At 40.1% G+C, this 144,179-nt stretch overlaps 5 protein-coding genes and 9 non-coding genes across 17 annotated transcripts in view; 3 read left to right on the forward strand and 11 right to left on the reverse strand.

Moving 5' to 3' along the window:
- Window positions 1-7,934, forward strand: part of ednrba (endothelin receptor Ba) — a 15,713-nt gene extending 7,779 nt beyond the window's left edge. The window contains exons 4-8 of the mRNA XM_041804374.1: window positions 2,591-2,795; window positions 3,878-4,027; window positions 4,342-4,475; window positions 4,586-4,694; window positions 5,654-7,934. Coding sequence (XP_041660308.1) covers window positions 2,591-2,795; window positions 3,878-4,027; window positions 4,342-4,475; window positions 4,586-4,694; window positions 5,654-5,788 — 733 coding nt within the window. The 3' untranslated portion in view covers window positions 5,789-7,934. The remainder of the gene's footprint in view (window positions 1-2,590; window positions 2,796-3,877; window positions 4,028-4,341; window positions 4,476-4,585; window positions 4,695-5,653) is intronic.
- A 15,330-nt stretch (window positions 7,935-23,264) lies between these two features.
- Window positions 23,265-47,307, forward strand: LOC121520194 (ETS-related transcription factor Elf-1-like). Of its 4 annotated transcripts, none has more exons than XM_041803564.1 (8): window positions 23,265-23,327; window positions 32,432-32,822; window positions 32,919-33,045; window positions 38,106-38,213; window positions 38,380-38,535; window positions 38,642-38,716; window positions 41,509-41,704; window positions 43,380-47,307. In XM_041803564.1, the coding sequence occupies exons 2-8, from the start codon at window positions 32,763-32,765 to the stop codon at window positions 43,981-43,983; spliced, it is 1,326 nt and encodes a 441-aa protein (XP_041659498.1). In that variant the 5' UTR covers window positions 23,265-23,327; window positions 32,432-32,762; the 3' UTR covers window positions 43,984-47,307. The 4 variants fall into 4 exon arrangements, with proteins under 4 accessions (XP_041659498.1, XP_041659497.1, XP_041659499.1 ...); XM_041803563.1 differs by lacking the exon at window positions 23,265-23,327 and adding an exon at window positions 29,427-29,642; XM_041803565.1 differs by lacking the exon at window positions 23,265-23,327 and adding an exon at window positions 32,191-32,334.
- Window positions 47,308-48,574: 1,267 nt separating this feature from the next.
- sugt1 (SGT1 homolog, MIS12 kinetochore complex assembly cochaperone) lies at window positions 48,575-88,513 on the forward strand. The gene is made up of 13 exons (XM_041803567.1): window positions 48,575-48,697; window positions 48,779-48,827; window positions 52,539-52,629; window positions 53,301-53,370; window positions 53,763-53,833; window positions 57,016-57,069; window positions 58,254-58,282; window positions 58,482-58,504; window positions 62,947-63,043; window positions 65,265-65,372; window positions 80,153-80,243; window positions 81,148-81,320; window positions 87,810-88,513. The coding sequence occupies exons 1-13, from the start codon at window positions 48,684-48,686 to the stop codon at window positions 87,909-87,911; spliced, it is 972 nt and encodes a 323-aa protein (XP_041659501.1). The 5' UTR covers window positions 48,575-48,683; the 3' UTR covers window positions 87,912-88,513.
- A 5,096-nt stretch (window positions 88,514-93,609) lies between these two features.
- LOC121520196 (leukocyte cell-derived chemotaxin 1-like) lies at window positions 93,610-112,310 on the reverse strand. The gene is made up of 7 exons (XM_041803568.1): window positions 112,179-112,310; window positions 111,774-111,914; window positions 110,393-110,533; window positions 105,011-105,124; window positions 95,796-95,946; window positions 95,290-95,399; window positions 93,610-94,630 (listed from the first exon to the last, which is right to left on the reverse strand). The coding sequence occupies exons 1-7, from the start codon at window positions 112,248-112,250 to the stop codon at window positions 94,406-94,408; spliced, it is 954 nt and encodes a 317-aa protein (XP_041659502.1). The 5' UTR covers window positions 112,251-112,310; the 3' UTR covers window positions 93,610-94,405.
- Window positions 98,587-98,691, reverse strand: trnay-gua. Its single transcript has 2 exons — window positions 98,655-98,691; window positions 98,587-98,622 (listed from the first exon to the last, which is right to left on the reverse strand). It is a non-coding gene; the product is annotated as a tRNA-Tyr (tRNA).
- On the reverse strand, window positions 98,962-99,067 carry trnay-gua. Its single transcript has 2 exons — window positions 99,031-99,067; window positions 98,962-98,997 (listed from the first exon to the last, which is right to left on the reverse strand). It is a non-coding gene; the product is annotated as a tRNA-Tyr (tRNA).
- On the reverse strand, window positions 99,322-99,426 carry trnay-gua. Its single transcript has 2 exons — window positions 99,390-99,426; window positions 99,322-99,357 (listed from the first exon to the last, which is right to left on the reverse strand). It is a non-coding gene; the product is annotated as a tRNA-Tyr (tRNA).
- On the reverse strand, window positions 99,695-99,799 carry trnay-gua. Its single transcript has 2 exons — window positions 99,763-99,799; window positions 99,695-99,730 (listed from the first exon to the last, which is right to left on the reverse strand). It is a non-coding gene; the product is annotated as a tRNA-Tyr (tRNA).
- Window positions 99,994-100,099, reverse strand: trnay-gua. The gene is made up of 2 exons: window positions 100,063-100,099; window positions 99,994-100,029 (listed from the first exon to the last, which is right to left on the reverse strand). It is a non-coding gene; the product is annotated as a tRNA-Tyr (tRNA).
- On the reverse strand, window positions 100,354-100,458 carry trnay-gua. The gene is made up of 2 exons: window positions 100,422-100,458; window positions 100,354-100,389 (listed from the first exon to the last, which is right to left on the reverse strand). It is a non-coding gene; the product is annotated as a tRNA-Tyr (tRNA).
- trnay-gua lies at window positions 100,727-100,831 on the reverse strand. The gene is made up of 2 exons: window positions 100,795-100,831; window positions 100,727-100,762 (listed from the first exon to the last, which is right to left on the reverse strand). It is a non-coding gene; the product is annotated as a tRNA-Tyr (tRNA).
- On the reverse strand, window positions 101,100-101,204 carry trnay-gua. The gene is made up of 2 exons: window positions 101,168-101,204; window positions 101,100-101,135 (listed from the first exon to the last, which is right to left on the reverse strand). It is a non-coding gene; the product is annotated as a tRNA-Tyr (tRNA).
- trnay-gua lies at window positions 101,399-101,504 on the reverse strand. The gene is made up of 2 exons: window positions 101,468-101,504; window positions 101,399-101,434 (listed from the first exon to the last, which is right to left on the reverse strand). It is a non-coding gene; the product is annotated as a tRNA-Tyr (tRNA).
- Window positions 112,311-113,523: 1,213 nt separating the features above from the next.
- LOC121520193 (protocadherin-8-like) lies at window positions 113,524-118,864 on the reverse strand. Its single transcript, XM_041803562.1, has 3 exons — window positions 116,199-118,864; window positions 115,881-116,106; window positions 113,524-114,335 (listed from the first exon to the last, which is right to left on the reverse strand). The coding sequence occupies exons 1-3, from the start codon at window positions 118,650-118,652 to the stop codon at window positions 113,983-113,985; spliced, it is 3,033 nt and encodes a 1,010-aa protein (XP_041659496.1). The 5' UTR covers window positions 118,653-118,864; the 3' UTR covers window positions 113,524-113,982.
- Between the last annotated feature and the right edge of the window lie 25,315 nt (window positions 118,865-144,179).

A 144,179-nucleotide genomic window follows, 5' to 3' on the forward strand; every position in this document is an offset into this window, starting at 1 on the left:
TCTGTTGGCCCCAGTTTCATAATAAACCGGGGTGGTTTTACTTGTTTGGAAGCCCCAAGCAAAAAAAACGATATTAGGTCCAATACCGTTAAGCTTAAAACAATCGAAGCAAGTTATTAAGTCATTTTCAGCACCTCTTTTTAGGAAACAAAGCCAGGGAACTACAGGACATTACCAGAGCTTAAAAAATAGTCAAATATCCAACAGTACCTCATGTCTGTAGGCCTGCTGTAACTTATAGAATAAAAATATAGACTCACTATTGGTCCAGTGCACTTTCTTCTGCCACAAAGCCTTCTCTTTTATTAATGCCGGTTCAGAAATGGACTAAGGATGTTTCAGAGGCAGGGGCGGAAATGATACAATGGGTACTAGCACAGTACCCATTGTCTAGTTTTGCCCACTCCGAGGGCACCAAAGAGGGTACTTTATCACATTTTCTCAATAAGGAGGGCACCAAAAATGGAACTTGTTCCAAATTTTCCCCACTAAGAAGGCATTTATCAAATATTGTCCACTCTGAGGACACAAAGGAGAGCACTTTGCTAAATTTTGTCCATTTCAAGGACACAAAAGAGGGGAGTTCATCAAATTTTCCCACTAAGTAGGATTTTTATCAAACTGTGTCCATATAGAGGACACTAAGGAAGACACTGTGAAATTTTATCTGCTAAGAAGGCACCAAAGAGGACAAACTTTCAAATTTTCATCACTAAGAGGGCTCCAAAGGGGGAATTTGTCAGTTCTTCCTCACTAAGGAGGCATTTATCAAATTTTGCCCATTAAAAGGGAACCAAAAAGAGATATGCCAAAATTTGCTCATTAAGAGAGCGCGTAAAGTGGAATTTGTCAAATTTTCCTCACTGATAAGGCTGTTTATCAGATTTGTCAGCATGGAGGGCTTCAGAGACAGAACTTTGTCAAATTTTGTTTATTGAGAGGGCAGCAAAATTCACTGAATCTTACCCACTATGGAGGTATTTATCAAATTTAGTCCATTTAGAGGGCAAAGAGAGGACCCCATTTTAAATTTTCCTCAGTAAGACGGCTCTAAAAAGGGGAACTTGCAACATTTTCCCCACTCAGGAGCCATTTGTGAAATTTTGTCCATATAAAGGGCACACAAGAGGGCCCCCCTTTTGAATTTTCCTCAATAAGGAGGTTTCAAACAGGGAAATTTGTCAAATTTCTCCCACTAAAGAGGAATTTATCGAATACTGTATGTCCATTTGGGGGGCACCAAAAAGGACATTTGTTAAATTTTGTCAGATAAGAGGTTACCAAAAAGGTGGGAATTTATTGCATAGTTCCACCAAGGAAGACATTAAATTTTGTCCATCTAGAGGGCACAATATAAGGCAGTTTGTTAAAGTTTGCCATCAGAGGGCCGCAAAGGGGCACTTTGCCAATTTTTGCCTATTTAGAGGGCACCAAAAAGTGGAATTTGTCAATTATTCCACACCAAAAAAACTATTATCAAATTTTGTCCATTAAGACAGCACCAAAAAAGTGCAAATTGATTGAATTTTCCCCACTAGGAAGGCACTTATTGAATTTAGTCTATTTAGAGGGCACCAAAGAGCCCCCCCCCACCATTTTGAATTTTCCTCACTAAGAAGGCTCCAAAGAAGGGAACTTGTCACATATTTACCACTAAGGAGGTATTTATCTGCCCACACAGCAATCCATCAATTAATTGTTCCAACATATCTGTAGAAATGTACCTAACCATACTATGCTTAATATGAACACATTGTGGGGCTTTTTACGGGTTGTCTTGGCCCATGCTTTTGGCACCAGGTTTCTCCTAAGGGAATTTTTTGTATAATCAAAACCTATTTGATGCTTTTTTTTGTTCATTCTTGGACCCTTATTTACATTCAAATCACACATCTTAAAAATGTAAGGTAATTTTAGATGTATCTTGCATATTTATGGGTGATGTATCACCAATAATGATTATATCATTATTATCATGTGACTCCTTGAAGCAAAAAGCCTCAGGCAACTGACCGTTGTCTAATGGTAACAGCACATGATAATGAACAGAGTAACACTTGGAGTGTTCTTTAACAAAAAGAACACTCCAACAAGAGAGTTATTTTATGAGCACATTTAAACATTTGGTTAGTCGCCCTAACTGGATTGTTGTTTTGCCACAGAACAGCATCATAACTTTAGACCATCATCATACCTTTGTACTGGTACGCTGCATTCATAGAGGTGCAAAATTGGTGTCCTAGTGTCCTAGCTTTCATTGCTTTGCAATATTGTGTTAGGACGAGATGGGATGTTCCTCTCATGCTTGAGGTGCACTCGGTGGCTCAGTAATGGAGTTGGGTGTCTCTTGACTGAAAGGTCAGGGTTCAACCCCTAGGCCCACTTTAAAGTGTCCTTGGGCGAGACACTGATCCTAAAATTGCCCCTGCTGCTGTATCAGTGCTGTGCCTGTGGATGGTTAGATGAAACTGACACTGAACAGTGTCTGCCATAAAAACACAATGTGTTTTGTCCGATATGTAAAACTTACTCTATGAATGCTTATCTGTTATCCTTATCCATTGCATGACTGACATATTGGGTCTTCCAGGTATCGTGCTGTGGCCTCATGGAGCCGTATTAAAGGGATCGGTGTACCAAAGTGGATGGCTATCGAAATAGCTCTCATCTGGATATTATCCATCATCTTGGCTATTCCAGAGGCGATAGCCTTTGACATGATCACCATGGACTACAAAGGAGAACACCTGAGGATTTGTTTACTGCATCCTATGCAGAAAACAAGCTTCATGAGGGTGAGCTTTAAGACAACATATCATTCAGTTAGACAGAGGCAGTCAGTTCATTTCTGGTGATGTTAAAACCATTGATTTACTGTGTATGACTAAAAATAGAGCTATAAAATCAATGCAAACGTACATAGAACTCATTCGGACCCAAACTGTTAAAGGTGTTCTGAGCATGCTCCCCAGCTCAGAACACCTTGACTTTGAAAAGCAAAAATGTGTAGAAGTAAGCTGGCATTGTCATCTGCCTTTAGATATAACCATAAGCATGAGGAATAGCCTGCGTCTCATTTGTACCAAAGGTGAGGCGTGAGTACAAAATGTACAGAACTGTAAAGTTGTCCATGGTTTTACCATTCTACATACAGCAGCTTGCTTTACAGCTAGCTAACTTGCTGCCAAGGTCAACTGATTAACTACCTGACAGGACACACATCACCGCCTACCATGGCAGGGGTGTGCATACTTCAGATGAATTGATTCTCCCCTGGTGAATGTATACTGGGACAAGGACAGTTGTCCTATTATGTCAAAACTAAGCAAAAATGCAGTGTGACTTAACTGTGCACATACTGATTGTGTTGATACAGCTGTAAGGCAGCAAATCTGCACACACTGACCTGCTCAGACAAACACAGTGGTGCGAATGTTGGCACACTTGCTGCTTAGTTATAAATTCATGTATATACTTTACATAAAGGCACATGCATCCACAGTCTGACTATGAATCAGGGTTAGACTAAGTTTGCAGATATTTAAGCGCATAAAATGTTTTTATAGTAGGAATAGTTTCAGTTTTTGCCAACTGGAAATGCTGTTTTGTCAGTGTGTTCGGTCTCACGTCTTCCATCAACCTTGAAATAACAATACTGAACAGATTGAAGTCCACTGAGGAACGATGATGAATGGATTTTTAAATGCAACTGAGCCTGTCTGCGTTGGAGTCACACCCTGGAGCCCCTCACTCTGGTCCAGACCAGAGTGGGAATATGATCCCCTAAATTACTCTGACATGTTTCACCTCTCACTGAAAGCCCTCTCTACGGATGTTTCTATGTAATCTAGTCGTGTTCTTGGATTTCTCTCTGTAGTTTTACAAATCAGCGAAGGACTGGTGGCTGTTCAGTGTGTATTTTTGCCTGCCGTTGGCCTGCACTGCCATCTTCTACACCCTGATGACCTGTGAGATGCTGAGGAAGAAGAACGGCGTCCAGATTGCTCTCAGTGATCACCTCAAACAGGTTAAATATGATTTTCTTCACACGCAACCCTATTTTTTTTATTAGTGGCTGCCTTCTTTCAGAATGTTTTATTCAAAACTTAAATTAAGTCTCCTAATACAAAAATGAGTCACAAGAGCTATAAACTGACAGTTATGACAGTTATTTACTACCTACTTTTAAAAAGCACTTTCAACATAATTTGTTTTTATTTGAAAATAAACTTTGGCGCTGGAAATTCCCCTATAAAACAAGACTCCTCTGTATCCGACTGAAGCCATGCAAAATCTGTCAACATAATCTATCTTTGTGATTTATCTTTTTTCTGTGTTCAGAGGAGGGAGGTGGCTAAAACAGTCTTCTGCCTGGTTCTGGTCTTTGCTCTTTGCTGGCTGCCGCTTCACCTCAGTCGTATCCTGAAGCTCACTATCTATGATGAGAAAGATCCAAACCGCTGCGAACTTCTCAGGTATGGAAGAGAAGACGACTCTAGCTGTTCAAAACAAGCAGAGATAACCCACATGACAGGGTTGCTGATTTAAGACTCAAGACTGATTTGTCTCCTTAACCCTTTTTTAGTTTCTTTCTGGTGTTGGACTACATCGGCATCAACATGGCATCTGTCAACTCCTGCATTAACCCAATTGCCCTGTACATGGTCAGCAAACGCTTCAAGAGCTGCTTCAGGGTAAGCTGCATATTTTTATTTTAAAAATGAAACATCTTACAGGAATGTCATGACATTTAAGAATGACCTATTTGCTGTCTTGGTGTTTTTGATTCCAATATTAACATAAAGCTGCCCAAGCAGCCCAAAAATGTCAAGTTATATCGACAATAGAGTCAACCAGCCTTAAAGGCCCAAACATACTCAGGCAGAACGTACGTGGAACAGACTCCGTGGAGGTCTGCGCAGACTCAAAGCAGACGTCTGCAAGGCCCATGCGTGCAAAGCTCAAATTTTACGACCCTGCGAACTCCACTCCGCGTACTGGTGTCACACAAAACACTGCTCGGCATGTATTTTTCACATCGACCCGCATTTAATATGACACTGACCTGCATTTCACACTTGTTTTTCCACGTCAATACTTCGCATGTCCTTCACCAACGTGGCATACTCCCCTTCCTCATCTCTTGTGGCATTTAATGTCCGTACATACCACCGTCTCTTAATTTATTGCTTTGCAAAGCCAGCAGGCAGAGCAGCTCCTGTTCCTCATCATCAGTGTAGGACGCCATGACAGAAAAATGTAAACAACAGGCAAGGATTGTGAGAATGTAGGATTTCACGGAAATTTCACAGGAAACTACTACGAGGCAGTGCACTCGACTATGGAAGCTCTGATGACTGTGGACATTCTGCGCAGAGTGCGCTCCGCTCACAGTACGCTCAAGTATGTTCGGGCCTTAAAAAGCAGTAGTTTCTTGTTACTGGTTCGAGTAGCGTGATTGCCAGTGTGTCTCAAACAGCATAGTGCACTCAAATGAAATGTGCTGCCGTTGCTAATAACACACCAGCTAGCGAGCATATGCTTATGTTAGCTAACAATACTATATCTGCTATGTTCATTGAGGGTGCAGAGAGTCCATTGTTCCACTCAAACTGACTCACAATCTTTTGTACCACTTCTTTTCCTCCTCTAGTCCTGCCTCTGCTGTTGGTGCCTTCCAGCAGAGATGCTAATGGATGACAAGCAAATGTGCACAAAGATGAAAGTCACCGAGCGAGCCTCCGACCAGAGCAACTCCCGCATGACCAACAAGTCGACCACTGCCTGAAGAGAGGCCTCACAGTTAGATGACAAAACAGAATACTGAAGTATGGACGACTGAGTGGTGATCTGAGTCCACTTTTGCTTTATCTAGAACATCAGATGAAGACTTTTTCCAATTTTAAGAGCCGCGTAACGAGACACAACTTCTTTAATAGAACTCTGACGAATACCATTTTGGACAACAGCATGCTTTTCCTGTGTTAGAAGAAATTTTTATGACTGCACCAAAGAAGATGTACTTTTTGTATAGCAAATGTGAGATGTATGAAGCAGGACAACTTTGTGTATTTAACACCAAATATCAAAAACCGCACAGATGTGGAGTTAAGCAGTGATGAGTACAATGGGGGCAAATGTAGATTATCAAAGATTGTCTTTCTGGCTTACAGCCTTGATAGTGAATGTTATTTTTTTATAAGTTAAATTTCAGCATTACATGGACTAGCTTCAGCTGAAAGCTACCACACTCTACAGACGCAATGCTTTTTTTTCTTTCTTTCTTTCTTTTTTTTTTTTTTTTACTTATTAGAGGTGTTTTGATGTCAAATCTTTAAGCTACGTTTTTGTATAGTCCTATACACATCCAATACTTGAGCATTTTATTAATATTAAACATTTCTTTGCTTTTATACTAACCCTGATCAGATGTGGAATAAGTAGTTTCTTAGTAAAGACCTGACTCAAACCGGTGAAGAAGTGCCAACCCAAAAACAAGTTTAGCTAACGTAACAGATTGGAGCCTGTAATCTGCCAAAAGAGTCTATGCAAGAATTTTGTGTTGTACGTTAAAAACTCCTTTATTTTGAGGTTTTACCAATTTAGATTTTCTTAACTTGTAATAAAAATACAGCTTTTGAATTAACCTGATATGCCAGATAGATTGTTTCATATATCCATTGCATGGATATAGTATATCTCACATTCATCTGGGAAACCTCCAGTGCAAAGCACTTGAGAAGGGCAAGACTTTTCAAAAAGATTCTGGATCAGGCTGCCTGGCAGTGCCACTTTTCAACATATTTTCTCCCCCATTAGGTTGTAATTCTAAAATCATAGACATATAAGGTACACTATAAAGTAAATAAACTTTGCTTGTTTGATAAGAATCCTCATTAAAGACAAAAAGTGACCAGCCAAAGTGGGCAGTACAACTCTCTGAAAGTTGGGTGTAGGTCAGAACTTGCAATGGCGTGCAAATGACAGCCATTATTGCTCTCATTTTTTTCTATGAACAAAACCACACCGGTGGTGGCCAGATGTGGATGTGCTACAGCACTTTATGCCACTGCTCTATTCCTGGCGTGGCTGGTGGAGTGTTTTCCCGAGAACAGCTGTTTCGTCCATCTCGGCAGCAGTAGTAGCAGCTCTGTCTTGGCTGCTGCTGAAATACAGCTGCTGTTGTCATTTTTTTCACACACTCAGTGAGGCAGGGAGGCTAGCCCCAAGCGGACTCCCAGCTTGGATATCAAGCACCTAAACCGCAGTGGCTGGAAGGGAGTTTGACCGTTGACGTGCTGCTGGCTGGCAGTAACTGAGGAGCGTCATATGATATGATGTGCCGTCCTGCGTTGCAGGCTGACGGCTCAAAAACTGTACTGTTAGTTAGCAGGAGTGCAATCACCACATGGTGAAAACAGAGTGTTAGAAACAGCTACACAGCTGCACAGAAACTGCATGTGAACCTTTGGACTGAGTTACATACTGGTGTGACTTCTACTATAGATTGTGCAGTAATTCTGGTTTTGGAGCAGTTCACTTATTAGTGTACTGAATGGCAACTATTGCTGCATATTAGGCTTTATTGGAGGAGGATCTAATCTGCTATTTGTCAGATTGTATTACTCAAAAAATGTATGTATGTATGTAAAAAAATAAACTGAATATTTTGCATATTTTATCTCTCCTTATATACTTTGTAGAGATTTTAAATGTATTGTTTCCACAGCATTATACCACTTATTACTGAACTACTGATGTGTGATTTAAGCTGTTGAGTTATTGTTCAACCTGTTTAATACTGGGCCTGTTATTGAGGCTTTTTATGAGCTGTGACATATTTGCCTTGAATGATCTCATTCTGACACTAAACCTTTGCTTATACAACAGAAGGAAGAGGTTTCTCTTTGCATTAATAAATGAACTGATAATTGTAAAACAAGAGAACTGATTGGTTGTGATCATTCTTAGAGAAAACTATGATTTCTTGTGATTTTGTGACTTTAAAAGGCTTTTCTTGGGTGCCTTACTGTCTTTGTGTGTTTACGCCTTGCATAAGTGTGGAGGCAGGCAGCATCATGTGATGGTGAATGCTGGCACAGAACATCACTGTGATCTCTCTATTTATCACAGCGTCTTTACTGCAAAGACATACACACAGCTCTGACCTGGGAATGTTCCTTCGGGCTAAACCAGTGTCATGCATGTCACATTAGCTGTCAAAGGAGCTCTCTGTCCTGTGATCCCTCACCACCCGTCCTCAACTCATCTCTTCATCGCTTCTTCTTGCCCTCGCGCGCTCTTCTTTTTTTTGCCTGTTTTTCTTTGTTGTTTTACCTCGTCTCTAACCTTGTTTCCCTGCTTTTCTTTTCTGCATTCCTGTCTCCACTCCTCCCCGTAACCCCTCTGCCTCTGTTCCTCTTTTACACTCTCAAACAGTTCAATGTGGTTTGACATTAAATCAAACCCACCGCTGCTGAGGGCTGACCTAAGTGAAATAAATCACATTCTGTACATTCCTGCCTAAACTGTCTCATTTTCTACGCCCAGCTCCAAACTGATGGATCTGCTTGTGAAAACTGGCATCAGCCCTCCACTGATGTGATGGATTATCCTCCAGAATCACATCTACGAAAAATCTGTCATCGAAAAGTTGCAAAGAGAGCTCGTGTTCTTCAGGGAGCTACTTAGTGAACTGTCTATAAATCAAAGAGTAATTAACTCAGGGTCAATTTAGAATCTCATATTTTGCTCTACAAAATGTGTTTGGAATTAAAATAATTTATTGGCATAGGCAGCTTTGATTTATGGTAATTTATGACGCATCATGAGCTGTCCTAATCTATCAGACAGTTCATGCTAATGCATAAGAGCTTTAATAACCTGCACTGAAGGCACACTCCAACATTTTTAGGAAATACATCTATTTAGTTTCAAGATGAGAATTTCATAAGAAGGCTGAAACCAATGTTATTATATAAAAACCTCAATTCCATAAAAGTTGGTGTGTTTTGTACAACATGAGTACAAACAGAAGACACTGATTTTGCAAATCCTTTTTCACCGACACTCAATTGAATACAGCACAAAGACAAATTTCATCTGATGCACTTCATTGTTTTTTAGATTATACATACATTCTGGATTATATGCCTGCAACATGTTAAAAAAGCTGGGACAGGAGCATTTTCCCTTCTGTGTCACATCCCCTTTTCTTCTTACAACAAGTTGCAATGAGTTACTCAACAGTGTAGGATCTCTTTTTGATATTTTTCCCTAAATAATGCAACATACAGTTTGGATTGAAGACCTGCACTCTTTTGCTGCAGAGCCATGCTGCTGCAACTCATGCAGAATGTGGTTTGGCATTGTTTTGCTGAAATAAGCAGATATATTTATGAAAACTATGCTGTTTGAATGGAAGTATGCGCTCCAAAACCTGTATGTACTTCTCAGTATCAATTGTGCCTTCACAGATGTGCAAGTGACCCATGCCATGGGAACTAACACACCCCTACACTATCTCTGATGGTGGCTTTTGAACTTTGCACTGATATCAATCTGGACGGTCTTTTTCCTATTTAGCTGTCAGAACTTGACGGCCATTACTTTAGAGACAATTTGAAATGTGGATTCAGTCAGCACTGCTGAGCCAAGAGACTCAGTAGTGCTGTTAGATGTTGCTGATAAACGGCATTTACTGTGCATGGTAGAGTCTCAACTTATAAATACAGCAATGCATTGTATTAATTAACAATGGCTTTCCAAAGTGTTCCCGGGCTCACATTGCAATATTCATCACAGAATGACGTGGAATATTAAGCCGCCTGAGGGATCAAAGGTCACAGGTTTGTAGGTTTTTGGCCTTGCTCCTTTCTCGCAGTGATTTTTCCAAATTCTGGAGAGTAGATGGTAAAATCTTAGACTTCCCTTCAATTGCACATTAAGAACTGTCATTCATGCACTGTTGGACCATTTGTCCATGCAGTCTTTCGCAGTGTAGAATCTTGCACCATCGATGATTGTTAACAACTTAGCCTTCTGGAGTACTCCTTTAATTACCCAATCGTGGTTCTGACACCTTTATAAATTAACCAGCTTACATGTGTTTTTTTTCCAGGTGTTTAATAAGAATTCCATAATTTTCAGAGTCATTTCTTGCTCCTTTTTATATCATGCATGTAAGATGTATGTATAAACTTCGTCAGCATGAATGTGAAGTGTCTTGTCTTCGTACTCGAATCTGTCTTTATTTGCAATTTGCAAATTGGCCCCACTTTAAATGAATTAGGGTCTGTTCAATACATTTTTGTCACTAACAAGTCAACACACATGACAGCCTGATTGCGCCTTTGTGCTTTAAAATTTGCCAATCAAGCTCTGTATGGCACATGCAAGGATCCCAAGCAAGTATGCATTAACAAATATATACTACATTTAGCACTTTTTCCTAATAAAGCAATCAAAATAGCTTAAAATGTAAACATTCAGTTAAATAAAATTTTAGACAGAAGCAGGCAGACAAACATGTCTGACAATACTAAAGGCTTAAAATTGTACAACCCCCCCCCCCCCCAAAAAAAAAAAAAATAATATAATCTATTAAAATAAATGTTTTAGTGATAATTTCCTAAAAGATAATGAAGTCACACTCTCCCCTGGTTTGTTGTTTTCAGCTCTATGTTCACAGTAATAGAGCACCCTGTCCTTTAGCTTGTCTATGATTCACTCAGAGGCTCAAGCATGTTTCATACATGTTATTTCCATGTGAACCCCACCCTCCAGCCGTTCACTCAGTCACCATGTGGGGGAATGCGTGACGGCCCTGCCTGCTCAGAGATATTTTTTTCTAGGTTCACAATAACAGAGTGCTGTCTGAAGAGTATAAGTAAAGGACTTCCCATACCTAAGAATAGATTTTCCTCCATCATCTTTGGGATGCGTATCACTCGAAATTGATCAAGGAATCTTGTTTTCAGATGTTTATCAGTTTGTTTGCTTCTGTCCAGTTGACAGAAGCTTGATGGTGAAACAAGAGGGGTTGGGAGAAGTGAGGGAGTTGTGCTAAAACAGAGCATTTGTTTTGGTCTGAAAATCTGATCTACAAGTCAGATAGTAAACCTTTGATTTGTAGTTTACATTTACAGTTTAATATTAAAATCAATGGTGTAATTTAGGAAAAGTATCAAGTGGTGCTGTAAATATGTCAGTGATCTATTAAAATTTTTTTTAGCATTTTCCATCAGGGCTCCTCGACTTTGGAACGACCTACCTGAGGAGATAAGGCATGCAGAATCAGTCAGTTCTTTTAAATCACTACTTCAAACACATTTTTACAGACTTGCTTTTATGTTATGTCATCTTCCTCTTCTTGATTGGTTCTAATGATTTAATTTGGTTCTAATCTTTTAACAGATTTATTCCTATTTTTACTCTTCGTTTATTTCATTTAACTTTTACCTCACCCTTCAATGTTTCTGTCCATTTTTTTGTTTACTCTCTTTCTGCTTGGCTCCAAAACTTATCATTGTTAAAGCCTCATTTGTATGGAGCGTCATCTTTGACAGATTTTTTTCCCCCTTCACTGCAAATTTACCGGTTTTACTGGCTGTTGTCCTGCTTCTCTTATCACATCTGATTACTTTTACCCTCCTTTTAATGTTTTTATTTCTCTTGTTTATTTTTTTTTTTTTTTACCCCTCTATGTCCCTTTAAGCTGCTCACTCCTGCATTTCGGTCCTCTTGGTTTCAACCTGTGTAGCTGGGTTCCTGTGGTGCTTAGGTTCTGATATTTCCATTGTTTTTTAGCACCTATGATGACCATGCTCTACTGATTGTTGAGGTTTTAATTTGTTACTTGATCATGTTCTCTGTTGTTGCACTGTTGGGTTCTGTTGATGTTTCTGGGTGTCATTGTTCTGTTGTCTCTGTCTTTTCTTAGTTGTTTTGCTCTTAACCATGTCAAAGCACTTTGCAAACCTTTGTTTTTAAAAGTGCTCTATAAATAAAGTTATTATCATCATTATTATTACAAAACTCACTTTCTTAGTAGCAGTCATCTTCAGTCACTACAGTATGAACTACCAACCAGTTACTGTACATTCCCTCACAGTGTTTTAAAGGCTAATGCAAGTCATTGTGACTTCCCAATAAGTTTAGACCCTATGCATTTTTACAGAGAACACAGAGATAAAGCTTTACATTTTTGTATCAGTGAGTATATTTTTACCGTGTGTATTTTGTGTTAGTCCAACAATAACTAGGCTTTTAAATGCATGTGAACATGTTAGTTACTCATTGCATACTAAGCTGAATTTCTCATAGTGATACTAACACACCCTGATATTGTGACTGGGTCAGCATGCTCCTCAGTCCCTGTGCCAAGCTTTTACCAGGAAGTCAAACAGGATAGAAGAAAGCTGGGAAGAATATAAGACAAAGGTATCAACTTGGTGAGAGCAAGAGCAAGATTCATGCATTTCTGGTTAGACACAGAGGCACCGTTCACGCTGTATTAGATGAAATGTACAAAGCTGTAAAATTGCCCATGTTGAAACTGTTGAAACAAAAACAGTTTGATGCTTGCTAGCTTGATTGTTTCTGCTGCATGCTCACTTGTTGGTAGATCTTGTAGTATGCTAAATAAAAGGCTCAGATCCAAAAAAGTGCAATTGTAAAAGGGCATATCCAAAGGGCAAGTTTAAAGGGGAGGATTGTGCACTTACTTTAACATACTTCACATCGATATATAAACATTATATCCCATGTACGCTGTTTCTGTTTGGCGAAATGCAGCCAAATTTTACACATTGTACCTTTAAACTTTCGTTTTCTTTTCACAAAATTAGAAAAAAGCTATTTAAAATTACATTACCGCGGGTCGCCCTCACGGAGGCTGACATAACGAACCGCCATGTTGTCTATGGCAACGTTTTGGGGACAGAAAGAGCGTAACGTGATTTTTAAATACGAACCTCCCCCCAGTCCTGAAAGCTACCTGGAAGGCAGGTGGAGAAGAAGACTGACCTATAATCTATAAAAATAATGGTTGCAAAAATGAATGAATAACCCCTGACCTTGTCACTGCTGTAATTAATGTCTGGCTCATGATCTTTTTTGGTCTTCACAGGCTCTCGTCGCTTGGTGATGTGACGTTTTGGTAACAGATGGGCTTATTCTAAAATCTGAATGCTAGATGTCGCTAAAATGCCAAATTTTACACATTGTACCTTTAAGTGTCTTGCCAAAGGACACACTCATGTGATTTCAGGAACCTTCCAGTTGTGAAATGACAAACGCTACCTACTGAGCCACAGTTACCCCTAAAACCTCATTTAGATGATGTTAAATCTGTGGCATATGATGTGATAGTCATGAAATTATTTTTGATTTATTGCAATCGTGATTTTGATAAATGGAGAGGTTAGACTTAATGTAAAGTTTATTTCAAAGGATACTCATTATCATTATTATTATTCAGTTGTTTTTATGGTTTTTGAAAACATCAAGAAGAAGAACAGAACAGATTCCCTACAACATCAAAAGAAATTGCAACCATCCCCTCCCTGAAGACTGGCTGACAAAAGGATGAAAAGAAATACATTTAAAGAAACACAGAAACATGAAAAATTAAAATAATAACAATAAAATGGTATGAAACAAAACAGGGCAATAAATAAGGCAGTAATTACATAAAACTTCCATAAGAGGTGGCAAAAGGCACTAAACCATTTTCCTTTACTGTATACATTATCATAATAGTCCAGGAATGACTGCCATATTTTGTAGAATTCCTCCACTGACCCATGAGTTGTATATCTAATCCTTTTTCAACAGATGCTCATAACGAGCAAGCTCATACCAAGAGTGAGGGGTTGGAGGATATAAAGAGTAGCTGTCCTGCTTAAACCATGTTGAGTTCACACATCTCATATTTTTATTATACATCTAACGTGAAATGTGAAATTAAATCAATGTATCAAAGGAGACATGCAGCAGTGGCCTTTTCCCACTCTGTTTGTCCTCAGAGTCTGTATCAGACAACACTTGTGCTACTAATGAGAGGAGAGTAGTTTATAGCTGTGAATGATCCTACAGCAGCTGTATACAGATAAAAATGCAGACCTAGCTGGCAAAATAAAGCGAGAGACTTGCCCTGGTGTAGTCTCTGTCTGAAAACTGTCCACACAGCCAAGAGGACTGGATATCCTCTTTCCCTACTGCTAGTTTGTTGGGCTGCAGGGGCAGAAACTGTCAACGGGTGTGCAGGGGGATTTCAAAATAAAGGCGTTGTTTGAAGCATTGATGTAGATCGATGTTTTGATTATCAATCAACCAATTGATATTTCGATGGATCATTACACCCCTAGTAAACACACTCAGTGTTTGTATGTCTACTGCATGAAAATCACACACAATTATGTGATTAATAAATCACTGACAATCAAATCTGTTGGTGACAAATTGTCTAATCGATATCTTAGACTAGTTAACTAATGCATTTATAATTTGCATTTAAATCAATTTGAAAATAATCTAGGAACATGACTGACAGCAGAATAGTTATACTTCTGCAATAAATGGATTCTCCGCTGGTGTTTGTAGTCGGGGACAAGGACAGCAGTCAAATGAAATTGCCTGAGAGCTATAACCATGGCTTAACTTACCTGTGCCTGTAAGCGTCTGAGTATTTTAACTTTCTTCCTGCCATGTGCCACTGAGCGCAAGAAAATTCAGACAGAATCCTGCTGAAGTTTGGCAATAAGGTTAATAACCTCCAGTAAACTTTAGAGACTCCTCATGTTAGCTTGGCTAAGAGCTTTCTTTAACACAGAACAATCACAGTACATGCTTTCTTTATTAGCTTCACTGAAGTCTGGGGGGAACACCAAGGCTGTAGACCCATTTATGTAAACACAGATACATACACTGTTTCCTTTAGCATAAAAACACAAATGCACAGATCTGGATTTGAGAACCGATTGGGTTTGGGGTCTCAAGAGCTGGGGTGTGAATAAATCCAGCCTGCTTTCTTTTCCTCCAAACACTTTTGATTGTTTTATACCACAAAAAAAAAAAAACATTTTGCATATTTTCTCAACATGTGCAGCAGACATGTGCAGCACTCCACAAAGTACTTGCAGAAGTTGCATGAACATGATGTCTGACTTAACTTTAAAATATTTGAGAGGCACTTCTTGCTCCTTTCTGTCACTTTTTTTGGCAAACAATGAAATTTCCCTGCATGCCAAACAGCTCTTAAGTATGCAAATATATGACGCATTAAGCTTTCTTTGTTATCCTGGACCTTTTTTTTACCTTTTTGGCTGTCATTCCCGTCCTTTGATCTCATTTGAAAACACTGCGCCTGACAGAAATGTAATAATTTAAAGCACATGCACAAATCTTGATGTACAGGGCTTACTTCGTCTTAGTGTTACAATATTTATTCAGGAAAAGCTTTCAGTCTGGCATGGCTTCGACTAACATTTGGAAAGAACAAAGAAAATATGCTTTCATTATGAGTGTTGCTTGTGTGTAGCTCAGCCATGGACGTACTTCAAGGAAAAAAAAAATGTTGAACCAAACTCAAACTAAGAACATCACGTTTTTCAAAGAGAAAAAAAATGAAAGGTATGTGAGCTGGAGTCTCCATCGGTGCATGTGAGTTTGATTTGAAACTGAAGTTTTCTAATTTAATTTCACACTTCCAGGAATGCACAAACACAGCTCATCCCCCACTCTCCTACACACATGCAAACATGCAGACAGCACACACTCTCAGTGCAGGTTCAGACCAAGCAGAAGGTGAGCAGGCTGGCCAGCAGAAGGAATCCCTCAGCCTGATAAATATGAAATATGGAGTTGGTTTCTTTCATCTATTTCGCCCTCAGTCGGACATCAGGAGACATTTAAAGAGTATGTCACAGTCCTGCACTGCTAATTAACCTCCTCTTTGTTGCTTTTCTGTGAATGTTATGACAAATCTCTGAGTCCAGAGTGCAAGAAAACAAGGATTTATCAGCCACAGAAACACAAGTGTTGTGTAAGACAAAAACTGCGAACATGGCACAAGTCAAAGTGTAGCTCATGTCAGGTGACTGTGCAAATGATCACAGTTTGCCTTTAAAGTCTATTGTGCAAAAATAAAGCTGTGTTCAAACTGTGTACCAATTGTATGTGGCAGCCTCCCATGTAGACAGCTGAAGCCAGAGAATACATGTAAAAATACTGCAGTTGTTTGAGTGTTCAATTGAGGCTGGCAGCTAGGATCGGACATAATCCAATTTATACTCTTTAAATGTATAAAAACTGTCCAGCCATGAGCATCTGATGATAAAAAAATCATTTTAGGCCTGGCACACACAAAAAGACTTTTAAAATAATTTTTAAAAAGTTAGAGAAATCAGTGACCTTATAACATCACTAATTATATAATTTCCCATCTGATTAAACACAAAATATAATCCTGTTAACCGACTAGAGTCAAATAAATACCTTCTGTCAACTTATTTCATACTGCAACAGTACAAGGTCACACATAACTGTGCGAAGCTTGTTTGCTAGCATGCTAACAACTGATAACATTAGCAGTGCTAGCGCCAGCTAACCTTTGCAAAGCAGATGGATCAGCCAGACTCCATGTCTGTCATCAGTCAAATCCATCTCGAAAAGCTCCTGTCCACAATGTTTGTGCTGGGGAGAAGGAAGCGGTAGCTATGGGCGGGGTTTAGTTGTACTTAAAGCTGTTTGCAATGGCTGCCTCCAGTGCGATGATTAGCTCAGATATAGCTCGAGTGTAGCGTCAATTTGACCACATTTCTGCATGAAATAAAGAATAAAAACAGAGATGCCGACCTGCTTCAGCATGAGTTTATAAGAGTGATGGGGGGAGGTGGTAATTTGTTGTGTGAGTGGCTGTATACAATGGCTGCTATAGTTGAGTGATAATCTCGGACTTAGCCAAAGCGCTAGCTTTATCAGAACTGAACATTTCTTTATCAAAACAAGGGCAGACAGCAACACTGAAAGCGTTTCATGATGGAAAAGATGTTTTCTCTTCTCTCCTGGCCTGCTTTGGCATGGGTTTGCGATTGTTATGGGTGGGGTTATCCGATGGCTGCTGCTGCGGTAGCTGTTAGCTTAGATGCAGCTGCAGGAAAGTGACAGTTTCCATTTCTGATGTCAATCTCACTTTCATGATTACTGCTGTTGGCATAGCTGTGTTTGCTGTGCTTCCTCATCGATCAGCTAGCTCTCCGATTGGCTGTTGTTCCATTCCACGTAATAATCCTGCTCATGCCTGCTCGGCTCTCCCCCACATAACAACATTTCTGATCGTAAATACTGACATGTTTAACATTTATGATCTTACATCAGAGCAGCTCATCTTTCAAACAGATTGGAGAGGAAAAGATCACTGTTGACACACCACAAGAAAATCTGTCAAGATAATCTTTAGAACCATCCAGGGCTTTGCTGACCTTGGCCAGACGATGGAATCAGACTGAAACCTGCATGATAATCTTGCAGGTCGGACCAAGTACTGTCAGCAAGCAGAATGAGTGCCTCCACATTCATTTCATTCAATCGTTTACAGAGTCAAAAACACAATAGGAACACTTCCAGGAGTACTGGAAATGATTTATAGTTGCAGTGTTGTTTACAAAATTCACTAAACTGAATTGCATTATGATGGATGATGGTATGAATCTTTGCTACCTTTTCCTTTACTTTCATTTATCTAAACAAAAAGTTTAAACATTTTTGTTTTAACATCACTGAAACCAAAGAGAACTTCTTTTTCCTTTTTACAAAGTAAAAAGCTGGCAAATAGTAACTTGTTGAATTTATTTTAGATGTTTTTTGTCCACCAATTTAGAATTCAATCACCTAAGGCAGCAAAGGCTGACAATGAATCTACAACAGATGTCACAACTTAAACAAAGACAAGAAAAAACATCCATGTACAATGTTAGGTAATGAAGAGAGCCACGATCCTTTCTTTTGCCACCTCCCACTGGTGTAGGGGTTTTATTTTTCTACATTTGCCTCAGTCAAGACAAAACACAGATCAGAGCTAGACACTGAAAATAAAGTGTGTCAGTCTCACAGCTGCAATCCAGACCTAAGAAGATCTGCAGCTCCAAACAAGCCCAAAACCAGACACTAAAATGATTGCAGGACTGGAAGTATAAATCTGAAAATGAGATTTTCATCAACTTTTTCTTTTCATTTGATTAAGAAGTATTTCATCTTCAAAGAGCTGGGTTTAAAGACATGTTCAAAGCAATGACTGCTGGCACATCTTAAACAAGAGTTTAATGCTGCAGGATTGCTAACTGTTCACTCTGTAGAAGATGCATGTTAGTTTTTACAGAGGTTAAGAAATAGTCTAAAAAACACTGAACTAATGAAGTGTTACTCAGTTATCTGGCTGGTGAAGAGGGATAAAGGTGAGTTTTTGCTGATGTCTTAATATGAGGTCCAAAAGCAAACAAGACCATCTATAAAAAGATTTATTTTCAAGTTTTCTTAATGCATGTACCCTCTGATGTGGCTTGGCGAACACATAAAGATGAAATGCAAGTGGTGAGTACATAAAATAAGATGGTGAAGATTTTTTTTTGTACACACATAGAGGTTAGATCAACAAAGAGCTAAAAACCCTAATTTGCCCACAGGGGGCGCCAAATGAACAAAGCTTGAAAGTTCCTCAAAGAAGCTTTAAAAATGAACCCTGCATATTAAAACATTTTTTATTTTATTAACATTATGCAAGTGTAGGTTGTAAAAAGAAACACACTAGAGTTCTACATGAAGAAATTTGAAACAATAGATTTGCATGCACTGCGGTGATGTCAATTTGTTTTTCTTCCTATGGAGTGTCATTCTTAATTATTATTGTAAGGTAGATTTAGGTGAGAACAATCATGAAGATGTGAAGAAAAAGCAAATAATTTCAAAATCAGTTGAACGCAAATTATAATTGTGTTGTGAGTTTAAAGTTAAGAAAACACTCAGGAAACAGTCAAAACTTAGCACTGTTTATTTATTGTGGGTACAAAGTGAGAGGTTGGTTCGCAGAATGTGGCTAATGTTAGCAATGCCAGCACCACTCGACTCCAAACTCAATCCCTCTGTTATTGTGTAAATATAACCGACAAAGCAATGTAAAACTGTATCCCCATTTTCTAGATCAAAATGGTGCTAAACTGTGCTGTTTCTATGAGATGCTATAGGTGCTAACAGTTCACTGCCGTTTACGCTAGTGTTAAAGAGCACTGTGGCAGCACAGCAGTAGATATAAGTGTCCACACAGCTGTGGTTTGTTCCTCTGAAAGCACCAATCTCCGTTTCAGAGTCCTTCATACCAGCGTCTGTTTTTGCTATAGGCTAAAACAGATGACTTCTGCTTCTCTCTGCAGTGCCAGCTGTTTTTAATAGTCTAGTAGGCTTGATATTTTTTTTATTAAAGGAAAATTAACTTGGAAAACATAAAAGATATAAAGGAATCCTGTCCTGGCATTAGAAGCAGCTGTAGACCTAGAAATAACACACTTAAAGGAAAATTCAGATCCGTTCTATTCCACCAATGCTGTTGTTGGTGATGTGTCTTTCATGGACGAGCATGTACAAAGAGCCAGCTCTGTTATGTGGAGGATAACAGCTGGAATCTTCTTTTTCTTCTTATATTTTGTGTGCGTCTGTGTGTTATTGACTGGCTAGCAGGGATGATCTCTTCCCCACGCTGCTCTACCACAGGCACACCATGTGTTGATGTGACTGATACTTGTATATCCATGAATTTATAGACGATGCCCCCTTGGATCTAACGCAAGGAACTGCACTTTTTTACAGATAGATTAAAAGCTGATAAACTACGTGTGGCTGTTGGGGAGAGGAGGATATTGTACTGTTTTTTCACCATTAAACAGCTTGGATTATGTGTTTGGGGAATGACAGGGATAAAATCGGACTAATAATGCATATCAAGAAGTTATTGCAGAAGTTGGCCAACTAGGAAATTAGCATATATTTCATACATGGACATATAAACAGCTGAACAGGCTAAGCTAAACTAACTTTAGCCATTCATAGTTGGTTTATATGTTAAATAATCCGTTCTTAATCTAACAATCCCTTCAAACTTTTCAATTAAATGTTTAAATATATCTGACACAACCAAAATGTTCTTACAGCACTGATAAATCATGATATTTCATATCAAAGTTGTTAATCTGACTGCATTTCATATCAGGCTGGTAATTATGACTTGTCCTAGCCTCTTATCTAGTTAGCAGCTTAGTCAGCTAGCACACTGTCACACAGTCTCTCCGAAATCTACCGCAAAAGTTCATTTCTTTCATCATACTTGTGGCTGTTCAGGAGGAAAATATATCGGAGGGGAGGGTTTCACAGGCAGGTCGGACATCACGGAGATTCCCATCAGAATCAATGGACTTCTAGTTGACTTACCTCTGTAACCATACGTATGTGGAAGTGAGGAGTCATGCTTGATGGTGTAACATTATTTTATATCAGGTTTGTCATACAGCCCAGCCAGTGAGCAAATTTCATCTGACCCACAATGTATTCACAGGAGACAGTATATTTTGAAAAATTATTTAATTATAATTATTTTTAAATTATTTTCATTAATCATAAAATCTAGCATAAGTCAAGCAAAATACCAGCACACATATCAATCAGATGCTTTGACGCTGCTAAATTTAGAAGGTCAAGTGAAGCAAAACTAGGACCCAAATGAAGAGCCGTTTGAAAGCTGAAAGAGCTGGCTCTTCTTCTCCAGATGACCCAGATCACTGCAAAAAGCTGGATTTCCCATCACTTAAAGCCAGTATGTGAAGTCCTGAATTTAATTGGTCAGTGAGATGTATGTGACAATGATGGGAGCAGTGCTGATCCAAAAGCTGAACTATGTTCAGCTGAGAGCACTGCGAGCGCTGCTGTGAAAAAATGTCTGACACTGAGGTTATTTTTGTGCCCAGGACTTTGAGCACTGAAAACACTGGACTACACTGGTTTTGTATTGCAATGAGTGCTGCAAGTGAAAAAAACATGACAACTGTGAGCACAAGCCCTTTGCAGGAGCTACAGGGGCCACTAGTGGTGGGCAGCTGCATGACAGTTGGAGCATTTGAGCAGGATTGGGTTTTAACTAGTTAGGATTATGAAGAAAAGCTCAACTGACAAGTAATTCTGGTACAACTACAGAATGACTGGGCGTTTAATTAACCATTTGGCATCACTACCCAGAATGCACTGAACAATTATGGCAGTCTACATGTGATTCTGTTCATGTGAATTTCCAAGAATGAAAAGAATGTGTGTTTCCTTGTACAACATATGAACAGATGACACCAGTAAAAATCTAATAGAGTCAACATGTCTCAAGATTTTTCTTCCTTTGTTGACTTAAAAAAAAGCTGCAACTCCACCCAACAAAATTTCAGAATAATAAAGTTGTCATGAGAGTAAATAAGTGGTTTTCTAAAGAACTTTTCATGTGCTTTAATGTGCACAAACCCTGAAACAGGAACAACCCTGACACAGTAACAAAACTACTGTTTCTGTATTTTGTGAACAGCGTGTTCCTGGGGAAAATTTCTGTGGTTTAACTTTTTCTGCACATATTTATTACATTGCAAAGAAAGGAGAAAACAAAATATAAATGCATTAAAAAAGAAGAAAACAAACGAAGTGCCTCTTATTCCTCCCACATTAATAAACATTTGTGCAGTCCTTCATTGTTACTACATTGTTTGCACTTCACACAATAAAACAAGCTTTGCAGAATCCTGACTAATGTGGTGATTGTTTCATGACCTGTAGATGATTTTATTTATTTGTTATGGATTGTGTGCAGGTAATCAATAATGTCCGTGTAACTCTCCCTCATCTCTCTAAAAATTTCATAATAATAAAACCTTACCGTTTGCTACTTTCTCAAAACATTTTGGGAGTCACCTTACTTTTCAGCCAAACCAGCACATTCTTGAGGCTGCCTGCTGTTGCAGAAATACAAATGTATTCTGCCATATCAGGTCAAATCTCCCCCCTGATCTGGGATGTAAGAAGATCTGATCAGAAGTAGACTGAGAACACGAAAATGTTGCTCATATTTGACAGATGGAAATGCTAAAATTCTCAGAGCAATACTTTGTTATAAATATGGTTACATAAATGTGCAGATAAAACTATTAATATAACACATCTATTTTTATCTTTTGGTTTCTTTTTATGGATCATCCCACGCTTTTTAGCATGCAAATCTTCAACAACAGCCCAGTTTTCTCAGGGAACTAATCATGCTACATGCTCTATTTTTATCATGTATGTGAACATGTGATGGTTATGCTGCTTTATCTTTTCTTAGAAGTTTACTGAGCAGTTTGTTATGCAACCATTACAGCTGAGCATGGAGTGAGACGGAACAGGCTGCAGAGGGCCTCAGTCTCATGAGAGCCCAAGATTTCCCCAAAACAGATCTCACAGCGTGGAGCAGATCTTTGAATTTGACTGAACCACAATCTGGTGGTCGCATATAAACTCCATATGCTGTTTATGGAGAGAGTGAAAGAGAGGAAATGAGAAGCCTGCTTTTGCTTGTTTTTCAGGGTGCTTGTACAAAGTTTGGCCACTAGGGAGCATCAGGGACTGAAGAAAGACAGACTTTGGCTCATGCTTCATGCTGTTAAGTAAGTTTGTAAGATATTTTTATACAGCTTCAATCCTTTTGACCATATATGTGTCTCTAGTTCTAGCCTATATGCTCATGAGCCTTATATGTCAATGTTGACTGCACTAAGTATCAGCTAATATGATTAAACCCTGTCATTAGGTTCGTCTTTTTGCTTACATTTCATATCTATTGAGGTCATATCACCCTCCACTGGCTGTCCACCCTCATATAAACCACTCTTCTGTTTGCAGACCTGTTGCTCAGCTCTCTGCTGCTTTACATTGCAAATACACCCCTGTTTACATTTGCTCTGCACTGACAATGGTCACTAAGGGTTACCTTGACTCACAACACAGGTAACCAATCAGAGCCCACAGGGGGGGCAGTTCTATATGAAAAAAGAGGAAGCAATAACTGACAGAGGCTGATGGGAAGAAAAAAAAAATCAACACTGATCTAAAGTCTGTGTGAGTTTGTATCTGTGAGTGGAGATACACCAACAGAAACTGATCCCAGGTCTGTGAGCACATGACGGCAGCCTGTTTGCCAAAAGGGATGAGAGCAATTTCCGTTCCACTTGTGGATCCTCCAGGCAGCAACAGACACGAGACATAAACACAAGGTAAGACTCCTGCTTCTTTTTAAATAACAGCACTGATATTCTGTGTATAATCACTAACAAAAAAGTCCACAACAAAAGAAATGTAAGCCGCTCCCACTGACTCTGTATGTGTAACATGTGCTGAAGGGAAAGTGAAAGTATTTCTCAGAGTAAGTTTCTAAGCTTGGCTGTTTGGCGGAGTTTGAACACAAGGCCAGGGTGGTTTATTAAGAATTAACAGAGTTTGATTTACTGTAAATGATGGCTAAATGGCAAGACAGCTTTCTTTAAATACACACAAAAGTGTTCTACAAGGACAAAGAAAAGCCTTATCACAGCTATTAACCTTGCTCACACTGTTAATGTAGCTCTATTGTGCCTGTTTAGTTTTTTATATTGGAATATGTTGTGCTTTTTTAAGTGTTTAATGGTTAAAAATGTGTCACCTTGTATAAATGTGATACCGCTTGTTTTTAAGGGAATATATTTGCACATGCAAATGACACATTTATGCCTTTTGCAGGCCAAAAGTGGAAATAAAGTATTATTTTACTCTATCCTACTCTATATTTCTACTGTATTTGTGCCTGAGGTTTAATGCATTTCATAACAAAGATGCATTGAAGACGAATGAATCAGTCATAGCGCCTACACACTGTTTAACCTCCTAAGACACTGCATGCACATGAGGAATTACATTTGGTCTGTCCTACAACAAAGTAATGATTTCTGTTATTAGAATTTTGTAATTGTCATCCAAATTGCCCCTTCAAGTTTAAGTAATTTTCTTGAAATGTTGGGAGAATTTGCAATGAAATTTTAAGAAATTATGAAAATTTAAGGAATTTTGTTAAGGTAATCTAGGGAATTTGCCTTGGAATTTTCAAGTATTTTCATGGAAATTTGGAGAAAAAAGTATTTGTAATTTTGGGGAATTTGATTTGATTGGGGGGGGGGTTTACTTTGAAGTTTTTGGAGAATCTGTTTGAAAATTTTCAGGAAATTTCAAGGAATTGGAATGTTTTTATGGGATACTCTAACTTCCTAGGGCCTGAGCTTTTGTTTGGACTAAATTTTAAATTTCCATCACTTTTTGGGGATAAGAGGGAATCGATAACTTTAAAAGCTCAGCTTCGTCTTTGAACAGGAATTAGTTTTGACCAAAAATAGTATCCAAAAAGCTCTGTTTCTGCAGAAAAGCACAGCGCTGGAGTGGGCATATCTTGGTTAGTTGTTGGAGGTCTTCAGTCTGTAAGAAATGGTGCCAGTCATTTAGAGAAGTATGGTGGAGTCATTTTAATGATGGACCACACAGACTTGTCAAGGCCAAGCAAAACCAAAATTTTGAAAGGAATTCTGGAATTCTTGAAACATTTCCTTTTCAAAATCCACACAAATTCCCCCAAATTTCTAAGAATTTCCCTCAAATTCCTGTGAAAATTCTATAACATATTTTGAAAGTATCCCAGAAAAAGTACCCAAATGTTTCTTAAACATTCCTAAAATGTTTCAATGAGACTTTATTTTAAAGCCCAATTATTAAAAAAAAAATCCCCCCAAAATTCCTGAAACTTTTCAAGCAAATTCCCTTAAATTCCGAAGCAAATTCCTTATTTGTAAATAATTGTCTAATGTCTTACCCAATTATTTACAAATAAATTCCCCAAAATCTCATAAAAATGTCAGAAGCATCCAAGCAAATTCTTCCAAATTTCCATGCCCCCCCCATAAAATAAATAAGAAAATAATTATTTTTTAGAACATACCTTAAAATACAGTGTAAATTAAAAAAACTTCTAGTGAAACAAACAAACAAAAAAAAAAACAACATACCCATACCCAAAGATATTCCCTTATATTTTAATTAAAATTCCTGAAATTTCATAACACATCCTACCTACATTTTAAATTTCTTAAACTGCAATTGGGCATTCTAGACAATTATCTAAAGAATATCCAATAGAAGAAATTATTTTTATGTTGTAAGAAAGCCAAGGTGTATAATAATGTCCTTATATGTACATACATGCAGGCTCTTAGGAGGTCTTATGTTTACGAAATTTTAGCTTGTTTTTGTGAATTAGAGAAAGAAATTTTCAAGAAATCCAGAAGTGTTAATGAAAATGACAAAATAACTAGAAAAAAAAAGAACTCCACCATTCTTCTCTCAATGACTGAAGTCATTTCTTATTGACTGTACTGGCTGACACAACCAAATACACTAACTTAAAGACCTTAAAGGGGACATACTTAACCCTTTTAAGACAAGTTCATATTGGTCTCAGAGGTCCCCAAAACATGCCTGTGAAGTTTATGGCTGAAAAAACACTCCAGTATTGGACTTTTGCATGTCTTAACCCCTCTGTTTCAGCCGTTCTCAAACCACGCCATTTCTGTGTCTTTAAATGGTGATTAGCTGTCTGACTCCGCCCCTGACCACACCCCTCTCAGGAAATGGATGCAGCACTCCTGATGTTACAGACACTTTTATCCAAAGTTTAGGACTTGACTGGGACTTGAACCATCGTGCTCCCAGACCGTAGCAAGCAGGGTAACCCACTGAGCTAAAATCTGCGAACGGCTTGTTTCAGCACACATTTTCTGAAAGGTGGAGGGGGGGGGGGGAGTGGATTTTTCTGGTACTTGAGGGGATTGTGGACAGGCCAGGGGCACATATTTGTGTTAGAAAAGCCTGATACAAGTGATTTTTGCAGAATATGCCCCCTTTAACAGTTTCTGCAGAAACATGACCTTCAGGTGATTTTGTGGACATTATCTTTGGTAAAAACTAATTCCTGTTCAAAGATTCAGTTTTTAAACGCATCAAGACCTACTTATACAAAATAATGGGAAGAAACTTAAAATGCAAACAAAAGCTCAGGGTGCTAAATTATAGTTAAGTTATAATAGGTTACCACTGTGGTTTTTAAAAACAGGAAATCATCTGATATTTGCTGCCTAGATTTCTATTTTTGTTGCTATAGAATCAAAACAGGTATCAACAGTGTTTGACTTTTACCAGTAAAGAATACTATAAAAAGATCATCAGGTTAACAAGACAAAACATGAGCAATAAAACCAGAATCATTCAAGAGTGAAAAAAATACTCATACGAAGAGGTGTGTTTTGGCCATCTCCACCGTTCTCTGATTTCCCAATCTCCTACATGCCTCACACACGCTAAAAACACACACAAACAACCGCCATATTTCACTGTGTTCATTTAACAAGGCCCGGTTACCCCAAGCAACAAGAGGGGCTTATCAGCTGCTCCCTCACTTGCTGTACTGTTATCAGCCTGGCCTAGTTCACACATACACACTCTCTGTCAAACATACACACATTCTCTCTAGCACACACACAAACACACACACACAAAGTGGGAATGAATGTTATGGGGGCTTATCAGTGTCCTTCGGGGCCTGGCAGCCACTTCACAGGCTCAGATCGCAGCGCCGAGGCCGCAGAGACAAACCTATGTGAGCGGAGTGCTGATGAACACAGGCTGTGTGCTGACAGAGACGCTCTCTATACAAGCTGCAGGCTGCAGGGCACACTCACAATCAACATATACACTCACAATAAAGAGACACACAATGGCTGCCAGAGGTGGATACAACTCAAAGAAAGAAAACAGCACAAACACAGATGTTTTTTTTTCTGTGGCTGTGATATAACTTCAGCAAACTCCAAATGTGTTTTTACTGCTCTAAAACACACAGCATGCTCTGCGTGCTTTCTGCGACACATATGGAATCTTAAGTAAGTATGGCAGTGTGCCACTCTCACATCCAGAGCCTGATTTTCAGGTTAGGATGTGAAACGTTCCTCTTAATTAAAAGTTAATTGTATTAAACCTGTGCAGCGACTTCTAAACAGTCAGGATAAAAGTTAACCAAAAATCAGTACATCTAAGTTCATTCCAGAGTGAATTTGAGTTTAATGAAATTTCTCTATCAGGAAATAATGAAATAAAGCAGTAAACTGTCTGTGAGGCCAAGCTGACATATTTAATAGCTTGTTTTGTCTAATCATCAGCTGAAAACACAGAGATGTTCAGCCAGCTATTAGTGCTGTAATAATCAGTCACGCTGACTGACATTAAGATGTAAGGATTAATGATTTAGTATCATATAAACATGCATATGTAATGATTTAATATCATAGAAGTGAAGTAAATACAATAATCCATAAATCATCTTTAATATGCTCTTAGGCATCTATTTCTAATTATAATAAGAAGAGCTGATTTGTTTAGTAGCTTGTTTTTGTAGCTTAGTCTGTAAAGGCTTGGGTCTGAAACTGGAGGGTCACCAGTTCAAGTCAAGGATCAAAGAAAGTATGTTAGCTGGTCTGATTGCTAGAGAACTGCCAGATCACTTCCTGAGTACTACTGAGGTGCGATGGAGCAAGGCTCAGTAAAATCATAAACTGCTCAGGGCATCTCCAATGTGCAGCCCCCTCACTCTGACATCTGTCCACGGAGTTTTTCAGTAAGAGTCATAATCTGATTTTCCCCTCTGGCATTAGAAATATAACACCGAAAGATTTAAGATTAAAAATAATAATGAATCTATTGAAGAAATGAGTAATGAAAGTGTCACATTCTGTTTTATTTTATGGGATTCATTTCATTTCAAACCTTTATTTATTCTCAAAAGGACACTGAGGTTTCCACATTTCCAATGCCATCAAGATTATACAAGCACAATAAAAAAGCAAGACAAAACAAAAAAAAAATCAATTAAAAAACAGAAATCAATCAAGACAGTTAGAATTTCAAATAAAGTGACTAGAAATCAAGGTCCTAAACTTTGCAAGAGAGGGCTGATCTTCGGTCTTTGGAGTTTGTTGGAGGGCGTTTCATCGAAGGAAAAGGCAGTTTTATCGAGTTCAGTGCAAGCTTGAGGGCCTTAAGAACCAATCAGTGTCTGAGCTCCACTCCAACAAGTCTGAGATGTAAAGTGGCAGTTTGAGCATGAGGGCCATAAAAATAAATGAAAAACAATGTCTGTTGTGCCTTTCTTCAAGGGAAGTCCAACTAACCTTTTCATACATGGCACAATGATGAGTGCTGTACCCATCACTAGTTATAAATCTAAGGGGGGAATGATATCTTATCTTAAAAGAGCCATAACTAGTCACATAAAAGCCAAATTAGGCTGAGGGGCCATAGGTTGAGAATTGCAGGTGATGTTGAATTTTTATACTAAAGTCTAAATTGTTTAAAAAAAACTTTTATGCTTTACAATATGTTTTTTTAAGTTCAGTACTTAAATCTGAGGGAAACTCAAATATTTCCAACAGTTTTCCAGGCCAGAGAAGTCTTTTATAGATAAATTCTTATAGTTGTGGGCCTCTTCTAACAGCTTTGTGTCCCCCATTGGTTAATCAATAAAATGAAAGCACTGTGAGCAGCAGTTGGGTGGATCAGAGCAGCAGATACTGTTATAGTTTTGATTTTGAGCCCCCTGTCGGAGGGATTTCCATACTTTTCATCCAAGTGTTCTTACAGCACAACCTCTGCATTTTACACATAATCTGTATGAGCATGGGACAAATAAAGATCTTCAATCTTACTGCACTCTCATTATTTGGACAATATAATTATCAGTATAATATTATACTGCAAAGACATTGGTGATTTATACCCCTACTTATGATGTTAAAAGAGAAAAGCTGCAAATGTTCACATTTAATATGCAGAGAAATGTCTTGCATTTTCATAAAAATGACACCAAGAATGAATTGTTAATGGATTAACTTTGAAAGATGCGGTTACACGTCTAATCTGTTACATAATAAACCTTTTCAATATGCATCCACAAAAATACTTTAGGAAAAACTATGCCCCTCACTAACTTTCAAGTCTAACACTCCTTTGAAAAGTAAACTGTCCTCCCTTTCACTCATGTCCTACGTGAATCATTGAGCTCAAAACAAACATCAGAGGAAGCTGAAAATGAGTGGGACATGCAGAGCTGGCAGAGATGTTGGCAGCTTTCTGGTGTAGGAACTCAGGAAGCGGCGCCTCCTAACTGAGCTGTGCTTCCTGTGTGATAACTGACCCAAACATGTTGTGTTTCAATTACACACGCATTAAAAAAAAAGATAGAGAAGAAGCGCACACGAACTCTGAAAACTCTGGGAGGATGAAAGGGTTTTAGCCATACTGAGGATTAAAATGTTGGAGCCGGAGGATTTTATTTTGTTCTTTTAAAGTAATTTGATCACCGTGGGAAATCTATTTTTACACAAAAGCTAAACGTTGGCATTAATATTCAACTGAGAGGACAAAAGGTGCAGGTTTGATTTCTCAACAGAGAAGAGCTGAAGGTGAGTGCAGGTGTGCCAGTATGACAGTTGTAATGGGGAACCACAGAAGAACCTGGGCGATACATGTTAGAGGAAGGCCGTTTCACTGATCGTTAAAGTTTCTGTTGAAAATAGATGTAAGGTCTAATTTTCAAAAGGACTGTTACTGTTTACTGCTTATTAACCACAAGAAAATGCATTTGAAACATAACGTTATTTAAGGAGCTATTATATTTAATATATATATATATTTTTTTTTTTTTTCAAAACTGAGTGGTTTAATTTCTGGTCATTTTTCATGTACATGTTGACATTCTGCATTTATTTAAAATTCAGTTGTAGTCTGACTTCTAAGATCAAACTGTTCATTATTTTTATTCATATTTTTGTCATTTTCACTCTTTGAAGTTTTGGTCTATAATAAGCTATGCAAACTCAAAAACATTTTAGTCCAGTTTTAGTCAATAAAAAGTGGTAACATTTGGCCACATCAATGTACATCAGACATCACAACAACCAAAAAAAAAAAAAGGAAAAACATGAATTATATCTCACCCTTGGCTTAACCTGTAAAAAGGTGGGTAATGAGAAGAGCCAAACTCCGTCCTTTTACCACAACCTACATGATAAAAAGAGAATTGGAGAAAAACTTTCAATGAATAAAATTTATTTAACTCAAGTTAACAAGTTGCAACTCAGCTTCTCGTTAACTTGAGTTGAATGAACTCAGTTCAGTTGCATATTACCAGTTGAAGCAAAGTAGTTCCAAAATGTTTTATTTAGAGTGTAAAATTACATTTTTTACTGTGTACCCATGTGAGATGAGTTTTTGTTCATATCGATAGATGCTTACACACTGATGTAATGCATTGGTTCCCAACCTGGGGTTGGCGCCAAAGATGTTGGGGGGGGGCAAGGTTTGTCTCCTCTGAGGCTACCAAATTAGATTTGCACATATTCACTTAAACATTGATAAAGACCTTATTAAGTTTTTTTATACAAAGGTCTTTTGATAAGAAAAGCACACAAAGGCCTTTTTAGGGTTTTAATGGTGAAACATTAAAATCTATGTTGGTTTTTGATGGCAGTGTGTCGCTTTTTCTTCACTCTTGAGTTCTGGGGGGCCTCCGCTTCTCTTAGGTTCATGTAGGGGGGGGCACCTAGGAAAAATGGTTGGGAAACACTGATGTAATGGATGTAGGGGGGCTCAAAAATGTTTTCATCTGCTAAAGTGGGGGCAGCAGAAGAAGTCTGGGGACCATAAAATTAATATAATGTAAGCGTCATGTTAATGCACCATCAGGATTTTAATAAATAAAGAATAAACTGGGGAAAACACAGACACAGCCTGAACTGAGGAAATTTATGTGTTTTCAAAGCAGGGATAATTCAATTTTGGTATTAACACACCCTTATTAATCATTCTTGACCATTCAAGTCCTGATTGATAATAATATTTTTGTTTTATTTGATGGTAAGATGAGACAACAATCTTGTCTTACATCTCTGGGAAAGTAGGCGCATCTATTCTCAGATGAATCTATGTACGTTTCTTGCAAAAACCAGAATTTTGTGTTCTCTTAAGCTGTAGTGTGTTAAATATTAGTGACATCTGAGAGTCAGTTTCTGGATTGCTATGCTCACTTCTGGAGGGAATTGTGTGAAATTGGAAAAATTGGCCTCTGTTATTTGAATCCTTCTGTGGTACTGTAGAAACATGCAAGATGCAAAAATCCAAGATGGGGGACTCCACCATCTCGGATTTTTATACATAGGGACCCTAAGTTAACAACATTAAGAAAACAATTTTACATATCCAGGTGATCAACCACCAGTATAGATAGACCTATTAATACATAATATGTTTTATTTTTACCAAGTTTATTCTAGGCTTAATATTACACACTGCAACATAAAGTTATCTTTATTTACCTTCACCTACAAATCATTTTACCAAGCTGGCCTTGAATGTATCATAAGAAAACACATCGTCCCATAGAGTTAGCTAAAGGTTTTCAATATTTCCTTGACAAAAAACTAAACTTACTTTCATCAGAGTTTTTTATCATCAAAGATTTGTTATAGGCTTGTTATCCTGTAATGTTTTATTCATTGTATTTTTGTTATATCTTTACTGTGAAAAGTATTGTAATCTCTTGTGTATAGGATTTAGGTCCATATGGCCTAGTCTTAAAAGAGCAGCAACAGAAGGGGCTATAATTCACAAAATGGTTAAGTTGTACCTCAGAAATAGTTGCTAATAAATGTTAAAAAGAGCAGGAATGGTCAGAGGAAAAGAAGAAAATTGAGCCATTTAGGGTGAAGAAAGAAGATGAGTTGCTTTTGTAATTTGTTCTGAATGGTCCCTCTGAATTTAAGTTGTGAGGAATGTTTTCGTAACGCCCCTGAAACCTTGAACACTGTGCAAAGACATGATGTTTCAAGTTCAATACCAGCTGCCTCCCCCCGCTCTTACTACACACACACAAACACACATGCGGCTTGGGCAGGCGCACATTGCAGTGCAAACGCTTCCTTCCTGTTGCTGGTTTGGCCTCTTTTAGAAACCAGATAAGAGCTAAAGTATGAGATACTGAATGAAAGAGAGCAAACTGTGCTGTTTTCGCCGCCTCTCTGTATGGACTGATCGCATTTCTTTATTTGGACATTTTATTGAAAAGTCAGTGGGGTAACCACCTGATAGTCCTTGCAGGTGTGGTGCTTTTGCGGTGTTTTGCCTCCAACAGCTCTCAAACTCCCCGCACTAACCACCCCTACCTCATAAATTTGTTCTTGTTTCTCTTTGGCAGGTTCAGTCGGACCACAAGACAGTTTTGCAGCCCCCACTTCCTCATCGAGAGCAAGTGAACACGGGTTTCCTGTAAAGCCTTTGTGTCTCTGGTCAATTACTTTACTCACATCACTCTGCTGCTGGTAAGCTACGCTGCATGAGACGGCACTGGCCTTGTCGAATCCTGGGTGAAGCTCTCTAATCATCAGTGGATTTGCTCCGAAAATTGGACCTGTCTGGACACAAATAAACAGGGAAAGTTTGGTCATCAAAAGTCTTCAGATGAAAGCTGTGATGCTGTTTTCACACAGTTAAAGTTGTGTGTGGGTTTGAGATATTCAGCCACAGCCATGCTGCAGCAGTCAGAGCTCATCTTTGACTTTGCCAGTGATCATGTTAACATGCCACAGGTAAGCATTGTTATGCAGTTAAGAACTGTCATTGAAGTGTTTACATTCAGACCTATTGTATTCTGATTTTATCTAATGCTTTGTTTTGTGTTGCAGCTCGGGGGTTACTCAGATTACCCTGCGGTGATTGTAGAGCAGGTTCCCCACCCACACCTGCTCTCATATGCAGGTTTGGCGTGTGAACAGACACAGACAGAGCAGGACCACCAGCAGCTGCTCAAAGGTCAGTGGACAAAACACTCACATAGACACACATACTCCAGGCTTCATCTGTCACATTCACATTTCATGATTGAAGCTCAACTGCCTTCCTGTATCTTTTTAATTTTCATCAGGCAGTTTAACCTTAACCAGATCCCCTCTAGTCATTACCTGGTAACAAAGAAAGCCTACTCCTGCGCATGCGTAGTCTCAACCCTCGCACATGGATGGACCACCCTCGGCAAACATTCAGGAAGTGAAACAAAACATTCCTGGCTTGTGTCTGGGAAAGACAGTTAATGAATCATATTAGGATGTAGACGTGGTCATCTCAGGCTACAGCACACATGCTATAGCTTCCTTCTCGCCAGTGCTGGGAATTACAAGTAAGTTTTATCGATGTTCGGGTAGTTTTCGGACATGTATTCCTGTAGAAGTGAGCATAAGAAGTTGGAGGCATGGCGAGGCTCGGTAAACGTTAGCTAACGGTCACTGCTAAAAAAGCAACTCACGCGAGTAGTCTGGAACATTTCATGTTAAAATTACTCCTGTGTTCATGACAGCAACTCGCCTCCTGTATTTCTTTAAAGACTGCTGCTTGTTTTACATTGTTTTAAACAGGTTTTGTCCGCATTAGAAAGTGTTTGAGCTCAGGGCAACAAGCAGCTGTAGGCTAACAGATGTTTTCTACTCCGCCTCACAGCCTCTTCACCTCAGATAAATAAATGCGCCAAAACAATGCGCTTCGTTCTAATAATAGTTCGCCAATCAATACGTTTCTCGATACATATGATACATCGAATTACTTAAAGATGCCTCTATAGTAAATGTGGACATTAAAAACATCCATAGCTATGAAACATTTAAATCATTTTTTAAATTAAAATGTTGACTTTAATTGAGTTTATTCGGTGGACTGAAAAGTAGACCCACCTAGATAATTAACACCAAATAACTAATAAATTGCTGCGCCACTTTTGAGATTAGCTTTCTTAAAATGAACAAGTATTTCCCTCTCTCTTAAGTGTAGCCATTCACAAAGTTATGGACGTTGGATACGGGTTTCTTAAATATAGTGTAACATCTCATTTTGTATGAATTTTAAAGCTCCTATTGTGGAACTAAATTTTTGTCAGCCCTCTTGGTAAAAGTGATGTCTTCTCTTTTGCAGTTGTGTCCTATACATGCTTAAAAGTACTGTTTTGTGACAAAAAAAGAGAGTTTCATCTTGCTTTATTTTGGCAGTCAGCCCTGGGAATCTGCTGTGAAAAATGTAAAAGAAGGCTGTTTCTTCAGGGTGCAGATTATGGGATGCACTTGTGGGACACACGCCTGGTAGCAGCAGACACAGGGGTTAAAAATTACAATAAAGCAATCAGTTTTGTCAATTATGGTCTTTTTGCATTTTTAAATCAACCTTATCCAAAAGTTTGGCATTGAAACTGGGCGAAAGATCCATCATTGTGCAATTGACAAATTGTAATATCAGTTTAGTGATCATAAAGCTGTCATTGTTTTATTAATATGCATTTTTGCATCTCCGTTTTCCTCCAAATGGCAGGTTGACAAGAGGCCAAAAGCTAACATTATCAGCTGATGCATATATTGCTCTTTCTCCTACTCAACTTGGTGTTGGGCAGTTTGTTGAGTTTCATGTCCGAGTACAATTGTAGCTGTCCATGATCATGAAAAAGATAATATTTAGATTAATTGATTACTATGCTCCCCTTGTTTTGTCCATAGGTTTTGTCATCCATGGTAAATTTTTTGGTCTTTGTTGTGATTTTATGTCACAACACCACTACCTCACAAACACAATGTATTTTTATCTATGTATTGAAATTCAGTTAGTTCTTTTCATTTGTTGCCTATTTTTCAAAGTATCCAGATTGTTCAAGTGTTAAGGATGTTTAAGTTTGATAAATGAAAAATCAGTGAGTTATTATAGTTGATAATCCGGATCTCAATAAACCAGATTATAGTTGCCATAATGGAGCAGCCTTTTGTTAACTCTTCTCTACAGAACTAATGAGTAGTATTAAAAAAAAAAATTGTGTATTTTTCTTTTGAAAAGATAGGTCTAATCACAGTGAGAACAGTAAGAACAACAAACATTTCTTGCTACTGAAAAATTTGCACTTAAACATGCACAGGTACCACTATCAGTATTGGGTGTTGGTGCTGATACCTAGCCTAGGTACTTGTACTTATTCTCATAAAACACTTCAGATAGAATGGCAAGGAAAAAAGCATGTGAACCCTGTGAAATGATCTAGTTTTCTGCATTAATTGGTCATGAAATGTGATCTGATCTGCATCTTAGTCACAAGTACAGGCAAACACAGTGTGCTTGACCTACTTAATATCACACAAGCAATTATGATATTTTAAGTCTTTATTGAACACAGCCATTAAACACTTACAATGTTGCTGGAAAAAGTAAGTGAACTCTGATTTGATAACTGGTTGAAACTCCTTTGGTGCTAATAACCTTATCCAAGTGTTTCTGGTAGCTGCTGATCAGACCTGCACAACATTCAGGAGGAATTTTGGACCATTCTTCCTTTACAGAACTGCTTCAACTCACCCATATTTATAGGCTGTCTGGTGTGAACGGCTCTCCTGAGGTCATTCCACAGCAATCTCTATTGGATTCAGGTCTCTGGGCTCTGGTTGGGCCACTCGAAAAGGTGGATTTTCATTTCTTGAAGCCATGCTAAAGTAGATTTACTTTACATTTAGGGTCATTGTCCTGCTGCAGGGTACATTAATAAACTTGGGAAATCATTTTCCCCTCAGTGGTGGCCAGCGTCGGCCAGCGTCCTCAGGTCCTGAGGCGGCAAAGCAGCCCCAAATCATAATGCTCCCTCCACTTTACTTCACTGTGGGGATGATGTTCTCATGTTGCCATGCAGTACCATTTTTACACCACACTTAGCACTGCATGTTCTTCCAAACAATTCAACATTAGTTTCTTCAGTCCACAAAACATTTTCCCAGTAGTGTTGTGGAGTGCCAAGGTGCCCCTTGGCAAACTTCAGGGTTGTGGTGATGTCTTTTTTTTTTTTTTTTCTGGAAAGCAGTGGCTTCCTGGTATTAGGGACCAATTAATGCAGGAAACTAGATAATTTCAAAGGGTTCACATACGTTTTCTTGCCACTGTACTGTACTTTAGTCTTAAAGTATGTTAGCCTCTCATTATGTGAGTACGTTGTTGAAGTTGGAGCCATGTCTGCAGTTTGGTTATATTTTAACACAAAGGAGGATGAAAAAAGTATAGGAAAATGAAACTATGGACTGATGAAGTATCAAGTGGAGGGATGAAGAACAGCTAATGAAAATAAAATAAACTTTCATAATAATTTTGAGAACAGTTATGGTTTTGGTAAGTACTCATATTTGTACTCAAATGTAAGTACTTGAATGCGTACTTGGTCTGGGAAAATGTGGTGTCGGTTCTAGGGCTGAACGATTTGGGAAAATAATCTAATTGCAGTTTTTTTCACCCAATATTGCAATTGCGGTTTGAAATGCAGTTATGCCTTAAGTTCCTCATCTTATGTATTTTCCACCAAACACAAGCAATAAAGCATTCTACATTACAACCAACACACTATTAGACTAAACAAGGAAAATAGCACAAAAATTAAGGAAAGTAGCATTTTTTTGTAGGCCATACTAAAACAGTGACACTTGAATGATTGCATGATTATGTCCTAATGCATAACATCTCTGCTGCAAAAAAGTTTTAAAGTGGTATTTTGACACAAATTTCAGGTGTTGCACTTTCTGCAATTTGAATATTGCAGCAGGCAGTATTGCAATTTTATCTTGTTTTCAATTAGGTTAATTTCCCAGACTTAGTCTGTTCATCCCTAAAAATGGCACTTGCTCTTCATAGTAATTACAAAAGACATTTTGTGTTTTTTCTTGTAGTTGAAAAAAAGTGCTATCATTATCCTTATCATTTAATACCAAGAAAAGTTCAGTAGCTATCAAATCCCATTGCAGTTGTCTTTAGATTGATGTGGATTTAACTATTTGTATTAAATTGACTTATACCAGTGTCCCATAGTTATCAGAGCTCCCTAAACTAAGTTGAATTGAAATTCTTTCATGCTTAGTTAAATACAGATAAGTGATTAGCGTGTGTTTAGTACTTAAAAAGTGGCATAACTAGAAACTTACATAAACCTGCTTTAAAAAAAAAAAAAAAAAAAAAAGAAGACTTTGTCTACAGATTATGCTGACTGCTTTGTCACAAGGTAAGTGCTTCCACTTATTCATCTTTGCTCCAGTTTTCCTGGGGAGAATAGCCTACTGTTAAACAATAGCAAAGCCCATCCCATCTTTTCTTTACAATAAATTGGTCTTGTCTGATTGGGCTGTGGCATAAAAGGCAAAAGAGACTGGGAACCCCTTAAACTTGTCCCTTAAATGTTTGGCAGCTTAAAGAAAGAGTTTACTTTTACTCCCAGCTAAGTATGGACATTATGCATCAATTCGACAGACATCTGTAAATGTAGATCTTGTTTTTAATTTATATTAAGACAGAATTGTATGGAAAATTGCTTTATAAATGTTCATAATAGATTAAATAGCTCAACAGCTATGTGTCATTTTTACTGGGACGAACAACCAAAAGAAAAACATGCCCTGTAAAAACACTTCATTTTAATGAAGCTGAAAATACCTTATGCTTTGATTGTGTTAGCATGGTATCAAATGTTTCTCTTTATATCAGGTTTTCAACATGACCTAACATAGCAACAAAAGCTGACTACTACTTAAATGCCCGAGCTTCAGTTTCAGGGCTAGAAATTACCTTCCTTTAATGGTGCATAGTAGTAAAAACGCAAAGATGAAAGGATTCTCAAACAGCAAATACTTCTGAGGCACATGCTTTATAATGTGGTTTAATAGAATATGAATCATCAGGATGTTTCCAGTTTTTTTTTAGTGTGTCAAATTGTTGCAATTTGAGATTTGTACTTGTAACAAGTTTTTAACTTCCTCTTAGTCATACCACCCTCCACAAGCTATACGTTTTAATTTCTCTGCCCCTCCTTCTGATGTTCATAGTGGAGGCATGTGAAAGTGGAGAGGAAGAGACCATGGAGACACTTGTTGCTGCTGACTCACTTCTCAACATGGACTGCCCTGACTCCCTCTCACTGGATCAACACTACTGTAAGCAAACACACACGCTCATCACATGCAAGCTAACACGCTGAACATGTCCTGATAAAACCCCCTCTGTTTGATGCAGGACGTGTCTGACTGCGAGCTGTTATTTTTAGACATGGTGGACAGTGTGCTGTTCTCTTTCATTAAATCTGTTTATTGCCTCCTGCAGCCCAGACCTTCCTGCCATCACTGGGTGATGTCATCACTACGCCTGTTACCCAGGTGACGGTGTCAGCAGAGGGGATTGTGGGAGCTTTAGACCAGCCACAGTGGCACTCACTGCACACAGGGAAGTCTTCATCACAGCTGCAGTCCAGAAAGAGAGGTCAGTTGCCCTCTAGGTTATCAGATTATCTTACACCAAGTTTATGTGTAGAGTGATTATTTTGAATGTCTTTTTTTAAAGATGTTTTTCTTCTTCCGCTACTCAGGGAGGAAAGCTCGACATCGAAGGGCAGAATCTCCCACACCAGACATTGTTGTAAAAAAGGACAAATATAACAAAGGTATTGTCACTGGAACCAAATAGTCTGTTTAATATATGCACAGCAGCAATCTCATTAAGTCAGACATAACTGTATCATTTCTAAAGCACTTTTAAAAGACAGTGCTCCTGAATTATATGCCATCAGAGTAACATAAAGAACTCAGCTGTGCAAGATGCAAAAGAAAATTAGATTATTGTATTGTTTGCTTCAACAAAAGCAACTAATTTGTCACAACTTTATAAACTCTGCTTCTCAGAATAATATAATCAGAAACATATTACTTTAAATGGCATGGGAAAACCTGAAATATCATAAATGAGGATATTTGACCAATGTCTTTGTTGGTCCTGTGCTGTAAATTCTTGTGTAATGGTTGCAAAATTTCATTTGCCCTTGTAGTCGGCACCAGAATTACCATTTGATTAGACTAGTTATTAACATTTTTAATCAGTTTTGGCCCACTATACTGGTCAAACGCTCTGTCTTTACTGAAATCCAGCTGCCCGCCACTAGTAGATACTGTAGCCGTTTTTAATGATGACCACATTGCTGCCAAAATTCTCTTTAATCCAGTATAAACAACCGACAACTGGTCTAGCAACACGAAGCTGTCCAGGGACTGTGTCAGGTTATACTTAATTATAACTGAACCACTGTGTGATGAAAAAAGTGGATGCTAAACTGCAAAGAGGATCAAAGGCCAATGGTGCTAGCACTGATTAGCAGTGCTAGCACCATTGGCCTTTGATTAGCCACTTTCTGTAAACTAAATGTGCAGTGTTTCAGTGCGATATTGTTTGCTGTTGCAGTGTGAAGTTGGTTTGCAGAATGTATTTATGTGCATTCAGATTAGTTGGCTACATGCAATGATATTTTACAATAAACAATTGGGAAGATATATGCTTAAAGCCGGGCAGTTGCACCTGAGGATGGATTTCTGATGTGTTTGATATTTTGGTTGTACAACTCTAGACAATCCCACAGTGAGAGCAGAACCACGAGCAGATTAACCAACTTTGGGGTATTTTTTCCTTTTTAAACTGTCAGACAATGTCCTAAATTACCATGTAACAGAATGATTTTCTGCATGCTTTGCCTGTCAACTGTGCTTAGTTATATCAGCAAGAGTGGGTGATTTTCGGTTAGTTACCTGACTACATATACAGTAATACCAGAGCTAAACATGTTAATGACTGGCTAATGACTGGACTCAGTCACAAAGTACTCTGCTCTGCCTGTGGGAGCTAATGTGCCTTGTGAGTGCATCACAGCACAACGTAGGCATTTAAACTGGCGATGACGTTTTTGCAAAAATCCATTCTGTGGCAGAAATTTTGCCGGTGACAATATTGATAATGGTTTACCACCCACCTCTACACAGTGTATGTCCGGCTTAAGAACAGCACTATTATCTTACCTTCTTTCAACTGGCTGATACTTACCGTAAACTTTTGTCAACAAATATGTCAAAGAAGTCTGCTACACAAAACTTGTGGAAAATCTCCTGAAGTTTTCATAGTGAGCATTATCTTTGAACGCTAACAGACACATTTTTTACTCAGACTTAATCTAGACTTGGAAGCCCCATATCACTTTTTCTCAGCAAGCTGATATGAGAACACAGCAGGATATAGAAAATCAGGAGAGTTCTCTGTGGGGGAGTGGGTGGGGGTGTTGACATTTATTCCCATGCAAACCCCATCATTATGTTTTCTGTTTTCTTGTGGTTTTTTCTCCAATGTTTTGTTATTTGTTCTTTTTTTATATGTCATGTCTTACCTCAAGCAGCCTTTCAACAGGAATAGTGTCCTGCTGTGAGATGCATGTGTGAACAGCCAGACTGGGAAGATTTCAATGACAGTCCTGCTGAAATTGAAATGTGAAACAGCGTAAATGCGTATAAATAGTCAGTATGTTTCCTGATGGTTTGTCCTTGTACTGTAGGTCATGTGTGGTCATCAGAATTAAGCAGTCAATCTGCCTTTACTATAGTGACAGTCTGACTAATTTCATCTCACGACACTTAAAAAAGAGGTCCACAGTGTACTCTTTGTTACATATTTTTTCAAAGAATCAGTATTTATCTATCATGAGTATGGAATGAGTATTTTAACTGGCAGAGCCCTCAACCCGAACCAGATGGGTTTTGAATACTTTTTTATCCTGATTCATAGCCAGTTAAAAACTTCTCAGGTTATGTTTAAGAATGTTGAATAGTTTTTTGAGTTTGATTTATTTGTGCAAATACTTTTCATGTCTTGTTTGGTTTGAAAGAGGCAGAAAAAGCATACCATTAGTTAATTACAACAGAGCTGCTGTCCATTGCTTTACTTTAATGGAGAAAAACGACCATCTAGACAAAACATTTATTATTCATCATCTGTTGTTCATGCTTTGTCAGACTTTTAAGTTAGGCAGCTTAACTTGTTTTCTTGAAACTTCAAACTGATGAATTCTCTGCGCTCAGCAGGGGGTGAGCATTTGAGAAAGAAAGAATCCTCAGAAGCAAATGAAGTTTAAAATCCGACACTGATTCAGCTGGAGAGAAAAAAAATGTTTCATTCTTTGTGTGATAACTTTTAAACCCCCTACTGTTCTCCAGCAGTACATGGCTTTCCGTAAACGCCCTGTCATGACTGAAGCAAAAATTAACATTACCATTCTGTATTTCTGTTCAACAAAAACCTTTTGTTTTCACAGATGAAAACATTATTGCCTTGGATTGAAGTATCACAGGGGATCGGTTACTTTAGTGACGCAACTTTTTAAACATTCCTGTATTCCTCATGTTTCCTGTGTTTGTGATTCAGGAGGAAACACGCTGTACCTGTGGCAGTTCCTGATGGAGTTGTTGCAGGACCGACAGGTCTGCCCTCGATACATTAAATGGACTGATCCTGAAGCAGGAATTTTCAAGCTGGTCAACTCCAAAGCAGTAGCCCGACTGTGGGGGAAACACAAAAACAAGCCTGACATGAATTATGAGACAATGGGCAGAGCACTCAGGTACATAACAAAATGAAAGATAATGTTTATCTTAGCATGGTTCAACCTCACTCAAAGTAACAGTGCCTATATAAAATATTTACCCTGTTATTAGTTTTATTAATCAATAATGATCAATATAATTAAACCTTTTTGACAAGAAAACAGCAAAAAACTCTCTAATGTCAGAGTAACACAGATTTCTACAAAGTAATGACAAGTAAAATATGTAATGTAAAATAAGTGACTGCATAGATATTCACCCACTTCAAGTCAGTATTTGCTAGATTCACCTTTGGCTGCAATCCCAGCACTGAGTCTGTGTGGATAGGTCTCAATCAGGCTTGCACATCTGGACTCTGTGATTTTACTCTTTTCTTCATTGCAAAACTGCTGAAGCTCTGTCGGGTTGCACTGGGATCGAGTGTGAACAGCTCTTTTCAAGTCCAACCACAAATTCTCTAGGAATTTTGGATTGAGGTCTGTGCTTTGACTCAGATGCTCCAGAACATTTACATGTTGTCTTTAAAACATTTTTGCGTAACTTTTGCTTTGATCACGGTCTTGCTGGAAAAAAGGTCTTCTGTCAAGCTGTAGTTCTCTCGCAAACTGAATAAGATTTTCCTCCAGGATTTACCTATACTTTGCCGTATTCAGTTAACCCTCTACTTTTACAAGCCTTCCAAGGCTGGCCACTGAGAAGCATCCCCACAGCATGATGCTGCCACCACCGTGCTCCACAGTGTGGATGGTGTGTAGTGTTTGGATTCCACCAAACACAGTGTCTTGTCTGATGGCTTAAAAAAAGCACCATTTTGGTCTCATCAGACCAGACAACTTTCGGCCACTTGACCATGGAGTCTCCCACATGCCTTTTGCTGAACTCTTGTCGAGATTTATTATTGGATTTTTTCAACAGTGGCTTTCTCTTTGCCACTCTCCAAAAAAGCTTTGACTAGTGAAGAACCCAACTGACAGTTGTTGTATGCAGAGTCTCTCTCATCTCAGCTGCTGAAGCTTGTAACTCCTTCAGAGTAGTCATAGGTATCTTGGTGATCTCTCCCTCTAGTCTCCTTCTTGCATGGTCACTCAGTTTGTGAGGACAGGCTGATCTAGGTAGATTTTTACATGTGCCATATTCCTTCCATTTCTTCATGATAGGGGATGTTCAGTGCCTTGGAATTCTTCTGTGTCCATCCCCTGACTTATAGTTTTCAATTACCTTTTCTCTGAGATGCTTGGAGTGTTCTTTTGTCTTCATGGCGTAATGGCAGCCAGGAATACTGAATAACCATTGACTGTACCTTCCAGACCTAGGTGTCTTAATACTACAATTGCTTGAGACACATTCCCCGCACTCAGGTAATCCCCATTTCGCTGATTGTGAGACTACTAGCACCACTTTGCTGGACCTCTATTGATTAGGTCAGTCACTATAAAGAAGGTGAATATTTATGCAACCACTTATTTTACCTTACATATTTTGATTTATTACTTTATAGAAATCAGTTTTCAGTATGACATTAAAAGTCTTCTGTTCTTTTTGTTTTTGTTTTTTTTTAAAGCCAAATTATATTGAACATGATTGATTTATAAAACCAGTTGAAGGGTAGCACATCCAAACACTTTTTAGCACTGTAAATGTGTGCACATGCATGCTTTGTTGAGTTAATGCTGTATCTTTATGTTTGTATAGGTACTACTACCAGAGAGGGATACTGAATAAAGTTGAAGGCCAGCGTCTCGTCTACCAGTTTACCTCTCTGCCCAAAGACATGATTTATATCACAGATGGGGATGGCACCAAAGAAGAGGATGATGACGAAAATGATGACAATAGTGGCAATGATGATGGTGTGAGCGATGACTCTGATGATAGCACGATACCTTCCAGTGACCAATCAGTGGAGGAGGAAGATTTACGCCCACCACCTAAAAAGACACCCAACCCTTCTGTTCGAGCCACAACCACCCAGCGGACCAGACCTGCTCCCAGGCCCCCCACCCAGCGAGACACTGTCCTGCGGCCTGCTAACACCAGCCTGATCCAGGAGCAGCATTTACCAATCGTGTCTGCTGAAATGCTGCGGACCCTTCAGAACCTGCAGAAGGTTCAGTCCCTGCAGCCAGGAGGTCGGGCTTCAGTCTTCAAGACGGCTCAGCTTCTGGGGAGTCTGTGTGAGCGACAGTCTGCTGCTGAGGGTGGCATGGACAGTCATAAAGAGACATCACAGTCAGGACAGAAAACCTCACAGGTGGAGACTCCACAGCTGGTGTCCCTAATCAGCTCTGACCAGTAAAAAGACCAAAACCAAACAGCCCACTCACACTCCACTGACTCAGGACCAGTTACAGAGCAGCACTTTGGTGTTGCTGCACACCAGGGTCTTTATTTCTAAAGTCTGTAAAACCTGATTTAAACGTATGTGTTGAATCTAAGCAGAGCCTGAGCTTAAGCTGCAACATGTTATTAACCGAAGGAAAAGTTGTGACCACATACTTTGAAAAAGGTGGATTATTTGAGAGCCAAAGCAAAAATTTCAAAACTTTTGAAGGAAACGGAAAGCTCCAGGAACACTTGTAGTTTAGAGAACAGCTTTATTAGACTGACCCATTTGGGCTTGTAGCTTTCATCGGGGTCTTCCTGGAAGTTGGTGAAGTTGTGCAAGAAATGCCTTCTCCAAACCCTTGGTGGTTCTAATATTCTAACCTAAGGATGTTCTTTTTGTCTTTTTTAAAACGAAAGGCTTTGAACTATTGGATTCACAAATAAAACCTGTAGTTTTGGGATCTCAGGCATTGCGATTGGCAGTTTAAAAACATTCCTTACTTTTGTCAGTGAAGCATAAAATTAATAGATACTGATAACACTCGTAGATGCGGCCTTTAGGATTCAAGTGGCCTATATAGGAAGCCACACACCTGTTCTCTGTGGGGTTTACCTGCCACTGTGTTGACATGACATGCACTTACATTAATGCAATTCCAAGTTAGAATCATTTTGAGGTTTTTATTTCCTGAATTTCTGTTTTTAATTCAGGTTGAGTTTTGATTACTTTTTATACTGGTTAATACATTTCTTTTTTCTTTGCTCATGATTTATTTGAATTTAGATTTTAATTACCAGTAGTTTAAGTATTAGTTTGAGTTTTTTAGTAATATAGAATACTTGTGAGGAGCAAGAGGGCCAGAAAACATATTTTGCAATAAAAAAACTCAAATATCACACTAGTCCAGAAAAGAAGAATTCAAATCCGAAACACATGAAATAACAAAAACAGAAGACGTTATCTCTTTAATATTATTTTTTATTTTGTGTTGTTTTGTAACGTTTTGGGTGTTTTTTTTCCCCCATGAAGCCTCATTTTAATTTTGGTTTCTATAAACTTTTTACTTGGCTATCTAGTTCTCCTAGACCCAACCCTAAAGATTTCAGGGTAACCTACACAGAAAATTTCTTGACATGATTGTCAAACCTTGTCCCTCACAGCAGGAATTCTTGCTGCACTTTTCTTGTCAGTTGGGGGGGGGGGGGGGGTTAGGGCGCTAGGGCGCTAGGGCGCTAGAAGAGAAATTTCAGCATAAAGTGAGGGTGCAACTATCTGCTGTTTGCATTCACACATGCTGCCTAGCCAGGTCAATTCAACAAATATTCTGGTGTTTTATGCAAGTGGGAATGGGGTTATGAAGTTTTTTTTTAATGTACAGTTATAACCTTGATGCTACATGCCACGTGCATTGTATTATCCAGCATATACTGTGCTCACACATCAGCCAGATCTGACTTTTAACAGGGATGTTTTCCCGAGGGCGGGCAGGCAGGAAAAAGTGCTCATATTAGTTAGTTGTTTGCATTGAAAATGCAGTTCACCATGAGAATTTCAGGAAATTTTCAGGTGTTTTGTGTACAGTATGTGTGAAAATACCATAATAGCATAATGTTAGAGTTTGAGCTTTAGAATGTTTTATACTTATACTGAAATTAACTGCAGATATTACGCTTTAAATGCATAGATAATATGCATTCAATGTTGAGTATGGCTGTCACTGTTTAAGTTTTATCTCCATGTGAAACCATACAGGCTGTTGCAGCTAGCATCACACTTAAGGTGCAAAGCTACAAAGAGCCAAGTGAACCAACGACAGTCATCACAGTCTGCACTGTAGCGATGTGTACTTACAGCCATGTGTTAGGTGTACACCAGGCTTTGCTATTGATTCAACACAAAACTGTAAATCAGGAATATGATAGGAAGCATTGATTTAGGAGTATTTTTGTAGATTATGTAATGAAATGTTATCAAAAAGTAATTCTAGATCAATGCACTCTGATATGTGAGTTGGCAGGACATTGGCAGAAACCAAAATCTCAGTTTACTCTCTAAGATGAGGCTGACTGTAAAAGCCTGTGTTCTTTATCTCAGCCTTAAATTCTCCGAAGCCATTAACTGAACAGACACCAAAGAGGAGAGACATGCACTGGAATATACTGCCTCACTGCACCTTCTGCAGACACTCCTTCTGCCTGCACTTCACCTGCAGCATCATGCAGCGAGTGATGTGCTCACCACACTGTGCCCTCGTTTCTTTGCCTCTACTCTCCCACTCTGTTTCTTTGTTTTACCGTCACACGCTGAATCATTCCTCTGCCTTAAAGTCAGCTTTGCACTAATGTTTACCTCTGCTGTATGTTTGTTCTTTTTAAGTGCCTGAAGCTGTTTTGTCTGTCCATCCTGTCCTTGCTTCATCTGTCTCTGTAATTATGAGGTTATTGAGGGAAAACATTCCATATTATTAATGTTTTTTTTTTATTTGTCGAGATTACTGAAAAATATTTGTGTTATGAAATGTTGAAAACAAGGGATCACTGTTATTAGTTGAATAGTACTTTGGCACTGCTGCTGCTGTTCATAGTTTGTGTATCAACACAGTGGACCTTTCTTTTTGTTGACAATCACCAGTGAATTTGGTATTGGAGCCTTTTATTTAGCTACTGTAGAGTATTACTGCTACTATTTAACCTCTCTGCTATGCACACAATCTGTTTAGTTATGACACATATACAAATGCATACATGGATCTCTTAAGCCTTGATATATCTTTATATGTTGTGTGTTATATACTGTATGTCTGTGAAGATGCTTGACCTCTTGCCTTGTTGCCATTTTCTCCCTCAGGTTTGTAAAGATTTGTTGTATGTGCTATGCAAGGAGTAAAGCAGCTGTTCCTTTGTAATGAAGTAATGCAAGCTTAGTTATGTTATATTAGCTTCACAAAGCAAGCCCAAAGAGATCTCACCTCACTCCCAAAAAATGCACCTGTATATATTATTTTTATTTTGCTACTCTTTAAATTTGTGCCTTTGCCTGAGAACCTTATGCAAAACTGATTTCACTTTGCTACAAAGTAAAACATTTATTTTTATTCCCCTCAGTTTGCTTTAACTGGAGGTATCTTGATACTGTAAGTTTTTCTGATGCAGATTCGTAAACTTGTAGCAGAGGGAGATGTGGACTTTCTGTTGCTTTAGTTTGGTCTGTTTGCTTTTGTGCAGTCTGAAAGTGTTGAAAGATATTAAATGTTCTATTATAAGAAATAAACTTAATTTTATCATTTCAACCTCACTCAACGCTTCACTCCTCCGTGTAGTTACCTGTATTTGTTGTTAATATCAGCTTATCACATTTTGTCAAAGGTGAACTTTGAGGTGTTCAAAGTTGAAAGATTGTGTCTTATATACAGTGTGTAAATCTGATCTGCATCTAAGTCACAAACATAGACAAATACAATGTGCATACCCTTATACTACACAAACAATTATAATATTTAAAGTCTATATTGGACACAACCATTAAACATTTCCAGTGGTGCTGGACAAAGTAAGTTAACCCTGGATTTGATAACTAGTTGACGCTCCTCTTACAGCAATAACACAGCCAAGCTTTAACAGTAGATGCTGACCAGACCTGCACAACATTCAGGAGTAATTTTGGACCATTCTTCATGAAAGAACTTCTTCAGCTCACCCATATTCTTAGGCTGTCTGGTGTGAACGGCTCTCTTGAGGTCCCTCCACAGTATCTCTACTGGATTCAGGTCTGGGTTCTGACTGGGCCACTCCAAAAGATGGATTTTCTTTTTCTGAAGCCATGAGGTAGCAGATATTAGGTTCTTGGTAAGAGAGGCGGCCTAGAACTTCATGATCACTCTGAGCTCCAGAAATTCTGTAGCGAGATAGTTGTCCACTTCCATCACTGAAGCCCTCCACTGATCTTGGCTTTATGGCAGTGACCAGACAGAAGCCTCTCCTCAATGCAAAACACATGATAGTCTGTTTGAAGTTTAAAAAAAAAAAAAAACACCCGAAGGATTCTCAGACTTTGAGAAACAAGATTCACTGGTGTTATGAAACCAAGATTTAACTGTTTGACCTCAATTCTAAACATTATACCTGGAGGAACCAGGCACCACTCATCCCCTGCCCAATACCATCAAAACATTGGATTATGGTTGTGGCAGCATCATGTTGTGGAAGTGTTTGTCAGCAGCAGGGACTGTGAGACTTTCTAGGGTTGAGAGAAAGCTGAATGGAACAAGATACGTTTATATCTAATACATTTTTATATTTTGAATTCTGAATTGCTTTGACATTAAATATCATAATAATGAAACAGTGTTTCCCTGGTGATTTCTTGACAGTTCTTTCACATTTACTTATACTGGTGTTAAAGCTGATATATTTTGTATAGATACAATATTTTAGTACATCCAGCCCATTTCAGAGGTGCATTTTGATGTCACAGGTGACAGGATGATTAAATGCTAGCAATCTGTCCTGTCATGACTCCTCCTGTCCGACATGTGTCGCTGTGGCAGTGTGAGCGCTGTGCAGTCGGATGTTGACAGACCCTCTGCTGAGCTGCCGCCTCTGCCGCTATCACGTTTCCTCTTCCACAGCTTGCTAGAAGTTTCCTGACACTCCACAAACGCTGGCAACGCCATGGCAACCGAACGGCAAGTGTAAACGAACATTTAATAATCGTCTTACGATACATTTGTTAAAATGTTAACGGCTGGTCTCTCTTTTCGCTCCAGAAGCTTCCCCGATAGCTTCATAGATGAAGATCCACAGAGAGCTCTGGAGGTAAACATTAGCCTTAGATACACACATATAAACAGCGCTGGTGATTTTAACAAATACCTGGCTCTTTCTGACAACTATATATGCCTTATTTATTTTATCGGACAAGCTCTTTTATCTGTAAAAGAACTAAGAATGAAACCGAAAGTAGCTAACCAGTTTAGCTAACGTTTCCTGTTAGCATTACTTTGAATGAAAAGTGAGCTTAAAATTAGCGCGGCTTTTATTTGCTGTATCTTGATCATTTAAGACTATATTCGTCTGTCATTAAAGCTTCCTACATGCTGATTTAACGTGCTGACAAACACTTGCGTTTTGCATGTCAGTCTTTTAGCATGACAAGCACTTGGTATCACTATCAGGCTGTTACATATGAAAATATGACTTACTAATGATACGTATAACTTTGACGTGAAAAAAGTCTTTTTTTTTATCACACTCCCCTTTTAGTTTTTCATTGTTTATGATCCTGTTTGTAGAGGCTGCTCTAAGAACATAATCTCAGCTCCCCTATGCAGACCAGGCCCCACATGCTGCTCAAAGCATTGCTTGTCAGAATCAGTAATACTTCCTCTACCCTGGACTAATTCAGTTACAAAATGATATGTAGTGAAACTTTAGCAAACTGTGGAGACACAAATGTAAAATCAAACATCAAACACAGCCCTTAACATACAAGACAGTTGAATTAAAGTACAGTGCTTTACAGTGTACATGCAGAAGACCGCTGTAAAAATGGGAAGAAGACTCAAGTAAAAAAGAAAATAGTAAAACCAAGTGAGATCAATAGGTGTATACCTTCAACAGTACTGGTATTAGTAACAACATGAATAATCATTTTAAAATAAAGTAAAGTAAGTTATTAATTAACCATTACTGCAATGTTGAGATACCAGAGGTTTGTTCCTTTTCATAGCATTATAAGTATTAGTGAGGGCCCAGTGTAATTATACAAAATAGATGCTCCCTAATACAATTTCTGAATGTCTCGTAATGTCAAAAATATTTTCCCGTGCCCCAGATTATTGTTAGTTTTTTTATTGGGCGTATCAAAACTGTAGCTACTGGTCAAATTTTAATTAGTCAGAGGTAATTCATGAAATGAAACAGAATACATTAGGACTTGGAACTTGTGCTGTATTGTACTATTGTACCTTTTGTTTTTACAAAGGATGTAAGATATGCTGATATTTACAAATTGATTTTAGTTGACACTAATGTCAGTAGTTCAGACCTAACACTTCAAAAGGACTACGGCAGCAAATTGCAGCTTGTTGGCACTTATTTCCTCCGTTACCTGCTTTGTTTTAAGGTCCACTTTGCAAATCATATCACTGTAATAATCTTCAGGCACCAACACTGCTATAAAATTTTTCAGCTTCCAGCAGTTTGCTCTTGATATTTGACTGAAACTTTGATGAGCCGTAAGCGTCTCCCCTCTCTGTTGCACTGAATGGTGTTCTCATTCTGACTAGGGGTAGATCCAGTGGTAGACAGGGCAATTTTGTGTGTTAGTCATAAATGGAAAGCCGTAAGGTAGGCTGTTTTTTTAGGTATACTCACTTACTTAGCATATTGTTAGGTTATCAAGTGGTTTTAGAGATGTAACAGACGTTATGTATGCAACAAGTTTTTTGTCTTGTGCTACAAGACTATCAACCTCTGTAGCACTAGTGCTATGGACAAAAAAAAGTTGACTTAGAGCCATGTAAATGGTAATACCAGAAAAGTTCTGTCTTTTTAATATCGTATCTGAGGCTGTCCTCTTAGGTGATGTTCACACTGCAGGTAAAATTGACCCAAATCAGATTTTTTTCTCTTATGTGACTCGCATCTGTGTTTTTTTTTTTTTAAATCTGATGTTTTCCTATCAGATTTAGGCCGCTATCATATGTGGCACTAAATCAGATACATATATGATCTTTTGGAATTTGGTTGTGATTTAAACAGGAAGTTGCATTGAATGTGACTCTCACATCATTTTGAAGGGACACACATCAAAGTTCAGCGCCGCAATAGAATCAGTGTAGGTGAGAGTCTGGCACTCAGTTAATACAGACAGCAGTGATGGAGCCAGTCAGTGGAGGGACAGTGAGGCGTAAGACATCATAAGGATTTGGAGTCCCACTTTTATACAAGCAAAACTTGAGGGGTCCTATCGTAACTGACCTGTTTTTGAGAGAATTTCAAAAGAAATGGCAGAACGTGGTCACAGAGGAACATGGCTGCAGTGCCAAAGGAAAGTGAAAAACCTCAAAGCTAAGTTTAAAGAGGCCAAAGACTCCAATCAGCGTAGCGGCCATGGTTGGATCATGGTGGTCCATAACCAACTTGACTGTATTTTTGGGGGATAAATCCAGCTGTCAGTTCAGCTCAGCAGTTCAGGACCCTGGCCTGTCAACACAGCAGTCTGCTTACAGGCCATATTAAAAATATAACCTGAACAGGGGAACACAAACCCCCCCCCAAATCTGAGCACAAAATCTCTATTTAGTGTTAAGGCTTGCAGTGTGAACCTAGCCTTAAAGAACATGCTCAACTGCTATAGTTACATGTACCATGCATTCACAAATGGTTAATATGTGAAAAAAGGTACAACTAGAGGTAACATCACCTTTAATTTTTAACCTTTGTGATAGCTAGCTACTATAAGATAAGTAAAGGCAGTTGAGGAAAGAAGGAACAGTATGGAAACCTAGTTAACAGAGACCTTGAAGAAAAAAAACACTTCTACTATGAATACAATAGGGATTCAAGTAGGAAGACATGCAAAATGATGGGAACTGTCTGAGATATTCTTGCACAACAGCAGAAAGACAGGAGCTGCAAGTTAAGCTTAAATGTATGCCAAGGTTATGATAGTTTTGGATTTTTCTTTTTTTTTTTTTCAATTTCTATTTTGTATTCTCTTTTAGTTCTCAATTTTAGTTTATTTTTAAACTAAACTTTATCGTTGAAAATATCAGTGGTATAAACGGCATCTATTGGCCAACTTCTGTATGACTGGTGATTGTTTTTGATAATGTAATAGGCTAGAATCGCCCAATTAAATCAAAATTATTATTTTCTGCAATGAACGAGCTCATCCAAAATGTAAACCATTCCTAGCATAAATCAGAAAAGATATGTTGGTCAGTATGCTTACACAGTACACACTGAAATTAAGAATATTTTGTCCATGGCTTATTTTATTTTAGTTTGTTTTATAAACCAATGACACAGTTTTAGTTAGTTTTTATTTTTTTTAATAAAAGTTTTTCATTTTAGTTTGAGTTTACCAAATTTTTTCTTACCTTCTAGTTTTAGTTAACTGTAATAACCATGATGCATATACCTTGATATTTTGCACATCGCTAACGTCGAGACAAAACCTTGTATCCCCATTTTTTGTGATTTTGATTTTTTTCATAAGTCAGTGCTATTAGTTGCCCTTTACATCTGTCAATGGGTTTTTACAAATTTTTAAAGCAATAAAAAGTGTCAAAAAGATGCTGACCATGACCATCCAGTTTAAAAAAAAAACAACGCATTTTTAAAAAATTCCCTTTAAAGTGGGAATTTTGGAAATATGAGCTTTTGGCCAGACATCAGTGAAAATTTAACACATGCTAGGCATGTTGTCATCATTACTGCATTGAATAGTGTAATAGTTTGTCACGTGTTTCTCTTATTTTGAGTTGGCCTTTGACCTAAATTCAATCTCTTTCCTTTCAGGCACTGAATGAGGCCTTGCAAGGAGATTCTGTGAACGCTGAGTGGTTCTGCCAGCGTGCCTATGCCCACATACTGCTCAAAAACTACAGCTGTAAGTCTGCATACATGTGTTGGTTATAAAAGATGAAGTAAATAGAAATGTCCTATTATTCTGCTAACACCCAATTGTCCTTTTTTTGTAACTACCCACAACTTATGAGTCAGATGTGTGGGATGGTGCATTAAAGGTGATGCATCATACCGGCTTTTAACACAGTCCCAAGTGGTCTAAATGAAACATCTGTGTCATGCTTTGGTCAAATTATAAAATGTATAAAGCACCAGGAGGTTTTTGATATTTGTAAACCAGCTCTGAACAGCTTTTTTATGTTGGTGAGGTCCTTTTCGCCCTGCCCCTGTCTTCTCTGGGGTGTACCAGCACAACTGTGTGCTTCCATGGCTTTAGGTGGAGGTCTTAGATGATAGGGTGCAAATTACTACCTTGAACAGACCATAATATTTCATGTTTAAAGACATAGGTGGACCACAAGCACAGAACTGGGTTGGCTTTTATTTGTGGGTCTGGGTCTGCTTAAAAGTGGTATGCCTCTTTATAAACTGAGGCAATGACTGTAGTACAGAAAAATGTTTTTTAAACATTTGATTGATATCTGATTTTGGTAAGTGGCTACTGTAAGAGATTTGGATTGCATTAAATATTCTAAGCAGTACAAAGTAGATGAATGTGTACCATGATCTCTGTGTTGTCTTCTCTCTCCGTAGGTGCTGTTGATGATGCCAAAAAAGCCCAGCAGCTACAACCCAGCCTGCCTCTTGCTTTCCTGAGAACAGGGTGTGTACGTAGATATGATGAAAAAGATGATAGACAGTCATCCACACATAGGCTTTTAATGTATTGGCTCCAAACATGGGCCCAGTGACTGTTGTTTTACTAAAAAAAATACACCAAGGCTATTAATTGTAAAAAAAATTAATAATAATAAATTAATTAATTAAAAAAACACATAATTGGGCTGAAGTTCTGAGTCCTAAGCCCAAATTTTACCAAGTTTTGTAATGAGAAGTTTAACTTTTCTCTCCAAGAAGCTGTAAAGATAATGTACCAGAGTTGTTTGTTTAACCCCCTTAACAAGGCCCACAAACCAAATTTCGTGTCACAAGGGCTCACTAATTTTAACAAAATTATCTAAGCACGTATGACATGTTTTTCTCTCCCACCTGCAGAATAGCAGAATTCCACCTGAATCACTATGAGTCAGCCCATGCATCTTTCACTCAGGGACACCAACTGGACGGTGAGTGCACCTTATTTTGGCCTCGAGTACAAACTTTCCATCAGCCCACTCTGTACCAACCACCAGCAGAGCCCAGCAGTGCTCTGTCTGCTTAACTCTCCTCACTGAATACAAACCGCTAAACCTGTATTACTAAACTTCAGAAATGAAACACAAAGCAGTAAGAAGTAATAACTTCCAGCTTTTATTATGCCTTCATGCTGCGGCTGTGGTCTGAGGCATTGCAGTTTGGTCTCCCTGTCCATCTGTTTGTCGGTCCCATTTTGTAAGCACATGCCTCAATTATACTGAGAGAGAATACCTTCAGATTGTGCAGTGTTGTCCGCCTAATCTCAACAATATCTAATAAGATTTTATTGTCACAGGAAATGAGACTTTAAAAATAAGGTGCATGGCCTTAACTCCAGAATCCATGTGCTGATAATGAAACAAATTAACAATATTTAATAATGGAGTTAAATATTGAAATTATGGCTGTTTTTTCCCCCAACATGTCAAAGATCAGCCTGTGACATCATAATGTGCTGGAAAAATATTTTTCTTGCTGTTTTTCCCAGCCTTTAAAAAAATCTAAGTAATACCTGGAGGGGATCTATTCAGCTGTTATATATACCAGGTGCCAGCATTAAAACGATTAGACACAACAGATAAACATTTGCTACTGATATCTGTTAATGCCACAGTCACTAGGGTTGATAGTGGCTCTCGATGTGAAACCCATACATCCCTAGTTGGTCACTGTTCTCATTTTCTCCTGAGGTATCAGAGCAGAGATATCATTGTATCATTGTATGACTCCACCTTGTCCATTAGTTAACAATTTTATTAGTGCTGGGCTGTCAAATATCAAAATGAATAATATTTCTACAAACTAAGCTGCCCATTACACATAATATTAGCTGCTGCTGCAGTGGATCAGTCAGCCTCCTCGTTCAGTTAAATCAGCCATGGTGGGACGTGTATGGCCTGCTGGTCTGTTTGTGCCTTATGTATGTGAGAGGCCTGGGTTTAAGTCTTGCCTGTGGCTCTTTCACTTTATGTCATTCCCCACTCACTTGTCCCTGTTTCCAGCTGTATCCACTGTCCTATATCTCTAAGGTATAGCATAATAAGCCTGAATAATAAATCTAAAAAAACCCCCAAAAAACTCCTATGGTAAGATCACCCAAATTTTGTGGTAAATCATATTAGTTCAATAGTAATCCCATTCTGAATCCGTAATGTAATGGGCTAGATTAAAGAAAGTTAGTTTATTGAACAGGGTGATGTATGGCTACATTATGATGTGTTCAAGGTCAGCTTGGTAAAGTGACTACCTGGCAAAGGTGAACAAAACACCATCACGATGTGTTCAAATATAAAACCAAAGGGGAAAAATTCAGGTTTGGGTAAAAGGCTTAAATAGACACACATTTGGATGAGAAATATGTCTTTTTTCCCTTCAATATAAAGCAGAAGGTGCAATATTTCTTTAACATGAAATTTTTGTCAAAATGCCAGTTTAAAACTTTTTTTGCAGCAGACATGTTATGCATTACACATCATGCAATCATTCAAGTGCTATTTTTAGAGTAGTTTACAGAAATCCTACTTTCTTCATTTTTGTGCTTTTTTCTTAATAAATATGTGAATGACATAAAAATATCACTCCCTTCAATACAACAAATCATTTCCAGTTTGCAATAGAAGTCAAAGTCATCACAATCAGATATTTTTTGAAAAGTGTTCAGCCCTAGTTTAATCTGGTATTTTGTTGATTGTAATATAGAATGATGTATTGCTTGTGTTTGTTGGAAAATACTCACGAGATAAGCTCACAAGAACAAGACAATGTTTCATTTTTTTAACTTTGAAAACAGAATATATCACTAGAAATTTTTATTTAATTCAAGTGAAGACTTAAAATGTTATGATTGCAAGTCAGTTTTAAGAAGTTCTAACTATTAATCTTTATTAACTAAATATTGCCTTTGTATAGTATGTCTTATACAGTCATGACTCAAACTTGGATTTAACAGCACTTCATATCAAATGTTCATGCATGTGTGTCACACCCTCATTACTTCACAACCTATTGCTACAGTTCCAATGAAAATATAGATAATAGGAGCAGTTTGATATGCCACAACTATCTTTACTTAAAATAAAAACGGGTGAAAAACAGACTGACATTTAAAAAGCTGCACTGATTTAATTAAACTACTACTCATCCTCTATCAGGGATGATAACTTAACATGTATAGAAATCTGCTTGTCAGTAATATGTTTGCTATATAATGCAGGATGTTTTTTGTCTAAAATCTTTTTGTTGTCACTTCTTGTGGTCTGAAACATCCCGTTCATGAAGAGGCGAACAAAACGCTCTATGGCAGAGCTTGTTCTATTAAGTTTACCGCTGCTGTATATAACAAGCTGTTATGTTACAAATAAGTTTCTGACTGATGCGACATGCAGCCAACAGCTGATAGAAGAGTGACAGTTGCAGTGAGATGATGAACAAGGAAATGTAAAAGCAGTAAAATAGAGGAGGTAAAACACATCATCACTTTGCAGGGCTGTGTCTGCTTACATATATGCACCAATAAAACACTATTCTTCCAACTGTAGCTCTGCACAGGTATTAAGCAGCAACGGATCTATTTCACAGATGATTCATTTTTGATAGTTTGCCTGTAACGTGGGGCTAAAATGAGCATACACGTGCAGAGGGGAATGTCAGCGGAGATTCAGACATGTGAGGGAGGATCAGCTGTGCTCCATTTCTCTAATGATTGCCACAAACTATTGTAAAGTTTCAGAAGCAATAGCAACACACTCTCCACTTCAGCTGGACTACTCTGTAGACCAGCTGCAGATGAAATAATCCAGTCTGTCAGTCTTTCAAGATCACCGTGATGAAAAATCTCAGGATGTTTTAGTCTCATGAGATGTTGTGGCATGAGATCTCGACACACCCCTAGTATCAGCTAAAATGAATTTGGAAATATCGACAAAAAATCTGACATCATGCATCCCTAAAAAAATGAGGAGAATATCGTCAGCCTTCTCCAGCACTTAGAAACATCACTTTTGATATGTATTATTTTAAAAAATGTCATAAGTGAACCACTTTGTCGGTGATATGTGTAATTTTTACTAGCAAAGCAGATAGGAAATATCTCTTCTTCTTGTTTTTTCCACAGTGTCTGACAAATCATTTGAGGTCTGGATTAAACGGTGTGAGGAGATGATGGGTGGTAAGTAACTGAACTGAAACACCAATCATATCTGTAGTTTTACCTGTTTTAGAGCTGATAGTAGTTTTAATTTTACATGGATAAGAAAATAACTCAGTGCTACTAGCTGAGGTGGTTTGTATCTCTTATAAAAGTTCAGAGGTTTAATTTTGTCACTCAATATTGCCTATTGCTTTTTCTTGTTCCTAAAAGTTCCATTCAGACTTCTTTCCTACATGCTATCAAACTCTAAACCAAGCTTCTCAGTCAGGGAGCTGATCAGTCCGTCTGGTCAAACAAATGAGCCTGCACACATCCATGACTCCACAGTGTGAGTGCATTCATTCTGCTGGGGTGTTTATGTAGAGCTGCTTATTCCAATAAAAGATGCGCGCCGTGTCTGGGCGGTGTGTTTCTGTCTGCCGCTGATGCCGGGGCCCTCTGGATCATCTCAAGTAAACAAGAGCATGAGTTTTGACAAACACGCTTCACACCCGCGTGCACACGTTCTCCCAGGGGCCGTATGATTCATCAGAGTTAACGTTACTGATGTTTGAAAGCTCCCGATGAGACCCAGCCCCCTTCATAGCCTGCGCTCAGACAGCATCCACAGCCCCCTCCCTCTAAAACTTGAAAATACCCTACTTGAGCTTGCTAACACCGGGAGCAGTCGCTGAGTGTTTCTTCTGGTGACAGTGTGTTTACCACCAACCCACAACACATACACACACACACAAACACAAACACAAACCTGGTTATTCCTTCACATGTGGCACCCTGCCTGTTTAAAAATACACAAATACAGACGCACACAGTCTGCTCACACAAACAGCCCCCCTCCTCTCTATTTCAAACGCGACCTCGTTAAGACAACATTAACACGCCTCCCGTCAGCTCATCTCTCTCTCTTTCTCTGATGAAGTCAGTGAATTATGTATGATAGCACGCGGGTAAACGGTGATCTGGCTTACTGGGGCTCAAGGGGCTTTTACTGGGCGTGGACGGACCAGTGTACAAACTGGTGGCAAGGCTGGAAGAGTGTACATCTCTGTGGAGGCACATTAGTTGGTCTTAGACAAATTTATATTCAGTTAAAAGTTTCAAATCAAAACCATTGCTTTCATAACATTTTCAGTGAGTTTAACCCAGGCTGCTGTGATAAATATTTCCTGCTACATGCTCAAATTTGTCACCTCTCTCCTCAGATCGGACACAGATCAGCAGCAGCAATAGGGTGAGTTTCTGTGCTTGGCCACATGGGGGCAGTGTTGCTCTCAGCATCAATAGAAAGCTTCAGCCATGTGTTGGTAAGAAAATGGAAATCTGACTGAGCTTTTTTGTGTTTGTTTCTTCTCCTCTTCTTTTTCTGTCATCCTTCTGCTTTTCACATCATCCTCTCTAATTGTGATCCTTACTACCAAATGACCCTTCAGACACCTGCGGTCCCATCTGTGAAGTAAGTATATTAATGTACACAAACCTCACTGGATTAATAATTTTAATGTTTATTTTATTTTTTACTTAGTATTTTTTTAATCCTGTGTTTAATGTTGTTTTAATCAGTATAATAGCATATACATCACCATTCTGTTGGACTGCATTGATACAGTGGTCACAGATGATGCATGTGCTTTAAGAGTAGGGCTGTAGCAATACGCTCAATTCTTGATACGATTATAGGCGCTATTCTAGGCTTTCAGTGGGATTTTATCACACATTTCTTTCATGTTTTAAAATTTGATAAGAGTGAAGTCAGTGAAAGTGATTATTATACTTTTATTTTAATTTCCTGATCGTAAGAGTGATAAACATCCTTTTTCTTATTTTTCTTTGTGGCTAAAAGTACCGTGAAATCCAGTGTACTAGATGCTCTTTTAACACCTATTTCTTAAAGTAATAACATGACTTCGCCTTTTGTACCAGTGTGACCAGTATACTCATTAAAACTGCTCTCATTGCCTCAGTGCAGCCATCACCATCTATTTTACATAACCTGACAAGACTGAAAATTTGCCACCATTCATTGTGTACCACAAGCATTTCACAGCAGACTGGTAGGGCTTGTGTCAGTTTTGACATAATTTCTCCCTCATAAGATCAAAATCTATCTGACATGGAAGCACAGAAGCTTTTAAAAGACACCAGATTTTCTCTACAGCGAACTCTGTGTCACCTAATATGACTTTATGTTTATTTATTTTTTAAGTGGGCTTAATAAAACTGGCTCTAACATGTTGATATAAAGCACAAATCCTTAAAGCATAGCTGCACGTGGTAATCTCTTTGGCTTTTGCCCTTGTTTAGGCAAGCAGGGATTCAAGTCCACCTCAGCTGACAATATTAGTATGCTTTGGCATCTCAAACTGGTGCCGTTTTATGTGCTGCCTCTTTTGATTCTGCTCAAAATTAACAGAAGTTAATGTCAAAATATGAAAGGCCAGTGGTCTGCTCCTGAGCTTTCAAGGTGCTTTCTCCTCATTATCACAATATTTACAAAACAACTTTGTAAAAGTTTCATGCTATCCATCACAAGAAAGTTGTGATTTTTGTGATTTTGACCAATTTAAGATCCAACCAAGAAAGTAAAGTCATTAAACTTAACATTTGAGAATCTACCGTACTCTCCTGCTCGCTATATTCCAGCAAAAGGCTTCAGCTTCATTGTAAAGGGTCCCAACGACCCAAATCCAGTAAAAGAATAAGAGATAAAGACCCATGGTTTGCTTCAAACATACAAATCTAGAAACTTTTTTCATTCACTCAGGCGGAACACTTAAAGTTTATAACTCCATGTAGGTGAGGCAGATTTTCACAGTGAAAGCACTTGGGCCATTTTAGCTGGCTATTCAGTGAGCTTTCAGCAGTACAGGAGGATTCGGGCAATTGATGTTGACAAAAAACTGAATTTAACTGAAGTTAAAGGTTTCATAAATAATTACTTCAAATCAAGTCACATTAAAAAATAATCAGTACTCATAATTATTGATTAATTGATTGATCAATGTATGCCCAGCTCTGTTTTTCACCATTTCACCCTGCCTCTCTACTTCACTAGGTTATATGACAAACATATGTTCTCTCATAGATTCAAATAACAATGTCATCTAGCAAATTGTGGACATTTTTAACGTTTTTTTGTGAGTGACAGTTACACTCCCAGTGTTAACCATGTTTTTTATGTTTGTCCCGTGCCCTAAACCAGGGTGATGATATACCATTTTGCTCAACCATGGAAATATACTGTAATTTATAACCTGCACTTTTTATACTTATTTTTAATCTAAAAAGTTGGGTGTGGCCTATACACCAGTGCAACTTATATACCAATATAAAGTGCTAATACACTTCACATTGTTACTGCAAGTTCGTCCAGCTGCCACACACCGCTCGATACTTTATACAACTGAAAATTCACCTCAGTCATCGTGTATTTCAAGAAGTTGCTTCACTGCTTAGAACATGCTGGGTTACATAATGAAACAGATGAAACTTTCCCACCTTGTTAGCTCATAGCCATGCATTTAAAGAAAACAGGTCGTATGCTGTTGAGTAGATAAACTGGGAAATGCTAATTTTAAAGCGATTGCTCCTCAGTGAGAACAAGTGACAGGTAGAAGAGGCCATAGTAAACAGCAGGCTGTGAGTCTGTCTCATCACTGCAGGCTGAGAGTCCAACTACCGTGTCATAGATAGTAGATGCACATACCTTGAAAACAGATGGCACTGAAAGAGCAACACATTTGCACAAAATCTCACACCGTCTTCTTCAGATGGTTGTCTCACATCTTAATTCTTCTTTTCTTAACTTCTAACACAGACTCTAAACATGTTCCTTTCAGCACAGATTTGATCTTAGGAAAATAGAAAAAGTCACACAGTGCTAGATCAGGTGAGTAGGGAGGCTGATCAAGCACTGTGTGACTTTTTGGGCCAGTAGCTGCTTCACTGAGAGCTCAGTGTGAGCTGGTGTGTTGTGTTGATGAAGAATGAAACCATTTCTCTACAAATGTGCTCTCCTTCTTTTGACTTTTTCTTGCATTTTTTTTCTAGAACCTGTTTATAAAGGCCTTTGCACACTGAGTCAGTTCTTTTGTCAGAATTTTTCACGTGTCAAAAAAGAAAACCGAGCTCATATTGTTCTAATGTGTTTGCACACTGAAATTTTTGTCTTTAACCTTTTTGAACAGATTTGATTTTATGTGAATTTTCGCATCAGTCTGACTCATTTAAAAAGGGGATTAATGATTCAGAACGGTGCCTGCTGCTTCCTCCTTACTTGCTTGATATTTTGCGAGGCAATATTTCGTGTCGTATCTTCCGCCAAGTATCAATTTTTTTCAAATTCATAGCTAATATGAACTGAAGTATGATACTGGATAAATAGCATCAGTTTCTGTCCACTTAATAATGCTGTTGCATCCTTTGTCCAGTGAGGTCAGCAGAGATGACGGTCACATAGCAGATGAAAGTTAGTACAACCAGTATGGCAGCACCAGGGAATGCAAGTAGGGCACGAGCAACATGGACATGAAAAATGGGGTTTGCAAGGGGTGCCGCATGAAGGATATGAATGATAGAATGAAGGCAAGGATAATGCTAAATCAACTTAACAGTTGGGAAAAATGGTTTAGATAGCAATGTATCCTAGTATATGTTATCACAATACTCTGTGTTTTGCAAAATGTTTAAGATTGCAGTACTATTGAATCATGTCAAACATATCATGATAATATCGTATCGGGGGACCACTAGTGATTCCCAGCCCTATGTGACATACAAGCTGGTACCATATGAAACTCTCTGTCAGGATGGATCAAGTGTGATTTTCAATGAGGGACAGAGCCACAGGCTCACTGCTTTTTTTGTTGCAGTATGAAACAATTTGCCATATTCTACAAATGCAGTGAGTACAAATAAAATGCCATAGACTCTGTGTGCAAGATCTGAATGTGTATTTTTTTTTTTTTTTCAGATTAAAGATCTGGAAAAAAAAAAGCATCCAAAAATTACAGACCCAGTGAGCTTAATAGTGTTGATTCACCATTAACCCTTCTGGGGCCCAGTCCTCCAAAATGATACCCCTAATGGTCTCAAAGAAAACCAACATGGCCTTGAATTTAGACTTGCTTTGTAGTGCTTTCTTCATCCTTGGTTACAATGGTGTTTTCCAAATGTACTGACTGCCTTTTTGTCTTGATTGTATCAGAGTATCCAAGTGTGATCGCATGTTTTTACTCCTTCTAAAACATTTGTGTTTCCTTCAGTTCGTTCCAAAATGTCTCCACAAATTAGCTTGCGTTTTTCCTGTTGATCAGGCGTCAGAAGTTTTGGGAAAACTGTGGCACACTCTTCTCATGCTCAAATTTAATGTAAAATTTTCCAAACTGTCTCTTTTTCAATGGAGCCTACTTCTGCTACCATTCTTATACTGAGTCATTGATCTTTTGGAATATTTTTTTTTTTGATTTGTTGAATGGTTTCAGAAGTTTTTGATGTGCATGGGCGCCCAGAACATTCATCGTCTTGGACATCCTCTCTGCCTTTATAAATCTTTTGTGCTGTTCAAACACATCATTTTCTGACACCTGAGCAGAAACACGTGCACTTCAGTTAGTAGCTAGCAGTGAACTAAAGACGTCACTTATTGGAAACTTACAGCAGTTGTGCGTAAAAACCCAACCTTTAATATATAACACTTGGTATGACTGAATCACGTGGTTTCATCCTCATAAGTGCAGTCTCATTATTTAATAGCTAACTCATGTATATACTGGATTTTATGGTAATGGTCAAAGACAGCACATGTTAAAAATACCTCCTTTTATTCATTAGATTTATATGCTGGGTTGATTGGTTTAATCTGAAAGAGTGTAACAGTTTTATTTTTGTATCCTGCAGACATGACTGGTACCAAACAGAGTCTCAAGTCATCGTCACCGTCATGGTTAAAAATGTTCCTAAGGATGGTGTGTGTGCCAGCTTCACAGAAAAAGAGGTAAAAACACACTTAATGCCGAGTTGAACTGAAGACAGTCTGTGTTTTTTCTTCTTCTGGTTTTTGTGTGGAACAGAGATGGGTTCGCTTTTGGGCGTTTCCTCAGGGGGGCCCATTAGAAGGGCCTCATACACACATACATCTATACTCACACAGACACACACCCCCTCCCCATGGACCCAACTATGCCTCCAGTGGTGCCTTGTTAACATTGCCCCCAAAGTACAGATCTAAGAGCAATTTACCCTCCCCAGCTTCTCCAACCTCCTAATTGTCTGTAGATAGAAGACATAACTGATCTCGGATCAGCTTCAGAGCCCTCCAGGGACGACCTCCTTTCTTTCCCTTTTTCTCTTTTCCTTTGTCTCCTTCTACTTGTCTTTTTCTCTCTCAGAGGGGTAACTGCGGGGCACCCCAGGGAATGACTTTGTCTTTCCTAATAGAATAACAAACTGAGTTTACCCCATTTCAAAAGAAATAGTTCACTCTCCCCGAATCATAGAGTCACTCGTTAGGCTCCCTCAGTGGTGGAGAGTACAGATAAGTTCATATATTTTTTACTAGGTCAGTATATACAAAAGAAATTAAAGATGAAAGGGAGTGGTTCCACTTATTTTCCCTGGCGACTGAGAATGTGTACCTACAGACAGTGCAGGAATTCAACTAGAAATGAATTTAAAATCTTTGATGGTTTTGTGAAATTGCCCAGAAGCTACTTTATCTAACTTTCTAAGCTTTTATCCCCGATGTTCTACTTGGAACATACATTTGGAGCCAAATCAGAAAAGTCCAGTTTTAGTGAAGCAGTAGGTGTTGAATCTCAGGAAATTATGAGTGGAAGCAATGAACCGTGCAGGCGAGCTTTTCCTCAGGTGGGCTGGTTTTTGTGCTTTTGCCAAGTGATGAGTGTAAAACGAGTGTGAGGCTTTGGGCCACAGCCGAGGACATGTCCCTTTAAACCAACAAGCTCCCACACGTCCACCCAGTCCCAGTGAGTGACAGGCGGTTAGGAGCTGTCTGACCCCTCTCACCACCGGTCAGTGTGTGGCTGCAGGGGACAGAGCGAGGATACTCCTGGCTGTCACAGCAGCCATATCAGATCACTTCCCTCTACGCTGACACCTTCAGTCTATCATTTCTTATCTTTCTGTTGTTTTCTCTGACTTCTAAAGACTGCAGTCTAATTAGTTTAATGCTGCATTTCAACACAAGCATTGTTCAGTTTTTCCTAGATAAAAATAATACTGTAGTCAAATCAATTCAGGCAGGCAGGCGGTGAAACAAATGTTAGTTTTGTGGATTTGAGCAGTATGGTAAAATCTGTGACGCCATCAGAGAAAACCCAGATAGACTGTTTCGTGGGATATAATTCACATTCATCTGGGCAGCAGTCCATAGATGGTGTTTGGAAAGGTATTGTTATTTTTTATGTCAGTATACAATTCTTCACTATCACTGGAGCCAGCAGGGAAATCGAACTCTGCTTAAGCCAGTCAGGAGTAGAACAAAAGCATCTTTTCCACCAAGAAAAGCTTAAAGTGTGATTCTTGGTTCTTCTTATAATAAGAAATGTCCACTTCTGATAAAACTGCTGCTATTGCTGCATCCCCAGTAATCTCTTCTGTCGCTTCAACTAAACCAAGCTGGTAGCTTCAGCCTCGTGTTCCTCAAATGACGCTGATTGTTCCAGTCATATTTTGACCCGGGACAAACACATCAGCTTAAAGCTTTGTGAGACAGATCTGCATTATGACAGGCATGGAATCAGGCCGATCTATCTGCTTTGCAAGGTTGCAACACAAAGAGGACAACACACACTATAAAAACAACTTCTAAAATTTACTCAATGAAATTAAGGTAACAATTGGCACTCAGTTTAGTTGCGTAAATTCTAGTCAATATTTTGAGTATGTAAACAACTGTAATATACTTGCACACAGTCGCTGAGAGAGTGCATCCACTTAATTTGATCATAAAAGCCTTCAAATAAATCTTAAATGATTTAGTAATCGGCATTTTTAAAACACAAATTGTTTTTACATAAGTAGCAGGTCCAGACCATATTCTTAGTTGTAAATACAACAGTGGTCTTAAAAGATAATTTACTCAGTCATGTAGCAAGCCTACAACATCTCTTATTAATATGATTTTCTTTTTGATTTCTTCCAACTTAGTACTATCCCATAATGATTAATTTCTGGTTTTCTGTGATTCTCTTCAGCTCTCTGCCTCAATACAGTTGGCATCAGGGGAGAGTCACAACCTCAGCTTCCATCTCCTGCATCCCATCGTCCCCCAACAGAGCAGCTTCAAGATCCTCAGCACAAAGGTACCACACTCACTGTTAGCTCATTAAATCAGTCAGCATACATGGAAGATAATTTGACTTGTTGTTTGATGTAAACTTTACTGTTGGAGACAATACAAGTACAAAATGGGAACTTATCGTTCATGGTTTTAGCTAAAGTTTGTGAAAATGTAATTAATTCTTTGTTGATACCATACGCTTTAAACGCTTGGTTCTTAACTGGTGGGTTGAGATCCAAATGTGGGTTGCAAAGTCATTTTCAGTGGGTCGCTGATGTGTGCTTGGAGAAAAAATGTGTCAAGAACTTGTGCTTTTATTTTTAAGGAAATTTCCCTATCTTTGCTCTGTTACTGTTTATTCCAAAGTGCCCTATTTTACATTAAAAACAATTTGTTATGATTGAAAAATGTAAGAGTTAGGGTCGTTATGGAGGTGGTGGTGAGTCCTTGCACTAAACCAGTTAAGGACTACCACAATAATATAATCTGTTATTTTATTGATGAATAGAATCTAAAGGTGCCAGCTTTAAAAATAAGACTACAGATCTGCCAGTGGCAGCTCTTTGACCAAAAGCTGCCCTGAGCTAATGACAGACAGTGTCAGAATTCAGGGTTGCTGCGTATCCTTAAGAAGTCTTAAAAAGTCTTAATATTACCTGTAAGAGGACTTAAATTTTATATGACATATTGCCATGTCTTTATCCAATCTGCGTTTTCTAGCTTTTTTAAAAAATTTAAATCTTTTTTTTTGGTGCAAGTTTGTCCTTGTTACAGTCAACGGCATTTACATTTACAGCAGCGCTGCCTGACTATAACCTTTCTGTCTGTGTGTCAGCCCCGCCCCCAGTGAGCATAATGTAAGAAAAGAAGAAGAAATGTCTTCAACCACATAGACAGACTCATTGTCACTGAAGGCTGCCCCAGAAAACAGAAGAGAAACAGTAGCAGCAACGTGACCACTGAACAGTAACCATTAGCCTCAAAGTTCTCTGTCCATGAGGATACGGCCACATCTGCATCTCTTTCTATTTCTCTCTGTCCAGCAGTGCACCTTGATATCATATAAATTGGTAGCTCTGATGTACCACGAGACGCGTCCATGGGCATTATAGAGCAATTAATAAACACAGTTTATCATAATAAATGGCAAAAGCAAAACATATCATCTGAAGAGCTCTAAAACCAGTCACAGATGCAGGAAGAGAGACAGGTAGGCCATGGCACGGAAATATTGGCAATGTATCTGTGCAGTTTGGGCAGTGTAACAGAATTTGGAGACGCTCTGAACCAGTGATTTGTTTCTGTGGCATTGTATCAGGAATCAATATTGTGTTTTTCCAGTATCACTGAAACCTCCAAGGACTTACCAAAAGCAATGTTATGATGGAACAAAACTGGCCTTTTCCTTGCTGGGTCAAGGTTTTAAATGGTTAAATAAACCTCAACTAACGTTGAAGATGTAGCTGTAAGGGTACAATAAATTATATTCATGTAGTTTCTAGAGATTCTGGGTTTTCTGACTTATATTCAGGTCAAGGAAAAGTCAGAAAATATGGTACTACTTCTGTGTAAAAAAAAAAAAAGAGTCATTTATAGATTATATTGTATAACCAGTTTTGCACGTACAGTAATCTTAGATTGTGGCTTTTCAGATTTTTCAGTTTTTCTCGGCAGCGAGCCGTGCTGTAGTGGAATATAAAAACAGTTTACCACTTTAATACTTTTCTGTTCCTGAAAAACATAAACAAACACACAGGAAACAACATTTTTAGGTCACTGAGGCACTCTAAGTTTTTGAAAGTCAATGAAAAGTCACTGAATTTTCCCTCATAATCAGGGAGAGCAGTGTGTGTAGCCTTGGCACCCTGGTAGTTACTCTCAACAATAAAGAAGCAGACTGTAAAACATGTCAGGGGACATTTTTTATGCCCCTATAAAGAAAATATGATGTAGTAATGTCACACACTGGAGAGATGCAGGTGCTTCTGACTGCTATACATCTCTGAACTTCTTTTTTTGTTATCAAATTTCACAAAAATGTTCCTTCTGAATCGAGCTTATTTGTCTTAAAAGCTAAGAGAGGTTTTTTTTTTTAAATAAACTTGAAACCTTAAGGGGTAATATGCTAAATGATGCTAGCGGTGAAGAAGAGTTAAAGCGCCTGACTGAGTATGTGACTGATCATTACTTGGGTTAGTTCTCTGAGATTAACATCATAATCTCTTCAATAATTTAAAGCAGTATAAAGTAGGCTGTCACTACCCATAATTCCTTAATGCTGCTAAAGCTCACTGTAGCTGGAGTATAAATGAGAAAATCCACCCTCTCTGTATACAGTGAGGCTCCTGTGGAGCCGTTAGCACAGTTCATCTGAGCAGCTAACGGGAGATTCACACATCTTCACAAATCCTCACTCCCACACACCGTACACGCACATTTAGATGGGCCGTGCTCGTTGAGAGTTCCTCAGCTCAGTTTAAGGTGATTATGGGCCTAATGAGTAGGAAGGGCACCTTTTTTTTTACTACGGACTAATTAGTGTATATATTCCTGAGGATGTGGGCTAATGAGTGTGCTGGCTGAGTGTGTGCTGATTCAAGGTTGAGACCACTGTCAGGTTTTAGCCTCAGCGGATCAAGAGGCAGGATCTTGGTGTGAGCTGTTTTGATATTTTTTTAATCAGTGAAGAGGAAGAAATTGTTTTAATGGTAGTGACTCTTTCTTTCAGGTACAGTTCAACAACAAAACTATGTTTTTTCTTGTGGGTTTTCTATATTTTTAAAGTAATTATCAAAATAGTTTCTTAAGAGAGAAAGACAAATTGCAGCCCATATTTAATTATTTTATCTTTCATATCAGGGGAATTGATCATTTTTGGAATTTTTTGTTGCATACAAAATCATTTTCACACAAGGTGTAATATGTGGCTTTTGCAGGGATGTTTTTTTGTAATTTGAAGCTCCCAGCCAATATGTGGCTCTTCCCTATTTTGTGCAAAAGCATTCATTGTGAGTAAACAAAATATTTTGAAGCATCTCTTTTCAGATAACAAATCATAAGAACGACAGACACACCCAAATCTGAAATATAAATACCTAACAGTGCTTGTCTATTAGTAGAGCATTGAAATACTTTAACTTGTCTCTATTCCAGGAGTAACTCGTTAAAATATATGCTAACTACTGGTGCAGTATCCATTCTCCTGCCACATATCATCATTTTTCTTTATTCCATGCCATTTTACCACTCAGTAATTCACCAGTACATTGCTGCAATCTCTGTTAGGATCTGCCTGCCTAAATTTGCTTTATATTAAAACATTTAGAGGCCCAAGAGGATTCTGGACCTTTCTTTGGGGGCCAGGAATCCTCTTGGGGCCTTTTCTCTTTAATCAAACCCTATTTTGATGTAAATGTATTCACTCTTGACCCCTTATTTACATTCAAAATACACTTTTTAATCACTGAAGTAATTTCAGACATATACCTCGTATTTGATGCAAACCTATAATGACTATATTTGGAGGCCCCTTGGCACATGAGGCCCCAGGCAATTGCCCACCTTTGCTTTATGAGAAAACCACCCAAGGGCATTTGTCAGGTTTTACAAAACAGATGGGTTTTTTTCTTACATTTGGAAAACAAAATGTGTAGGATCAGATTTCTCCATAGCTGTAGAACACGTTAATAAAATGTTGTTTATTCAAATGTTTCATTTTAATAGCAACCTCAAACTTTCAGAATTTGCTCTAAATGCTGAAATATTGTAATTCCACCAAAGTTATACCTTCCAGCCCAGCTAATAGAGCATGTAGCTCTATATATACAGTATTTCATTTAATTCTCTTAGAAAATGCAAAGTTTATTTTCATTTTTTGGGCAACAATAGCAAGCTTCATCCAGCCACCAGTTCACAAGAAGCTTATAAAAAGTTAAGGACTACTTTTGCGCCAAAATCACCAAAAGTACCAATTACCCTTATCTACATATTCAATAAAAGCAAACACATTAACATGATTTTCATTGATGGAGGACTGCAGCGTTGGTTGTCCCTCTGGAATTTTGTCCCATCTCCACACAGAAGATGTGGATCTGAGTCAGAGTGACCACCGCTCTTACTAAGGCCTTTCTCCCTCAGTTTCCTAGTTTGGGCTGGCAACCAGCTTTTGAAAGAGTCCTGGATGTGCCAGACTTCCTCATTTAAGAATTATGGAGGCCGCTGTGCTTATGGGAACCTTCAGTGTAGCAGATTTTTTTGTAGCCTTCCCCAGATCTGTGCTTTACAATAATCCTGTCTTAGAGGTCTGCAGGCAGTTCCTTTGACCTCATGCTTAGGTTTGCTCTGATGTGAATTATGAGCTGGGTGCTTTTTCAAAATCATGTCCATGTCCTTGTCCAGATGGATGTCAGTCAAGTTGTAGAAACATGTCAGCAACGATCAAGAGAGATGAGAGGCGCCTGAGATAAATTTCAAGTGTAGTGGGTCTGAATACTTGTGTCAACGTGATTATTCAGTTTTTTGTATTTTTCATAAATTTGCAAAAATCTCTGAAAGCCTGTTTTCACGTTGTCATGATTGGGTACTGAGTGTAGATAATGAGAAATAAAATGAATGTAAATGATTGTAGCATCCGGCTGCAGCATAAATTAAAAAGTGGAGGGGGTCTGACTACTTTCTGAATGCACTGTACTGTTATTTATAAACTTCAGATCATTTCTCATCAATGATCCACCCCTTTAGAAAAGGAACAAAGTGTTTTTAAACCTCCATTGCCATGGGCCACATTGCTACCAGTGATGCAAATTTTACAGTTTGACTTTAGCACAGTTCTATATCCTGACACACAAGTATGAGCATCTAAATAACAAGCCCTTTTTGAACAGGTATGCTATTTGACAAATTAGACTTACATCATTAACAGTACTTCTGTTATCACTTTTATACATCTTCAAACAGAGGCAGTGGTGCTGCTGCTGGAAAGGGACACAAATCGTTGAGGCACTTGTTATAGGCTAAACATGGAAAATCACACTGCACATTTTTTATGACTGCAATTAAAGTAAAACCATGGCTATTTTAAAGACCTTAAAACTCTATTACTGCCCAACCTTTATGTATATATATTCCTTTCCCCAGGAGGATAAGAGTTAGTCATGATTAGCAGCAAGGCTGATATGATTGCAAGTGAGTGCAGCTGTCTGTCAGCAGGCTTAAGTCCAACTTCATCTCTACTGCTGTCATTTTCTCAGTTGGGTTTGAGACAGCAATGTTAATTTCATTGACTAAAACTATGACTAGAAATGTTCATCGACACTTTTTTCCATTAAAAAGACTGGACTAAGACTGGCAAAAAAATGGATCAACGATGACTAAAACTGACAAAAAGTACGTGTAGTTTTTGTCAAGATGACTAAAACTAGCCTAAAATGTTATTTGGTTTTCCTCAGACAGTCAAAATCCATGATATTTCTCCTCAGTGGGTAAAATTGTCAAAATAAAATGCATCTGTAGCTATTCTGCCTTGCTTGGCAGGGTGTAGAGAACACACTACCATGATTTGTACCAGCAGGGAAATAAACACTTTACTACAATTAAAGACTAAAATGTGAGGACTTTCTATGGACTAAAACTAGACTAAAATATTTTTCAGTTTTTGTCGACTAGACTTAAACTATAAAGGGTAGAAAATACTAAAATGTGACTAAAACTAAAAGATATTTCATCTGACTGAGACTAAAACAGCTGTCAAAATTAACACTGAGAAGGTATGACCACCATGGTGAGGCTTATAATGATAGCCCTTATATGGATGTCGAGGCTCAGTCTTCATCCACAGCTTTATAAAGTCTATACATTTTGAACATATAAAGACCTTCCAAGAAAAACATTGGCATTAAATGAAAGTTACTAATGTAGGCAACAGCACACTCATTTATAATACAGACATTAAAGAGTCAACCATTTACAATACTTTCTTTAGTTTATTTCACATCAAGGCCACAGGGAATAATAAAGCAGCTCTTGATCACAGGTGCTGGAATGTTTCTCTCTGAAATGCCTCAGCTGTAGAAAAGAGCTTTGAGATGTGATTATTAGCGTTACATAACCTGACATCTACATTGTGTGCATTTTATCCACTGGCTATACTGTGCTGAGCAGAGTCTGACCTGCACACAAACTGCCCCCTCTCTTAAAAACAGCTCTCACTCTCACTCCCTGCCTCACTTTTCCATGGCAACAGCAGACACTGCATACCAGAGGTGCACGTGGGCTGCAGCTTAAACAAGGGCTCAGTCTTACAGAGACCACAGCTGAGGATGGTCTTAGACTCTGTTTCATCTATCTACAGGCTCTGTTTTCTTCCTTATTTACCTACTTTATCTTTGTGTTAACACTCTCTCACTTCACACAAACACACTCTCTCTTTGTGTTTCTTTCACTCATACAAACACACACATACACCTTCTTCTACAGGGTGTACAAACCCGACTCTCCTCCCACAAAGCCCTGACTGTTCCTTGGTCCACAGGGCTCCTCTGGTACACATGGCCCCCCCCCCACTCATAACACCATGAAGCTCATAAGCTCTCTCTGTTAGCTGCAGTCATTCTAATGTTCAAAATAGTTCTAAAAAGACAAACTTTAAAAGTCATCAGGTAAAATGTGTGCACACTGAGAGAGACCCCAACAAACTGAGCCGCCTGTCAGTGCGTGTCTCATTTCCATATTCTGGAGCCGTTTCATTTTTCTGAAGCCAAGAAGCCACTGGGGGGAAAAACATTCAAATGAACAACGGCATCAGCAAATCAACTTTCTCCAGATTGGCATGCATCCCTAATGAGCGTTTAAAAAAAAATTGCATTGCCCTCGGAGCTGTTGATTCCCAACCAATGTTGGTCTGTCTGTCTCTGTAATAGGCTGCCCTGCACTCTGCGCTCCACAATGTTTACGCTTCATCTCCTCGCTGTCTTTAAAGACAACTTAGCAGGGGGAGGCTAAGCCGGCCGAGCACGCGCGCACATACAAATACACAAGCTGAACAGTAATCTTTCAACACACTTGTATCTGCTGAGTGTGTGCATGTGTGTAAGTGTCGTCTGTAGCACATTATCGTCAGTGCGACCTCCTCCTGTCCTCCCCAACGACAGACATTCCAACCGCAGGGGTCACCGCGACAACGGGGAGCCAATTACACACCAGTGTGTTTGATCAGAACAGACGGCTGACGTGCACGCACTCAGAGCTGTGCGCGCAAACACATTCAAGGCAATTTCGATCAACACACGCTCGTTCATTCAGCTCCCAACTCATCTCTTTTCGGAAAATAGCTAAAGTGGCGTCTCCGCTCTTTAATTTGCACGCCTGTCAACGTCTAAGAATGTTTATATTTATTTCATTCCAGCGTCTTTCTGGCCGAGTTTGTTTTGAAATCCGCAATATCTGGAAAAAGAGGAAGAGGATGCGGGGTGAGGAGTCGTGGCAGTTAGGAGCGGGAGGGGGTCGATGGGTACAAACACATGTGACAGGCGACATGGGACCCCTGTGCCCCTCTGTAAATAGCATGTTGGTGTGCCTGTATGTGTGCAGTGCAGATTGTAAAGTCCAGCCCCTGGGGTCCTGTGGGTGGTGGCCCCTGTATGTGGCTCTGCTGTCACATCCCTTCACGAGCCGTTGCTTCGCCTGTCACACACACAGAAACGCACACACACGGCGCCTGGCCTGCCATATCCCTTAAAAGGCAGGAAACACAGATGTGGCAGCAGATTAATGTTGTATGGCCCAGGAGCACGCACACACTTTGACACACACGAAGCAGAGCCTCAATTTCTGCTGAGCTTCACAACGTTCAAGACAATTAACAGCCCCCGAAACACCGGCTGCTAATTTTGAGATAACATTCGGTTCAGTTAGTCCTCGATTTTTCTTCTTTCATTGTTTTTTTCACTTTCTATAAACAATCAAAATCAATTGAACACAACAGTCAGATAGGCTGTCCACAGGCTGCCTTGTTATAACTGAAAAATTAAACTCTACAAGCTGGATAACTGCACCAACATTAGTAAAAGTAATAAGTGTAAACAGAAAATCTATAAACACATAAAAAAAGAGAGGGCCATATCAGTCTGAAGGGCAATTAGCAGGATTTGCCAGCCTTTAGAGCAGGTCTGGCGAATCCCCGTTATGATCCATACTGAAGTCTTCAAAGAGAGCCTGAGACTCCTAACAGAGCTCAAAGCAGCACCTGAGCCAACACTGCAGCAGAGCCTGTCAAAAACAACAATTATTTGATACACCAACAGGAGCTGTCTCAGGAAATCAATTGAAACCAGTTTATGAATCACAAGCAGTCACTATAGCTGAACAGGGTTGATAATGGATCAAATTGGCAAAGAAAGAGTGTTGTTTCCTCGATAATTCAACAACATAACAGGTTATCTTTCAGACATCATAGTTACTTTAGATCCAAGACATTTCCTCTGTGGCAGGTAGGGATGCACAATATTATCAACATGATCATAGTGTCAGCAGATATTAGCTTAAAATTTAACTCAGTATCAGCAGTTATGAAGATTTCTGCCAATGATTATAACCCATATATCAGCTTAAATTATTGGCCTATATCACCTGTAAATATCTGCTGGAAGCATGAATAAGTTTGTTGCAGTTTAGGAACGACCAATAGACGGGGGAACTGTTTTTGTTTGATCATTCCTTAAACTTTAAAGTGTGTTTTAATCCATTGTGAATTATCCAGTGGCTTTTGGCTATTTTCCTACGTGCACTTTTCAGGTCACATTCCATATAGACACCTATGTTCACACTACAGTTAAAAGTCACCCATATCTGATTTCTTTCTGACAGTGTGAACAGCACAAGTCACTTCTGACCTTTTCCAATCAGATTCAGGCCACTTTCATATGTGGCTCTAAATCAGATACATATCTGATCTTTTGGAATTCAACTACAGTGTGAACAAAGGTCAACAAAGAAAATCAGATCGGAGAAAGATCAGAATTGAGCATTAAGGGCCGCAGTGTGAATGTAGACTAAGTACAGGGTGGTCAGCATTGAAGATCACATTCTGCCTACTGCTTCTGCAGCAGGGAGTTAATGCCGTCCGTAGCCTGCCTAACTATTGATAACTGTCTCTGAAAAGACTAACACCTTAAAATAAATCCTTTACATGCTGTTAGTAGACAAACAGCAGAGAAAAATATTTAGCTCATAACTGAAATTACCTCTGCCAAGGAGGTTTTGTGATCGGCAGGGTTTGTTAGTTTGTTTGTTAGCAATGTAAGTCAAAAACTTATGGACGGATTTTGATGAAATTTTCAGGAAATGTCACAAATGGCATAAGGAAGAGCTGATTAGATTTTGGGAGTGATCCGGATCACCGCCTGGATTCAGGGATTTTTTTAAAGGATTTTTTACTATTGGGAGATAGGGCTAATGGCGGAGGTCTGCGCTCTCCGAGTGCTTTTCTAGTTTACAACATAATGATCTCATGTAAAATTACAACAGTGACATTATGTAGAGGACTTTTCACCTACAAACTAGTTACTATATTTAGGGCCTGTGTCCATAGTCAACGTTTTGGTGCTGGCAGCATTTTTTTATTTTCTCAATACAAAATCAGTTGAATTCAGTAGCTGTTTCTTCAAGTCCTGGATCCTTCATCTGTAGGAAGGATCCTCCTGAGTCAGGTCCCTCAGAGGCAAGACCAGAGTCCTCCCTGGCAACTCTTGAACACACATTTGGAACAGGTAAGCGAGTGTGTGGGATTACGTCATAGGAAGGGCTGCCCCCATATATATGTGGCAGCAGAAATCAAAATAGGAGGGGTACTAACAAAAACCTTTACAACTTTCACCCAGCCCCATCTAATATGCTATAATTTCATCATATCCTCATAATATATAAAATGATATGATCATATAATACAGTTATATGATGTTATCATATTCTGTGGCACTGCTTTTACCCGTCTAGCTTTACTTGGTGCCATAAAATAATGATGATGACATATTTATGGTGGAAACAGGACATTTAAAAGTGTATTGAGCGCTCAAGGACTTGGTTTCCTCCTGATATTGCGCTATTTATTTTTTGGAGGAGAAGGAAAATTTACGCATTTGATTGTGGGTAATTCCTGTGAGCGTACATATGTGCTTGGAAATCCTCTGTTTGAAAGTTTTAGTCAGGATCCTCATCATTGGAACAGTCCTCTGACGGCAGTCAATGATGTTCAAGGATCCTTCCTTGGCTTTGTGTGTGTTTTCATTGCGCCAGCATCCTAAGATTAAAAAAACCTCCTCTGCCTCAAGTCTACTGTGATTATGATTGTTACTTCTCCCTCTGTGACCAATCAAAATTAAGAAAGGACAGGATATCAGCCCTGTCATCAACATTGGCAGATGGAAATCTGACTCATCTCTTCAAGGGAGTGTTTTCTGATCTAAAACTCCTGCAATTAATAGAATAAAGATGACTTTTGTGTTCCTTTTCCAAGGTTGCTGTTCCATTTGTAGGAGGTTTCTGTGCCCCACACAGCTAAATAGACTGACTGACCCCAAAACCAGCTTTTATATCAAAACACAAAAAATGATTGGTAACATATCGATAAACACCCAGTCTCACTCACAGATGATTGTTGATCAGCTGTGAGAAACCTGATGGGGGCATCTCTTATATTGAGTACACTGAGATTTTTCAGAATGGCCTCACAAATGCTACCAAGGCAAACATCAAAATTTGTTACTTGGCAACAATGACCACTTGTGTGAGCTGCTCTAAATTTACATACTTTTATGCTGTCAGCTCAACAAAACAGCAGCTGTGGACACAGACCCTTCAAAAATTTCTGCCTTTGTTGGAGCTGTCTCACCTGGTGCAACACCTTCAGTGTCAGTAGAGCATAAAGTCTGTCCTAAATCAGAAGTCATGTCCAAACCAGAGTACATTTAAACTGAAGCAGAGCTAGTCAAACCCAGTGCTATTGCACAAATCAAAGCTGTAGCCAATTTAAATTCAGTAAAGAATTGGTCCACGCTGAATTTAACTGAGTAAAAGCAGCTGCACAGGCCTTTAGGGTTTCAACATTATAATGGAGAAGACAGACGGAATGCAATTATGTGCATTGAGTTGACTGATTTTCATTTCCCATAGAGAACTGGAGATCCGTTCAAGTGGTGCATGATGGATATGAAGTGGCGAGTTGACAGACTGTTTGCTGTATCTGAATTTGCATAAACATGACTGGACCTCTACTTTATGCAAATCAGTCCATTCAGCTCAGTGCACCAGGCTCACCAAACTCATATTAAACTGTCAAACAAGGCAATGCTGATCAAATATAAATCAAGGCTCTGTCACTGCACTCTCTTTTTATCACCTTAAATGTATTAGAGATTTGTTTTTTCAAACATTTCAGCTGTAATACAGAAGAGTTTGAGTTGAGCACTATTCTCTACTTTTCAGAACAGAAAAGAAAACCAAGAATCCCAAACTCTAAGTGTAACTACTTTGATGTCTGCACATCATTAGATAATTTGATTGCTATAGCTTTATACACATGGGTTAAACACATCACAAAAGCTTTAAATCAGAAACAGTTTTATAAACAAGTGCTTTGCATTTACATAAAGGATGTTAACATTTGACCAATCATATATTCCCCAGAGTGCACTGGCCATGTATTCAGACCATTTTGCCGATCAGGTAAAAGTTCAGACTGGGAGTAAACTGCCGTCAGATTAAATGGTGCCACTTGATAGCTAGCTCTGTTACAAGAAAGAAGAGAATAAGTAGTTAGCAAAGATGTTCTCAGGAGAAAGAATGTTTACACTTTTAGGAGTATTTTATTTCATTTCACGAGAGTCAATGTGTTACAAAAGAGCATGTCACAGAATATGTGACAATGTGCACGATCCATCCATCAATCCATCCTTCCATTCATTATCTATACCCATTCTCCCTTATAGGGTCATGGGGGTTGAACTAATCTTTGATGTCATTAGATGAGAGGCAAGTAAAGGATGGCTGTCATGATAGAAGAATTTCACACCACTCTTAAAAATGTAATGATATTTACATCTGTTTTGGCACCACAGCAACTACAATAAGAAGCTGGATCATCACACACGGGATATAATGTAGCCCTAGTTTAACCCATCCAGTATTGTGTTGGTTGTAATATGTAATGATTTATTGCTTGTTCCTGTTGAAAAAATGCACAAGATTAGGAACTTTAAAAAATAATTGCATATTAAATCACAATGTTGGTGAAACAAAACAAAATTAGATTAATTTCCCAAATTGTTCAGCCCTAGTTTCTGAGCATGGGTGAAACTAGACTTTTTGGTTTGGGGGGCCCCAAGCCCTGATTTGTGCCTGGGGAAATGAAGTTTGTGCATGCACAAACAACAGATCATGATGGATTATCATATTATTAAACTTTTTGATTTGATTCTAATTAAAAATACTAATAAATAAAATAGAACAACAAACTATGACAAATAAGTAATTAAAATTTTCAAGTGACATTTGCACTTTCTGCTACTTTCTAGTTTCTTTCTAGTCTTAAATTTTGGTCCTCTTGGTCTCTGCATGTGTAACTGGGTTCCTGCATTGCCTGGGTTCCAGCTTGGTTCTTTTGTTTTTATGGTACTTGATCTCTGTGTCCTGCCTGCATCCTGATGATGTCCATGATGTCTCAGTTGTGTAGTATCACATGATGTCTGCCCTCTGATTGATATCCTGTGATGTCTGAGTTTGCTTGGCATCACATGAGGTCTGGGTTTTGATGTATTTTGATGTTGTTGAATTATTATCTCCATCATATTTTTGGTCAGATTCTTTATGTGTTTTAGATTCTGCTGATGTTGTCAGGTGTCATCTGATCTGTCTTCTTTGTCCTTTATTTGGGTTTTGTTGCTTTTCTTTTCTGTTTGCTTCTACACATGTCAAAGCACTTTGTAAACCCATTTTTAAAAGTGCTATACAAATAAAGTTATTATTAGTAGGACAAACACATTTGAAAGACTTGAAAAGTCATTCAAAAATTTAATGTAGAGTAGAGGGTGGAGTTGTTAGTAAAACATACCATTTTTCAGAGTTGGTTAAGGTTTTATTAATTAATTGTATAAATTTTTCCTAACTAGATTAAGTGCCATGCACCATTATATTTTTTTTCCTTTTAAAAGTGTCGATTCAGGTACCGTTTAGATACCAGCACCGTTAGAAAAGTAACGATTTATCGCCTATATCAGAAAAAAACATAAGGATAGCCATCCCTAATGCTCCCACCCCTGACCTGACCTAGAATACGTTGTCCTGTCAATTCATATGTGGTAATATCAGTGAGTTTTCATGGTCAGCTTACGCCTGTTGTTCCTCTGACCTCACCTTAAATTAGAGCAGGATGTGAACCAAGCTGTCATATGTTGTACATGTTATCACACCTGTGGTCATGTTGTGTTGTGTAATGAGATGGTACTGTAGCTGAAGCAAATAATTTTTATTCCATATCTGGTGTTTTATTTCTTGTATAAAATGTTCTTAAAGTGTCAGAGAGCAATAAAGGTCAGCCTGATTTACCATCTTACACCAAGAGATGACGCATTCAGAAAGATGGTTTTATATAGCAAACTGTCTCTAAAGCCTGATGTCAGAAGAGTGGGGGAGAAATATCCCATTTAAATCAACACTGAATCGGATTGTGCTCACAAACTCGCCAAAAAGTTCAGCGACACGTTCTTCTAAAGGCTGACTGTGAATTATTCGAGCAGTAACCTGTATTCTCAGGAGAGATTTGCTTATTTTAGTCTCTCTGCCTGTCGCAGCTCGAGCCAAAAAGTTAATTTCGGACACTGCACAGATGCCTCGCTGTGCACAAGGCTCTTTGTAGGGCAGAAAGCGCTGACACACACCGAAGTGATCTATCAGTGTGCCGCCACTCGCGCTCACTCGTCATGTCGGTGGAGAAGATAGCAGCGATCATACTGTCTCCTACTTGCCTCAATCTGCTCCCCTCACTCATGTCTCACTCTCTGCCTCTTCCTCTCTCACCTTGTCCTTCTGGCTCACTCTTCTCCGCTCGCACCCTCATAAATGAATCATCACATCGCCCAGCAGAGCAGAAATGTTCCTTAATTGCGCCGACATAACAAGCGCTGACGTTCACATGCACACATATCAAACACACATGCCGTTAATGGGTGGTGGTGGTGGGGTGTATATGAGGAGGAGGAGGGGGTTGGCATGGCAGCGCAGCTCGCGTGTCTGGCTGGTATGTGCGCTGTCAATGCAGCTCAGTGTTAAAAGTGTCCATGTCCTCTCTTCCCCTCATTGTTTTCTTGCTCTCCCATGTTCTCCTGGTGTAATGATTTGGATCAGACGCTGCTGTGTGGAATTAGGATCCCCCCTCTCCCCCCTCTCCTCCCCCACGCTCTCCGTCTCTCACACTGGCCCTCTGGCTGACAGGCATCTCGTTAGTGCAGTATGTCTGTCAGTGAGGTTCGAGATTGAGCTGTGCCCCCGCATATCCCTGATGTCTCTCACACACACTCTCTCTCTCTCTCTCTCACGCTGGCAGCCTGGGTTGACAGACAGCTTCTCTCTGGCCTCAATAATGATCTGATGTCCTGTACTTTTAACATGTCACTCTAATGGAAGCGTTATTTTTGTCCTGCACCTAAAAGAACACCATTTTGCTAAACATTGTTATCTCCCTTGTTTCCTCTCCTCCTCCCTCTTCTTCCTCCCCCTTCTCTTCTCCTTATCACTCCTTCTCTCGTCTGTTAGGTGGAGTTCAAGATGAAGAAGACAGATGCCATCAGATGGGAGAAGCTGGAGGGAGAAGGACAGGAGTCCAGCATCAAACACTTCAATCCCAGTCAGTTCACAGCTTCAGCATTTTACGCTCCCCTCCTCCCACCACCCATCCTCCTGTCTCCACTCTCATCTCTCCCTCTCACCCTCTTCTTCTTCATTTATCTCTCTTTCTCTCGCTCTGCAAAGATCAATATGAGCTCCTGTGTTTGTCTGTTCAGCGCTGAAATGAGAGTGGGCAGTCGAGCCCTGCTGGAGTCTTTCATTAGTCTGACGGCAAAAGTAGGCACAGAGAGGGAAAGGTATGACGGCGGAATATGACTCAGTATTTTAGCCCACACAGTCCCATTACTGACAGGATTAATTACTTATGTAAGTGTATGTGTATGTGTGGAGGGGGAGTCAAAGTTAAGTGGGCAGCCAAAACTCTCAAGCTCGTGTTTATAAGAGCCTGCTTTAACTCGGACTGCCGTTACATTCAGACGTGATATTTGACATCTGATTTTATGGGATCACATCTCCATTTATGTCCATGCTTGGCCTGAATATGTCTGCCGCATGTCTGCTGCTGTATTTATGTAAATCTGCGTCTGGATTACATTCCCTGCTCTCCTTCTCTATCTCTTGTTGGGATTATATAGTGGGCGTATTTCATCCTGAAAATATAGAAATCAAATCACAATGTGATACTTCAGCTTTCGAGTTGGATGATTCAGTAGCAGAGAGAGCAAAAGGATTTCATCAAATGTGCCTTGAGATGATAAAAGTCAAGTTATTAAAACTGCTTTCAATTAAAATTGCAATTAAAAACATTATGATCCACGTTCTTTCCATGGAAGAAATTAACTTTTTGTTTGAGGTCTTTGCAGTGATTTCAGGGCGCTGTTCATGCCATGTCTCTGAGCTGGCCTGAAAACCTCAAATGAAACTGTCTGAACTTTTAAAGACCTTTTCCCCCTCTCCATCAGACCAGTACCCAACATCATCTCACTACACCCGTAAATGGGACAAGATGGTGGTGGACATCAGCGAAGAGGAGAAAAATGAGAAGCTGGAGGGAGATGCAGCGCTCAACAAGCTCTTCCAGCAGATCTACTGTGACGGCTCAGACGAGGTCAAACGGGCCATGAACAAGTCATTTGTAAGTATCAAACTCGAGTAACAGTGTTGTGTTTACTGCACTGAAAAGCACCTGTTTTTGATTTGTTAAATTATGACTGCACAATTAATCAAACCACAACTGAGATGTCAGGCTGTGCAATTACACAATCACATAAAGGGCTGCAATTATTTTTGTATTAAGTAGTACTTTGAAGGTTTACAAAAATGCCTGCAGAAAGGCCTTTAACCCTCTGAGCCCTAAGCTTTTTCTATAACCATTGTGTGTTGTCTGGACTTTTTGTTTTAAAACGCTTGTTTGGTTTGAAAAGCCCTGTGGTGCACATTCATGCTCTAAACACCAAAGATATTCAAGAATTAAACAGTTAACATTAAAGACTAATGTTTTTTGCACAAATTTATTCTCCAGATCTATCTTTTGGGGAACAAAGAATTCCAAAATAATAATTCTATGACAAAAAGTTTTCAACATATTCACATTTTTACAAAAAAAAAAAAAGGCCTTGTGCTTTTGAGAATCTGAGTCATTATTTAAAGCATTTCTTGTCTGCAGTGTCACAGAGGGACACATCACAGCCTCCCTGTGTCTATTTCTCTTTATTATGAGTCATTCGGGCTCTCTTCTCCAGTTTCTTAGTATGTTCACATGCTCTGTTTAGCAAAGCACGATGTTAAGACAGAACAGCCTGCCATTGGTTGTCCCAGCCCTTCACAATGCATTCTGGGATACAAACAGACAATATGGCAGCGGGCTAACCAGCTAGCTGCTGGAACCATCAAAAAAATGGATTATAAATGGATAAAAAGATGTTCAATATCGGACTTACTGGTGCAGATTTAATCTTTAAAGAGCCCAGAAAGTTGCCCAAGTTCCAGGCTCACTAGAAAACGCTCTGTAAGAGCTACGAAAGCGTCATTAGAGCAGCGCAACAGAAGTCTTTCAGAGGGAAAAAAACATGCAAGTGGCTGTGATTAACAGTTCAAAAGTTATTCAACTTTGAAAAAACATGTCTCCTCTTGTCTTATACAACAATGCCGTCCTCAGAGGGTTAAAGATTAAATCCACGCCAGTAACTCAGACGTTAAATGTCATAATCTCTCATAATGGAGAGACAGAGAGCCTGGGGTGTGGCCCCAGCACAAGGACTTTTTCTGTAAATATGTGAATGACTTTTGAAAGACTTTTTTATCATAGAATTATTATTGTTTACTGTGTTTTACACATAAAAACCTCTGAGTTTTAACTTCCGTTTAATTTTCTCTTTTGTTGTTTTTTCCCATAACTTTAAAATTCAAGTGACATTTGTGAGGAACACAGATTCTTAAAGTTCTTGACTATCCACCACAGGGTTGATGTTTTACAAGCTTTTTAAGACAAAAAGTCCAGTTAAGACAAAATGATTAAAAAATAGTTTAAGGCTCAGAGGGTTAAGAAAACTTGTGCAAGTTTATTTGTGAAGTTGTTCAAGAAACAAGTCACTCAGTTTGCCAACTCTGTCTCTTCTTATCCTCATCCTCAGTGTTTATGTCAGTGTGAGGGCTGCACAGGGTGATGTTCAAAATCTGAAATGACATGAAGATCCAGTACGAAAAAACATACAACTTTGATTTTAATTGTATAAATGTACATAAAAGGCAAGTCATTTATCTGTTTTATTTTTATGTTTTTTTTTTTTTTACCCAAAACATCACAATACATTTGTCTGTTTTTTCCCAATATTGTTCAGTCCTGTTGCCCAGTATAATCACAATCTCACAGTATTACTAAATCAAGCAGCACCATTTTAAATTCAAGTGTCTTCACATAAAAGGAGTTTGTTTCTGGGCAGCTGTTCTCCTGCTGGACCGTCCTCTTGTTGCTTTTTTGTTTCTGCCTCCATTTTTTTTTTCTTTTCTCCATTTGAACTAAAGTTGCTCATCTTTGTACTCAGAATCAAAAACCTACTGTTGACCATCAAAGTGCAGTGAGTCACAATCGTCACTCCACTGGATGGTCATACAGCCGTTGTTCTTATTTTAGAAAACCATATCACAAACAAGCTCTCTCCAGCGTGCCCACACTCTGAACTGACAGCAGCTCACAGCCACAAACATGTTCAATTACAACATTCCAGCTGTCTCAACATATATGCTGTTTAATCAGGGTTGTGTTTATGGAATTATGTTAAAATTGCCTCATTTATGATATAAGATTGATGCTATACAATATAATCCATTCTTTGATTTAAGCACTAACAAGGCAACAAAACCGTGAAGCTGTATTATTTTTTTTCACCACACTCATAAAAGAAACTAACACATGCAGCAGTGACAGATTGTTGAATTAATGAGCATCTGTAAGAGTGAATTTGTGTGTATGAAAGGATGTGTGTGACTGTGTGAATGCTGCAAAATGTTTATTGGTAACTGGGATGAATCAGCAGCCGGCGTTTGTGTAGCTGAATGAAGTTAGGAGAAAAAAGCAATGTGAGAACAATAGGCATGAAAAGTAGAGAAAGTAGTAGTGCTGAGATAGTCAGGAAAAACAAATTTGGTAATTAACAATACATATGGTCCTGTATGGCACAGTTTCAAATTAATATGATATCCTGAATTACAAAAGACGAAGTAAATCTGACCAGATTAATTTAGACATGAGCTGTCAGCACTAAGGCATTAATGATGGTGCAGTAAAGTTCCAAAATTAACTCATTACAATTTTAGCACATTAATCACAAGCAATGTGTCCTTTTAAGCTGCCATAGCAGAGCAGACAGGCTGCTTCTCACTTAAGTGTCTTCTGCTCTCACAGTGATGGAAAAATAAGGATAAAGCTAAGCCTTCATGTGTCTCATTTTACGTTAAAAAAAAAAAAACAAAAAAAACTCAGACACAGCTAAGTGGGCAAGTCAAAAGTAATCTAAGCCTCATGATATCAACCATTTCAATTTTTACAGTTCAGTTAAGCTATTTTTATTCACTGTTCTATCTGTAATAAGTTCTTTTTGTTTGTGGTAAATTGTTTGGTAGGACTTTACTTTAGTGGGCCTTTAATACCTTATAATTTTATAGTAATAAGTGTTAATTACCTCGTAACTTCCCAAGAATATTGTGTAATAATCTAGAAATAAGTTAGCATCTTATCAGGTACTAACTATGTAGAATAAGCAGAGGACAAGTACACTACTACTGTACTACAGTCAAACTCTAACCAGGTGAATAACTTCACTCATAGTGCAAATGTGTCACACATCAAAAATAACAGTAATCCACCATAAACACGAGCAAAAGAACCCCAGCAGGGATCACTATACAACATCCAAACACGCATAAACACATATAAATACATCTAAAAACAATTAGAATATATTTAAATGTTCTGCCCAGGGGCATGAACTCCAGCCCCACACACCTCTTAGCGGTGCTTATATTGACTCTTTCCAGAGTAACTGTAACACTGAAGACCCTTTAACTCAAGATGGAGTTAAAATTACTCTTTAAGTTGAGACTTTAACCCTGAGATATAAACACTCCAGATTTGATGTGTAATGTGGAATCATTCTTTTGTTATGTGCTACTGTGGAGTCAACAGAGGTGGAAAAACACTCAAGTAAAAGTACTGTTACTCCTGTTAAAACTTACTCCTGTTAAAAGTTACTTAAGTAAAAGCACTGTTACTCCTGTTAAAAGTTACTTAAGTAAAAGTACTGTTACTCCTGTTAAAACTTACTCAAGTAAAAGTACTGTTACTCCTGTTAATTCTCCACAATTCTCCACTGCTGCCCCCAGTGGTTGAATGAGTTTCCCAACTATAGTTAGCTCGCACTGTCCTGCTCTACTTCTGGGATTTCTTTGCCCAGCTCTTTGGGAATGATCCAGCACTTGGTACTTGGTAAATAGTTGTTGTGAAGTCTAATGAATGGCGATTAGTGATCCCACATTTTCCTTGATTCATTGTTGCTGTCTAATAACAAAAAAAAAACCAAAAAAACAAAACAAAAAACAAAAAAAACCGACATAAAGAACGTATATTTTAGGTACTCTGCCTTAAACTCTACACGGCAGCACTTGCGTCCAATTGGACCTGAAGCACTTGATGGCACTTACTGATGTTGTTTCTTCTTGTCTAGATCATTGCTTGTGTTGTTCTTGCTCTCAAATGTACGTCGCTTTGGAGAAAAGCGTCTGCTAAATGACATTGTAACCTTGTAACATTGTTAATACTTACTTCTGTTAAAACTTACTTAAGTAAAAGCACTGTTACTCCTGTTAAAAGTTACTTAAGTAAAAGTACTGTTACTCCTGTTAAAACGTGTCCTTTTTAAACTTACTTGAGTAGAAGAACTGTTACTCCCGGTAAAACTTACTTAAGTAAAAGTACTGTTACTCCTGTTAAAACTTACTCAAGTAAAAGTACTGTTACTCCTGTTAAAACTTACTTAAGAAAATGTTCTGTTAATCCTGTTAAAACTTTTTAAAGTAAAAGTACTGTAATTCCTGTTATAATGTACTTAAGTAAATGTACTGTTACTCCTGATAAAACTTACTTAAGTAAAAGTAATGTTACTCCTGTTAAAACTTACTCAAGTAAAAGTACTGTTACTCCTGTTATAATATACTTAAGTAAATGTACTGTTACTACTGTTAGAACCTTTTTTAAGTAAAAGTACTGTAACTCCTGTTAAATCTTACTTAATAAAAGTACTGTTATTTCTGTTAAAATGTACTCCAGTAAAAGTACTGTTATTCCTGTTAAAACTTACTTAAGTAAAAGTAATGTTACTTCTGTTAAAACTTACTTAAGTTAAAGTACTGTTATTCCTGTTAAAATGTACTCAAGTAAAAGTACTGTTATTCCTGTTAAAATGTACTCAAGTCAAAGTACTGTTATTCCTGTTAAAACTTACTTAAGTAAAAGTAATGTTACTTCTGTTAAAACGTACTTAAGTTAAAGTACCGTTATTCCTGTTAAAATGTACTCAAGTAAAAGTACTGTTACTCCTGTTAAAACTTACTTAAGTAAAAGTACTCGTAACATTGTGGCAATTCCCTGTAATTAGTTTGTTTTTTTACTAAGTAATTTCTAAGAAAAAAGATGATTGTTTTCTTTGTAAGTTGCTTGATAATTCCCTGCTTATTTCTTTATTTTGGCCCACTAAATTAAGGGAGTCCTGCCTGAAAATGTTCGAAGTAATTTCTAGGGTTAGGTTTAGGGGGTAGTGGTTAGGGTACAAAGCCACCTTATTTCAAGAGAATTGCCACAATATTACAAGAGTTACTTTATAATAAATTCACTATTACTAGTTAAATACATCCTTAATATTAACAAATTTTTGATTTATCACTCTTTAAAATACCAACTTATTACAAGATAATTACCACCATTTTCTTGAGAAATTACTAGGTAATTAGGGCCCACTAAAATAAAGCAATATTTTGATCTAACAGAAGTTCTTTATATTTTTCAAAGTAAAACAATTTTTGTATGCACAGTCAATAAGGTACCCGTAGCTTAAGACAGTACACATTTTAATGTAAAAGCATTACAAAGAACATTTTCTTAAAAAAAGATGGACCTTCTACATGTTTCTTAATTCTAAGTGTTTAACTCTGTTCTGTAGAAAAAACCCTTTTTGAAGCTGCCTCCTACCTTCAAGTCATGCTGATGTATCAGCGCACCACTTATTAAATCCCAAATCTTGAGGTTAAGATCATAAAATGCATGTATTCATCTTTAGTTGATTCATTAATCATGACTGGTAAGAAATACTACAAGCTGTCAGTACAGGCTTGTGATTAACAGTCTAAATTCAGTAATTATTCACTATTAAAAAATTGTTTGGCAGCCACAGTTTAAACTGCTCAACAATATTCCTGACAAGGCTAAAGATTACTTAATCTGTCAAACTTGAGCTGTAAAGGTTTTTTCATGTGCTGGCAACAAAACAAAATATATATATATATATATATATATATATATATATATATATATATTTTTTTTTTTTTTTTTTTTTTTTTTTTTTTTAACCAAAAGCTCCTGATCTTTTTCACCGTGTCCTCTAAAATAAAATAATCTGCAGCAAATGCACACTAAAAGTGGTCGACAATTAAAAAATAAAAAGAAACAGTTATTGCACATTGAGATTTCAGGTCTAAAAATATTGTGCAGCTCTGTGTTGGATATCAAGATGACCTCATGGTGGTGGAGAACTGCTGTACACTTGAAAAAGGTTTGCTGTCATCTCAAACATCCGATCCAGAGCTGATGGTGTTTAAACATTCATGATCAGTTGTCACTTCTGCATTTGGACCAAAAGACCTTTAGGGGAATAAACATCTTCTTAAGTGGGAAAAAGAAATATGAAATCTGTGGTTTTTTTACCATAAGAAAAAAATGTGTAAATATGTATCAGCTTGCTCAGCAATACTTCGTTAGTTGCAGTGTTGAAGAGGATTTGTCTGTGTGCATTTTGAAGCAGGTAGAAGTCGCATAAGCAGACTTTTAATTAAAGTCATCTGTTTTCCCCTGCAGACGGAGTCAGGTGGTACGGTCCTGAGCACCAACTGGACAGACGTGGGCACTAGAAAAGTGGAAGTTAGCCCACCTGACGATGCAGAGTATAAGAAGTACTGAGCACCTCCTGTCACCTCTGTCCTCTCTCTCCCCTTTCTTTCACTCTTCTCTTACTTTTCATTTTTGTCCATCTCAACTTCCTCCTTTTCCTCGCAGTCCCTAGACGTGCTGTATCTCTGTTTTGATTGTTTTTTTTTTTTCACAAAGTGCAGGGAGCCTCTGTGTTCCCACTTTTCACTCATTGCCTACTCTCTGCAATAACCAACAGCCAGACGGGGTCAATTAATTTAAATAATCTTCCTCTTCGACGGATTCAGTTAAAAGCTCTTGGACTTGAAAAGAGATTTGTGACTGACGGACACAGACTTAATTTTTCCTTCCTCCCTTTAGCCTCGCCTTTCTCTTCTTGAGCATTTTCTGACCTCTATTATCAGCACTTGTAAAAAAAACTGTAAAATTGTTTAAAATAAGAACCAATGGAGAAGTTGAAATGACACCTCTGATTGGGTTTCTTGGCTCATGCAGTCTTTTCTGTACACTCAGTAAAAAGTCAAAAGCAATACTGACTTGTCTGGAGTGTGTGTGACACGTCATCCAGGGGCTTATTACCGCTCGTTCCCTCAGTGTGATTCAAGCTTCAGTGTAAATAAAAGATTTGTTGTTTGGCTCACAAACCTTGTCTCCTGTTTTATGCTTCGTTGTCTCTGTAAAGTGTTTTGGACGGGCCCGGAAGTCTCTGAAGAGATTCATCAGATGCAAAAGCAGCGATATATTATGACGGGCATCGGTGCTCTGTGATTACGTGCTGGGAGGAATGAAATGTGGCATCATTGATAGCAGAGCAGGCGCTTCAGATACGGCTGACAGCTGGAGGACACGCTTTACGTATTGGGGTTCGATTGGTATCCAGTGGAGGAGCCCGGAGTCGCTTGGCCAGCAGGCGGGGATGCAGCCTCGAGGTGCAGCTGTGATTTACAGTCACAGATGTGAGAGAGCCGCACCTCTTCTGTTCTCAATCCACATGTATGCAGCAGCTGTAACTGTGAGGAGGCGTCCTGCCGCGGTGAGAGAGCATTAATATGGATCAGCTTCCTAACCGCATCATCAAGCCTCTCACACTGAGTTAAGTGTTAAATTCATCACACATCGTTTCATCTCTCGTGACGATCAAACACCCGTTTGTGGCTCTGGATGGAACTCTTAGCTTCACAACACACACAAACACACACTCTTCACTATCCCTGACACACACGCACAAACACACCGCCCCCATCCTTACCCCCTACCCCCGCCTGAGGCAGCTCTGTGACATCAAAAGGAGCTAAGCGCTTTGCATCGTGGGTAAGATCTGGGAGCGTGACGGCTACAGAGTCTTTAGTCTCATTAAAGAGTTCTAGAGCTGCAACTCTCACATTAAAGAACTCTGGAAACTTCTTTCTGCTCATCCCTTTGGAGCAGCTAGCACATGTGACACGTGTCAGGGCTGAAGAGTGGCTCAGAGTGGGTGAGAAAGAGAGAGAGAAAGGGTTTTCCCAAATTTACAGAATAAAGGTTACAGACATTTACAGACAGGTTACTGAGTCACTCAGGAGGGTTCTCATGGCAACAGAAATAAGATGTCCTAGGCACCTAAGTTTGGGTCATTATTCGTTTTTGATTATCAAAATATGCAGACAAACTCCTGCACACTGTCTAAACTATATCGGGACTGTAACACTCTTTTCTAGACCAATAATCTTCTCCAGTCTTCTGGCTGCTACAGTAAAGCCTTCAACAGTGCTCTTTAATCAACTCTAATCCAGTGCAGATTTCATCAACTAAAATGATGACTAAAAATGTTGGTGGGCCACCTTTCTTTGATCTTTGATGATAAAAAGTAAGTTAAGCTTTTGTAATGGAGACTAGTACAAGACTAAAGTGTTAGTCCTGTACAGTTGGTCATTTAAAACCCATGATACTTTTCCAGTGTGCATATAAGACAGGGATGGGAAACTCAGTCTGGGGGCCACCTCATTCAGTGCAGCCCCAAAGTCAATTTCAAATACCAATAAATTATAAACATGGTGAAAACATGACAAAATCTGCCTACATAAAAAATAGAAGAAAATTCTTTAAATCTTTGATCTGGTATGTGTTCAGTTCTTTCAAGAAATTAGTAGATAGAATTGTTTCTGTAAAACTTTTTTATAGTTATCACTAAATGCATTTGTATAAAAAAACAGCAAGTAGCATAAATTAAAATAACCAATAATTATTCACTGTATTGAAACATTTGATTGAAATGTATTTAATTCTGTGGGGTTTATTTCATTAAATCAACCATTTCCATTTGCATTTAAGTTCCAAAACATAAATGTTGGTGTAATAAATTACAATGACAGCAACATTTGTTTTCTTTCATTAGATTTTTTTATTCAAGGAGGATAAATTAAGAATATCCAATACAATTAGTAACAATGTGGCTACACTGATTTTATTGTCAATCCCAAGGTTGCCCATCCCTGATATAAGGTATGTCAAAATTTTTATCAGTGATTTTTAACCAATAAAAGTATTGATAGTGCATCAATATTAGTGTGTTACATTTCTATAATTTAACTGTTTTGGCAGTGGTGAAAGTACAAGACTTTTGTACTTAAGTACAAGTACCGCTACTTTGTCTAAAATTTACTTAAGTAGAAGTATTGGTCTATAAGTCTACTCAAGTAAATTTAATTTAAAATTTACTTTAAGTACCCGGTACTGATTAGATACTTAGGTGATGTTTCTTTAACCTGAAATGTAAGTCAAAATACAAGTTTGATATATTTTTTGCAGCAGAAATGTTATGTTTTACACAACACGCAAGCATTCAAGTGTCATTTTTTTTTTTTAGAAAAGTTTGCAAAAATCTTACTTCCCTTGATTTTGCATGTTTTTTCCTATGAAAAACGAGAATGACATAATAACAATGATCATAATAATCACAATAATGATAATTCCCCTCAATTAAAATGTTCATTCTGAATTTGCAATTTGAGTCTAACCAGTTGCAACTAGATATTTTTCAATATTGTTCAGCCCTACCTTTAACTGACTTTCATACTGATGTTTACACCACACTTGTTTGATAGAGCTTTATGTTGTCATGATGATTGCTTACAAGGTTATAAGTAAAACAAATAAGACAGTTTACTAACGTGACTGAAGTAGATAAAGTATGTATTTCATGTCGATTCGCACATCATCTAATTTCATTGAAACATATACAGTTGAAACCAGAAGTTTACAAACACTGTATAAAAAGGCATAAAAGGACACATAACCTTTCTTTCTCACTTTCTGACATTAAATTAGACTAAACTTTTTCTGTGTTAGAGATCAGGGCTTTGTGATGGCCACTCCAAAACACTGACTAGTTGTCTTTCCGCCTCTTTGTAACTAATTCGGTGGTATGCTTAGGGTCATTGTCCATTTGGAAGACCATTTGCTCCCAAGCTTTAACTTCCCGGTTGATGTCTTGAGATGTTGCATCAATGTTTCAACATAATGTTCTTTCCTTATGATGCCATCTATTTTGTGAAGTGTACCAGTCCCTCCTGCAGCAAAACACCCCCACAACATGATGCTGCCACTCCCATACTTCACAGTTGGGATGGTGTTCTCAGGGTTGCAAGCTTCCCCCTTTTTTTCCTCCAAAGGTAACGGTGGTCATAATAGCCAAACAGTTCAACTTTAGATTTATCAGACCACAGGACATGTCTCCAAATTTTAAGGTCTTTGTCTCTGTGTGCATTTGCAAACTGCAGTAATCTGGCTTCTTTTTTTGTTGCTTTAGGAGTAGTGGCTTCTTCCTTGCTGAGTGGCCTGTCAGCCTTTGTTGGTACAGGGCTGGTTTCACTGTAGGTTATGACACTCTAACTAGCTTCAGCCAGCATTTTCACAAGGTCTTTTGCTTTTGTTTCACACCTAAGCATACAAAGTGATACCAGAGCAATATCTTGGCTGATTGGGTTCTTTGGATTTTCCCATGATGTCACACAAGGAAGCAGTGTGTTTAACCTGTGCCTTAAAATATATCCACAGGTGTGCCTCCAATAAAACAGATGTTTTAAATTAACCTGTCAGAAGCTTCAAAAGCCATGACATCATCATCCAGCCTTTCCCAAACTGTTCAAAGAGATAGTAATCTTACTATATGCAAACTTCTGACTTTGGAGAAAGTATTTAAAAATTCTCTAAAAAGATTCTCTCTCATTATTCTGGCATTCAGCAAATACAAATAATTTTAGTAATCCAACTGACCTTCAGCAGGAGAAGTTTTGTCTGATTTGATATCAGAGAGTGAGGAAAAAAGGTTATGTCTACCCATTCACACCCTTTCACTCCACATTCATTCACTGATTGCAAAAGTTACAAGAGAAATGGGCATTAGCATTAGCTACTCCCATTATATGCATCCATATACACACCAGCAACCAAGCAGTGGGAGCAAATTGGGGTTAAGTGTATTGCCCAAAAGGGGAGAACGGGGTTGGTTTTCACACTGGCTGGTTGTCACACTCATCATATCTCGCCATCAGAAGGTATGAAAATTTCCAGAATTGGGATCAAAGCTCACCTACATAGTCTTCTCTGGTGTAGGACAGCTGAATTTGGGGTGAGAGGACTTTTTTGTGTGTTTCATGTTGTATTGTAAATGTTCACCTCCACAATAGTTTTCTTCTCTGCTTTTAGATGATTGGTTTATAATAAAACAATTGTTACTCTTAAAAAGTTTGAAGGTAAAGCTGTAGTTTACACTGTTGTTGGATAGCTGACTTGTTTTTCGCCTTGATGCAGTTGGGGTTGGCGTCACATTCTCTTTGGGGTTGGTTGTCACGGCAGTTCAGGGGAGGTATGGGAGGAGTGTTGGATGTGAAACCAGTGGGCACACAAGCTCTGCTTAGTTGGAGTGTACAGACCCTGAATTAGCCATCATTGTAACTCAGATAATAACTGTGTGTAGCCTAGTTGAGTATATAGGCCTATAGACTGGCCTTAAGATGTTCCTTGCTTATTTTGTGTGAAGATCCATAAAGTAAGTTTTTTGTCAACTTGTCAATGCAATTAAAGTTTCAAATTCAGTTTTGCTTTCTTTTTAAGATTTTTCCTGTTAAAATATTGTGACAAACAACCTCATAGTGTGTGACAACCATCCCCATGACGGGGTTGGTTGTCACAATGTGTCAAACTGCCAATAGTTCATTACCTCTTTAATTCAATAAGTTGGAAAATGAGAGTGATACACATTCCAAGCCAACACCTTAAGCTCTAATTTAATGTAGGAATGACTATTGAAAGATGTTTTGATGATGAGCAAATCAACGCCACAACCTTCTAACTGTGAGACGATTAACTCTACCTACTGAGCCACAGTCACCCCAGTCTACATAGACATATGAGAGGTATAAATGTCGAGCCAATACGGTGATCATGTCTTAACAAGCAGGGCCCCCTTTAATAAATGTCAAAAATTATTTTGATGGACTCAAGTAATAACTAAAAATGTACTCAGTGTAGAAACAACAGTTACATTATCATTGTGCTGCTTCTCTTTCTTTCCTGTCAGCCTTCATTAAAAATATAACTGAGCACCTGAAGTATTTTTTAAGCTTCAGCGATTTTTTTAATGCATGAAAATCGAAGACATGTTTTAAATAGGGTTTCAAAGCATATTAAAAATTCAGACTACCTTTTCATTCAGTCAATAAGAAAGAAAAAGACTTGGCACTTGTTACTTAAAAAAGTTTAATTCAGTGATATTGCACTTTGAAAAAGATTCTTCAATGCTAAAACGGTGAAAATACCTTTAGAGAAAAGTTTGAGAGAAATGCTTACAGTTCATTGTTTTTAATGAGAGCAGGAAGACAAAATGAAGAGAAGGAAAGAAGAAGTATATTCCACAATATTCTCACTACACTTTAAAGAAGATGAAATCAGTTGATTTGTTGTTGGAATACTTTGCAGCCTAAAAATGTATTTACATAAAAAAGCAAAAGAAAGATTACCTCTATAAATACAACCTCTCCTGCTTTTGATCAGATACAGATACCAGTACTGGTAATAGCATCTAATCCTACCAATCATCTGATACCAGGCCTAATTAACCCCCAGAATTGAATGGTTTAAGGTTTATTATGGTGTGATGATATAAAACTAGAGTGAGGTGCCAGTGGAGAATGTTAATCGAGTCAAAGCTGGTGAAATTTCATCAGTGAGTTTTATTCTACCAGTAGCTGTTAAACATACAAGTATTGGATTGAAACTGGGTATTGGGCAATACGAAGAAAAATGGTGTCCAAACATCATGAAGGCCATTGAAACATATGATCTATTTCTCTTTTTTGATTCTTGATCTTTCTTAGATTCTTTACTGTGCATTTATAATACGTGGACTCTTGTTTTACTAATCTGTTCACTTCAACAGGTAACTAAAGCTGATGATGCTAAAAAGCCACCATCTACCCTCATTTTTCCCCAATCCCTTTGAACCCCATCCATCCCTTGTTTCCCTCCTCCTTGTCTTCAGGCGTCTACACCAGCCCCATAATGCGCGCCACCCACCAGTTGCAAGGCATGATGATTCTGCAGGCCACCCTGCAGCCCTGGTAGTGGTACGGCCAAGGGTGGTACCCTCCTAGCGGCTCGCAGATCCTCTGGCAGTGGGTGTAGCCCCGTCTGCACTCGTGGCAGCACACGCCCTGGTGGTCAAGCATGGGGTCGATGTTCATGGTGCCCTGCTCGCCCTCCAGGCCTCTCTGAGAGAAGACAGAAAAGTGTGCTCAGTGTTAGACGACATTCTGCTCAGCGATACTGTACATGTTCAGCAGAGAGGAGCACTCCTTTTAAACCAATTAAAAGTGGATTTCCGACAGGCGGGATGGGGGAGGAGGGGAGGTTGTCAGATGTGGGTTTTTGTTGTCAAATATTTTCTTCTTCAGCGTGCTGTGTGCTGTTTACCCCCAACAGTGGTTGTCAGGATGGTGTAGACAGAAATGTGGGGGATGCAAGAGAAGGAAGAGAAAGGGGAATGGGAAAAAAAGGGGCCCAACATAAGGGGTGTCGATGGAGGGCACGGGGGAGTGTATGTATAGGAGTCTGTGTGTGCTCAGCAGGGCAAAGGGCCCAAGCAGAGGAGGGGGGATGTTGTGGAATTATTCATACGGCATCAATGCTGAAAGGAAAGCTTTGGACAGCCTCACATGCAGGGGAAACACGGCCACGCATACACTCAGATCTGCAGTGACAATCCGGGCCCCTCCGCCGTGACCCCGACATCTGCTGCCGCTCGCACAGCTGTGAGAAACTCTCTTTGGAAAAATCCCTCTCAGGTAGCCTTCAGATGTGAACGGACAGCCTCGTATGCTGTAAACAAACCAGAAGAAGAGGAACGTGTGCGTTTGTTTGTGTGACTCACCTGATAGGGGTTCTCCGGGTTGAACTCTGCCTCCACATCCTCTTCCTCCACTCCGGCCTCGGCTGCCTGGCGGCGCTGGCGGGCGGCAGCCCTCTTCTTCCTCTGGCCGCCTGCACACATCAAATTCTCAGTATCTGACAGCAGACCAAATTTAGGAGCGCAGTGGCACTAATGTGGCTCAGCTCCTGATTGCAGCGCCATTTTTTTCTGGCAGCATTTTTGAAGTCCTCAGATGAAGTAGAATAAAAATTGTGTTTTGAGAACTTTTGACCTCTCAGCATGCTAAAAATTGTACTCTCGGTAGCTCTGAAACTTCAAAAGGACTTCTGCTTTTCTTTTTTGAGACTGTTTTTCCCTCAGTGGCTTAAACAGCTGCGATGTTAAATGGAAATTACTGAGACCGTTTGACCTGCATCCTCTTTGTTTTCTTTAAAAAACAAAAAAAAACAAAAACATAGCCTTAAAAAAAAATCTGCTTTTTTTTTACAAGCTGTCTGATGTCTTACTGGTTGAGTAGGTGGGACGGAGCCAGAAGATTGGCAGATCTCCACACAGGTCCTTTATCTTGTTGCTGAGGAAAGCCGAGTCCGAGAGGGGAGCGTCAGCCGCCACCCAGATCAGATCATCCTCAAATTTGGCCGGCATCACCTCATCCTCCTTCAGGGGGTAAGAAAGTGAGAAAAACAAACATCACAACAAAACATCTGAAGATGTCCCCGGCTGCTGGCGGCGTATCATCACACTTGTTTATGAATCTTGTTACCAGCCTCTCCCTCTTTAAATAGCCCACAGTGTTTGCATCTTGTCCGAGTCTAATCTGCATTAATGCTGCGCTGTTAATGCTCCTTATAAGAACATAAAATCAAGTAGTAAAAAGAGGCCCTGGAGGCTTCAGTATACAGATTCTCCCTGCACTAACAGTTAGCTGTATACACAATGTCAGGACTCATCAGGATCTGAAGGGGAAGAGAGATTGGATGGCCTAAATTTGCAGGTTTCTGCAGAGAAACTAATGAGGTTTTCAGAGGAGAGACAGTGTAAACATACAGACTCTGAATCCACAGCCTGCAGGTAAAAAGGGGAATTCTGCAGGGAGGATTTTGCCCAGAGGCGTTTGTTCCTGCGGGCTGCTCTGCACTCGCCACACACATGTTTGGGGGAATGTTATCCTCCAACCTTTCCCATTTTTTCTCTCTCTCCAGCTCAAATGATTTGCTGCAGGGACAAATAAAAGTGGGGGTCCTTCTCCACCGCTCTGCCGATAAGAGTTTATCTGACCCACTCTCTCTCTCTCTCTCTCTGGATGTGTATGTGTGCGTGCGTGCTTATCTAACCCATATTTGCCATCACTCTAAATTATAGCAAATGACCAGCCTGCAGCAACCATTATAACAACATCTCCCCGTCTCCACATACACATATAAGCACACGATCATGAACCAAACGATCATTTATGAGGCAAAGAGAGGCAATAACACAAACACACAGAAAAGAGCAAACGTGAAATAAATGATCCTTTATGAGGCGGAGAGAGGCAATAAGAGCAGCCCTCCGTGATAATTAATAGTGTGCCACAATGTGAGTGTTTGTGAGGTCGATTCTGGTGATGTGGATTTATGTGGATGTGAGGCTTATGCAGAGCTAAATGATTTTAATTATCGCACAGCCTCAAATGAACAATCTTAGACCGCACTGTTGGTGTGTTGTGATAGCAGCACACCAACATTTACACACACATATGGTGTATTCAGTCCACCAGGCTGTTAAATGATGGGAACCCACACATAAAAATCACTTAGGTGTTACTCGCAGATTATTGGCTGCAGTGATTCATGAAAACAGCTTTATATGGAAAGTGAAACCTTCCAGTGTAACTCCAAATGTTAGGAATAAAACAGTGCAGTCTTATTCCTCTATTACTTATACACAAAAAAGGCATGTCAGGTATAACTACAAGCTTTAAAATGTGCTAATTACAAATTATTTTTGCAGTCTAAGTCTGCCTTATACCATTTTTATGGATAATTTTTAGGTTGTCAGCTTTGAAATGTCCACAACTTTATCTCGGGCATTCCTCATCTTTTCAGCCAGCCTGTTATTAGAAAGTAAAAATGTCACTGCCCTTTATTCATGACCTTCCAACATTTATATCTTCAGATCTGACAGTTTATTAGAAAGTCCAGAAAAGCTTATTAAAGGGGTGGTTGATGGGTAATCATTTCTTTAATTATATATATAAGCAAGTCATTAATTAAACATACTGCAAGATCAACAGTGCACCTGTAGCTTTAAATGTAATAATATGCAATTAGTCAATTTGGCACAAATTCACAGATTCGTTGCAGGTTTTTAGGACGCAAATGGTCCACTCCAGCCACACTCTAGATCAGTGGTTCCCAAGATGGGGGTCAGGAACCCCAAGGGGGTCACAAAAATCCAAGGGAAGGTTGCAAGATGCTTTCGAAAAGCAACAAAAAAATTTAAATGCTTCTACATACTGTAATATATTCTGCTTTCAGCCATTCTTAGAATTAATTATCATGTAAAATACACTGTTTTCAAGTCCGTTGAGCTCTCCTACATCTTACACCACTGTTGGGGAACAATCCGACAAACCAGATCAACTCTTTCAATTATCCATTACGTAGATATATTTCACATTAATCTGGGAAACTTCCCATAGAAAGCATTTGGGAAGGGCAGGACTTTTCAAAAAGTTCTTGGAAGGTGATTGGAGGAACCCTCTGTCACATCCATGACGGGCCAGTCAGAGTGACGAGTCGAAATGATGTTATATGTGTAGCAGAGAGAATCTGGGTGCAGAGGCTGTGATCTCTGCAGCCTCTTTTAAAAGTAGGTCAACTCCTCCCCCTCTAAATTGGCAGAGCCTATTTAAGCCACCTGTGGCAGGATAGCTGCCTCTTTTCCCTTTGTCTGGCTGGTGGCTGCCGCATGGCCAGATCTGAGGTAGGAACTGTGGCCTTGATCATTTTAGTCAGTTGTTTAACTTGAGTTGAAAGCTTTTAATCACTAGTCAAATTTAAATAGTTACAAAATGGATGTGCAAAATGATTTCATGAAAAGTCTGTGGCTTCATTTATACACAAAGAAAACTAGATTGTAAAAATGCAGCAACTAGTTTAATATCCACCGTCTCCAACAGCAGCACTGGAGCTGGACAACCTGCTGAATCAGGGACAAGAACTGAACCTTTGTCTTGCACTAATGTGTATTCTTACTGTTTGCTGATGAGCCATTTCAAGCTTGTATTGCACAATTTTCCACAGTTAAAACTCTTCCTTCGAGCCGGATTTGAACCAGCGACCTAAGGATATCTGTCGTCACCGATTTCATGAGTACATTTCCTACAGTCCTCCGCTCTACCAGCTGAGCTATCGAAGGATGTCTCTGCCATCAGTGTTGTTGCTCCATAACCATAAATTCTTGATTGGCCCATAGATTCATTTACATTCAACAAACACTGGAAAGGGAGATTGCAGACACAAGCTTAATACCTAGTGCCTCCAAAAGAAGCTTGGAAGTGAAACATCTGCTGAAATCTGTGACAAGAACTGGACCTTTTTTTCCTCGCATGAATGTGCATTTTTGCAACTGCATGCTGTTGAGACATGTCAAGGTCGTATTATACAGCATACGATAGTTAAAAGCTCCTCCTTCGAGCCGGATTTGAACCAGCGACCTAAGGATTCCTGTGATTAACTCTTTCAGTGGGTACATTCTCTACAGTCCTCCGCTCTACCAGCTGAGCTATCGAAGGATGCATCTCTTGGTTACAAAATGGATGTCCAAAACGATTTCATGAAAAGTCTGTGGCTTCATTTATACACAAAGAAAACTAGATTGTAAAAATGCAGCAACTAGTTTAATATCCATCGTCTCCAACAGAAGCACTGGAGCTGGACAACCTGCTGAATCAGGGACAAGAACTGAGCCTTTGTCTTGTGTATTCTTACTGTTTGCTGATGAGCCATTTCAAGCTTGTATTGCACAATTTTCCACAGTTAAAACTCTTCCTTCGAGCCGGATTTGAACCAGCGACCTAAGGATATCTGTCGTCACCGATTTCATGAGTACATTTCCTACAGTCCTCCGCTCTACCAGCTGAGCTATCGAAGGATGTCTCTGCCATCAGTGTTGTTGCTCCATAACCATAAATTCTTGATTGGCCCATAGATTCATTTACATTCAACAAACACTGGAAAGGGAGATTGCAGACACAAGCTTAATACCTAGTGCCTCCAAAAGAAGCTTGGAAGTGAAACATCTGCTGAAATCTGTGACAAGAACTGGACCTTTTTTCCTCGCATGAATGTGCATTTTTGCAACTGCATGCTGTTGAGACATGTCAAGGTTGTATTATACAGCATACGATAGTTAAAACTCTTCCTTCGAGCCGGACTTGAACCAGCGACCTAAGGATTTCTGTTTTCACTGATTTCATGAGTACATTTCCTACAGTCCTCCACTCTACCAGCTGAGCTATCGAAGGATGTCTCTGCCATTAGAGATTGGAGACACGTTTGATACCTAGTGCCTCCAAAAGAAGCATGGGAAGTGAAGGCTCTGTTGAAATTTGTGACAAGAACTGAGCCTTTTTTCGTTCACACATGTGCATTTTTGCAACTGCATGCTGTTGAGACATGTCAAGGTCGTATTATACAGCATACGATAGTTAAAAGCTCCTCCTTCGAGCCGGATTTGAACCAGCGACCTAAGGATTCCTGTGATTAACTCTTTCAGTGGGTACATTCTCTACAGTCCTCCGCTCTACCAGCTGAGCTATCGAAGGATGCATCTCTTGGTTACAAAATGGATGTCCAAAACGATTTCATGAAAAGTCTGTGGCTTCATTTATACACAAAGAAAACTAGATTGTAAAAATGCAGCAACTAGTTTAATATCCATCGTCTCCAACAGAAGCACTGGAGCTGGACAACCTGCTGAATCAGGGACAAGAACTGAACCTTTGTCTTGTGTATTCTTACTGTTTGCTGATGAGCCATTTTAAGCTTGTATTGCACAATTTTCCACAGTTAAAACTCTTCCTTCGAGCCGGATTTGAACCAGTGACCTAAGGATATCTGTCGTCACCGATTTCATGAGTACATTCTCTACAGTCCTCCGCTCTACCAGCTGAGCTATCGAAGGATGTCTCTGCCATCAGTGTTGTTGCTCCATAACCATAAATTCTTGATTGGCCCATAGATTCATTTACATTCAACAAACACTGGAAAGGGAGATTGCAGACACAAGCTTAATACCTAGTGCCTCCAAAAGAAGCTTGGAAGTGAAACATCTGCTGAAATCTGTGACAAGAACTGGACCTTTTTTCCTCGCATGAATGTGCATTTTTGCAACTGCATGCTGTTGAGACATGTCAAGGTTGTATTATACAGCATACGATAGTTAAAACTCTTCCTTTGAGCCGGACTTGAACCAGCGACCTAAGGATTTCTGTTGTCACTGATTTCATGAGTACATTTCCTACAGTCCTCCGCTCTACCAGCTGAGCTATCGAAGGATGTCTCTGCCATCAGTGTTGTTGCTCCATAACCATAAATTCTTGATTGGCCCATAGATTCATTTACATTCAGCAAACACTGGAAAGGGAGATTGCAGACACAAGCTTAATACCTAGTGCCTCCAAAAGAAGCTTGGAAGTGAAACATCTGCTGAAATCTGTGACAAGAACTGGACCTTTTTTCCTCGCATGAATGTGCATTTTTGCAACTGCATGCTGTTGAGACATGTCAAGGTCGTATTATACAGCATACGATAGTTAAAACTCTTCCTTCGAGCCGGACTTGAACCAGCGACCTAAGGATTTCTGTTTTCACTGATTTCATGAGTACATTTCCTACAGTCCTCCACTCTACCAGCTGAGCTATCGAAGGATGTCTCTGCCATTAGAGATTGGAGACAAGTTTGATACCTAGTGCCTCCAAAAGAAGCATGGGAAGTGAAGGCTCTGTTGAAATTTGTGACAAGAACTGAGCCTTTTTTCCTTCACAAATGTGCATTTTTGCAACTGAATGCTGTTGAGACATGTCAAGGTCATATTATACAACATGCGACAGTTAAAAGCTCCTCCTTCAAACCGGATTTGAACCAGCGACCTAAGGATTCCTGTGATTAACACTTTCAGTGGGTACATTCTCTACAGTCCTCCGCTCTACCAGCTGAGCTATCGAAGGATGCATCACTTGTAGTCATCCTGTTGCCTTGCAAAAACAATTTCATGATCATCTCACAGATTAAACAAACACTGGGAAGATAGATTGCAGTCACATGTTTGTGATCTAGTGCCTCCAAAATAAAAATGGGAAATGCAAACATCTGGTATTCAGAGACAGTTTAAGGACTTTGTCCCGCAGCGGCCCGCCCACTAAGCGCGACTTCCTGTCAGCCTGCTAGTTGCATTCTGGTTGACAGAAAAGGAGCCTCTGCCTGTTGAGCTACCTGTCAATTAAATGAGGCGCGCCAATCAGCGTTCATCCTAAAGATAATCCAAACGATCGTGGTACAAAAAAATTCAACCCCCATACAGTGAGAGCACAATAAGCTAATGAGTCACAATAAGCTAATGAGTCATGTTTGGTTTTTTGAACCAGGCTGTAAACCAGTTTATTTCTAGTGTAAAACCCGGCTGTTTAACAGGTGTGCAGACAGGACTTCTGGTGTTCCTGCAGCCAGCCTCAAGTGGACGCGCGCGGTATTGCAATTTTTGCACTTCCGCATTGGCTTCATTTTTCAGGACCGGAGGTTGACGCTTGTTTTAAATGATATGTGGACTACAATAATCCAGTTTTAAAAAACTGTTTGCTATGCTCCCACTGCCTTGACAAATGTGGCTCCTTGCAGCATCCTTTACCAAATTACTGGAGTGGAGGAGTAAAAGGTGAGAAATGTTGAACTTTCTATAACTGAGTGCCTGCTTCTGACCAACACAAGATTTTGTTCTGATATGGACTGTGCCAAGCAATCACTGCTTTTTCACTGTCAAAGTGGTGGTGCATCAGTACTGCAGCTCCTCCAGCTGACTGCTTCTGCATCTGTCCTAGCTTCATCTGATGTCACAATCACAATACATCAGCCCCAACTGCAGGAGTACTTTGGCTTCACTTTTGCCTAAAGGGAAGAGTTGAAGGTTTGACGTCCACATTAATACACACTGACTGTTTTTTTTTTTTTCTATTTTTTCACAAACTGGAAATTCAAATTCAGACTTTATTCATCTTTATGTGACTGATATTTCAGTTTACTGCATTTTTTTCTTTAATTTGCTTTTTGTCTTCTTTAGTGAGGTTTCCATTAGGGCTGCCTTTATGCAAGTCAAATTTCACACTTGGTTTGGCCATAAAGTTTCATCATCGTTTTATGGCAGTCCATCCAATAGTTGTTAAGAGCAGAATGGAGAACGAGGAGACAGACATCGCCTCTCCCTGGAGCCACACTCAGAGCTCTTCTCCAAACAGGAACGTAGCCAAACATAATGTGCAGCCATTGTCACGGCCTCTGCTTTTATTTCCACAGAACACAGAGCGGCTGAGGATACGAGTTCATGGAGAAGGATATACACGACACAAGTTTCAGGTACTTTCATGGCCGTTGTTGTTAAACTAACATTAAACTACTGCAAAGGTGCTGACCAGGAAAAGCCATAAATATATTCAACTGAGAACTCTGATTATATAAACAAAGATATCCGAGCCCTTATCAGTGTTTTGGAGAGAGGAAGCCGTTCACAGGGAGCTATATTCAGAGAAATGAAGCAGTTTAACACACAATTGCTCATTATATGGCAGCAATAACAATATCACACAGCCAGTATAGGGACATAATGGAAAGATTAGTGAGAAATAAAGGATCATGATGTGCACAGCTGAATGTAAATTCAAAAACTAGGATGGTTCAATGTGCTGGACATCCTAGTTCATAAAGTACACAAAAAACAGTGAGTTAAATACCAGAGCTGAATGAGTAGGATCAACTTTAAGAAGTAAACATCATTTTCATGAATCCAAGCACACTGCTCTCATGTAAAATCACTATAAAATCAATTTAAATGTCGTATTTGACTCTGTTAGTCACATATATAATTTGCTGTCATGCTTATTTCTGCAGTTTTTTCACCCTTCACCACTGCTGTTTTGTACATGGAGAACAAAATTAACTGCAATCTAGTTCCTTTATGTGCACACATACCTGACCAATACAGCTCCTCCTGCTAATCTACATTTAATAAAGGAAGTGTTACAAGCCTCAATGTATGCCTTGAATGGCTGCAGCCTACAGTCGCCATGGTTGCGTTATGTAGTTCTCTATGGAGTTTACTCCTTCAGTAATTGCGCACCTTGGTAGCATCTATGTCACATGTTTTGTTGCTCTGATTGGCCCGTAAAGATGTGACAGACAGAACGTTCATCCCATCACCCTCAAAGTTTTTTTTTTTTAAAGGCTCTGCCCTTTCCCAAATGCCGTCTATGGAAGGTTTACCAGATGGATGTGTGAAACAAATCCATCTGGCATGCCAGGTTATGTAAGTTTCAGACTCTTATCATTGAGATCAGTCCTTCTATCGCAGCCAGCCACAAGGGGGTGACTGAGATATTTTAGCTAAATATTTCTGCAGCTGTTATGTTGTCAATCACTGGGTTTGATGCTAATATGCTGTGTAGTGATCGAAAGGTTGGCACAGAAAACAGCAGTTTTTTTAATCGAGAATGGGCAGATAAGTATGTGTAACATGCAGCATACTTGCTAGTAAAGGCTGACAGAGTGGATTTCTAAAAAAAAAAAAAAGGATGAAATATAAAGTCATTCCTGATCAAACGCTCCTAATCTTAATTGTTTTTGGAGTTGTTTAAACACCTGTAGGGAGTTTATTAAAAAATTACCAAAATACCACAGCATATTTTTTCCTCTGCATGTTCTGTATTTGATAATGTTCCAGATGCTGGATGAGAAGATGAGGGGGGCCTGATGTGGCCTACGGGCCACGATGATCACAGGTGATACATGCCAGTCTAGTTCTGACAGCCTCAGAGCAGACAACCCCCCTGAGATCTTTGAATCCATCTTTTGAATCAGACCTCTATAGAAAGGAATATTAGCACAGTGTGTACCTGTCAGATCAGCTAAATTGTCACTGAGAAAGCCCTCAAAAAAGTCCTTTTAAGAAAGCTATATCGTCCCAAAGCACAAAGTAATGAAACATATTTTTGTTGCTTTGATGAGAGTGTTTACTATTTGGATTTAATATATTGGTTATCTCAGCTGAACCTAACAAGGGACCATGGTTTTGCTGACCTCCATGATCCCCCAGTTGGCTGGGCCTCCGAAAGCTCTCCCTTCATCCCCTTTATGGGCTTCTGTGACTGTAACTTTATTTAAAGTCTATTTTGTTTCTTTATAAATTTGGTGTGCCTTGAGATTTTTGGCTTAACCTTAGGTGTGCCTTGGGCAAAAAAGTTTGAAAACCACTTCTATGTACTATCTTAATTTAAGTAAAAAGAAAGGCTTTTAAAGCAAACTATTCCCTCCAGTTTTGTGGTTAGAGGTAACAGTTTTTAGTAAAATGTCAGTACTTCTCATGTTCCTGCAGTATAAAGAGCCTATTGATGAACTCCCTGAAAACCAAATTCCAGCCTTAGGTGAAGCTGCTTCCTCAGGACATGTAAGACCAACAGGATGAACCCACCAGCTCGAATGTCATGGAGTCCTTGTTGAGAGCCTCCACGTCGGGCAGACGGGCCTTCACCTGCGTCTTTATGTAGCACTTCTCTCCTCCTGCGAAGCGGATCCCTGTGATTCCCTGGAGATTAGAGCACAAACAGAGAGCAGTAAGTTAAAACTCTTCATCACTGGTCCTTCTTTCTACTTTACTGCATTATCACATTGTGTTTTACATCACTCTCAGTGTAGTGTGATTTAAGGTCATTATTTCAGAAGTCAAAAGGCCAAAATTGCTGCCTCACTGGTCTGACTGGCCTAATTAGGCTTCTTTAATTAAAGGTCAAAACCCACCAGTCCGAATTTAATGAAAATTGGAGGGGCAACACATCCTGACACTGATTGGCCCACAGGGAGATCACATGACCACTCGCTCTTAATCTGCCTGCTGACGTGATGAGCCGGTGAATCCGACCACAGGGGTCTTTTGCCAAATCTGATCGGCTTCTTCTGGAATATTCATCACACTCTGACAGTGATGATCCATGCTTATGTTATTTTTTGTCTGATTAAAGAAGAGGCGATGCATGTCTACTGGCATTAGTATTGAGATTTAACTAATATTCATCTGCCATGTTTGCTGACATAAAAACTAAGGACGCATTTTTAAAGAAATGTAGAAAGGTACATAAATAAATCAAAGGAGACGAGCCCCAAGTCATTGTCACAAATCAAGCACATAAATATACAAAAAGTATACACCTGAGCACGAAGGCAAAATAAAGTTATAAAGATTCATAGAACAATGACCAAATCATTTCATGACAGTTTATCTCGTCCTCCAGGAATGCCTGCTTTATAGACTTAAAGGAGCAGAGAGATGTGATGTAGGCTGTGTGGGTGTCGTGTTTTAGGTACTTTCTGCTTGATAATAAAACAGACTGCCTGAAGGTACTATTTGTAAAGGGTGTTTTACAAACCCCATTCTTTTTAAACCATACTTTTTGATTTAGGTTAATGGATCCATTCAAGTGAAAGAGCCAAAGACGGAACAAAACACATCTAAAATGAAGACATGAGGATTTAAGTTGTTGCATGTTTGGAATCTGAAGACTTTGAGCTTTACAAGGTCTAACATCTTCAGATTCTCAAACATCGGTCGAAGTAAACTTGCCGTGAAATGTGTTGAATATTTCTATGGTAAGGATGAATGTTATGTGACTAGTGTGTACTACTCTGCTGCATATACATCCAACCTTTTCTTTAACATGCTTATTGATCTCTGTGCCATTCAAAGAGATGCTGATGTACTGTCTTTAGTTGAAGCATGGCTGTGGCTACCAAAGCTATGCTGTCCTATTTATCCTTTCATGGGCAAGGTTACTCACATCTAAGACGAGCCAAGCACCTCCCAAGATTCACATGGAAAAACAAGATATTTTGCTGTCAAAACTAATCAACTGTACTTGTTTTCAATTATAAAATCCCAACATGATATGCCTACATACAGTGCATTTAGGATATATTAAGACCCCCTTAACTTTTTTCAACTTTGATGTGTTGCTGCCTGATGCTAACCTTGCAAAGCAGATGGATACACCCGCTTCCTTGTTTTTCACTGGTGAATCCATCTTGCAAAGCTCCCATCTGAACCGTTTGGGCCCAGTTAGAAAGTGACAGGACCAATCAGCGACGAGGGGCAGTACTTTCAGGCGCAGCAGAGTCGTGTCATAAACAAGCAGCAGCAAGAGCTTGTGCAGTTATGGAGGAAGAGATTAGCGTAGATGCTGCTAAAGCACCAGTTTTATCAGAACTTGATGACATTTCTTCGTTTAAAAAAGAACAAAGAACAGCAGTGAGGTGTTTTCTTTTCAAAAATGACAAAAGTTGTTTACTGACATGTCTACAGTCGCCATGGTTCACGTTATGCAGTTCTCTATGGAGTTTATTCCTCTGTAGCTGCCCACACGCATCTCGATAGCGGCTACAACTTCATGTGTTTTGTTGCTCTGATTGGCCCGTAAAGATGTGACAGACAGAGAGTTCATCCAATCACCCTCAGAGTTTTTCTTCAAAGGCACTGCCCTTTCCAAAACGCTGTATATCAAAGGTTTTCACATCCATCTGGCGTGTCAGGTTTGGGGGGGGGGGGTGAACACAGATTCAGACTGATTGACTCTGATTACTGACTATCAGCACCTGTTGAACTCCTCACACTATGTTTGAGTTATTCCACTTCATACCTCCTTAATAACTTCCTGAACAAGGCTAGATGCTGAAAGACGTTGAATCCAATATTTCTATCATGCTTTACTTCAAGAAAATGTCTTTTCTTAGTGAGCAATTTTAACTTTTGAGTAAAGACAAGTGCCTTGTTTTCTTTGATATTTTTTCTGGGTTTGTCCACACCCTTCATCAAAGAGCACTGTCTTCTTTTACCAACACTACTAGTTTCAGGAAGCTCTCCTGTCCCGTTTTTTTAATTAACCCTGATTGGTTGTTGGATTTGAAATATTTAAGAGGAAAAAAGAGGGACCTGAGAGACAAAGGTCAGACACATTTATCTAAAGGAGCTTTTTCTTTATTCTGTTTGTATTGTTTGTGATACGCTGTTATCAGAACTTATTTTAACCAAAATCTGAGTGATATAATTTCACATACAGTATCTTTAATCCAGTTATTTAAATAATCTATTGCTAGTGTTGTTATTGATTATAATGTCCCACCTGTCTATGTGCAGCTGGTTTCACTGTAATTCATGTGTGAAAAAATCAATAATGAGAGCTCAATGGTCAAATTCTTCTCAGTCTGTCTAAAAAGTGTTGTTTTCTTTCAATCATTACTTCTTTAGCTTTTTGATCCAGTCTGTTGTTATAACAGTTTCCATGCTTATTTTTGTGCAAGTGTTCTCTTTATTGACAAGGCAGCTGAAAACAGAGACAGTAAATATTTGAGTGGGGGGATGGGGGATGGTGTGTAGCAGGTGGGTGAGGGTTGAGGTCCAGCCTAGGACTGCAGGGCACCTGCTCCTCTGACTGAGCTAAACAAGTATCCCATAAGGCCTCAGTATTAAGGCTGAGTTATAAAGGTGACATCTTCCCCTGACTAAAGAGGACAATCCTTCGAGTTTCAGATTCATCATTTACAGCATTTATGTAAAGAGACGCAATGACAATACTCGAAATATCTATTCTAGCTACTTTTCATTTCAGCTTGAAAACAAAAGAACCACAAAGCATTGAAATGATGCGCGCAATAAGCTTGCTAAATCTGGATCCCTTTGTCCGTGGCACCAGAACTATGAGTCAGTTAAACTAATAGTTAACATTTTTATCCAGTTTAGGCCCAGAGTCCCAGTCAAACACTCCATCTAAACTGTGTCACAGCCACCCCACACTCCAATTTAGTTGTTCTTATTGACTCCTGCCTTACTGCCACAAGGCTCTTAAATCTGATATCAACAACCGCTAACTGCTACAGAGTAGCTGCATGTTTTGCAGTGGGCATGTGCTGCGTGTATCCGCTCCGGCTCCTGGCTTCTGCCAGGGCCGCTTTCACAAGAGGCGTGAGTATGCTGCGTGTTGGCTGCATGTTGGCTGCGTCTCCCTGCTGTCACTGCGCTGTCATCCTTCATCATTTTTACCTCATTAAACTCCCTACAAGGGACTTGACTGATTATAAATGACTTTGATATTTAAAAAGTCAACATGTTAAGTCTAAAGGCTCAAAATCTGAGATGAAAAAGTCATACTTATTGGTTCAAAAGGTAAAAACATGACATTTAAAGACAAAATAATGTGTTTAAAAGGCAAAAATATGAGATAGAAAGCTGATATGATTTTTGATGGTCAAAACATAAGATAAAAGTCAAAATCCTAAATCCTAAAAGGTCAAATATGGGATAAAATTCAAAATTGTGAGTTTTAGAGGTCAAAAATGAGATAAAATTCCGAATCAAAAGTTTTCAAGGTTAAAACAACAAGACACAATTCTTAATCATTAGTTTTAAAGGTCAAAATAAGATATAAAAGTCAAAGTTAGGAGTTAAAAATGTCAAAATGTGAGAAAAAAGTCAAAATCATAACTTTTGCAAGGCAAAATTTTGCTCAAAATTTTAAAATGTTGATCTGAAAGGTCAAAATATAAGAGAAAAGTCAAAATTATGAGATTGAAAGGGCAAAATATAGGAGATAAAGTCAAAATCATGAGTTTTAATGGTCAAAATATGAGATAAAATAAAAAATGAGTTAAAAAGATCAAACTTTTACTTAAAATTTAAAATTGTGATTCTAGAAGGTCAGAATATAAGACAAAAAGTTAAAACCATAACCTTGAGTCATAATTTCCACGTTCCTGACTTTTAATCAAATTATTTATAGTCTTTACTATTTATTATTTCTATGACTCATCAGGGATATTTTTAATCATCAAGGTTAAGTTGACATTTTTGTACTGGAGGAAATCTGCAGACCTCATACTGGGTGGGCCCGTTGTAATAAAAATATGATATGATCTGGTGGGCCGGGTTTAACTGCACCACGGGCCGGATTTGGCCCCCTGGCCTTGAGTTTGACACCCCTGCTCTACAGCCTATTTTATGCTTAAAGCATCCGAGCAACCAGACGATTCCGTGTCACAGTTCCACACCAGTTTGTGTTTGTGTGCAGGCAGTCTGAAAGGCCGGACCTGTTAACATGCAAACAATCTGAAACTCAAGCTGTGTTGTGGCCAAGACATGCGTCTCATGTGTCAGAGACAGCCCCATTGCATGGTGAAGGAATAGTGCAGTTCTGCACCATTTTGATCTAGAAAATGTGGATAAAGCTCTCCAGAGGCTGTGTCACATCCGCACTCAGATATAACCAAAGTATTGTGTGACGATCAGCTCAGGAATGTGGATGCTAACCAGCAAAGAGGATCAGAGGATGGTGGTGCTAGCACTTCTAACATGAGCTACATTCTGCAAACCAACTTCGCAGCTTATGATGTGATGTTATTTTAGTGTTGAAGTGTGAAGTTGGTTTGCAGAATGTATTTATTTGACTTTAGTCTGCTTAACACTTTTCTAATTTACATTTAATCTGATGGCAAATGAGGAACATCACTAATTGAAACATTAGGTTGTTGTCATAACTTCCAAATCTTGCAGAAGATCCAGCAAGATTCTGGACATTCGTTCTTTCAAGAAATCTCCTTTTGAAGGGCCTCCATTCTAATAAGAGCAGGGACACCCTATCTCTGGGCATGAATGCACAAAATATAGGGATAGGGCAAAGTGTTTGGGGCAGTAGGTGTATAGGGATTGACCCTAAATCTCTTCTCTCTGCCTCTTTAAGACTACCATCGTGCTTCTTTGTCTGATTTTGTGCTTTTATTTCTTAACCCTGATTATCACAATTATTTCACTCACAATCTCAAAGTCGTGAACCTCCACTGCCTCGTCTGTGCCGCTCCCCGTGCTGAATCTCTCCATGTTGTTGGCCGAGTCGATGTCCATGGAGCCCTCCTCCACCTTTCCATTGATGCTCATGCTATAGTGGACATTGTAGACCTGCACACAAACACAGATACACAGAGGATTTCAGACTGGCATGTAAGGTATGAGAGTCCTGAGAGTCACCCCACCCCCGCCCTCTCTTTCAACACTCCTCCTCACCCTCCTCCTCCTCCGTTCTCCCCTCTGACTCTTCCTCACTCATTCACCTCTCCTCTTTTCAAGGTTTTTTTTTTCACTTTTCAGACGACACTTTCTTTCAGACTTGTTCAGGAGAAAACAATCTGTGCAGCTCAGCCTCGACAGAGCCCTTTCATCATGTCTTAATAGCATTTTTCTAACTTCATACTGGAAGAAAAACACTCAGAAAGCTTCATGTTCCCTCTCATCTCCACCACCTCTTGCCCCCGGAGCATCAGCCGGACCCAAGAGCCCCCCTTCCTAAACCACCATCACCCTCCACCCTCTCAGGGATCCTTCAACGCACGCACACATTTACACACACGGCACACAGATACACAACGCCTCCATTCAGCGAGGAAACTGCACCGTGGACCTGGAGTGTTTAATTTACATTTTGCTGTTTGCACACACTGTAAAAACAAGTCCGTGTTGGAAACTTTCCTCTAGAATCGTCTCTTTTAATTTGAAAAAGATTTTAACTCGCTTGTTTTCTGTTCAAAGCAGCCTGCCTCTAGCATTTCCTCTGTCAAGTGTCATTATAGTCTGTGTTTTTTAGTTAAAGAGCTTGTTTCTTTGATGAAAATGCCTCTTAAGTTTGATTTTTCTAAAGTACAGTGGAGTAAAAGGAGTGATGAGCAGATCAAACTGCATTTGATTTGATTTTGTTGGAAGTCATAAGGGGACGTGTGAAAATTATTGGGGTCACTTTGTCAGAAAACGAGTTATCAGTGTTTCCTTTTCAACTGCATGCCTGGTTTTCACTAGATCAACCTTCCAAATAAGTCCAGAACAAACTCAAAAGCTCTCCTATATACCCACTGATTAAAAGAGGACAAATCTGGAGACACAGAAATGTTTTTGCCTTCAAAATGCACAAACACATAAGCGAAACAGCTATTTACAGTACTTTAAGAGTGTAAACACAAAACATGGATAGCTGATGAGACAAAAGTGTTAAAAATTTATCTTAGCATATCAAACTCAAAGGCAGACAAACTCATTTTTTCAATCCCCCTTTTTTACGTTTCCTGCTTTGTGGTAATTTGCACACACTCCCTTATTAAAACTGAATTTTGCAAAGTAAATTAGGAAAGCTGTTTCTTATGAATCTTACATGTTTTTCATTGTTGTTCCAGAAGTAAAAAGCCCCCACAGCCCCCAGGAGCAGCAGGAGAGCCCCGGCGATCAGCACCGCGATGCCAGCCTTCAGGAGACGGCCAGTGGCGGCAGGTTTCACCGCCACGGCGGAGTAGGCCTACGGTAAGACAAACAAACGACAACTTGTGACAATAATGCATGGCAAAAGAACTTGAAAGTAGCTCATGAAGCCCCAGTTAGACGTGACAGCTGAGATAAGGTGCATTAGACGTGCCTGTTGGTCATTTTCCAGCACATGAAGGGTCAACGACCGCACACTTTGGCCCCTGACTGGCACACATGGATGTAACTGCTCTAACCTGCAGCACAGACCTCCATATCCCGGGTTAATTGAGCTATAAAGGGCTGTATGAAAACTCACCGGGGGCATGAACTGCTGCAGGTCCTCTGGTCCCGCAGAGGCGATCGGTATTTTCTCTGAGCTCCCGGCCATGACTGGATCCAAACACCTGAGGAGACCTCGATCAGTGCATCAACCCTCTCTCTCTCTCTCTCTCCCTCTCTCTCTCTCTCTCTCTCATGAGGAGGATGGACACACTCAGAGGGCAGGTCGTGTTTCAGCTATGCGCAAACTTCAGTGAATTCAAATGAACAGGTAAGAATGTGATCCTCAACATGAGCACATTTATTTAAGCTCTGAGGGAAGCATTAATCAGTATTTCCTTTTGAAGATCATATAAGCTGCTCGTGTTGCTCGAGCTTGATTCCTGCTCTGAATTTTACATAAAGCTTATGACAGCCACAGTGGGTACACTAACATCTTTCCAGCTATTAACACAACGATGAAAGAAGGGTCTCCTGACATCACCTTTACGCACACCCCTCTCCCTCCTCTTCCTCTGCAGGTCAGAGGTGACTCAGGCGGAATGTCGCGTGTATCCTCCAGCAGGCAGACAGTAGATTTTACATGAATGTGTGCAAGAATGCAGCATCTTGTTGGGCAGACTTGGCTCTTATTTCCTTATTTCGAGAATTGAGATTCTGCTCTGGGGAAAAAAAAAATGTCCTCAATCCATGAATGATAATGGGGAGATTACGTAAGGGGGCGCAGCGTGCGCATTTGGCAGATCGACAAAAAAAACATCCCGACAGGAAAGCAGGAGGATTTGCTCACAAGGACTTCATGTTCTCTGACAAGAATCACCTGAGTTTGGATGCCTATCAGACTTACACTCAGTTTAACTTCCTCTCCTGCGTGTAAGCTTTTTTGGGAGAGGGGGAGAAAATGCGTCTTTACGCACAGGAATTCTCATGATTTGCGTCTCTTGTGCGCACATTCCTCAAGGAAGTTAATGTGCAAACCTCATCAGAGCTTTAATTACCCTTTTACCTGCTGGTGATGAGTGGAAAAAATGCATTTAATGGGTTTGGGGGGAAAAAGGAGACTTGAATGTTTCTTCTAATATGCAAAAGCAGAAAGATTGATTTGCTGGAAAACCTTGGCGTCTGTTCTGGCATCTCCCCAGCAAAATCATGTTCTTGATAGAAAAAAACTAACTGACCTTCTCCGGTGGGCTGCAAGGACAGACTCTCTCTCTCTCTTTCTCTTTCAGTGCTGCAATCACAGCGACGCCTGTTGGTTTTCACTCGTTTCTACCTGACTGATGTTTCTGCACAAGCATGCTGCTCAGCTCACCTGCAGCTCCACACAAACACGCATGAATCTTATTTTCAGAACAGTATTTCAAAGTTTATTTCCTCCCAGAGTACCGTGATGATAGAAAAGAATCTGTACAGTTATTATTATTGCATTCAAATAAATCCATACATCAGTTATCAGCTTGATACATTGCGTGGCCCTTGAAGCTGCACAGTCTCTGGGGCCATTTTTTTAAATAATCAACGTGCGTAAAGATCAATAATTACATTTCATATTTACATATCTTTGCTTAATTATTACTTTTATAAAAATAGAATCTCTGTATGTACAAAACTTGCATATGGTACACTTCATGTCCAGCAAAATGTCTCATAAAGTGATTGAATGGACATCAAATGTGGCTTTTACAATCAAACAGAACACAGAAATATTAGATCAAACTTTTGGATGCACACTCTCCACAGCAACAGAAGAAGTTACATTATTCTCATTGTCATAGATCATAAATTAAAACTTTATACATTTCTTTGAGAGTGAGCTCAGCTGTGTGAGTGCAGAGTCAGTTTCACACGTCGTTGTTGGGACAGTGTGTAGGGGTGGGGGTGTACACTGGGAGGGTGACTTCGCTGATCTCCTGCACCCTAACTGGCCTGGGAGGGGTGACCAGGACGTAGTCGTACTCCCTGTGCAGCACCTTCTCGTACACGCTCTGTAGGCCCACTGTTTTGGGGATGTGGGCTTGGTAGTAGTTGTCCCTGCGGTGGGGGTCCCGGGGAAGGGAGGCGGTTTTGGAGAGGCTGCTGAAGGAGGAGAGGGTGGGGGCCGGGGAGGGGGCTGCGTTGGCTCTCACCGCCGAGGGGCTCCAGCAGCGATCAGAGTGGCCGAGGACTTTACATTCACTGGTGCACGCCCACAGAGCTGCAAGAGAGAGAGAGAGAGAGGGGTCAGGTCAGGCTTTGGTTTATGTGGCCAAAACAAGGCAACAAGATGTGCCAATTCATAACCAATGTAACTTCTAAGTCTTATATTAATCAGTTAGGGATGCACAGTAAGATTGAGAGCTTAGAAAGTCAACATCTGTATCTGCAGATGTGGCCAAAATCTATGAGTGTATGTAAGGATAAGTTCTGAGCAGAACCACTGGTTACTTAGTGACTCTTGGTGCACCCAGATGTTCTGCAAGCCAGTGGTTCTCAACCTTGGGGTCGGGACCCCATTGGGGGTCACGAGACACTGAGAGGGGGTCTCCAGATGACTTTAAACAACTAGGACTATTTTTTAATTTACACTGTTGCCACTTTACGCCAATTTGACCAGATTTCAACCTGTTTCCATCACTTTTTTCCCACCAATTTTAACATTTTTGCCACTAAAAGCCCATTTTTGTCAGTTTTAAACCCTTTCCACCACTTTTTTTTCTGCCTGTTCTTGCCACTGCTAAAGCACATCTTGCCACTCTCTCCCTATTGTTGGATCTGTTGACACATTATTGCCACTACTAATCCCTCTTAGCCACTTTTTACACCACATTTAATTTGCCCATTTTTGCCAGTTTAACCCATTTCTGCCTCAGCTCACTCTTTTTTGCCAGTTTATATCTTTTTTTCATCCCATTTAAACAAATTTCCACCTATTCTTGCTACTTTAACACAATTCCAGTCACTTTTTAGTCCCCTTTTACCACTTGATATGCTTGTTTTTGCCACTTTAAACAATTTTTGGTTATTTTTTCACAATTTTATCAAATTTTTGGCATTTTTAACCAATTCTTGCTACTTTTAAAATCTAATTTCACCACCTTTTCCTAGATTTTTTGCTATTTTTAACCCATTTTAGCTGTTTTTAACATATTTTAATTCTGTTTTAAACAAAAGGATTAACTTTTTTAAGACAAATGATTCAAAACATATTTGTTTCTTTGATATGAGTGGTTATGATTCAGGTTAAATATAAAATCAACTTAACTCTACAATGGACCATGATTTTGCTGGCCCCCAGTTTGGCTGGGCTCCCCCCCCCCCCAATGGGTGGCCTTGTCTCCACATGATTTTTCTTGAATGTGCATGGCTGTGTTCAGCCACCTTCAGCTACAGTGGGGGTCCCCGGTCTCTGACACCTTTATTTTGGGGGTTGCAGGCTGAAAAGGTTGAGAACCACTGCTGTAAGCCACTGCTGATTCTGCCTATTGCTGCATATTGCATAGTCAGATCTCCCTTTAAAAATCAATCTAATCTCAGTGGGACTACCCTGGTTAAATAAAGGTTAATAAGTCTATTTTAGCTAATATAAGTTTGGACATATTGGCATCCAATATCAGCAAAGATCTAGCATCCCTAACCTTAATCCCCCATGAGCACAGCTCTAAGCAGCATAAGCAAAGGAAGAGAGAAGGAAGGAGAGATTTAGGGCACATGTGACGTCACTGTATGTTAATTGTCTTATCTGAGAAGGTCTGTGTCTCACCATTTTGTCCGCCCATGGGAGGCACAACAGCCCCATCCTTCTTCAGGTGGGTGTCTGCGCTGACATCACTGTCACTGTCATTGAAGTCACTGTCTCCCTTGCCGCTGTCTTTCCCACTAAAGGCGGGGTCCCGGGCGGAGATGGTGGTGTAGGAGTTCCCCTTCCAGATAGTGATGGGCCTCACCGCCTCTTTTCCGTTCCCATACCCGGGCAGAGTGGAGTATCCCTGCAGGAGAAGAGGGGGAAACAAAGGTTAGAGCGTGCTGGAGAAACAAACACACACATCTAAATCACCAGGGTCCCGAAGGCGCCTCTCACCTCGTGTTTGTTTCCACGCAGCTTGTTGTTAGAGTCAGAGTCGTACACGCAGGGCACCTCGCTGCCGTCCTCTGAGGCCGAGCACATGTCGCTGCCCCCGGGGTGAGCCGAGGTGAACCCTCCGGTCTGGCTGCTGTAGGAGTGTCCATCAAACGCTACCGCTCCTCCCGCCGCTGGCGCGTGCAGCGGCAGCAGCGGGTTGTCTCCCACGTGGTTTCTCCCCCTCTCTAGCGTGCCTTTCTCCCCGTACGAGTCGCTGTCCTCTCCGCTCTTGTCCCGCTTGCGTCTGTTGCAGGTGGTGGCGATGAGGATGATGGCGAGCAGCAGGAGGGTGCAGCTCCCCGCCAGCACGACGATAATCACCACGGACAGGTCCCACTGCGCGTGCGCGTCGTCCCCGCTGCCGGCCTGGTACACGGTCCTGTCGCTCGGCGGGGAGCCCGCGATGATGAGGAAGTGGAGAGTGGCCGTGGAGGTGAGCGCCGGCCTCCCGTTGTCGCTCACCGTCACGGTCACGCTGAGCGTCTCGTCCACGTCGTGGCTCAACACCTGGTTCAGGTAGATCTCCCCCGTGGCTTTGTTGACGGAGAACACGGAGGGTTCACCGGTGGCCAGCCCGTAGGACAGCTCTGAGTTCACGCCCTCGTCTGCGTCTCGCGCCTCCACCCGCGTGATGACGTAGCCGCTCGGTGCGTCCCGGGGCAGCAGGACTTCAGCGGAGCCGTTGTTGAGTGGAGGCTGAGTGATGACCGGCGCGTTATCGTTCTGGTCCACGACACGCACGTAGACGCTCGCGCTCCCGGACAGAGGAGGGGAGCCTCCGTCACTGGCCGTGATGCGGAGCTCCAGCTGCTTCACCACCTCGTAGTTGAAGCTCCGCAGCGCGTACAGAGAGCCGCTGGCAGGGTCCAGAGACACGAAGGTGGAGATAGGGGAGCCCATGAAGTACGTGTCCGCCAGTTTGTAGCTCACCTTCCCGTTTGACCCCAGATCCATGTCGCGCGCCACAACTGTGGTGATGTACGCGCCTGGTGCGTTATTCTCCACCACAGCCACCTCATACACAGGCTTACTGAACACCGGTGCGTTATCGTTCTCATCCGTGAGCCTGATGGTGTACTGAGTGATGGTCCTGAAGGGGGGTGAGCCCAGGTCCTCCGCCACCACTGTCAGGTTATACTCAGGGATTTTCTCACGGTCTAACGGGCTCGTGCTCACAATCATGAAGCTGTCCTCATACGCCTGCTGCAGTCTGAAGTGGTCATGTCCGTACAGAGTGCAGTGCACCTGCCCGTTAGCGCCAGAGTCTCTGTCCGAGGTGCTGACCAGAGCCACGAAGCTCTCTCTGGCTGCAGCCTCCGTGATGTACGCGATCCCCGCTGTGATGGACGTCATAGGGGTGATGGAGATCTCAGGTGCGTTGTCGTTAACGTCCTGCACCTGCACTACGATCTTACAGATGGCTGGGCTCGGGTTCGGACCCAGATCGGTGGCCTGGACGTCAAACTCGTACGTGTTTTTACTTTCAAAGTCAATAGGGCTCTCCAAAGTGAGCCGCCCCGTTTTCCGGTCCACTCTGAAGAGTTGTCGGATCTCTGTTGGGACCTGGTTCCCGAACCCGTACACTACCTCTCCGTTCAGACCCTCGTCCGGGTCCTCAGCGTTCAGATCCAGCAGCAGGGAGCCCACTGGTGCGTCCTCGGGCAGGTCCACAGAGAAGCTGTTCCGGTCAAACACGGGGCTGTTGTCATTGTAGTCTTTCACCTTGATGTTTATGCGCGTGGTTCCGGTGCGGGACGGGTTCCCACCGTCCATGGCAACCAGCTCGAGCGCGTAAGAGGCTTGCGTCTCCCGGTCCAGCTCCTTCATGAGCACCAGCTCCGCATATTTAACCCCGTCAGCCCTGCTCAGCACATCGATGGAGAAGTGGCTGTTAACTGAGATCTGGTAGCTCTGGATGTAGTTCACTCCAACGTCCTCATCCACGGCAAAGTCCAGCGGGATCCGCGTGCCCACTGCTGTGTTCTCCGAGATCTCCATGCTCGACTCTTTCCGGGGAAACTCGGGGGAGTTGTCGTTGATGTCCTTGACCTCCACCTCGACGTGGATGAGTTTGAACTGCTCTTTGGAGAAGCTGACCACGTCAAAGGCGATGAGGCAGTGCAGGGTGTGTTTGCAGATCCGCTCCCGGTCTATCCTCTCTCCTATACTCAGCTGCCCATCGCTCTCCCTCAGCCGGATAAAAGACGAGTTGAACTGTTTCATCATCCTGAAATTGCTCCTGGAGCCGCCCGACGAGGAGGCAGAGGAGGAGATGTCCTTGGCCAAGTTTCCAATCACTGTCCCCGGTGCGTCCTCCTCAAAAGTCTGATATTTCACCGTCTTAGCCTGTGTCACAGCAGCCAGGCTCGCCAAAGAGACGCACACTAGCACCATCCACCCTTTTCCTCCCATCTTTGACACCTTCACTCCAACAAATGATGAGAAATTCAGCAAACTGTCCACAATGAGTCCTGGTTAAAGTTTGCGCAAAAAAAGCACCTTAAAGTCTCTCCCCTTCCTTCTTTGCCCACTCTCCTGCTTGTTTATTTTCTGGATAAAGCCAGTGATAAATATTCCATATGTCTCTCAATGCGCACTGATGCGCTCCGCTCTCTCCCTCTCCCTCTCTCTCTCTCTCTACTGGAGGTGTGCTGCTCTCAGCGCAAGAGGGCTGCAGTGTCTGCAGGAGGGTTTATACGGCGAGGCATGCAAATGAGCCGCACTGTGACCAATCCGGGCTTTAGAGGGGGAAAAAAGGGGGACTTCAGAAAGACCTCTAAACCCTGTTTAGAGATTCCTGGACTGTGCGCAGAAACTTGGCACCCAATATATGGGCTAAACGCGCGGCTTGATTTAATACTATAGTTACCGTTGCTTGTTTATGTTCCTCGGGCTGTTAAATGAGTCTGCGCACCGGCACATGGGGGAGCACAGAGATGCGCAGTGTCCCTGAGCTAGAGGACAAAGCATTTGAATAGGAGTATCTGTTCAGGATGCTATAGGAGTGCTCTGATGTGAGGAGATTTATGCTTACACACTGTTAGGATGGATCCCTGCGCGCGTGTCCTGCTGGAGCAGGAGCTGTCCCGGTGACCTCTACACCTCTGATGGGGAAATAACTTTATGCACGCGCGAATCTGACTTGATTTGTGCTTCCCTCCAACCTCAGAGCGCCCTGCTCCTCACACACACAGATAAGATTTCATATAATGGACTCATGATAGAGCTGAGAGTGCTGAGGCAGCGTAACGCGCAGAATAATAGCAGGGATGTGGTGTAACTGGTGGTAATATCATTTTATTCTCATTAATAAATTCCATAAATTTGCTCTGTCTTCTATTATTCATCCCCCCAGTGTGATGTAATCCAGTAATTGTTTGCCTATCAGATGGTATCTGCTGTTGGAAGACTACATCCACTTAAACATTGATTTGATTCTGCGCTCAGATCGCCTCACGAGATGTCTTGTGCGCACGAGAGCGATAGAGGGGATTTTTAAATGAAAGCTGGTGTTACAGCCCGGTTTGACATGAGACTCAGCGTGGCCTCGGCTGCCAGAACCAGAGGGGCGCAGGTGATCACGAGACGTACACACAGAAGGGACGGTTACGCGCGCGCTCGCACCGTCCTGCACGTATAGCCGTTACAAATGGGATTTGGCTGCAAACGCGGGGGGGGGGGGATTTATCAGGATTTCAATGGTGAGATTATATCAAAGGCGTATGAAGCCCTCGTTAGCAGCGGAGGGATAATGGCATGGCAGGGTCTCCCTTTTGCAGCCGTCCATGCCGGCATTGTGGCCCCTGAGCCGGTCTGTGGGGACCCTCACCCCCGCTGCCTCCACGCAGGCCTCCGCCTAAATGCAGCATAATGAGGCAGAGCCACATGCAGTCTTTGTACCATCAACCCCCCTTCCCCTGGACCTGCCCCTGTCCCGGCCACGACTCCTTTCATTAGGAGGAGATGGGAGATGAATTGGCCCCGACATCAGGGTCCCTGCTATTAAAATACATTTAGAGAGCGGCCGGGGCCCCGTCACGGCTCTTTAAGAGATTTTCTCATTCTTCCCATTGGACTCAGTCTCTCTTTCTCTCCCCCTCCCTCTCCCTTTCTCCCACTTGTTCAGGGGCAACACTTGCCTTGCAGTAGAAGCTAATATCAGTTGGCATGTTTTATAAAGAGCCCATCTGCCACTGAAAGTCAGACAGGAGACACCTGAATGGACAACATGTAGTCAAGCAGCCTGCAGAGTTAGACACAGTCAGGCCTGTCCTCAGCTGCAACAAGACTTTAATCTGATATCAATCAACTCAACAACTATATGATTAAAACACACTAATACTGCTTCAAATGAGGCTCCTTTATTAGCTGTAATACCTGATAGTCATTAAAAAGCAGATTTCATGCTGTTAGGTGATGACTGACATTTAGGGACTGTAGGAAAATAGTTGCATTTCTCTTAAGTGTGAATTTTGTGCCAAGAGGAACCTCTTACTTCAAATTACAATTTGTAAATCCATATGACAGGTGTATGAGACAGTTAGCTCCACATAAGGTTACATCTATAATGAAGAATAATTTACTATAAGGTTCCTTTTTGCAGTTTTTATGTAACCTCCCTTCATAAAATATGGACATAATTAATCAAAAACATTTGAATTCAACATGAGGCACTTAAAGGAATATTCTGATCTTCTTAAGTTGTGAAGTTGGATGGTGAGTGATGCAGACTCCCAGGACCCACTGAGCTGCTGTCTTCTGGTTCAGAATTGTCCTAAAGTCCTACTCACCCATCTTTACTGAAGTCCCCCCCCCCCCCCTTAGCCCCTTGAGTCTCCATCCAGGGGCGTAGCTAGGGATTCTGGGCCCCCAGAAAGAATCTTACACAGGGCCCCCCTTAACCGCTAGCCAAGCAACAAATGTTGCATCACTTTTACAAATATCTCTGCATTTTAATGTATTTTTGAGCCGTAATTTCCCCATTTATGAGCAATATTTGACTATGGTTAACCACTTAAAGCCTGTTGTATCATATTTGATATATTCTTTTATGATAACTCTATCTAATCAATATGATCATAAATTACTAAAAAAAATGTCTGAATACAATCTGAAAAATGAAAAAAATGCCCCCACGTGGAATATTAGTTACCAAAAACACCTAATGTATCAAATGAGATACAAAAAATATATTTATGTTAAATTTTGTTGAAATTTTGATTTTTGGGGGGATTTCAGTAGAAAGTGAAATAAACACTTCAGTTCTAAAAAATTAGAATTTTCTGGCTCTAATTTGTGTTTTCAGGCTTTAAGGGGTTAAAATAAATGTACTTGCATTATTTCACAGTGCTGGACTGTACCATTTGGATATTTTTGAGGGGTAGCAGGGCCCCCCAAGTATTTTATCTTGTTCTGTTTGATACAAATTTCAGTCTGCTGAATGATTCATTTAGTCGCTTTTGATTCAATAATGACACTAATAAGAAAAAAATTAAAAACACACTTTTAATGGTAGGCTTCTCAAGGGCCCCTCCCTACTGTGGGCCTGGGTATTCAGCCCCCCGTGCTACGCCCATGTCTCCATCTGTAGAAGTTCTTCCTCTGTGTACATGCTTCATCAAAGCATCCCCTCCACATTACATCATCACTCAACTCAAATCTTTCTTCAGAAGACCTTTGTTTTTGTTTTTTTGTTTTTTTTGTTTTTTTTTGCCTTGTCCGGCATTTTTGGAAATCTTTCCATTCAGTTGTTTGCACATCTGGTGCAGACTGCCATGACAGTTGTAGGGAGGACTGAAAACCTTTTGTAGTCTATGAGCTGTCTGCTTTCAGGCACAGAGAGTATCCATCGCACATGCTCCTCTCTGAGTAAAACCTTTACCGTCTAGGACAGTGGTTCTCAACTGGTCTAGAGCTAGGACCCAACGCCGGATCGTGACCCTGATATCTGCAGTCATTACCAAGTGTTGTTGATGAAAAATGTTACCGTCTGGACCCTTAAAGGAAGAAAACATTAATGAACAAAGAGAAAGAGTAAAACAAACATGTTTGAAGAAACATTACAGTGGGACATGCATGCAAGCATTTTATTCTACTCAATTTACCTCAGAAAGCATGGGAATTTGGTCATTTCTCAAGGAATTTCCTCATTATTTCAGGGAAACCAATTTAATCATGGGGGTTTAGAAAACAGATGAGTTACAACCTTGAGAAAAGACCTAAATGTGCTCATTTTCACTTGATAAAAATGTATGGATGTGCTGCATGTCCACACACTTTTAAAGGCTTTTTGCAGCATTTTTTTCCTGGCTCCCTTTCGTGACCCACTGGAAAGAGCTTCGCGACCACCTTTTGGGTCCTGACCCACCAGTTGAGAACCTCTGGTCTAAGAGACGATACAGCGTCATCAAATGCAGATTGAACCAGGTAAAAAACTTTCTAGTGACAGCCTCAGTTAAAATTTGGAACAGTGGGTCTTGAGGCTGTGTGGGTTGTGCAGTCATATCATTGTGTTTCTTTTTTACTCTTTACAACCTTTTACCTTTTTTTTCTCCTAATAAGTCATCATTAACATCCTCATGGCAGTGTTCATTTTGTCCACTCCAACTATGACCAAAGAAATGTTCGTCAGCAGCCTTTTTCCATGAGAAAAACTAGACTGAGACTATCCAGATCATTGATGACTAAAACTGACTAAAAGTAAGTATAGGTTTTGGTAAGATGACTAGAATGAGACTTGAATGTTATTTAGTTTTTTGTCAGACATTTAAAATCCATGACATTTCTCCACTGTGGTTAATTTTGTCAAAATACAATGAATCTGTTGCTAATGTGCCTCCCAGCTGCAGACAGCAGGGACCCCAGGTTTGGCAGAGTGCAGAGAACACTCTAACATGGTTTGGTACCAGATTCAGGCAAGAGAAGAAATGCTTGGACTAAAAGTTTGGCTTTGATTACACATGACAATCAGCAGCACATAGAGCAGGGGTTCTCAACCTTTTCAGCCCGAGACCCCCACAATAAAGATGCCAGAGATCGGGACCCCCACTGTACCTGAAGCAGGTTAAACACAGCCAATCACAGTCAAGAATAGTTGTGTGCAGACAAGGCTCCCCATTAGGGGGGAAAATGGGAGAGCTTTCTGGGGCCCAGCCAAACTGGGGGCCAGCAAAATCATTGTCCATTGTTAAGTTAAGCTGTGGTATTTTATATTTAACCTGGACAATAATCACTCTTATCAAAGAAACTAATTTTAAATAATTTGTGTAGTAAGTAGCCCTCTATTAAAAAATGTAAACCATTTTGATGAAAACAGAATTAAAATACATTAAAGGTAGCTAAAATGGGTTAATAATGGCAAAAATAAAAGTGGGAAAGGTGGTGAAATTGGATTTTGAAAGTAGCAGAAATGGGTTAAAAATGCCAGAAATTAGATATAAGTGGCAAAACAACCCCAAAAAAGGCAAAAATTGGTTAAAGTGGCAAAAATGGGCATATTAAGTGGTTAAAGGGGATTCAAAAGTGGCTGAAATGGTGTTAAAGTGGCAAAAATTGTTGGAAATTTGGTGAAATGGGATGAAAATTGATACAAACTGGCAAAAAAGGGTGAGCTGAGGCAGAAGAAGTCAGAAACTGGCAAAAAATTGGCATATCAAATTGTGAAATGCGGCTTAAAAAGTGGTAAAAGGGGTTAATGGTGGCAATGATGTGTCAACAGAGCCAAGAATAGGGAGAGAGTTGCAAGATTTGCTTTAGAAGTGGCAAAAACAGGCAGAAAAAAAGTGGTGGAAAGAGTTTAAGTTGTAAAGTTGTGTTAAAATTGGTGGGAAAAAGTGATGAAAACAGGTCAAAATTGTTGCGGCAAGTGGCCAGAAAGGCACCTGGAGACCCCCACTAAGTGTCTAACGACCCCCAATGGGGTCCTGACCCCAATGTTGAGAACCCCTGACATAGAGAGAGAATAGTTCCAGTTTTAATGCCAAAAAGCTTCTATGTTTTACTTTCAGTTAAGGCCCACCTTTTAATCAACAACCTGGCTGGAGATCCATTTTCAGATCATAACTTACCATACACGCTCCTTGAGTGTTAAAGCCGCTCTCAGTACTCAGAGTGAACTTTGGCCAATACTTTTACTTCTACTTAAGTTCATTTCAACCAAATTAGTTTTACTTGAGCATGATAGTCTTGTACTTTTCCACCTTTGCAACAAAAACATCTTAGGCAACCAACGTTAGGTATTTTCTTCATTTTTAAAGAAAGAAAACTGCCTGCACACACCTGCACATGGCACAAAAACAGTGGAAACATTCCAGCACCAAAATGTTGCCAGTGTTTTTGTGGAATTAGGATATAAATCTCTGTCTCATAGAGATGATCTTGGTTAAGAAAATGGCTGAAGTGCTGATATTTTCATTTGTGTGACTTATCAATACTATCAATAATTGAAGTAGCTGAGACTGAATCATCTCAAAACCAGTGAAATCCCAGTAGAACCAGAAAGAATAAGTTGTTACTGAGGGCTGTACCTGCTGTAAAAAGCACTTCAGGCTACTTAAACGTTCATGGGGTCCAAATGTTCACGAGATGACCAGCACGATTAAGTCTGATCCAACATCTTGTTTTCAGTGTGCATCATTGTGAGGAGCTCGTGAGCCCACAGAGGTTGTATTAATCCTCAGCGATAAGAATAATGATCACGTGCTCTCTGCTGTGAGAATCTCCGTGTTTTCGCGTCTTTCTGTTCTCGTCAGTCTGATGCTATTCTCACACCGTCAGCATTCTCCCACACACAATCACAGAGCAATCACAGACACATTACACTATATGTTGAGTGTCGCCTCGCGGATTAAAAACTCTGCACGTGCACGTGCGCGCGCATCACACACAAGACAAGGGAGACTTTCTTTAGACGATGTTTGACGGGCATCACCATCCCCCTCCTTTTAATGCAAATCTGTCATGTGAAGGACACACACACCTAAAAAAGGGAAAATAATACTTTCACGTGATCACCGTGTCACTCTGGGCCGTCTGCACGCGAGTTCAACAAAAGCAGAATTAGAGAGAGTCTCCAAAATCCCCTCTATTCTTCACGAGACATATTAGCATTTTCTTTAACATATATAAATATATCTTTAGAGAGACCCCCCCTCCTCTCCTTTCTTTTCTTGTCTCCTTCATTGTGCGCCCATTTGCTCGAGTGATCGTGGGGTATTTGGGGTCTGAAGCCGCTCGGCCGATCCCTGCCTCTTGCTGGAGCTTATCTCATTCAGATGGAAATAGGCGATTTGGTCTCTTTTGTCCGTCAGATAAGCGCTGGAGGAGAGAGAGAGCAGGGGGGGGGTGAGAAAGGAGAGATGTATGGGCTGTTTGTGTGAGGGAGAGGGGGTCTAATACAATCGATCAGCCCCCTCCCCCTTCCTCTCAGCTAACCTTTGCTTAACTCGCGTGCCATCACAAGCACAGAGCCCTAATTGGTTCCCAGCACTAATTATCCAATTATCGCCTCTCAATCGGAGTAGCGCACTCCAGGGCTCGTCTGCTCCCTTTAATGGCCTCCTCCTCGACACTATTGATGAAGATGATTAGGAGTGAATGCGTCCATCAGCTCCAGAGTGCAACACTCCAGAGACTAGAGTCACGGCCTCTGTTTGGAGGTCTGATGGAGAAAGATCGCACTTCACTCACATTCATTCAACCTGTATTATCCTCTCTCTCCTATGGCTAAATGAAAAACATGATGGAGTGGTGTTCAGGTTAATTAGGCGCATTTCTTTGCTAAAATAGAGGCTGTGTGATATCTGGCTCTTGTTAGGGTCACAACATTTCACTGTGGAGTACCACTTCAGCTGTTTGCTACAGAAAATAGTTTCTTTTGTGCTGCATGTTTATGTAGTTTCTGTAGTTTTTGCTTAGGGACCGTCTGAAAATTAGTAGAGTACACCCAGAGTAGGATGTTTACTCTGTAGTCATCAATTTCTCACCTGTTCACCAATGTAAAATACAATTTCATGCACTTTTGGGTTTTAATTAATTAGTTTAAACATTATTGCCACGTTTAACCCTTTAAAACCTGAGTTTCTGGACTCTTTTCTTATTTTAAGCATGAAAGGCCCAGAAAGTGTCCTGTGAGTACGTGCTTTAGCCCATTTTTCCACAATACTTAGAACTTTTAATATATGGCAGTTATTTACATTTTACTGCATGTTGGGACTTCCAGTTTCTTATAATCATAACTCAACAACGGACAAATAATTAACATGGATAAAACACATTTTACTGCATGTTAAGAGTGTTTCAACAGTTTAAAATGAAAAGAATCTTAGTGAGAAAAGGAGAAATTACAGTAATAACTACATGCTGGCTGTGAAGCACAGTTTCTCAGCTTTCAGAAACTGTTTGAATTTTTCCGATAACACAAAAGGTCATGCAATTATGGTCATGCAAAGTGTGCTTCAACAGCGCGTTGTCGGCGACGCACCAGGATTTAAAGGGTTAAGCTTTTTCATGCCGAGTCCACAACTGACTTTTTGTGCCAGCATTTTAAGGGCTCATCATGGGTGTCAGAGCCACTGGATTGAGCTCAACAATATAAATCTGGAATTAGATTCCCACAGCCATATTGTCCGAGGTATCCAAGGCAGACTTGCCATCAGCTCCCTGGTTGTGAAATGACGGTATGTGCTCCAGAGCAGCTCCAGTCCACTAACCTTGCAAAGCAGGTGCAAACGCCCGTTTCTGTGTTTCTCACTGGCAATTCCATCTTGCAAAGCTCCCATCTGAACTGTTTGGGCCCGGTTAGAAAGTGACAGGACCAATCAGCGGCAGTACTTTCGGGCACGGCAGAGTTGTGACGTAAGCAAGCAGCGGCAAGAAGCTGGTGCAATTATGGCGGAAGACATTAGCGTGACTGCTGCTAAAACGTCAGTTTTATCAGAACTTGACGATATTTCTTTGTTAAAAGAAGAACAAAGAACAGCAGTGAGTTGTTTTCTTTTCAAAAATGACAAAAGTCGAGTACTTACACGTCTTCAGTCGCCATGGTTCACGTTATGCAGTTATGGAGTTTACTCCTCGGAAGCTGCGCATGAGCACCTCGGTAGCAGCAACGACGTCACGTGTTTTATTCCTCTGATTGGCCCGCAAAGATGTGACAGACAGAACATCCATCCAGTCACCTTCAGAGTTTTTTCAAAGGCTCTGCCCTTTCCCAAACTCTGTATATGAAGGTTTTCAAAGGTTGCTTCACCATTAAAACACTACAACAGTGCTAGCCTGCCCTGTATAACTCAAGGTAGCATTGGAGCTGTGCGTGTCTACTGCCTTATAAGCCTGTAATGAATGTGACAGACAGAACATTCGTCCAATCACCTTCTGAGAATTTTTTGAAAAGTCTTGACCTTCCCAGATGCTTTGTATTGGAGCTGTACCAGATAAACATGAAATAAATCCATGCTATGGAGATATGAAACAGTCAAAACATATCAACTTTTTTTTTTTTTTTTTATTTAAGAAAAGCATATTAATAAGCAATCTCAGCCAAAAATACCAACAACTCTAGAGTGTCACAGCAACGTCTCTGATTCATGGTGTCTCCAGTAACCACTGAAATGTCAAGTGTGCCTGTGAACAATGACTGTTGATGACGACAGTACATGCAGTCGTAGTATGAAGCAGTATTCAAACTATGACATATTACAACTTCATTTTAAATGTAAGCACCACAATACAGCAAACTATCCTTAACAATGAATAAAATCAATCACAATGGATTGTGGGAACCATAATCAAATGTTTTACAGTCATGAGTGTTCAGCTAGCTGGTTAGCCTGACTCTGGCATAACAGGTATTGGTATAAGAATTTTGTGAAATGCTTATCTGATTGGCAAATTTGACTTGAGCCACCAAAAAAGTGGGCATGTGCTGTTGAGTCCACATGAGTGGGATAAGTCCCACTGTCTTCTTAAAATCCTACATTTGAGCCTCTGTCCTCTCTGCTCAGGTCTAATGCTGACAAACATCAGATGAAAAGTAAAGAGAAGGGAAATTTTTCTAACTAGTTTGACATGTTTACCTCGACAGAAACATGGACCTTTATGTTTAGTTTAAAAGTAAAAGAACAGGAAGTTAAAGTCAAAGAATCGGCCCATGTCAGCGAACAGCAGAGTCAAAGAAATTCACTGCCTTCAAAATAAAAACTCAAACAATCAAATACATTATTTTTGTTGTCCTGATATCAGTTTCTGCCACTTGACATTACTCATTGAAAGAAAGCTCAACTCATGTATGTTTGATGACTTGTTAAGTGCTTTTATTATCAGCGGTGAATAATACAATACAGCAGATAAATAATTTAATAATATCACTAATGAGGCTTGTTCTGAATATTTATGCAGCCACTTATTTTACATTACATTTTTTCATTTGACAGAAATTTGTAGAAGTTTGTCTTCACTTTGACATTAACGAGGGTTTTTTTCATTTCTTTTTTCAAAAAATCCAATTTATACTGACCATGATTGCTTTCTAAAACCAATAAAAGGGAGAAACATCCAAGGGGATGCTTACTTTTCATAGGCACTGTATATGTTTTTTTTTTTTTTTTTTTTGCCTGTGGGTTACATTTTTAGGCTTGTAATAATCCCAAGACTGAAGTAAAAAGATGAAATGTCAGTAATTGTAGCTGAAACATCTTCTTTAACCCTGACAGCATGTCAGAGTTATATAGCGAGAGTAGGAGTCTATTCAGCCTGCAGTATCCTTCATCTCTTATAGCTAAATGAAAAACATGATGAAGTGGTGTTCTGGTTAATTAGGAGCTTTTCTCCGCTAAAATGGAGGCTGTGTGATGTCTGACACTTCTGTTAGGGTCACAACATTTCGCTGCTGAGTATCACTTCACTTGTTTGCTGTAGAAAATAGTTTCTTTTATGCTCAAACCTTATTTAGATGCTTTTAAAGGGGTTGTCTGAAAACTACTAAGGTCTATAGAGCAGGGTTTGGCTCTGAGGAAAAACTCAGATGGTAGAGGTACATATTTTCATGTTCAGATCTTTCTTGATACATTATTTTACACATCATGTATATTCGAGGCATTTCTTCACTGGTTTAAGCTCTATATTGTTCTCCTGGTCTTCCTTTTTTATTTAACTTTGATTTATTTAAAAGTGATGGACTATTTGTCTGAAAACTCATTGGAGGTACCAGTGGAAAGAAGGAATTTCAGCACTTTATGGGGCAAAGATCCTCTTCAGTCGACACCTTTCAATCTCAAACGTCCTGTTTCCTCCAGAGCTCACAGTGTCCAGTCTGACTTTTCTCCCCAGTAACACAAAAACACCCTAACTTCATTACTAACCATAGTAAACGGATAAAACTCACATATTATACAGCTGAATAGTTGTGCTTGGAGTCTTGGTGAGTGTTGTTTACATAGGATTTCTAGAACTCAGTGAAATATGAGTGTGAAAAATGGAGGCCCCAGATTTGATCATACACCCATTTGGGATAAGTGATGAAACATCATCTGTTGTATGGTGACAGACCATGATGCCTGTCGTTAAAAATATTTGAAGGTGACTGTTGGTGGACCACAACAGCACACAACACATCTGAGGACTTTACTGTTACAACTGGATGTTATATTGAGGACTTTCTGCTATTTCCATACATCAGAATGCAGAAATGATAGCCTAACCTTGCAAAGCAGATGGATGTCCATATTCTGTCTGTCATCGGGCTGATCCATCTCACAAAGTTCCAGTCTGAAATGACTGTGCCAGGTCTGAAAGCAGACTGGACTAATCAGTGTCATTTAAAGAGAACGTGTCAGTATCAACAGACTGGGTTTAGTTGAACTGGAGGCCGGTAGCAATGAGTGAAGCTATTCGCTTGGACCAAGGTTATTATAATTCACTAAAACTAACTAACTAAAACTAAAATTTAAAATTCACTTTAGTTAACTGAAACTACATAAATACTATGATTTTCCCCCCAAAATGAAAACTAACTAAAACTGTATTGTGCGCCTACAAAACGAACTAAAATAAAATAAAAGTAGAGACAAAATATTCTTAGTTTAAGGGGGCATTGCTCCTTTGAGAAGGACTCACTGGTTGAAGCTGGGCTATATTGTGTAACAGATGGGTCGAGTTTCTCCACAGCATTTAGTGAGGTTTTGGTAAAAATGGGCCATCAAACAATGTTGGCTCAAATGTGTGCACTATTGAAAACTTCTGAAGGATTTTTTTTTTTTTTTTACCCAGAAAGCCTGTGTTTTTGTCACTATTTTACATTGCAGGCTTTGGTAATTTGTTGTGTGTTCTTGCAATGCAAAATAGTGACAAAAACACAGGCTTTCTGGGTATAAAATAAAATGCTTCAAACATTTTCTGATAGTGTGAGTTTGGGCCAACATTGTTTTATGGCCCATTTTTGCCAAAAACTTGCAAAATTCCACAGATACTGTACCCATCTGTTACGCTGTACAGCCTAGCTTCTAGGATGGTACAACCAGCGAGTCCTTTTTAAAGGAGTAATGCCCACTGATATCACTGGAGACTAACGCCACTCCTACTTCTACCACGACTCAGCTTCAAAAGTACTAAAACATCCTTTAAAGGGACTGAAGGTAACAATCAGTGAAAGTGCACACAGAACCTGGAAGTCTTCTTCTGTCATGTTCAGTAGTAACCTTGCAAAGCAGCTGAATACGCCCATTTCTCACTGACGAATCCATCTTGCAAAGCCAAAGCCCCCCTCTGAACCATACAGGCCCAGTTAGAAGGTGACAGGACCAATCAGCAACGAGGGGCAGTGCTTTCGGGCGCAGCGGACTTGAGCAAGCAGCAACGAGAGGCCGGTGCAATTATGGCGGATGTCATTAGCGTGGATGCTGCTAAAGCACCAGTTTTATCAGAACTTGATGACATTTCTTCCTTAAAAGAAAAACAAAGAACAGCAGTGAGTTGTTATCCTTTCAAGAACGACAAAAGTCAAGTACTTACATGTCAATAGTCGGCATGGTTCATATCATTATTCCTCGATAGCCACGCCCGGGCACCTCAGTCATGGCTACATGACGTGTTTTGTTGCTCTGATTGGCCCATAAAGATGTGACATACAGAACGTTCATCTAATCACGCTGCAAGTTTTTTTTCAAAGCTTCTGCCCTTTCTGAACCACTTCGTATTGTAGGTTTTCCAGATGGATGTGTGAAACAAATCCACGTGGCGTGTCAGGTAAATTCAGTAGACCTTCCACTTTATATTATAGATGCTCTCTGCAGGTGGGACTTGTCTGACTGAGTCAGTAACTTCACTCATCGTGCAAAAAGGGTTAGAAAAATAGAGCTGAAATACAGTAGCTATTTTGGATTTTTAAGTTAACACAACTTGTTTTTTTTTTTTTGTCTTACAGTACACGAAGCTAACCTGGCACACATGATGGATTTGTTCATCTGTCTGGTAAACCACTCATAGACAGCGTTCAGGAAAGGGCAGAGCCTTTGAAATAAAAACTCGGAGGGAAATTGGATGAACATTCCGTCCGTCACGTCTTTACGGGCCAATCAGAGCAACAAAACATGTGACTTAGCCGCTACCGACGAGTAAACTCCAAAGAGAACTGCATAACGCGAACCATGGCGACTGTAGACATGTCAGTGCACGACTTTTGTCGTTTTTGAAAACAAAAACAACTCACTGCTGTTCTTTGTTCTTCTTTTAACGAAGAAATGTCGTCAAGTTCTGATAAAACTGGCGCTTTAGCAGCATCCATGCTAATGTCTTCACCATAATTGCAGTGGCCTCTTGTTGCTGCGTGCTACGCCATGCCCAAAAGTACAGCCGCTTGTCACTGATTGGTCCTGTCACTTTCTAACCGGACCCAAAGGTTCAGATGGGAGCTTTGCAAGATGGATTCACCAGTGGAAACGGGCGAATCCATCTGCTTTGCAAGGTTAACATGAAGCAGCTTTTGGTTTCAAATTTTAAAAGATGCTTTTAAAACTGTTTTAATACTATAGATAAATAAAGTAATGAGGATTGAGTCATTTCAAAACATGTAGTATAAAATAATGCTCAAATATCCAAAACGTTTACAACCCATGTTGAACTGGCCTCAATGGTTGACTCCAATTCAAACTTTTTAGAACAAGTAGAATTTGTGAACATATTTTCTTGCTCTCTGAGCTTAAAGGCCCCTTACAAATCTCTCCTCTGATCATTTTGCTACACTCCCTAAATTCTGACATAACGTGTTGATTTTAAAATATGCACGCCTTGTTAATGAAACTGCTTCAAACTGCAGTGTAACTGTGCTTGCTCTGGGAGACACATCATCATTGTTAATGCCTGGTTAACCGGACTACTTTGCATCATGGCTGCACCAGCAGTAGACCAACGGTCTTCATGTAAAGCAGCGTCCCACGGTGAGCTGCAGTGAGACCCATCTGAATGCAGCAGCAGGCCTGGACTGGCACCAGAACTCCACCAGATTGATAACGTCCAGTTACATTAAACATTTATTCTCTTGCCTCCATCTTTGTTGCTTTTAGTTAACTTCTGCCCCGATCCATCACCCTCCGCCCATCTGTCGCTGAGAGCTGCAACACTTTGAATAAATTCCTCCCGACAAACAAAGCGCTTAACATCTCATGAATGCAGCTTTTTACACCACGGACACAGATTGTGGAGAAACTTTAGGGCCGGAGGAGTAACCAGTGCAAAGAAATCTGTCCCGGGACACTCCCTCCGCGCTTCCACTTCATTACCGGTATTGTGCTCGGGAGCGCGCAATCTGTGCGGCCGTCTCCGCCCGGCCCCGCCAGCTTTCTAATGACTTTCCAATGATGATTTAAAAGCTCACAGGCTCGATTCCCTCCGAAAAACTCCTCCCACCTCCCCCCTTTCATTCTCTCTTTCACTGCTTTTGAATCTGACCCTCTTTTGTTTGGAGCTGTTTCCATCACGGGCGCTTTTGGATTCAGGAGAGGTCAGGAAGAGCGCACATAAAGATCAGGCACGAATAAAGGGGACATATATGGGGGGTTACTCGGCCCCTGGCTCGGTGCAGCAGTGAGAGACAAGGGGGAGGGAAGAGTAAGAAGCTTGCGCCTTATTCTGTGGAGGAACTTAAAGTTAACGCGTGAGGTTATGGCGCTCGGGGGCGGCGTGTGCGCACACCTGATGGTCGAAGCGCGCCAGATTGTGCCGTGCTGTGGACGAACAGATGGGTGGAGGATGAGTTAAGAGAAGCATGGCGGGAGGGGGTGGGCGGACGTCTGCGTATCATTCATGTGAAGTTATGTCTCCCTTTCTTCTTCCTCTTTCACGTGCCTTTAAAAAAATAGTCCCCAGCATGCCGATAAGAGGCATCTGATGTGTGGAGCTGATGGAAGCAGAAGCAGGTGGATGCAGCCATAAGTGCCTGTGATAATTCATCAATCAGTGTGGCTTTATCTGAGGCTTATAGGAAATCTATAGGGCAGACTTTTACTGGCCAAATGGTTCAATCACATCTTCACTGTGATGAGGAAAAAGTCACCCTGCAGACACAGCACTAACACTGAATCGTGGCCTTAAAGATGGATAAAGTGAGTGTTATATCCATGTTTATGTAAGAGTATTAAAGGAAAACACTTTTTAACTTTGTAACAGCAGCCCCAGAGACAGATCAGCTCTATCTCGGTTATTTATAGCTGACACGTGTGAGACAGTCGCTGGAAAACGCAGCTCGAAGAAAGTTGTGTTCTCACAGTTCATAAAGCGAGGCTCTAATGTCAGACAGCCAAGAAAACTTCTGTCTAGACTGAAATATCTCATCACTTATGGGTGTGAATTTTTTGCACAGAAATTAATGTTCCCGAGAGGAAGGAGCACTCCATCTCCAATGATCTTCTGACATTTACTCAGGCTCCAATATGAGCTTTAGAATACTTTATTTCAAGCTTTTCATTATGCAGGATCAACTTATTCTCATAAAAACTTATTAAAACAATACTAAAAAGCAGGAGGGTTGGAAAGGCAGAAAGAAAAATATACCTGCACATGCAGACACCTCATCCAAGATACCTGGAAGTTGGTCTCAGCCCATCTGGACACTGGACATTCTTCTTTGCAAAACCGCTCAGCCTCTGTGAGGTTGCACAGGGATCAGACTTTTTCAAGTCCACCTCAGATTCTCTCCTGGATTGAGGTCTGTGCTTTGACCCTGCCACTCCAGAACATTCACCTTGTTGTCTGTAAACCTTTTCCGTGTAGCTTTCACTGTATGCTTCGGGTCGTTGTTTATCTCTTCTCCTAGCACTAGCAGACTGAATAAGATTGCCCTCCATGGTTTTCCTGTATTTTGCCACATTCATTTTACCCTCTACCTTTACAAGTCTCCCAGGGCCAGCTGCTGAGAAGCATCCCCGCAGCATGATGCTGCCACCCCTGTGCCTCACAGTGGGGATGGTGTGTTTGTTGTTCTTTTGTCCTTATGTTGAAATGGCAGCCAGGAATACTGATTAACCAGTAACTGGACATCCCATCCCAGCACTTCTGAGCACATCAGCATCAGTCTCGCCAAAAATACCCAAAGATGCACTGAAGAATCATCACAAAGGAGTCCAGCCTGCACCTCTGGCTACAAGTCAACCTCCATGCCTCACATGAGTATACAGGGAGGATGGCTTTGCCTGCATGCTTAGATACTGGGAATGCCACACTGCCTGGCCCAGCAAACCTATCGCACCATGTACGAGTCCAAGTCTGCAGTTGATCTCAGCCTTGCAGTTCCAGAGTGATTACTCACCATTCACAGTCACAGATTTGATGGCAGCATCCAAGGCATCCCTAAATGCTTGGATCTTTGTTTTGGCCCACTAGACATGCATTCAGCCTCCTTTTTCAGCAAGCTAAGAGCCCCTACAAGGACATATACAGTCTTCATAAGATCCCAGCATCATAAATGAAGTCCAGATCGATGATCTGGGCATCACCACCTGAAACTCCACGGCTCACTGCCCCTGTTACCCACATTTGTGAGACGTACCCCTGCCTCACCCCAGAATCAACTGGGATGAAGTCAGAGACAGCACATCTCTGTACCAGAATATAGGGCAGACATCAGCTGGATGACGGGACCCCGCGGAGCTCCAGGATCCTCTAGAGGATATTCCTGCTAACTGAGTCGAATGCCTTCTGGAAGTCAACATCGGCTGCAAGCAGCCCTCTATTGAATTCTCGACAATACTCAGTGAGAATCTGAAATGCAAGGATGTGGTCCGTTGTAGACCTCTAAGGGATAAAACCTGACTGTTCAGGCCGCTGGTGTTCGGTGAGCAGATCACGGATCCTGCTTAGTAGTGTCAGTAAAAGGACTTTGCCCGACACTCTTACACATCATCATTTCCAATTCAGATCAGAACAACAAAAAGGATTAAATCACTGTATTCTGTTTTTAAATCACAAACATCTTTCTAGTTGTTTTTATTTATTTGCAACATACATGACTGAAAATGGCACAGTTCCACATCTCTGATATAATGGTTCATATACTGCAGCGAGGGATTCAACTTCAAAGTTAGTGCAACACATTTAAAGAAGAAGACTTCATTGATCCCACTGGGGAAATTCGTGAGAACAACAAAAGTTGCAGGAATACATTTTCTGGATCTTTTATTTAACTTCACATTTGTCATGTTTCCCACGAGACAGGTGTATAGATGTAGGGAGATCATTGTGTTCACAGTTTAAGTCAGTTTTACACAGATTCAAACAAAACATGTGAATTTAGTACATTTGCATCATCAGAGGAGCTCTCACCTGAAGCCCAGATCAGAGATTTGTGGATTATAGCGGTGTCATCTCTGAGCTGTGAGGTAGAAGTGGTGAAGAACATAATAATCAACTGGTTTAAATAGTCTTTTAGAAAAATGTAAATGATTGTGTCAGCCCAAATGAATGTAAACATGTTAATCTGACTGAAACAGTTTAAATAGTCCAAAGTTGGATCAACACACCTAAATAAAACAGCTGGAAATCGATTTACTCGCCTGTAAACACATCTGTCAGAGCTGACTGGACTGTGTTTTGTATATGCTCCATAATTTCCACACTGGGCGTTGACCCTTAAATGACCCTAAATGTGAATGGCATGTCCAGGTTGAGAAGAGACTAGGCCTGCTGCACAGCTCCGCCAACCTCCACAGCATACCTATTTTGAACTTAGGACTCTGTTCATTCAAAACTGCACTCCATACCCAATTTACTTGACAGTAAACCCAAATTTCATCTTCAATGTTGATTCCTTATATTGAGGGAGAGAAGCCATTGAAATAAACTTCGGATTGCTGCAAGCGATCCCAACACTTATGAACCCGGAAGGGCACTTTTTATAGCTTTTCTACCTCATTTTGTGAAGCTCAACGTCAAGTGTCAGGTGTTTTCCAGTAAGGATGGAGCAAAGAGTCAAAATCAGGGTTGGGAAACACCCTTTGATAAGAATCTGGACAATCCTTTCCCACAGGAGGGAAGTCAGTAACTCAGTGGATAACTTTACTCATGGTGCAGAAGTGTCTAACATCAAAAACAACAATAATCTACCAGAAACACGAGCAAAGGATTTCAAGCAGTGATAGCTGTACAGCAGGTCAGGTCAGATGTTGGAGCATATGCCGGTTCGGCATTTTGCCGCGTCAACTTCAGTCCTGTACAGCTCTGGTTTCCTGATCGCCATTGCCCAGGCCCATGCCCCATATCTCCAGGTATCCTTCCAGCTGCCCCCTCAGCGACACACTTGGTTGCCCCAGTTTTCTGGACTAGCCCATTGGATCCTGGGTGTCCAGTATGTAGTGAGCTAGATCAGGCCCATGAAAACACATAGCTGCTGCTGCTGTGTCAAGCAGCTGACCCTTCAAATCACTGTCATTAGCAGGTTAGGATTGGACACATAGACTTGCCAACGATACCTGAAGATGGGCCAAAGAGAAGTTGTAACAAGGGTTAGCGCCTCTGTCCATCAGTCAATCTCCAGGTTTCACTAGAGTGTAGTAAGACAGGGAGGACCAAGGACTGAGAGACTCTGACTTTTGTCTGCATTCTCAGGTACCAGGAATGCCACACTGTCTTGCTCAGCAAGTCCATCGCCAAATGCATGAGCCCAAGTCAGCTGATCTCAGCCTTGCAGTCTGTGGTTTCGATGGATTACACTGCCAAGGTAGGTTAACTGCTCGACAACTTGCACGCTCACACCGTTTATAGACACATCTGATGGCATTATCCAAGGCGTCCCAAAATGTCTGGATCTTTGATCCAAACGCTTCAGCCTCCTCACTCAGCAAATAAAGAAAATATACAGTCACTGCAAGAATCCCAGCATCTTTAGCAAAGTCCAGATCAGTGATCTGGACATCTGTTGTTACCCACCCCATTATCCAGCCCATACAGGTACTGAAGAGCACAGGGGTTTAGCCACACCCCTGCATCACCCCAGAACTAACTAGGAAGAAGTCAGAAGTGGAGCCACCACTTCAGAGCTCTCTCTTTACTAGAGTATAGGGTAGACATCAGCTGGGTGAGCGAATGTGGGGTCCCACAGAGCTCCTGAATCTGCCAAAGGGCCAAGTTGAACGCCTTCTGACTCTAAGACACATCTTAACACTCTGCCAAAGGGCATGATGGGAAAATACCATCCCCAGGATTTGAAATGTTAGTGGGCAGAGCTTGAATCAATTGACTCTTCAGAGTTGGACATTGAATGGATCAGCACTGTCAAGTAACTCCAACACTGAAGGCCATTTGACTCAGAATAGTTTCTTTCTCTTACGAATTACACTAAGAGTTTATATCAGTACTAAAAGGTTTAACACTGAGATTTCAACACTGTGATGCGACCCCTGAATTGAGACACAGCTACAGTCTCAGAGGGCTGTTAGCACACTTGTCCTCAGTTATCACTGAAAAGTCAGCACCAGCTTATGTATAAATATCCTCATCTGAAGGATTCACTTGTTTGTTTCTCAGGCTTTCAAACATCAAATATAAAACAACAGTATGTTTGTTTTATTTTTGATTCCTCACTATATATCTTAACTGATTTATCCTGGCACATTTTCTAAAAAAACACAGTCACTATTCAGCTCACCTGTCTTCTTTATCCTGATCAGAGACTTAAAAATGCTCCTAAAGGGATCAAAGATTTTCATCTGGAGTCAAACAAACAAATAAGTCATCTTTTGTTCTGCTCTGTGTGCTTATAGCGTTTTATTTTTACGATCGAGTTCATTATCATCGTCAAACTTTAGCACAGACTTGGTTCCCATCATGAATAAAAACATTGCGAGGCTTATTAGCTCTTTAACTTTAAGCAATAACCCACTAACCTACTTTATAGACTGTGTGAGTCACACAAGACAATCACTGAGTGCATTAGCAGCCAAGGTGGAAACGCTTCTTTTTCTATTTGATCGGCAACTGAACTCCCACTCTCACTTACTTTGTAATTCCTCTCTCTTATCGCCTCTCCCACTCCTCTTCCATCTTACCTTTTTTTTCTTATTTCTCTTTCTATTTCTCCACATTTTCCGTGCTGTGGTTCTATTTAGAGCACGGCACAGGGCTGTATTAATGTGAGTAAAGAGGATTGTACAGGTAACACCGGTCCAGCTGGCAGTAAACTCGGCGGTGCGGCTCCTCTCTCACAGAGCATTAAAGCCCCCCTGTTTATGGAGTCACCCTCCATAAATAACACTATATAATTCCCTTTGAACGTTACAGCACATGCTCCATAAAAAACAACGCAAAATATGAGGGGACACCATGCACACCCACGCATACTGTACACAAACAACACACCGCTTTCTGCGCTCAGTGTGTCCTCTCTGCAGCACTTTGAAGGGAAGGCATTGTTTTCCCCTGAGAGAAGCACAACAGCGGAAGACAAATAACAATATTCAACAAATAGTCTATATGCACCAAAACGCCTTAGACCAAAAAAAAAGCTGAAGAATCTCTCCTCTCACTATGGAGCTAATCAATATTTCAGCAGCTCGGCCCTGATTGTTCATGCAGGCCATGAGAGGGCTAATGAGGCGGAGCTGCAGAGACAATGTTCTCACCAAACTAGGCTATCTGCTAAAGGACGAAATTATTCCTCACATCTGCCGGATCAGTCACGCTCGGCTCAGAATGAGACGCCGCCGAAGTGAACCACCGGAGACCTTCAGAGTGATGGCGTACGAGGAGTTTTACCTGTGTGAGAGAGAGGACAGATGTGGCTCTCTCTCTGATCTGCTGTGTCACCGTCCTCACTCCTCATGTGTTGTTTGTTGTAAGAGCTCTTCATGTGGGGAACATGGCGCACAAATAGACGCCACCTGATGGATTGACAACGAGGTTAATCAAAGTTTAGGCAACCACAAGTTGAGTCCTGCATTATAAACCCTAAAGACTGACTGTTCTTGCCGTTTTGTTAAAGGACAGACAAATATCTTCAAGGGTTCAAGAAAGTAGAGACTGTCTCGTTTATTTTTAGCCTAAAGTTTGTATCTTCTTTCAGGCTTCCTTGATAATACACTCAACAGTAATAGAAAAGGGCAGTGAAGGCTGGCACAAATGGGCTCACAGAGCTAAGAACTCCTCTTCTTATATGATAAAGACAAGGATATTTCACTCACATTGTCAAAGCTCATATGGCTCCCAAAGTGCAGTTTGTTTGACCATTGTGAGTGCGCCATACTGGGCTCAGGCACGATACACTCCCTGGGCTTTGGCACGGCACAGTAGTTCATGCATGACCACTTGCCATAATTGATGGAACCATATATTCTGTTCTCTACCAGAAAATCCTGAAGGAGAATGTTCGGCCATCAATTTGCAACCCTAAGATCAAGCACACTTGGGTCTTGCAGAAGTTTAGGAGTGGCAAAGTCAAAGCCTGGACGAAAATCGGACTGAGATGCTCGAAAATCATCAAATGTGGCTGAATTAAAACAGTTCTGCAAAGAAGACTGGGCCAAAATTCCTCCACGATGTGAAACACTCATTGCCAGTAGTTGCAAATGCTTGCAAACGATGGCTCAACCAGATACTATGTTTAGGGAAAAATAGTTTTTCTGAGGTAGGTTTGATGATTTTTACCTAACAAATGCATTCACAGTTTAACAGTGTTTTATATTTACTCAGCCTATCTTTGAGTAATATTGAATTTAGTTTGATCTTTAATGGGTTGCATGGTGGAGAAGTGGTTAGCACTGTTGCCTCACAGCAAAGAGGTTCCTGGTTCACTTCCCAGTCAAGAGTTTGCCGTCTGTTCTCTTTGTGCGTGTGTGGGTTCTCCGGGTGCTCTGGCTTCCTCCCATCACCAAAAACATGCTTGTTAGGTTAACTGATCATGTGTGAGTGTGAGCGTCTCTAAACGTCTCTATATGTCAGCCCTGCATTTGACTGGCGACCAGTCAAAGGTGTGCCCCGCCTCACAGCTGGGATAGGCTCCAGCCCCCTGCAACCCCCAACGAGATAAGCAGTATAGAAAATGGATGGATAGATGATCTGAAATGTTTCAGTGTGACAAGAAAAATCAAGAAGGGGGTAAATACTTTTCACAGCACTGCCTCTTCAGCCTAACCATCTTGTGCATGTTAGTCAGTTCTACCTGAACATTTGACAATGTGAAGGTTATGCCATGTTAGCTACATCCACTTTTTACAGTTTTTGATGTAGCCTACTCTTTTCTTCATCCACACATCAGTTTTTTGTTAATGTTTTAACTTGTAGCCTTCACTCCCAACCTATGCTGACTCAATGTGACTCAAGGCAGCAGCAGTTGACTACATCGTTTTGCAAGACTTCACAAAACTCCCTCTGGAGCCACAAAAGGCTGTATCCAACATTTTTCACATATGCAGCAGAGCTCCTCGAGACATGAGAACTGACTTTGATGTATAAAATGGAGCGCCTACTAAAGATATACTAGTTTAAATTAGGATACAAGAGTCTGTGTTAACACTGTTACATTACTCTGACATGTCATTATGCTGCTGTGCTAACCCTGAGGACGCTGTTGTTTTCTGTTTACGCGTTCATCACTGAGCAGATTTCTGTGTAGTCCCTCAATCTTTGATCCCACATTCTGAATTTCACCCAGAGAACCTTTTTGTCTTCACACATGTTTTATAAAATGCTGAAATGAAAAAGTATTTTGGCTGCAGGACTATAAATTGAAGGTCTAAAGTTATAAAAAGCCGTTAGCGTGCTACATTTCGTGTCTCCATGGCCATCAAAGAGGAAAAAACGAGCTAAGCAAACAGAGAGATCCTTGCAGGCACACTAACACACACAGCAGGCATCACCCAATTATCTGTGCTCACAATAAATGAGGAATAGTCAAATTAGTATCGGCTCTGGAAGTATGTTCATAGATGAGAGTAGAAGAAAACATCCTCAGTCACAATTCCTCACAGACCCTCGACACAAAGCCAAATGTAGGCTATTTCATAAAACTACAACCCCGTGTCATCAAAGCGCTCCCTGCGGAGGCGTTATTCTTGATCGCTCCTCCCGTCTAAGCGCCCTATTTCTCCACATAGTCATCTTTGTTTGCAACACTTGTCTAGCGTCACCGAGAGGAAAAATCCCGCGCTCGATTCATCTTAACAGTTTGTGTGTCACTGGGGGAAAAAATGGGTGAAACTTTAAAAAATTCAGGCTTTGTTGCCAGAGAACAGAAGGCTGACAAAGTTTTATAGAGGCAGCCATGAAGTTCTGCCTCATTAGATAGAATAGCTGTTCTATATTCAGGGTCTCTGTGGGGCTAACAAACGCAATGAGTGGGCCAAACTCGGTTCGTTCCGCCAGAGCGAGAGCCCCTTTGTTTGTGTTTGGTGGGTGGGGTTGTCCGGGGCCGTTCAGAAACCTGGATTTCACCACAGCTGAGCAGAGGAGGAGAAGGAACAAAATGGACTACATAAGAAACCCTGCTGGATTTGAAGCTCCACAGCTTGTCCTTAAATGATTTAATCCAGTGGTTGCGTCACGGCACAGACCTAGATTGATATCTGAGTCAAATTGAGGAGTACTACAGGTGCGTTGTTTCCCACGCTGTCGCACCACTTCAGCTGGAGCTTCAAGACTGACTGACATCTTTGTCTGACTATTCCAGACAACTCACACAAGTGATGTTAAAAGTGACATCTCTAAGGATGAAGATAAACTCTTCTAGTGGTTTGTGACCAAAGTGCCCTTAGCTTGTTGTCAAGGAAAACAACTTCCTTGCAGTAACCCTCCAACCAGAGACGCTACTCCCTCTGAATACTAATGTGAAGCTCTATTCAACTCATTCTCATAAGATGAGATCAGATTGACGGGTGTTAGAGTGAAAAAGTCAAGGTCTTCATATCTTTTTAATCGACATTTTTATCCACAACTAAGTCAAAGTCAGTGGATGTTAAACCAAATAAAAACAGCCTCGGGCGTAATTGTATAAAACTGCCCCCAGTGTCACTCCAGACTCTTCTCTCACATTTAAAAACCACATTAAAGACATCTCCAACACAATCAAACTCAATTTATCATAACTTCAGACAGATCAGGTCCTCGCTGACAGTAAATGCAGCCAGAATGTTTTTTGCATGCCAGGATTTTTTCCCATGTTGGAAAATGTTTTACTAACTCGTCTCATACAGGTGTCACCACACTCAAACTGAACGAATCACTGTCTGCAGTGCCTATAAAAGGATTAACCCCTTTGGACATTTTACCCTTTTATTGATCTTGTAAATCAATCATGGTCAATATTAGTGGCTTTTATACGATACAAAAACCACCTTAGGGCAGTGAATGTGTCTAAAAAATATTGTAATATTCAGACACTCTTGTCTTGAAGGACCAGTCACTGGTTAAGTATTCCTGGCTACCATTTCACTATGAATACAAAAGAACACTCCAAGCAACTCAGAGGAAAGGTTATTGAAAAGTATAAGTCAGGGGATGGATATAATTTTTTCAAAGGCATTAAACATCCCTTCGACCATCTTGTTCAGACTCTAGATCACAGCGCTGATCTTCTCCATTTATTTATACAGTTGATACCCCTGGTTTACATATGTGCATACTGGAAATACAATAAACTCCCATCCCTAGTAGCTAAAGATTGAACATATGAGAAAACACAGCTGTTGTGTTTTCTATAATCAATGCCAAAAATATTTACATTTACATGCCTCTTTTGTAGTCTGCTGTGCCATTTTGCAAGTGAACACAGTGCATGGCGGAAAATTCATCATACCCCTTGGTTTCAAATGTGGTCCTGAAAAATATTCGTTTCAAGGGCTATGTAGGCCTTGGCCCTTAGTTCTAGCCCTTGATTCAAAAGAGAATTTGGACACCCCTTCACCTGACGTGAACGCGCAAAACCAATGGGAAAGGCTAAGGCAGAGAAATGGGATTGACCCTTAACCTGGGCTAAAGTTCGCCAGAAGGAGACTCCATAGTCAAGAGGGAGAAAGTTCTTTTGTCTTATGAGACAAAATGGTGCTTTTTGGCCATCAGACAAGATGTGATGTTTGGCGGACACCAAACACTGCACATCACCACAAACACTAACCTGACACGCCAGATACCGAGGAGTAACTCCATAAAGAACAGCATAGCATGAACCAACTGTAGACATGTCAGTATACAGCTTTTGTCATTTTTGAAATGAAATCAACTCACTGCTGTTCTTTGTTCTTCTTTTAATGAAGAAATGTCATCAAGCTCTGATAAAACTGATGCAATAGCAGCATCCACGCTAATGTCTTCTGCCATAATTGCACCAGCCTCTTGTCGCTGCTTGCTTACGTCACGACTCCGCCACGCCCGAAAGTACTGCCCCTCGACACTGATTGGTCCTGGCACTTTCTAACCGGTCCAAAACAGATCAGACGGGAGCTTTGCAAAATGGATCCGCCAGTGAGA

This window comes from Cheilinus undulatus, linkage group 13 (assembly GCF_018320785.1).
Source record: "Cheilinus undulatus linkage group 13, ASM1832078v1, whole genome shotgun sequence".
Taxonomy (NCBI): Eukaryota; Metazoa; Chordata; class Actinopteri; order Labriformes; family Labridae; genus Cheilinus; species Cheilinus undulatus.

Coding starts and splice junctions, on each gene's coding strand:
- LOC121520194 (XM_041803564.1), top strand. CDS start 32,763: ATGCTGCAGCAGTCAGAGCTCATCTTTGACTTTGCCAGTGATCATGTT. Junction 38,214..38,379: donor CTCACTGGATCAACACTACT/GTAAGCAAACAC, acceptor TGCCTCCTGCAG/CCCAGACCTTCCTGCCATCA. Junction 41,705..43,379: donor ACAATGGGCAGAGCACTCAG/GTACATAACAAA, acceptor ATGTTTGTATAG/GTACTACTACCAGAGAGGGA.
- sugt1 (XM_041803567.1), top strand. Junction 48,828..52,538: donor ATCCACAGAGAGCTCTGGAG/GTAAACATTAGC, acceptor CTTTCCTTTCAG/GCACTGAATGAGGCCTTGCA. Junction 81,321..87,809: donor GGGCCATGAACAAGTCATTT/GTAAGTATCAAA, acceptor TTTCCCCTGCAG/ACGGAGTCAGGTGGTACGGT.
- LOC121520196 (XM_041803568.1), bottom strand. CDS start 112,250: ATGGCCGGGAGCTCAGAGAAAATACCGATCGCCTCTGCGGGACCAGAG. Junction 95,947..105,010: donor ACTCCATGACATTCGAGCTG/GTGGGTTCATCC, acceptor TACCCCCTGAAG/GAGGATGAGGTGATGCCGGC. Junction 94,631..95,289: donor ACCCGGAGAACCCCTATCAG/GTGAGTCACACA, acceptor GTCTTCTCTCAG/AGAGGCCTGGAGGGCGAGCA.
- LOC121520193 (XM_041803562.1), bottom strand. CDS start 118,652: ATGGGAGGAAAAGGGTGGATGGTGCTAGTGTGCGTCTCTTTGGCGAGC. Junction 116,107..116,198: donor TGCGTGGAAACAAACACGAG/GTGAGAGGCGCC, acceptor CTTCTCCTGCAG/GGATACTCCACTCTGCCCGG. Junction 114,336..115,880: donor TCCCATGGGCGGACAAAATG/GTGAGACACAGA, acceptor TCTCTCTTGCAG/CTCTGTGGGCGTGCACCAGT.